At 39.5% G+C, this 127,779-nt stretch overlaps 3 protein-coding genes across 4 annotated transcripts; 2 read left to right on the top strand and 1 right to left on the bottom strand.

Moving 5' to 3' along the window:
• Positions 1 to 993: 993 nt before the first annotated feature.
• Positions 994 to 50,429, top strand: nxph4 (neurexophilin 4). 2 transcript variants are annotated; one of them, XM_005456378.4, is made up of 2 exons: positions 994 to 1,518; positions 49,058 to 50,429. In XM_005456378.4, the coding sequence occupies exons 1-2, from the start codon at positions 1,465 to 1,467 to the stop codon at positions 49,859 to 49,861; spliced, it is 858 nt and encodes a 285-aa protein (XP_005456435.1). In that variant the 5' UTR covers positions 994 to 1,464; the 3' UTR covers positions 49,862 to 50,429. The 2 variants fall into 2 exon arrangements, with proteins under 2 accessions (XP_005456435.1, XP_025763391.1); XM_025907606.1 differs by lacking the exon at positions 994 to 1,518 and adding an exon at positions 23,522 to 23,614.
• A 4,410-nt stretch (positions 50,430 to 54,839) lies between these two features.
• On the top strand, positions 54,840 to 81,234 carry shmt2 (serine hydroxymethyltransferase 2 (mitochondrial)). The gene is made up of 12 exons (XM_003451854.5): positions 54,840 to 54,971; positions 62,151 to 62,342; positions 64,637 to 64,713; positions 65,944 to 66,144; positions 66,371 to 66,452; positions 69,309 to 69,431; positions 75,776 to 75,915; positions 76,038 to 76,200; positions 76,404 to 76,503; positions 78,895 to 79,050; positions 79,671 to 79,778; positions 80,038 to 81,234. The coding sequence occupies exons 1-12, from the start codon at positions 54,939 to 54,941 to the stop codon at positions 80,163 to 80,165; spliced, it is 1,503 nt and encodes a 500-aa protein (XP_003451902.1). The 5' UTR covers positions 54,840 to 54,938; the 3' UTR covers positions 80,166 to 81,234.
• An 18,202-nt stretch (positions 81,235 to 99,436) lies between these two features.
• Positions 99,437 to 108,211, bottom strand: LOC100710162 (cytochrome c oxidase subunit NDUFA4). The gene is made up of 4 exons (XM_003451822.4): positions 107,980 to 108,211; positions 104,717 to 104,802; positions 102,319 to 102,382; positions 99,437 to 99,628 (listed from the first exon to the last, which is right to left on the bottom strand). The coding sequence occupies exons 1-4, from the start codon at positions 108,019 to 108,021 to the stop codon at positions 99,572 to 99,574; spliced, it is 249 nt and encodes an 82-aa protein (XP_003451870.1). The 5' UTR covers positions 108,022 to 108,211; the 3' UTR covers positions 99,437 to 99,571.
• Between the last annotated feature and the right edge of the window lie 19,568 nt (positions 108,212 to 127,779).

Genomic DNA, 127,779 nt, shown 5'->3' on the forward strand with positions numbered 1-127,779 from the left:
ATGCTTATACTGAAGAGCCCGTCGCTCAGTCGCTGACAGCAGTATATAATGCCACGCAGACAGAAACAATTCAGCAAGCCAACACACTGATCTCTGCACAAACTTGCAAGACAGGCAAGTAAACACTGTGCATCCCAGATCAGCTCGATTTAAAGGTGGCACAATCAGGCAAGCGGCAGCTGGGACCGGCCATCAGGGAGAAATGTGGGGCCGCGCTGCCCCAATATATCCATGCAACATTAATATTTCAAAATTGTTTTTCTGGGAATTTATAGTCTGGCTAGCTTGGGTTGTTGCCCTCCATCACACACAGTCACCTAAATGTAGCAGTGGAGGTTTGAGTTTTTTGTGTAAGATAATGATTGTTTAGCAGTCACAAAAAGGAGACAGTGGCATACATTAGTGTTAGACAGTGTCTATCCATCTATCTATCTATCTATCTATCTATCTATCTATCTATCTATCTATCTATCTATCTATCTATCTATCTATCTATCTATCTATCTATCTATTAAAATGCAAGTTGATTCCATCCATGTTAATAAATCCTGCATTACAGCCAAACAAACTAAGAATAAACTATATGAAGATGTCATATAGGAGGAAGTATCACACAAGACTTGTGCTCAAATTCCCTTTAATCTATGTGTTGATTAGTATATAATATATCTCCTCAATTAACGTGAAAAACAAAAGCAGTCAAAGCAACGAGGGAGGTGTTTTCAAACTGACTGATTTGTCCAACTAATGAGTCAAAAATATTCAATTTACTGTCGCATATAACAAAGAAAGTGGGAAAAAAACAACTTTGGAAACTTAAAAAAGAGATGTTACGCTTAGAAATCAGTCCAGTATAAATAAATATCCAACAAAAGCATCCTGTTTGACTAACAGGGCGCCAGAGAGTGTCAGCAGTCAGCTCTCGGTGTAAACACTGACTGGACAACATAATCTACATGCAGTTGTGGTCAGTGCGGTTTCCAATAAAGGAGAAGCAGCTGTGCGCCGTGACGCGCGCGCGAACACAGGGAGAGAAAGACAGAGGGGGGTGGGGGGAGGAGAAGGAGAGATAGGGCGCGCGACAGATCTCATCTCTCAAAATCAGCCAGTTAGTATCACAAAACACAAGAAGCGCAGGTGATCTTCAAACGTTCCGCTGTTTGCCTCCACCTTCCAAACTGACTTTCGCACCAAACTTCCGTCAGACGTCCAGCATGAGCGGAGGCAAACACCATGGATGTGCCACATGAGGCGGACCGGAGAAACTGAAACCACCGCTCAAAGTTTGTCCTTAGAAATCACTGTGACTCCGACTAAGCAAACAAACAACTTTATCCGTGTTTTTCTCAAACACATCACTTGTCGCCTGCCACTTGGGATTGCTTGGATTCCGCGGTGTGTCTTTATATGTTCAGCTGGGGAGACGCGTAGCTTTTCGGCGTGGTCCGCTAAAAGGAAGGTGACATGCAGGTTCTCAGCTGGACCATAGTTCTCCTGAGCCAGTGGATCCTACGGAAGGTGAGTTTACTGTCATACCGAGAAAGGGGAATTAAAATGTGTGTTGATCCACGGAGATCTGGATGATTTCGTAGAGAATCATCTGCCCTCTTTCTTTAGAGGTTTAGTTTTCTAGAGATCACTCACCTGAGAAAATGATCCAAGCAATAACCTTTTACTATTTCCCCGTAAGAAATCGCATTTTAACTGTGTAAATCCTCCAGTTTCTCTAACTTGGCTTAAAGTTATATCTTCAAAAAACCAGTTTAGCCACGAAACAGACAACAGCACGGCTGTTTGGAGGCTTAATTTTGTTTTATTTGACTGCAGAAAGGATATGGCGACTTTTGCCCGTCTCCAAAAGGCGAAGATTTCTGCTGTCTGAGCATTTCCCCTATTAAGAAGCCCCCTCCTTATCTAGTTATCTATTTGTGCTCTTAGCAACTTCCTCTAATTTTCCTTCTGAAGTTAAACGCGCCCGTGGCTTCTTTTATTATCTCGTCATCGCTATGGCAAAGAGTTTGTGCGCCTAGTTTGGCTGCTGCTGCAGCTACTGCTGTGTGTGGATGAATATGCGCGTGCACGCACGCGCGTGCTCAGTCGGCTGTGCACATTATATTAGAGTTTCTTCTTTTTTATTCTTTACACTGACTGTAATAATGCACAGACTTCCACACATGACAGAGTACAATACAGTACAACAGAATATAATAGAAGGCTGGCTGTCCCAGCAGATACACAGCATCTGTGCTCGGTGTGTCTTTGGCCTCAGTTAAATAAAAGAGAATAAAAACATGACCTTTCACCATATTCTTCCTCTTCTCCCTTTTCCCTACATGTGCCTCCTTCATCTTCCTCTTCCTCTTTGCTCAAATTAGTTTTTTTCCAGTTTGGATCTTTTTCTCACTATAATACGCCGTTTAATGTTTCTACAAATAGATTTTTTTAAAATAAAAAACTGTGAAACTGTTTAATCATTTAGAATTTTGACAAAACATTTTAATTGGCTTAAAAAAAGAAGAATTAAAAAATGTTGTGAAGTCTTAAAGAAGTCATATTAACAGGCAAATGCCGCTTGGTTTAAGTGACAAAGTGTATGAAGAGCTGAGAGGGCAGCTGGGTGAAAAACCTTGAGTTCCAACAGATTTGCCTCGTGGCCGACAATAACCAATATTCTCTCCAAGCAAAAAAACAAACAAAAAGTGACTCAAAAGTGACTGGGGTGTTTTGTGATTTTTTTAAAGACATTTTGCTGCTGGCAGATTGGGGTTAGGTTGTATTGTGACAGGTAATAGCCCCTGCACTTCTTTTGAAGATTGAATGCAAATCATTTCACCTGCCAAGTAGGACCGCTAAGGCTCATCGTGAGAGTGCCACTAGATTCAAGTATTAGGATTGACTTGGTAATAGATTAAATCAACCATGCTTTTCTGTAATGTGCCATTTGAAATTGTTGCGATGGAGACGAAGGAGGACAGAATCTTCTTTGTTTTCACCAACTATGCCGTGTAGATGATACAGTGATTTGGCTGGCATAGTATGACAAGTTGCCTCCTTGGGAGCACTATTAGGTTGAGGGATTAAGGAGTGACGAGCTAAAGGAGGCAGTGAAGAAGTGAAGGCAGGTGAAAAATTGGGTAAACAGCGAGGAGGCATGAGGGAAAAGACAAGTCAGCAGAAGGAAAGAGAGGGCTACGCTAACCACACCTCTAACTTAATTTGACCACCTTTAATGGTCTATTAGAGTAACTTAAAGGGCTGTTTAAGCACACGTGTAAGTGCATAAGTGAGTTTGCAAGGGAAGACGGGGAGACGGAGAGAGAATCGGAATTCTCGCAGGATACCTTAAACTCATTTTATGTTTTTTGACAGCATTTAAAATGTAAAACCTATTTTGTAGATCATTTCCATAATGTCTTTAAAATGAATTTGCTTTAATGTATTTGAATGGGTGGTTTCTCACATTCAGGCAAAAAAAGAAGAGAGAAACCTAATAAAACAGTTGCACTTCCTTCATAATATGTCCTCTGCTGTGATATTATAATTTTTTTTCACCTCGTGCTTTGAAATGATAGCTACAGTAACAGTACTACAAAAGAAGAAAAGACGTGTGAAAAGCTTCTTTGCTGTTTTATGCTCCCTGTAGAAACAATAGTATTAGCCAGCATCTCAACCTGACAAAATCCTCTTATCTCCCCCCCATAAAACAACTAGCTATATACCCCAGGGATATTTCAGAAACTGAGTTGCTTTAATTTCATTATATATAGTCCTACTTCCTTTGCAGTCATGTCTCATGTATTCTGCATAGCTTTGTGTTTCCATAGTCTCCGTAAACGTGTGTGAGAAATGCAGCCGAGTATGTTTCCATGCCTCAAGTGCGTGCCTACATATTATTCACTTATTCGCGCCATTGTGGGGGAAAAAATCTGGGCTATCAGAAACAGCAGGATCAGATGATTTTCCATCAGGGATTAAAGCAGGTGGTTGGTGGTTTCCTTCCCACTTGCTGTCTTTTTGCCCATCCTTCTGGCTGTCTGCGGATCATCTGAACTGTCAAGCAGACAGGAGCCACCACTGGCCTGTAATCTGCACAAATTATACTCTCCATTTACAAAGCGATTAGATATGTAATCTGATAAAACATGATGACGGAAGCAATCACATTACTGCTGTATCTGTTGCCTCTGAAATTATTCCCTGAGATCAAAGAATTAACCTACAAAAATGGCACAGATTCATACTGTATTTTAATTTCTTTAATTTCAGTTCTAACACCGTTTGCTTAAGGTCAACCGGTGATCCATTTTATTTAATTTGATTTCTCCTTTTTCGACAGCACCATGCCCCATTTTTGACAAACCATTACTTGTGAAATGAGTCATCCCTTGCTTGATGCAGTGAACACCTCGGGCTTTGTATTAGCCTTAAGGAGAGGGAATTTAAATGTGCGAAGATTGATGTAAAATAAAACATTACATAGATTCTGCTTTGCATAAAGCCACAATCATCATTGTTTATTTGTTGGAGCTCACGTAAGACTGTAAATGCAAGCTTGATTGTATTTTGATCATTAAATTATTGCACTGTTTTTAAAATTTTGCAGAGGTAAAGTTGGGTACTAACAACCTTAAAATCCCACTAGTGTTATGAAAACTCTAGATGATCCACTTATAACAAATGGAGGCAAGCAGCAGGCAGAAAATCACTATAATGGTGCCAAAATTAAATTACATACAAAGTGTACAACCCTGTGTTTGGCAGACAGCTCAGATACATGTGGAGTTACAAGAAAGGAAGCATTATGTGTGAAATTATTGATAAGGCAATGGTATTATTTTTAAGATGCACGAAAAGAGAAAGCCAGAACATGCTGCAGATTCTGGAAAGAGCTGCTGCTCTTCTCACGGCTGAACAGGCCTTTGCGGGTGTTTGCTTCTTTCCCTGTCAGAGCTTTCAGTTTCTGTTTGACATGCAGATAGAAAAGATGACCCTGGGTCAGGCTTTCAGTTACCTTTCGTGCACTGTGAATTTATTTTTCTAAAGTTTTTTTTTATGTAATTTAATCCAATTTTATTTATATAGTGCCAAAATTATAACAACAGCTACCTCGAGGTGCTTGCAACCTTTGAAGCCAAAGCACAACACAATCTTCAATATAATATTCAACTCTCAATGCTGATGATCATTAATTGTAGGGAAATATGTTAAGTTGCTTAACTAAGAGTTGTGATACTGACAACAGTCATGCATGCATGTAATGAGCTTCAAATACAGTATTCAGTAAAAGTGCTCATAAAAACGAAAAAGGATCCCGGCAAGAAATAATCTTTTTTATATTATTCTACTAGATTACTGTTACGCGTGCATTAGTATTTATTTAGGATCTTACTTTTGGCTGAACCAGTTTCATCTATACAATCAGTTAGTTTAATCAATATCAGTTAATCATATCTTTATTAACTGATCAGTTTTAACCTGCAACTTTAAAGTAACTCCAGCTGTAAGTTACATATAATGAAGCAAGTTGCAAAAAATTTAAATACTACAGTACAAGTGAATCACAGAACAGCCCTGAAGTTATATATCACTATCACAAGGGTTTATTTTAATGTAACTGTTATTTTACTTCACAATTTCTGTTTTTGTGTTGTTTCATGTAATGGTAGTGTCATCACAGTTGGTGAATTTGCATTCAGACTTTGTAATGCAAAATTTCTAAGACTTAATTAATTTCCCTCATTCTATATTTTCTGTTTTAGTTCTGAGGATAAAAATATGGTCATGCTGCTATTAGTTGCTGCTATTTCTAAACGCTCTAAGTTACCCAAGAATTAAAAAACAGGGGGAAGTGATCCAGGTGTATTTCTTTAAATTCATATATACAACGAAAGAACGGGTCTTAAAAAGCACAGGTTTTGTGTAAGTGTGAAAAAATCTAGTATGGAAGCTGTTGTTGATGTATATTGGGCTGTAAATGGCACGTCACCTCGTTTCCTTACTCAGTGGCTTCATTCTGCCAGTCTGAAGCAGAACATGCAAACAGACTTTTTTCAGCAGAAGAGAAATATCAGGAAGCAAAATTCAGGGTTCCCTTAAAGTTCTAAAAACTATTTTTAAATAAATTTTAAATATGAATATTTTGCATGGGCTAGTCCTCTTTTACATGTCCTGTTTTACACCTACTTAAAACCAAACTATATTCGTGTTAATTTGTAAATTAAACACAATTTCAAAATTCACAAAGTTTTTTTTAATAGTTATTAAACTGTCACTCTGATTGCCACCATCATAGTACAATCTGTTCCACGATCAGTAATAAGGTAAAAAGGTTTAGTCATTAAGAGCGAAAAACTGTGAATAAGTTGGAGTGCTATTTGAATGAAACGTGAAACAATTTTCCTTTTTGTTTAGTTGTTGTTCATTTTTTCTATTATAGGTGAAACATTTAAATTTTTTTGCCTCATCATTATCAGTAAAATTATCAGTACCATGCAGTCGTGTATCACTTTATTGTATTGATGGTGCTAATTCTGCTAGCACTGTTAGCTTTTCTCTACAGAAAACAGAGAGGAAGAAAATAATATAGCATGTAGGTATTGGTAATGAAATACAAATAAAGCTAAACTTCAATTATTAATAAAGTGGAACACATTTGCCGTCATATTTTAACAAACTGATAAGTTAATAAATAAAAAAAACAATTAAAAACACATAAAATCAGCAGAAAAATGTAAATTTTATCCGCTGCATCTTGAACCAAATGCTGGCCTATTAGGCTGACCGGTTTCCTAAAGCTAAAAATACCAGCAAAGTGAAAATGCAGGACCCATTACCTGAAATATTTGAACGTTTATAAGACTAATTCATGCTGATGCAGTGATGTTAGTTGGGCTGTTTGCTTGTTCTTGTATCAAATTGAGGGCTTGTGCAGCAACTGCATGTGTAAACTCGCTAAAATCACCCATTCACCATTTTAACAGTACCATCCCCTGTAAAGGATCAGATGAAATTTAACTTAACTCTTAGTGTATTTGATCCGTGTTTATTCCATGTCTGCTGTTTTCTATACTTATTCCAGAAAAACAAATTTTTAATTAAATTAACTAGGACAACCTACTTATAGTAAGAAACAAAAGCAGTTTTGCATGAAATAAGCCAGTTTCTCTGTTGAATTTTACAAACTAGCCCGCAGCTGTCAGAGGAGTCTTGCTTTGGTTTAGACTGACTGGGCTGTGAATGCCAGATGGTGGGCTTTCACATTACTGCAAATAACACTGGCAATCGGTTGAAGCTTTTATGTTGGAAAGAAACACATGGAAATCAGAGCGGCAGAAGCAGACAACTTGAATAAATTCCCCCTTTCGTGTCTCGTCTGGTCTCTATTGGTGCTTCAGGAAGCTCAAGTTAATAAAAAATGGTAAACACAATGTCTTTCGTTTGGTAACAGTTTAAAGCATCATGGGAGATATGGCAAAATGTGTTTTCATTGGTTTAATGTTTGGTGATTCATCTTTACTGGCTCAATGAAACATATCTTACTGTGTTCCTGTGTCAATCTGAATTCAGCAAATGAGAGTTTAATAACTGAAAAAGGCTTTAGTGCTGCTGATTGCATGTACAGTTTTCATAAAACACTAATGGGGAGTTTGGGGAGTTTATTCAGTAATGATTCACATCTTTTTTTGTATATAACATCATAATCTGCAAATTAACGCAGTTGTTAAAAAATACTTTAGTTTTTTTTCTCCTTAAATTATAGAAACTGTGTTGTAGGGTGTATTTATGTTAAAAAAAACCCACAAGACCATTCAACTACTACTAAAAAAACATAAAGTTAATATGGTTTAAAAAATGAAATTAGTCAAATGTTATTTATATTGCACATTTAAGAAAAAATAGAAAAAATACTTTAAAGCAAAGCATGCTTAATAAGATGAGTTTAAGCTGGTTTTTAATAGGCTGTTATTTTAAAATAAAATGCTATAGAGATGATTATTGCAGCCTCATAAATTTAATAGACACAGCAGGACACAAGCTGACTTAATGTGTCAAATTACAAGTTCAGTGCAGTACATATACTTTACATATAGGTAAGGCTGGGGCATCCACTGATTCAGAGTGGTACGTGTATTTGCAATCTAACTATATCCAAAAGGAAGGTTGATATATAACATGGATTAGAGTAGCAAAGGCATTCCTTTATTCATTCCGACCCTGGTGAGAGAAACCCACAGCAACACACAGCAAGGCAGTAAGTGTTCCAACCAACATGTCACAGTGAAAGCTTTAAAATTAGCACAAAATATCCCTGACCTGTTGCTGGAAAAGTGACTTCTTGAGCTTCAGTGAAAACGCGGCCAAACAGAGAGAAGCAGAACACTGGGCTGCACATCAGACCATGCGACCCAGGTTTCACTGCCAGGATAATCTGGAAAAGACGGCCTGTGGACAGCTGCTGCCTTAGCCCCAAGAGGGTCTCACGTCTCCCGGCCCAAGCTACCGTCCAGCCTCCGATGCTGATCTTTGTGTAACTGCCAGTTTGAGTGGTGGAGGATGTGGCGATAATGGAGATAGCTAGAGGTTTTTGGTGTGAAACTGTGTTTCTTGTTCTATTTTCTGTCATTATCATTTTTGTTTTCTCACAGCCTTTTATAGTGGCTCAAAGTTTGTTTGGTCTGTATCTCCCTTTTGCTCTATACCCGAGTGAAGGTGAGAAAGATGAGGGCAGAGCGGGCAAAGCACATATGGAGGTCCGGGTCAAGATAACCACACCTGATCTGTCTTGAACTGATCTCTAGCCACACTGCAGAACACACACTCACACAGCATTTTAATTCATCCCCGCCTATCTCAATGGAAGGTCTACTATTATTACAATAGTACTGTGTATGACTCACCAAGCCATATAGAGCGACAGTGGAAAATTGCTCCTCCAGAGGAGTTGGTTGGTAGCTTAGAAAAAAAGAGGTGGGTGTGGGGGGGTTCTGAGGAGCTGATAACATCAATTTGAAAATATTCCTCGTAATCTGTTGGCTGTAAATATGTGCGGCACAGACGTGCATGCAAACAATGGACCTGCGATAAAATGAATTATCCCCAAACACTCGCATTTACAGCTGAGAGATGAAATTAAGGAATGCAGGGAATAAGGCTTCGTGATTGTTCCGTGTTGTCATCACCAACGTGGGCTTACACAAAGCTTATTTATCACACAGCAATTACCACTGAGGTGTTACAGCTATGATGGCAGGGAGGAGAAAATGAACACTTAGCTGAAGCCGATAAAGGGACACTACAGCTGGGTGTGTCGTGACCCTGTAACGCATCTGCCAAGAGGGCAGACATCCATCACTGCGCGGTGTCCTGACCAGAGGAGAAGGGCAGCTGGAACTCCATCACTTTATCCATCACCTCCTTTTTTTCTAATGGCGACTTTAATTCAGAGTGAGAACAAAATGTTTGAGTGCATTCTTTTAAATATTCAGGTTGATTTATTTAGGAGTTACTTTTTTCTGGTGCACTTTAAACATGCTGTCTGGTCAGATTTGTATTTTAAATATTTCCTAAGATACTTCCCAGTTTAAAACATCTCCCAGTTTTATGACGGGTTATAAAGACAAAGTCTTTGTTTGTCTGGCTTGTTTTTAGCCATGCTAGCAGTCAATCCACCACTTTGCTGCAAACTAAAATATCTCAGCAACTATTAGATGGATTGCTATGACATTTCGTACAGACATTTGTGGTCCCGATAGGATGTATCCTAAAGACTTTGTTGATCCCCTGACCTTTCTTTAAGCACTGTCATGAGGCTGACATTTTCCTTTTTAATGTAATATCTCAACTATAGGATGGATTACCATGAAAGACACACACTAATATCATTATAAAGATGAAATATTATCACTTTGGTGATTATATAACGTCCCTTAAAGCTCCACATCAGGTCAATAAGTTAATTTGATCAACGCTTTGAATTATGACCAAGTGAAACTAGTGACATTTCCATCAGTCCCAAATGTGTCTTGTATTTATAGTGAGAATAAGCATGTTGCTAATATTCTAACATAGAAATAGTCAGTATTTTAGCTATAAAGCATCACAATCTTATTGTTAGAAGTTAAACCCATAGATACCACAAAAGATGGATTTAAATCTGAAACGTTCTTTTTAATGGCCAGCAGGGGGCGACTCTACTGGTTGCAAAAAGATGTTTAGTCGTAAAGAAAGCTACAGGAAAACGACCCTCAGTTCTTTTGGTCAATGACCTCACTAAACGCTTTGCTGATGAGTTTATCAGTGATTGATGGGAAGCATATTTTTGTTTGTTTGCTTTTTAGTAATGTATTCTGCTGTTGTTTTTCCTGAATCTCCGCTGGGGTTTAGTTGTTGTTGTCCTCTTTTGCGTGACTTAATAAAATAAAGCAGCAGAGGGAGATTCTAGGTGAAGTGGTCAGCCCTACTTTGGATTGGTCTACTCGTGTTGCTCCACTTTGAGAGGTCCCCAGTCATCTTTGTGATGTGAGCAGCGTGTTAATCTCTCTCTCCCTCGCTCTCTTTTTCCTGGCTGCAAGGAGCAGAGTCGAGCTTTGGAAATAGATCACATCAGAAGGGACGCTTGGCTCCTGATGATGGGCACTGTGTTTGTTTCATACATGCATGATGAGTAGCTCAGCTCTCGGCGGGGGCCACCAGTTATGGCATAACGCTCAGCTCCCCCTGGGAGAAAACACATGCTGTGCTTCATACTTTTGCTATTTGATACAGCAGTGTGTGTTCACGTGTGTTTACTGGTGCGAGAAACAACCATGTGAACTGAACACGAGCTCACACGGAGCAGTGAGACAACACGCAGAATCTTAAGACGATGACAGATTGTGCAAGTGTGTGTGTGTCAATGTGTGGCAGTTTGCATGCACAATTTCCAACTACCTTTATTAATACACTAAACAAGCACTTCAGTGGGAACACCTGTGCTGCATTATGCAATGACAGTTTACAATCAGGTCTTATACATTTTCAGAAACGTGATAATTCTAGATTGTGCTTATTTTTTTCCATTTTTTTATACGTGTGCAAAACATTTGTTTATGAATATCACGCACCTGTAGCAGTTAGGTGGTATGATTGAGCCCTGGGTATTCACAGCATCTTATGATTAATAGTAACACACCTGGGGGAGATATATAGAATAGGATTTTGTAATGAAATATTAAAGCGTAATCCAAGCGACACCAAATATCATAACTCATGGTGCAGATGGCAGAGAATGCTCAGGGTCAGCTCAGTGTGAGGACCCTGCCTCACATGAGACCGTGGAGGAGGGATTAGTTTTTTATCATTTTTTAATATCGCAAGCACAGCTTGTAATGCATTAATTCAGACAAGCATTGAATTTATTGGAGAAGGGAGGGAGGATGAGATGGGGGAAAAAGACATAGGTAACCCAGCTGGATTGGTGACCCTTTCGGTAAGCCTCAGTATGCATCGAGACTCACAGTATCTTAATAAATAAAAGATCACGCAGTGGACATATGAAGGGTTTGATGTTATGTTTTTTAAGAAGATGTGTAATAATATAGTCTTGTAATCTTGCATTCTTTTTTAGTCTGTGTAGGATTTCAGAAGCTATACAGGATGTATTATTAGATACACTTTCATGTTTTTGTTTGTTTTTTGTTCTTTGGGGTTTTTATTTTTATTTGTTTCCTGCACATTGTTCTCCCATGTCAAAACTTTCTTTATATATTGTTCCCTGGACTCAAGCTTAATGGAGAGTGGTCAGGAGATTTCAGTGGAGAAGCGAGCACTCCGCAAAGACCATTTGGTCACAGATCCCTCGCGCCTCTCTCAGTCCATTTCCCTGTCTTTCGCTCTGGCTGTCTTTCATCTTACACCTCTCTCACCTGCACCTGTCAAAACCTTCACAATTGAGCTTCTATCTTCCACTTCATTGTGCCATTTCTCCTCTTGCAAGCTCTTTCCACTTCCTTGTCTTCCCTGCTCCAACACCTTGATACTGGTCATGCCCGGCCTGCGACTAATTTTCCCAGTGTGTCTGATTAAAACGTAGCCATGGAAGAAATAAAATATGTTGAGAGAATTTCATAGTTTCGGCTTCCAGATTCTCATGTTCTGATATTTTGTGCTGGGGAGACAAAATTTGGGCTTTACTTTTTCCTTTTTCCTCTCCTGGTGGTTTTTGGCTTCAGTCACCATGTTTTTCTCTGGGTGTTTCTGGATCGGGACGTGGCAGTTCTTGCTGCTGAATTATATAAAATCTCTGCTTGGTTTTTAGTTAATTAGCTCGAGCAACGAAGAAGCAGGGGGCACAGGGAGATTGATGGCAAGAGGAAAGAAATGGTCTGTGTGGAGGCGGCGAGGGTAGACTTTCCCTCCTTTAACTTAGTCCAAGTTGGCCCAAAGGAGGCTGCTGTGGAGGGAGTCTAGGTCAGGGGTAAAGAAGGAGAGGAGTGAAGAGCAAACTGAACTTGAGGCTGTGTGGGCAGAAGGAAACATCAGAAAATCATCTCACATCTTAACTGCCCTCACATTGGCAAAATTTTAATATACTCCTTATGCAGAGCTTAACTGTCAGCATGTGTTGGAGGACCTTGACATGCATTTTACCACTCTGTGCTTTTAATGCTATTATAGGTTCTGAATGAGAGAACGATGCATAATGTAGCTCTCAGTGAGGAAGTAACCTCGTAGAACCAGTCAGCACATATTGTTCTCATAAAGCTTGTGGTATGTTTGTTTTCGCTATTAGCTGGTGTACACAATTTTCTTGGTAAGAATAAAATCCACTTTTAAAAATGCCTGAGAGGAGAAATGCCTGACACAGTAGATTATTTCTTTGATTATTTCTTCATTAATCTGAAGTTAATTGCAGACATCTTGAATTTGTGTATCTGGAATGATCGCTAGATTTTTTTTTCCAGGAAAAATTGCATGGGCATCAGATTTATAGTGCTTGCCTTTTGACTTCTTTAACGGTTCCTACACATTTTCATCCCGGGGTGTAATGTATTGCTGTCCTGTCACCCCTCTGTTATGTGCAAAGTGTCCTTTGGTATTGATGCTCAGACACACAGCCCACTGCAATATTAGTGGCCAGAGATAATGGTACTATTTTAGAGACCTGCAAAGTTCACCTTTGGATGTTGGAGGGAAGGTACTGGCATAAGTAGGAAGTTTGTCAACCAGGAAACAGATGTTTTTTTATCATGTTTTTTTAATTTTAATTTTTAAAAATTATTTTTACCTTCTAATGTCGCTCCATTTTTTTCCTTTGCGCTTCCATTTGCCGGTTAGTTTTAGGCACTAAGAACTAATTGGTTGGGTTTGAGAAAAAAACTGTGGACCTCTTATGAATAAATGAACCACACCAGCAGCTTTGACAAAACTGCTTTACTTTACAGAATAACAATGGACTGGTATTTCTAAAGCAGGGGTATTCAATGCAAATTTAAGGAGATCCAGTCAGAGAAAATTTCCTCAAACAAATGTCTGGAATATCATTCATGGAATTCATTCATGCACACATACATGTCCTTTTATATTTATCTATATTTATATTTATACCTTTATCTCTATATTTTTTTATCTTAATATTTATCTATCAATATCTCTTTTTCTACGCTCATTTTATATGACTGTTTGATGTTTGTTGTATATTTGCTGCCATGACAACTCAATTTCCCCTCTGGGATTAATAAAGTTTAATAAAGACAAAGGAAAACACTGCACCAATTAAAATAACTCTACTGTAAATATGAAAAGAAAAATAGCAACGTTCAGTCAAAATCCAATAATAGTTCTATGTTTGTAAACGTGGGCCTCTGGGTACAGCTCTAAGTTCTAAGGTAATAAGAGATCTGTTATTTAAATTTTGCTGAGTCATAAATGTTTTAGCAGATTATCTTTCATGTAAATCCTTTAAATCTTTGTGATGTTTAAAGGCTTATATAGGAAACTGTCCAGTCGTATTACACCAGACTACGCTGGTTGATAAGCACTTAAAACATCCATCCTCTACACTTTAATATTAAAAACAACCTTTTGTGGTTATGCTGAGTATATTTAAGCAAACATGGATAAAGCTCCTAATGGGAATAAATGTTCCAGGACAATTATCAACTTGTGAAGGAGACTGGTTTTTCACAATCACAATCGTTCCCCATCAGTAATCAAGTGGCTGAGCATATAAACTTACCAAACCTAACACATAAGTGATATATTAAGAATAACAGCAATGCTATTGTCGTCCACATTAGCTGTGCAACTTGCTAATGTGCTTTCCTGTTGTCATAAGAATGTTGCTGTAAAAAAATGAACACACTTATGTTTAGCAGAGCTTTGAAACTTTTGCTCACTTGTGCAGCCAGTAAGAGATAATTTGGTGCACTTGACTCATCAATCAGACATTTTAAAGTTAACTGAAGCGGCTCTAGGAAGTAGATATAAATACACATGCTTTGTTTTAGGCCAGCTTGGCAGGACTTGTGCTAAATGTTTTACATGGTGATGTAGATAAGCAATGAGAGGAATCTCTGGCCTGCCAAAAAGTTTACTGTAGATGTTTTCTGTGGGAGAGAATAACTGCATGGACTTTGGGCTTTGTAACACTGCAGACATTTGACATGCTGAAACAGCTTGATATGTCTGCTTTAACACTAGAACCAATTAGGTGACAACAAACATATCAAGATTCAGTAGAGGGAACCTCCGATTCTGGCATTACTGAAGGTGGGTGGGACTGTAGCACCCATCACTCACAGCTGGAGCAAAAGCACTCATAAAGAAAATCTAATTTCTTCTGTTTCCTGATCAAAAAGGTGCAGATGGAACCAGTTTCCTAAAGCCTCAGTTCACTCTGCTCAGCAGATGTCACCCTCCCCTCGGCAAACACTTGGACAAACCCCAACCTGCTTGTAGCGACATGACCAGTCAGTGACAGTGACATAATATGGCACCTAGAGAACCAGACAGACAGAGAATGAGTCCTAGGAAGTGATAGAGAGACAAATGAAGCAACAGAATCATATGTCCCACCAGCGAGAGGCTGGGCATCTCTCTGCAGAGAGCTGTGCTTCAATAAGTTCAGCTGAGGAGAGCATGAACAATACGATGCAGCAACAACAAGGAGAACAACAGCAGGATGCTATCCCTGAAGGACTGAGCAGGAGATTGCTGACCATACTCTTCTTTCTCTGCCTCTGACTTTGGGAAAATAAGTTGCAAACAGCATAACCTTAAACTCCCAGTGCATGTCTGCTGTAGGGAAATATGTTGCATCATAGAATGCATGAAGTGCAACTGACTAGAGTTTAGGGATGAAAACACAGTCATGGGTGAGCTGAGCTAATATGCAAGTTCTTTGATGCAGCTGGTCCATCCTGTTTTCAGTGCTGGGCTTTAGAAATGTTCTGAATTTCATTGTTTTTGTAGCAAATAAAACATAAACATAGCGCATCAACTGTGGACAGGAGACTGAAAATTAGATTTAATTTGGCAATTAAAAAATAGAAATGTGCATCTTTTATACCAAAGGATACATGTCCAGTTCTCTGCTGATTACACTGAAATATTATGTAGAGAATGAACCAATCCTTAGTCTTGTAATGTGAACAATACGTAATGCATAACACGCATAATAATATAATCTGTCTACAGGAATATTGAATAAGCTGAGTCACTGGAATTCAGATTTATTAACTGAATAGCTGCTGACCTCCATCAGGTAGTCTACATAATAAATTATAAGACGACTGCATTTGCACATAGAAAATTTCTCACATAAAATAACAACCCATTTATAAAAATAAGAAGATATAAATAGCTTTAAAAGCTTTGCTTAAACACCTCTGTTCAGCTCATTCATCACTGTTCATGAACAAGTTTTTTTTTTTTCCGCCAAAGTAACCGCCTCATGCCTTAAAATGGATTGGATGGCACTCCACACCTTTACCTTAAGTATGCGCAGGTCTATGAACATTCATATTGTTCCCCATCCTTGTTTTCACCAACCATCCCACTGTAAAACACCCAGAAAGTGATACTGAAGAAGAAGAAGCGTGCCAGTGTGTCAGACTGGGGATGTATTTAACGTAACCCTCTTTAACATGGTGAACACAGTAATGTCACGTCCAGCTTGATAACACAAGTCTTCTGCTTGATTACATTTTCAAACAGCGAATGTTATTTTACTAGTCTTTAATCAACACTTCTGATCGACAGCTACACCCCACACGTTTTCGAGTTGGTTCTTTAGGTGTGTAATTAGCAAGATTTTTGAGATTTGAGTGGGTGAGATTGTGTGAGATTTGCCACTGTCGCCCTTGAGCTCGGCAGTCCACACCAAAAGCGGTGTCACAGCTAGGGATGTTTCTGGCTACTGGCTGTTTAAACGAGCGAGACAAAATTAGGCTAGGCCTTGTCTGAAAGACAGAAACGCCTCAGAAAACATTTAAAACTGAGCACACTTCAAATGGACAGTGTTCAACACTGGCCAAACAAATATTTTGTGCATATTTTAGGAGCTATATAAAATTGTTAATCATGCTACACGTTAATCAAGTGGTGCTGAAACATACACCACCTTGTGCAATGTGTAAAGTTGCAAACACACAATGTCTAATTAGTTTGGCTAACCTCAACAGCAACAGCATGGCCTTGGTTCCTTAGGGTGTTTTCACACCTGTAGGTTGTTTACTTTGGTCCAGATCAGTTTATGTGTTTGTAAACTTGTAGCTTTTCCTTGTGGTTTGGTTGTGAAGTGAAATCCAAGCGAACCAAACTGCGTCACTGCGGGAACGACAAAAGTAAATACACGAAGAAGCTGCTGTGTTCCAAGACTGTTGGAGAATTTACAGACATATCACAGTTGTTAGCACATACAGACATCTATAGTGCCTTTCCACATTGACAATACAAAGCTTACATGGCTATGTGACGTTTTTAGCTCAAACTTGCATTGTACGCCTGATATTTGGTTCGGATTGAGGTCAATCATAAACCAACATAAGTCTAAGGTTGTTACACTGTTAGAATTTCAAACTCAGTACCTATACTCGATACCGTTTTCAATACCATTAAAAGACTATGGCAATACAAACAATAACATTAAGAACAAGACTACTTTTAACTTAAGCAGGGCGAAATTATAGATTAAGATAACTAAATATTTGAAGTTTTCCCACAGATGGTGTAAAAAAGGCAATATTTGTAGGCTGACGGAGGGAGTGTTTTATACTACAGTTCATTGCTGATCAAACAGTTGGCAAGCTAAACGGCAACTGTTTTGTTTAATTGTTGAGTTTTCTCAACCTTAATCTGGGACTTTATGAGAAACGTAACACTTTTTAGAAACAAATGACTGGGCTCTTTAGTCAAACTAATGCTGTCTATTAACATTAAATATGGGCAGGATGGATAATGTTTGCTATCTAGCTCCCACATTAACAATATGTGGCTGTGGCTGTGGCTACAACGTAGCTTGCCATCACCAGTGTGTGAATGTGTGTGTGAATGGGTGAATGACTGGATATGTAAAGCGCTTTGGGGTCCTTAGGGACTAGAAAGCGCTATATAAATACAGGCCATTTACCATTTACTATTGGTCATACATGCTAGCTGCTACCTAAACAATAACTTAACAGATAGTGGATGTGGCTGGCATTAATGTGGTAGATGGGTTAATATTCATATTAACTCTTTAATGCATAAACCGACCTCTCAAAATTCCTCATGAAATGTTGTTCGGGGTTCTGAATCTGCTCCCATTCATTTGTTATCCCGCTAGTGAGAGTTGTGTGAAGTTGTGCATCAGCTGGAGGAGGCATGTATTGTTGGCATCAATACTGTTACAATTTTTTAGCATCCATTAGTGAATAATTAAAAAAAAAAAATTAGAAACCTTATTTAGGTCAGAGCAGCGCTGCATAAACATGCGGTCTCATGTCTTCCTGCTGTCCTTTAGCACTTCTCTTACCTCCTCCTCTCAGCTTCGGTGTCATCCCAACTCTACTTGTTTTGTAGGTATTCATTTCCTTTACAGTTTTTTCTCTGTCACTCTGTGCTAGGATGTTTTTGCACACTAGAGATAAGGAGGCCAGGGTGAACTCATGTCTTGCTACATCAGACACCAAAGTACTGTGAGGCCAGCAGTGCGCCCTGATGGCCTGCTGAACCACATAAATCACACGCATGCACACACAAGGACAGAAAGAAATTGATTAAAAAGATATCTGTGAGAGATTGACTGCCCCGTTGCCTTGTAAAGCAAAGTGTATATAAAAAAAAAAGAAAGGGGAAAAAAAACATAGTACTTCATATACGTACCTGTGCAGTAGTCTGGTATCAAAAAGTGCTGTGTGAGACCTTAAAGGAGTAAAGCCCTGACTTCTGGAGCACCACAATTTACGGCGGGGTTTACTAGATGAACATCATTCTTATGATGAGGACTTAACCTTAAAGTAACATCAAAAATGACACATCCACAAATTTTGCTCTAGTGTAATTGTGTACCTCAAGGTTTATAACATCTAACAAAATCTCATCAGGCAAAGCAATTTCTGTTGAACTAGATGGACATTATTTGACGATAGCAACATCCACTAAATAGAGATTAAAATGAGATTTACAAATGAATGCTGCTGATGAATGTTTTTGTGTAATTTCCTCGGATGTTTAATCCATGAGGTCAGTGCTTCTCGCTAGGCCCTGCTGCACCACCCATTTCAATTGTATAAATCACATTCCTCCCCCATCTTTTTTCCATTTTTATACCAGATGCACTCCCAGGTCTAGTTATGATCTTTCACAGGGTGCAGCATTAAAATTTTATGCGTTCTTAAATAATCCGTGTGTTGTAGACCATGTTAACATTTTTCCGCAGCACCTAACTAAACACCTCTGCTGCCGTTACACCGATTGCATGCACAGTGATTTCTATTTTTGCAAGAATTGATTTTCATCTGTGATAACAAATGTTCTTTGTTGAGATATCTACCCACCCTCCTATTTTCATTTAGAACGTCTGATGTAGCAAAGATTAGATTCTGTTGCCAAATGGTTTAGTTAATGATTTCATTCTTGTTCCTTTATTGAGATATCAGACCCCACTGTCTCCTTTCCATTCACATTTCCCGTGTTGCAGAGATTACATTCTGTTGCCAAATAATTTCATACTTGTTTTATAGATCAGATTGAATGTCATGTCAGATAAAGAGATGTCAATTCTTAAAGTCTTAGTATTGTATGTTCAACCAACATTGAATGTGTGCTATTTATTCATATTTATATTTTCTTCCTTCTTTTACCACAAGCTAGGAAATTATTTGTCGTTCAGCTGATCAAATGAAAAGAGTTCAACTACTTTTAATCCATCTGATTAGAGTTAAAATAAGATGTGTTGATGCGTGGAAACATAAAAAAATAGAAATGGGTGAACCCCCGTTCATAATGTAATTTGTTAAATTGTTATGAAACTCTTCCCCAATAACCTACCTATTTGAGGGATTTTTTGTTTGTTTTATTTGCTTCAATATCTGCAAAACGAATGTGTTTTATTTTGTTGGAAGCTTTTAAAATGAGTAGAGATGCTGTTAAATATCAACCTCCTCATTGCTTTATTCAAAGTCTCTGTGGTGCTGCTTAGATAAAATCCTCTGTATAAAAATTACTGGTTCTCAGTTGATCGGCAGTGACTCACTTTGCTGACGGTTTTATCTGTGATACGTGCTTTAATTTAAATTCAGTCTTTTTCTCTGTATTCCTCATGACTGTACTTTGTTTTATTGATGCTATTTGCTATGTGCCCTCCGAATGAGTCATGAAGAAATATACGCTCACCTGCCACTTTATTAGGCACACCTGTTCAACTGCTCATTAACAAAAATATCTAATCAGCTAATCACGCCGCAGCAACTCAGTGAATTCGCAAATGGCCAAGATCCCTGCTGAAGTTCAAATTGAGCCTCAGAATGGGGAAAAAAGGTGATTTAAGTGACTCAGAACATGGTGCTGCTAGACAAGGTGGTCTGAATTCAGAAAATGTTGATTTTCTAGGATTTTCTGGCACAATTTCTGTCAGCTAAGAACTGAAATCTGAGGCTACAGTTTGCACAGGCTCATTAAATTGGACAATAGAAGATTGGAAAAATGTTACTTGGTTTGATAAGTCTCAATTTCTGCTGTGAGATTGGCCGTGTATGGGCCGTGTGGCATAAACCACATGAAAGCATGGATCCGTCCTGCCCTGTATCAACAGTTTAGACTGTTGCTGGTGGTGTATTTGTGTGGGAGATGTTTTCTTTTTGCCCTCTGAGCCCCTCAGGTAGAGCTACAGTCTACCTGAGGATTGTAGTTGGCTATGTCAATCCCTGTAACACATATCTCCTGATGGCTGCTTCCAGCAGGATAACACAACATATCACAAAGCTCAGATCATCTCAAACTTGTTTCTGAAACATGAGTCAATTGTACTTGAACGGTCTCCACAGATCTAAATCCAATAAAGCATCTTGTGGAGCCTTTGGTAGAATGGGAGATTCACATCATTCACATCATGGATGTACAGCCAGCAAATCTACAGCAGCCCTGTCATGTTGTCATGTCAATATGGATCAAAAACTCTGACGAATGTTTTCAGCACCTTCTTCAATCTCTGCCATGAAGAATTAAGACAGTTCTGAAGGCAAAAGAGGTACTACTGTACCAAGGTGTACCTAATAAAGCAGGCAGCGGTGTCTGTATATATTTAAATATATTTTAAATCACAAGGTTGAAAAATGTATGCCATTTATCGTCTTCATCAAATTTGAAATACTAAAAAAAAGAAACATTGTTAAAAGAAACCTTTCCTGGAACTTTTTTCCTTTTTGTTTTTGTTATTATGACGTTAAAGTCAGAGTAACTGAGCTTTGCTTTACTTTTTACAGTGTAACCATTCCATTACAGGAGAGGGAAACAAGTAACCAATAATCATAGATAGTATTAGTTCCTACTGACAGTTAATTAATTAATTAATTAATTAATTACTAGATCTTATTTTAAAACACAAATTTTAGAAGAACTTAAAATCAAAGTATATACTTCAAAAAGCGAGAAAAAGAAGCAGGTTCAAGTTTGACATATCTTTTCGATTTAATTATTTTTTTAACATCAAAGCAAAAGGTTGAGATGGTGCAGCAGCAGTAGTGATGCCTGTTGGAAAAAAACTCCACAGTCAATTTTATTTTGAAGAATTCTCACTACTTCACACTATTCCGGTATAATCCATGCAGCAGTTTGTAAACACCACTGTATGAGTTTAAGTTGGTTCCACTTTTGTTGTCATTTAAATTGATGTGGATTTATTATAGTTCTGGCACTCTCAAGAAGGCTCACTTTCAGTCTAGTTTTCCATTACCAGTTAATTGGGATGGCCCAACAGGGATGTGAACAGCTTTACCAAGACCACAAACGAATGTGTAAATAAAGAGCAGCTGGCGGGCTGTATTGACTTGAGGATGTATTGGCAAAGCTAACAGACTGTGTTAGATTGGTTTGTTTGTGGGTTAAACGCTCCCTTGACATCAAACCAACTGAAATGAGACAATCTTAAAATTGTTGTTGCCTTTTAGAGCTGTTCCAAGGACACTGTAAAGGTTTATAGCTAGGAATTGTACAAGATAGTCCATATCTGCACTGGGGAGAAGACATTCATTCATTCTTATTATAGGTGGAGTCTACGCAAGAGAGAGAAAAATATAGTCTTCATGTCTGATTTCACTTTGTACTTTTACCTACTTCACTTACGTGTTTATACTAGTTTGTTTTTGTGCCTCACTGAATTTAAGTGGAAGTACTTACTAGCTACATTACACTTTGCTGATTTAAAAACTGAGAATGAATGAATAAAGTTTATTCTAAACAAGTGAAATGATCCATTTATAAATGAGATCAGCAGAAAGTTTCCATTGTATAGTAATAAAGTTTGCTTCCCTTGCAGGTACTTTTATTTAGTGCAATGCTCACTGTCACATAAATAAGGAATCATAAGAGTTCTTTGACTAGTCTTACATTTTTCACCATCCCCACTTTGAGTCTGGTTGGACTCCTGTGTTGCATCTTTCTTTCCTCTTATCATTTCCGGATGTCTGTAATAAAGGCTTAAAAATATAACCTGGAGGATGGCTCTTGTCAGCGAAGGAAATAGTAACTGCAGCATTGATTTTGAAAAATTCACCTTTGTATTTTCTTCACAGTGTAAGCATGTCAATCTTAATTTCACTCATTTCCTTTGTCTCAGTTAACTGAGGACACCTCACTCGCAGAAATCTCTAAGTTTAAGAAAATGAAACTAAAATTATCTGCAGGATTAAACTATGTACAAAAAATATATATGTTTAAGTTTGTTTGTTTTTTCCTTTGATTAGTTGGTCAGTTGTTTTGGTTTGGGTTTTTCTTCTGGATCTGTGCTCACAGTGGCAATCTCCTCAGCATGCTACACACCTGGGTGTGAGCAATGAGCTCAGAAGCCCCTCCCACATGTTGTTCAAATCTTCTGTTTGCAAGGAACGGCCAGTCAGTGTTGGGTCATTGCCAGTTTATGCTTGCTGTTGTCATCACCATTAGTGAGGGCCCGTGTGTGTTACGCTATGTATCAGTTTGGCACAGCTGGATTGGAGAGGTTGGTGACAAGTGACTCAGTCTTTACCACCAATGACACATCGATGCAGGATATGGAGAAGAAGATGCTTCAGCAGCTTGAAAGGATCAGGCTTTCTGGAAAAACCCAGCGCTGAAGCAAGGATTTTTTTCTTAGACTTTTTCTTAGCAATGACAGAATAAAAAGATGATGCTATAAATGTCCATAATAGATTCACGTGAATTTTCCTATAGAATGAAATTAATCTATTGTAACTGTACATTAATGTGATAAAGTTGTAACACTGAGCCAGACAAAAAAGCCCCCAAAAATGGGTACAGTGCAGATCTCACCCTTTTCCAGTCTTGGTGCAGTAAGGGCAGAAATTGAAATACTAGAAGTTACTGTTTGCGTTGGTGAAAGCTTCATAGTGCAAGATGCATAATGCCATTACTGATTCAGTCAGCAGAGGGGGTTGTCAGGAAGGATGGAGGGAGAGGAGGAAGAGGAGGAGGAGAGTGCAAAAAACTCTGGCTAAAATTAAAAAACGCCACAAAATGAAATAAAGATGAGTGCTCCACTGAGCCACAGACTGAATATAAAAGACAATCCTGTGAAATATACATGGCTGGCAGGAGAGATGAGCAGAATGCTAAGCTTCAAACTCTACCTGTAACCCACAATACAGGCCCTGATCCTGAGCCTGTTGATCACCCAGGAACACTAAGGGATCATGCCAACAGCGACGATCTGTCCAACGTAGTGGTTTCCTGATCACCTAGGCAACAAGAGACAGGAAGACATGCATTAGAAAGGAAGAGACTATCTCCCATATTTAATAAGATTTGATGTTATTTTTCCCTGTCTGTAATGCTTTTATTATTGCAGATTGGCTTAGCTGTGAAAGGTATTGATTGTGATCCAGAGCCCCAACCAGGACTGAAGGAAACAGAGATGGAAGGTGTGAGCTGTCAACTGCAGGTGATTTGTATTTATTAAAAAAACAAAACAAAAGAAACTCTTTCCCTCAGTGCCGTATATGGTGATATTTTCCCAGCGTACTTTACTCAAAAGCAGAGAATGGATCATTTATTAATTTAAATCAAAGCAGTTGGAACTTCAGGGCCTGAAACACTACCTTAGGGAGATTTAACCATAATAACAGGTGTGTGCTGCATGTAGCAACATGTCCATGATCTGTTCATGTAAGAAAACTGAAAAAAAAAAAAAGCTTAAAAAAGGAGAAAAGGAATTTGACTTGATTTGATCATCAGAAAAAATACAGACATTAAAGACATACTGATTCCATATTGGCCTGGCTGTACAGACAATATTAATAGTTTAACTACGCTTATTTCAGAGCTGTCTGATCTAATTCTGATTTAATCCCACTTAAGCTCATATGAGGTACAGCAAGATGTTTAATTGTTTTAGTCGCTCCAGCAAACCCTGATCTAAAAAAGAAGAAAAGAAATGTGTGAAAAAACAAAGATGATGACTGAGTGATTGTGTTCATGTTCCTATTCTTAGCCTTAGCAGTGGGGAAACAGAACTGATGATGCTTCCTGACCTTAATACCAAGAGCTCAAGGTCAGTCTCCACTGATGCATCATAGGCAAGGTGTCCTGGACGCCGAAGAGTGCTGCCGGATAGAGTCTGTAGCTGTTGTTGTGGTTGACTGTGACTTTGCCCCAGAATTTATCACTGTTCTTCCTGAAGGAATACAAACAGATACAATCAAAGAACAAGCAATTTATTCAGCAGCGGAGCTCTGAGGGAACTAGCAGCAATTCTTCGGCAAGTTTACAGACCATTTTTCACTGTGGCTTCAAGTTATGCGCTGATTATTTCACAATAATGCAAGTGGAAAATTAATGTAAGAGAGAGAAAGCTGCAGGATTCAGAGATTGGGAAGATTTTGATTTTAACGTGTGACAAGCTTTATTAAAACTTTCTTTTTAGCTGGCAGCGTCAAAAAAGAAAAAATCTCTAAATGTATAGGCAATTCAAGCTTTCAAGTGCTGCTGCTGCTAAAATGAACCCTTTTATCCACATACTGAAACCAGCTCCATTTGGAATAATAATAGCGGATGAAAATTTAAAATGACTGAAAACATGCATTAAAGTGTTGCGTGGAGGAGGTAGTTGAACACAGCAGGGATCATATGTTCAGGTTTCATGTATGCCTTTGCATAATCAGATTTGTCACTATACAGTTGTACAATGAGATACAGAGCATCTCCTACACCCCCCCCAGCATGTTTGCACTGAGTAGGAGATGCTCTGTATCTCATTGTACAACTGTATAGTGACAATAAAGGCATTCTATTCTATTCTATTCTATTCTATTCTATTTCTTCCATTATGAGAAGAAGAAAATGACCATTTATCATAAATAAGAAGCAAACAACACTGGGATATACAGCAAAAAATATAAGCTTGCAAGATTGGCCACTCGCCTCCTATCCCATGTAGGCAGACAGTTTGATCTTCAATGGTGAGTCAACAAGCTTTTCCATAATGCTAATAAACAGATTTCTTGTAAAAGTTGTAATTTTTTTTCTTTTTGTTGATGGCACAGCTGATAACCACACAAAACCTGAAAGAAACTGAGGTGTATAAGAAATGTAATAACATTGGATGAGATTTAATATCAAAGGCACCAATTTACCTTGTTTACATATTTACTCGTTTATACATTAGCTGAAGAAGTTCTACAGCCATCTTCCACCTGATTTTGTCAATAATCTCACAGTGAAAGATCACAGTGTCTGTAAATAATCACACAAAGCCTGCTTTACTTAACCGATTAGAAACAGCTTGTTTTCACTCACCTGTTACAGAGAAGCGAAAAAGGAGCACAAAGAGGCAATATGGAACATTATGAAAGAAAAAAAAAAAGAGAAAGGGTGAATTGCAAAATAAAATGGAGGGAGCCAGCACGGAGGAAGTGGGAACTCAGAGGAAGGCTAAATGTTGACTAGAGGGAGGGAGAGCCAGCCTGTCTCACTTGCTTGGATCATTAATTTGTGTTCTAATTAGCAGGAATGCCACAGTTGGAATGTGACGCCTGCGTAAGGACGACGAGCGTGTGTGTATGTGTGTGTGACCTGCCCTGGCTCCGAGTCTCCTGGCTTGTTAGAAATGACAGATTGACGCTCTCCTGCACCCCCCACCCACCAGGCCCACCCCATACCCCTCACCCAACCCACCCATCTGCTCTGGAAAGACACCAGATCTTTAGACCTGTCTTGTGTTTGTGCCATGTGGGTGTTTGTGCGTGTGGGCGTGTCAGTCGGTTCAGTTTTTGTCATTCTTCAACTGGTCGGACCAGTAGGGAAGCTCAAGAAAATTCTAGTTATGCTTTGTAGCGACCATCAGTTTTTCTTCTGTAAATGCCAAGGCCGAAATGGCTTTATACGCTCTTTTGCTTTTTAAGAATATATTGTTCAAAGTGAGGCTGTGCTACACGGATCGCAACATCACTGAAATGTTTCAGTTAATCAGGTTTGTTTGCTCAAGATGCAAAATATCACGAGTCCTTGGATTCAAAATTACAAAAGACCAGCGAGTGGCTGAGTGAAAGGATGAATTCGCTTGAAACAACAGTCAAGAATTCCATCTGCTAAATCTGAAAGAGTTCTGTGAAACGGCAGGAATTCGGCGGCATAGGTCACTGTTCATTTCCTGTGTTTTCTCACATTGTGGATAAACTGCATCGGCCAAGCTTTTCATCATCTGTCCCCTGGTTTTTAAAGACCCAGACTGTGCAGTGAGCCTTTGCCTCCCCGGGGCCTGAAAACATTCATTTAGATAGTGCCAATATCCAATCTTCCAGTATGTTTCTTTTGGACATATCTTTAAGGAAGAAACAAGAGAAATGTATCAGCGCTGCTGTCCTTTGGTCAGTGACATCACATTTATAAAGTCTGTGTGTTTTTGCACTCTGGTGTGTGCTTCTGTATATGTTTGTATGTGTGTTAGTTATTCCAGTGAAGCATCTAGCCCAGGGACAGAGAAGAGCTGGTCCACAGTGTAATTGAACCACAGATCCTGCTAGACTATTAGTCACAAGACTTGTTCTGTCTATAGCCTTTTATCATTCTTGAATCCACACGAGCGAAGTGAATAGGCTGGTCAGTAATACAAATGCAGCTATCACAGTTAGCCAAATTTCCCTTTATATAAATTGGAAGATTAAACTTAAACTTTTGAAGGTTTTCCGTTTACTTAAGCAGGCCAATGACAATATAATGTGCATTTTAAATTGAGGTATAAATAATGAAATGTGGCAGTTAAGTCTATTCAAAATGCGTATATTGTTGCAATGTGAACTTTTTGTAGGTTTTGTTTAGAGAACATAGTTAAATGCCAAAATAAGCATCACAAATAAATGAAATTGGTGAGAAATTAGGTTCCAATATAGTTTGTAAACCATCTTTTTGGATCAAATTTAGGCTAGTTTAATGTTTTTTTGTAGCAAGTGTCAGTGATAAATAACCAGGCTTCTCATGTTTTTTGCTCTCTTGCACTTCTTTATTCCAATGACACTGCTTTTCAAATCTCTTATATATTGATATTTTGTTTAGGCTTGTGCCATAGTATATCACCTGTGATAATACCGCATAAATCTTTATATGATATAAAAATGTCATATCTGTGTTTTTATGTTCCCTAGTGAGGTCTACAACAAGAAAAGCCCAGGCATGTCTGAGAACAAGAGCCAGGTGTGAGCCTCCAATAACAATTTTGTTTCTAAAAGGAGAGTTTCACCAATAACCTCCAATAAAATACAGCATTTTAAAAAATACAAAGTTTAATTTAAAAATAAAAATTTAAAGAAAAAAAATACAGTACTTTGTAAACTATGCAAGAAAACTGTTCCCACTTAAGGTGAAAACCAACCTGTTTCCCCAGTGAGGTAAAAACACACTACTGAGCACAAACAGGCTGTGAAAGAAGAAGTGCTAACAGCTGGTGATGTGTGACTCAAATGTGGACTCAATCGAGCATCACTGGAGCTCTGGCTAACTGCACCTCGTATGACAAGAAGAGCAAACAGTGGATGGAAATTACTGTTGTGGTTAGAGCTTGATCTTGTGGAAAATATTTTGATATTAAATTATTTTTTACACTTTTATTATGTGACAATAATGTGCAGCTCCTGAAGAATTACAGGGTTGCATTACTTTAGTTATTGTTAAACTAAGCAGTTAAGCAGTTTCTTAAATGTTTACCTAAAAATCCACAAAACAACAGTTAGGCTACTTTTGTGCTTACATCTGACTTGTGCTGTGTTACTACTATTGCACTATAATGCTACTGCTCTTAACTCCTTTTTTTGAGGGTGTCACCTACCTCCATTTTATTTATTTATTTATTTTTGCATACATATATATATATATATATATATATATATATATATATATATATATATATATATATATAAATATTTCAGTCTTGTGTCTTTCCAATCATGACTCAGGAAGCCAGATCAGAAGTCACTGACAACAATCAATGGGATTGATCCAATTCTTTGTTTTGTGTTCAATACCACACATCAGCAGTGCGCACATTGTTGGGAAGATTTTATTGCACTTACACTAACATGTTCAATTAATAATATGACACTTCATCTGTCCTTGGGTGCTCTGTGATTTTACAGTGAGCCAGAGAATGGGTAATATTTATGGTCACTGTATTGATCACCCCAACCGGTCGCAGCAGATGGCCCCGCCCCTCCCTGAGCCTGGTTCTGCCGGAGGTTTCTTCCTGTTGAAAGGGAGTTTTTCCTTCCCACTGTCGCCAAAGTGCTTGCTCATAGGGGGTCATATGATTGTTGGGTTTTTCTCTGTATTTATTATTGTGCGATCTATTGTACAATATAAAGCGCCTTGAGGCGACTTTTGTTGTGATTTGGCGCTATATAAATAAAATTGAATTGAATTGAATCGCGTTGCAAAATTATTTTCATTTGTTACATTTTATTTTGCGCAGTTTGAAAAAGAATGTTTAATTTAAGTGTGGTTTAACTTACACACATAGAAAAAATTATTCCCAGTCTCTTCTTCAGAGTCAGGGTTAATATTTTTAATGCTACAAATAACCAAACCTCAAGTATTGTTATTGTATTGTAACTAGAAACAGTGTCATTAGTGCAACCCTAACTGATAATAGCTTTAACGCGTGTGATGACTGACAGATACTCCCTGTTGTTATTTGCCTGTCAAAGGTCTTAGGTGCTTGACAATGGTTGGGCACTGAGCAGCAACCTGCAGGTAAGATAAACTGAGTTGAACCAAAGCGACTGTCCTATGTGTGTGTGTGTGTGTGTGTGTGTGTGTGTGTGTGGGTGGGGGTGTGGGTGGGGGTGTGGGTGGGGGTGTGTGTGTGTGTGGGGGGGGCGTTACTCAGTTATTTTCAGCCTGATGGAAAGACAGCAGACAGGTGGCCCACATATAGGCCTACTTACACCATTGGATACCATGACACAAATAAACGCAGTGGACATTGTCTGTGGAAAGACAATCCTGTGTTTCTCTGCTTCATATCTACTTTGATATTGGGCCTCAGAGTGTGAAACTAAGTTGAATGATGGAAGATCGGGGTTTCTGGAGGAGGGCGAGCAAAGAGGGGGAGAAAAGAAAGGGAGCGTGCGAACGAATGCTTCGGACAGTTCTGGATGAGCAGATACTGACAGGTTTTCTGTCTCTTTTTTTTCTGTTATGGTCCCTGTCTCTGTCTTTCTCATTCGCTCTCAAAATATCATTACTGCACAATTCGACTTCTCTTCATCTTTAGAAAGGATTTTATATGAGCAGTTGTAGGATTGATTAGGTTTCTAGCTACAGTGTACACCCACCCCCCGTCTCTTCCTGAGGAACAGAATGAGAGCAGGGCCGCTGGTCAGCACTCTGGTTTTCTGCATCCAGATGGTAGATGTGAAAGATCCCAGTTAGGGGTCCCAATGCTACGTCCTTGAAGCTGGGTGATTTATACGCTGGCAAAGGCATCTAAAAGGCAACTAAGGAGAAAACTCCTATACATTGTGTGATAGTATAAGGATGTGCTGGATCGTATGTTGAATTATCTTTTCTGATATGGGAGTTTTTTAGTTCTTTATAATCACAGTTATATTTAAACTACCTTTGCACTCTTTGTGCTAACAATGCTACAGGATCCTTGTCACTTCAGGCTCAGACGCACGTGTGTGTGTGTGTGTGTGTGTGTGTGTGTGTGTGTGTGTGTGTGTGTGTGTGTGTGTGTGTGTGTGCTTAACCTTCAAGTGAACAAGGGATGTCACCGTGCCCTGCTGCCAGTGTTTCTGAGGAGTTTTATTCACTGGCACCTCCCACTGTTTTCTCTCCAATTAAGTCAGCCATCACCCTTGGTGAAGAGAGTCTGCCCCAAGCCCGAGAGCCATGTATCCCCCCACAGGTCTGAGCTTTGGCCCCACTCTTCCCCACTCAACTTAGGTCCCAAATGCATGGAGAGCATCCTTCACACCAGGGAAGGTCCAGATATGTATTAGTATTCCCTTTTGCCAGCAGTTCCTAAATGGGTCTCAGAAGTGTGAAAGAATAGAGGATAAAAGAATCAAAGTGTGAGGAAACATAGGAGAGAAGAAAAGACAGATTTATGGAGTAGAGAGTGGAAGTAATTAAGTTAAATGGATCAATAGATCAATAGTTAGCTGTGTTCTCGCCATGGGGTGTAAATGTCTGAAAGCAGGAGGTGCTGGAATAAAAGGAAAAGAGATCAAGGTAAAAACAAAAAATGTTTTTAAAGAAATTGGAATATTGTGAAATTTACCTTGTTGTTAATTAGGAGAGTGCCATATTTATTTAACTTTTTTTTTGTTAAAATATAAACATGACCAAATGGTATCTGAATCAGATCTTCCATGTTGTGTAAACCATCATCTTTGCTTGGTTGATTCAGTTTTGTTAATTTAACAAACTGCTTTGGTAGTTGTTTGACTTGCAAATCTATTCCAGCTGAGTAAAATGGTCTGTTCGATAAACCTTTGTTTTGTTTATTTGATTTATTTATTTTTATCGTCCAAACTCCTGTAGCAGTTATTTGCACTTATGCAGAATGTTTGAAAAGGGACTATAGCTCTTTTTTTTTAACATGAAGTATTTTTTATCAGCAGCTCCTTCTCTTGCTGTCATTTTGTAACAGAATCCGTAGAAAACGGCTCCAAAGTGGCATCATTATTATCAAGTGTATCAAACAATACATCATCATGGTGAGCATGTTTTTATGATTATGAATCCATGATGTAATTTAACATCTGTTCAAATCACAGAAAGATTTTCCATCATGTTTTGTAATATGTTTGTTTTATTCAATACTTTAAATATACTTTAGGTTGAGTGATCTTTAGCAGTACATTCATTGCTCACCATTTTGAGTCAAAAGGCAATGTTCAAATCGAGGGATGAGAAAAAAGAAAAGCAGGATGGAAAGATGGAACTGAGCAAGGATTATGTTCATGTTTAGTCGATGATAAGTGGAAATGTATAGGGAAAAAAAGCAGTTATGGAGAATGGAATGAGGAATTTTAGGAGGCATGAATGGATGGAGAAAAGACGAGAGCTTAAGGAAATTAAGGATAATTCACAGTTCTGATCATGAGCTTAATGATGAGTGATTGGATGAAAAGATAGAGGGTGTGATGAGGAAAAAGAAGGAAGGGAGGGCAAAAAAAGTGGCAAGGAAAACATTAAGGATAGAAGTGGAACAAAAGGAAAAATAAAGTACAGTACCAGAAGACTTTCATAATCTCATCATGGATAGATGGATGTAAATGAATGAACGATGAACTGTCAAAGAAGGAAAGCAGCAGTGTAAGGATAAGGAAAAAAAGGAAATCAAGGAATATGAGAGGACTGTGGGCTGGTGGTAAAACAAGGCAAAAGGTGACATTAACAAGGTTTGAATCAAAGATAAAATGACTAAAGGAACTACAGAAAAAACTAGAAACTAAAGAATCAAATCAAAACTAGAGACATATGCTGAAGAAATTTTAATTTTATGATTTTTTTTTAATGTTGAGGCAACAAAGTAATTTTTTTTCAGATAGAAAAACAACCGAAAAAAATGAAACTGAAGATAGCAGAAAGATGGCATAACAGAAATTAAGATCCATCCAGGTATAAATGGAAGAAAGGAAGCAGGGAGAAGGTAATGGATAAAAAAGAACAAGAACAAAAGAAGGGAGGAAATGATTGTGGCATTATATTTATTAGCAACCATGAAAACGTACCAACTTCAATACCCTAAATGCTGCAAATTAGTGGAAAAGCACATAGAACAAGCATAAGACACAAATGAAGGCAGCTTGAAATGAAATGAAATTGGTTGTAGGCAGCAGGACTGCAAAGGGATTGAGGGGAGAAAAAAAAAGGGAAGGCGAATGGAAAGGAAAAAGAGCAGGTCTTTATTATGGTGAGTAACTTTGACACGCTCGCGTTGCGCCCAGTGCCAGTCCATCCGTCATCCAGCTCTCCTACTGATGAGCATTGGAAACAAATCTGAGGAAGCCGGGCTTTATTTTGCCGCCTGGGTGACTTGTCGGAGTCGTCACAAGCCCATGTGTCCCTGTACCCCTTCCCAACTGACATCTCCCAAGCTCAGTTTCACCCGCTGGGAATCTCTGCCGCTCTTCTCCCTGTTTTCCTCCATCTCGTCTATTCATTATGCAGATAGGTTGTTTTTTTTTTTCTTTGCCAGTCCCCTGTGTTCGTTTGATTCTTTATTTATCTCCGGTGTTTTTGCTGTTTATCTGTTTGCAGAGAGCGTGTGTATATGCGCTTGATAAGTTGTGAAACACAGAGGGCATCAATCACTGTCACTTAGCCGCTCAACATGTCGCTTGTTGCGACAGAGCCCTCCTCCGAACCTAACCTCGATGAATTTCAAACTCTTCCAATACATAAATCTGCGAGGGAGGGGAAGAGTGTGTGTGGGGGGGGACTTTAGTGCTTTTCCAATCTGAGTCAAATATATGTTTACACATTTACAAATGAGAAATCCAGGAGTGCAACGTCAGTTCTCATATTCTCCACGCCCATGGCAGCCTGCTTGGCAATGCAGCCCCTCCTGCAGCAGACTTCTGCAACAGTTATTTAGATGAATGATTAAAGTTAAACCACAGCCAGCAAGAGTCTCACCATTCTTATTTAAGGAAGAATGGGGAAGCTGTCATCTTTTGATGCATTACCCAGCATCTTGCATGCAAACAAGACACCCCTCCTCTGCTGATGACACCCCGCACTTCTGTCCCTCCCTTCCTTTTAAGATGTGTCCCCAAAGACCTGCTTTGGGTGATTGATCAGGTGGTGCGGTTGCATCAGTGGAGACATGAAGGGAGTGTGCCCACCCAGCAAGCCAGACAAAACACTTCAGCATGTTGATCTGATGTGATCAGTAAGATAGAGGGAACAAGTGGACCAATATGACTGCTGAAGTCTGGCCCTTCAGTGGGAAGTTTTCTAATGGCTTCATAGATAAATCGTGTTTTGTGTCATCTTCCTGCATTTTACCTTTTGGTAAACTTCGTAGAGCAATACTGTAAATATACTGAATGCAACAAATGGGACATTAGCAGTGTTTTCAGCATCCTGTTTTGTAAGTTAATCTTAAAGATATTGTAAGCTTGTGGTAAATTGCAAAAATGAAAGATTTTAAGAAATCACAATTAGTTATCTTTGTCCAGTAAAGTTTGTTTTTGCTGTCTTACGTCTTTTGTAACTAATCTATATTTTAGTTGTTTTGTAACAATTCTTATGCAATGACAATATTTATAGTAATATTTGTTCCACATTGACCAAGGAAGGTTTAAACACAATGAGTGACCTTAGCCTCACTAAACTTCATCATCATTCTCCAACAGACTGTGTAGAAAGAACTAACCACAGCTGATATTTCTTTTTGTCCAATACTTCCAATGTTTTTAATTTCTACTTCTTCTATTAATAAAAGGAAAACTGCATATTAAAACATATAAATTGCCCTTTGAAGGAAATCAAATAAATTTTATTAATAATAAATAATAATACAGTTGTAATGCTTTCAAATCCCTTCGAGTTAGAGTAATATTTCACCAAATCTTTTTACTCTTTTCTTATAAAGATTTGGTAGCTGTTTGAACTTGCTAGTCTCTCTATTTGGATGTTTCCCATAGTGCGCTAAATGCTTTTTGACATGTTTGTGCTGCCAAAAATTGAACACAGCAAGATGAAATAGAGATTTGACCATGAGCGTTGCTCTGACTTGTCAATCCTTGGACCGCACAGTGCTAAGTTCTTCTGAAGTGATGATGACTATTTTAACACATAAGATTTAAAAAGAAAACGTTTAAAAAACAGTGCTACAGCATTCTGTATGTAGCATGTGCTTTATGCTAACTGCCGCTGTCAGTTAGCATGCTATCTATCATAGGAATTAAGAGTGAATCCTTCTCTTAATGTCTGGAAATTGTTTGGTGGCCTCTCTGCTTCCTCTCTGTAGCCAAGATGACAACCATAGATGGTAAGGAATCCCAGTTTGTTTGTTTGTTTTTATCATTATGAGTACACTATCCAATGAGCTTCATTTAGCCGCAGGTTTGTCCCTATGAATCCACTTGTGCACTCAAAAAGTGTGGACTTGAGACACAGCATTCATCTTAAACTTTTGCTACTTGGATGTAAGATAAAAATGATAAGTTAAGCAAAAGTTTTTGAAATGTTTCTGCTGCTTGCACAGCAGGTCGAGCCGAAGGTGGCAGAGTTGAAGATGTAAAGGTCTTCACTGGGATTGCCCAGGAGGAACAGGATTAAAAACAAGTGCATCAACAGGACAGCTCAGGTCACACGTTTTGGAGAATAAGTTAGAGAGACAAGGTTGACATGGTTTGGGCATATAGTGGAGTTAAGAAAAGTACAATTAGTTATCTTTTGTTCAGGAAGGTTTCTGACTTTTCTGAGGTGTAGGGTTAGTGGATATATCAGACAAAAGATCTTGAATTTTGTTATTTCTTTCCATTTTTGTTGTGATGCACTTTGTGATATTTATCTTGAAAGGTGCTATATAAAAAAAATTGACCTACCTATACCTTACTGGATTAATAACAAACTTCCAAGCAGGAGGTGAAGAGGAAGACAACAGAGATAAGACATTAGTCCATGGAACGAACAGGACAGTTGCTGATTTTGTTTTTATTCTTATTCATATTCATGCATTTATATTGTCTAATATTAGCAGATAGCATCATTAAAATGACCTTCACAATTGTTTGCTGATGCATTTTACATCTTTTTCTTTAGTTGCCTCTGAGTTTTTCAAACTTTTAACTTTTATTTTCCTAACTCCTCCTTTATGGACCCCTGGTTACTTTTTAGTTTTTCATGTTTGTAATTATATATGTGGATGAGTTTCTGAGTTCATTTACTTGAAAGTAATTTACATATCTGCAAACATTTTAATATTATAGTTGTATTAGCTAATCTTAACATCACCACAAACCACTCCGAGAGCACAAACCTCTGCCAAGGCAGCTCACTCTCTGGGCAGTTTATACACTTAAGGGAACAGTATCATATTTTGTATAGACTCAATTTGTTTTCTTTCTTCTTTTTAAATGTACTTTAAGAAGATTATAGTGTGGTAAAAAAAGAATGCATCTTTTGGGTTAACTTAAAAGAGAGGCAGGTGTAAAAGTGAGAGCAGAGGTCAAATGTGACATGATATTTGGATGCAAACTATAATGGGACATTTAGAATTGCTATATGCCTGAATGTACCTAAATCATTTCCTAAATGTTGCCAAGACAAACAAAGGCAGTAGAATTTTAAACATAGTTTTAAGGATGAAAGACATTTTATGAAAGTTTGACCTTATTCGACCTTAAAGAAGAGGCGAGCAGGCCAAAGTAACGTGATATTTAGGATCCCATACATAGTTTTAAATAGTTCTATATAGCATTATTATCACTTTGACCTTCAGGTCAATCTATTGACCTTGAAGGAGAGGTCAGAGGTCATATTTGCTGTGATGTGAAATCTACTTTCTATATCCTGACAATACACACCACATCTGAAACAATCATTTTTTTTTTTTTTTTTTTTTTTAACCTGTCCCGTTTGGTTCTTTTGCCATCAGAATTATTGTCTAAAGGCGAAGAAAGATGCCCAACGGATTTACTTTACCAAATGGACCATCCCAGCCTTGCCGTAATGGTCCATTTGATTCACCTTTTATTGTTTATTTTATTTTCACTTGCTGAATACGGGACAGACTTGACTGGGGGAAAGAAAGGGGAGAAAGAAAGAGGGAAAGGAAAAAAAAAAAAAAAAAAAAACAGCTGAGAAGAGGGACAGGGAAAAAGGGCAAAAAACAAAAACCAACAGAATAAGCAGACAAAAAATACATATATCGATCACCTGGATCACCTGTTGAGAAAGAAAAAAGAAAGCAAGCAGAAGAAAACGAGAGTAATAAACAAGATCACAATGATATATGGGAATATGACAGTAAATACTAAATATTAAACATTATTGTGCAGCACGTGAGATCGACAGCGCAGTGTGTGCTTTGAGGTAGGAGCCAAAAAGGGTGTAGTTTGTGTGTGTGATCACCCGTGTGTGCACCTGTGAGCATGAACGCGCTTGTTTTTAAAAGGTTCCTTCATGTAATGATCTGCTAGAGGGTGTGGGGGGCCACTGCCCCGTCCTCCAGGGCATGAAGCAGGTATGGAGGAGATCAAAACTCCAGACATCCAGAGGCCCCCAGAACACAAGAGACCAAGGAAGACCAACAGAGGGGCAGCCGCGCCACTATCCCAGAAAGAGCTGAGGAGAGTCCCAGATGAGGGGTCACTCAGCAGCCGCGGAGCAGAAGCCAGGGGGGGCTGCAGTGACGTGCCCGTGAGCTCCGCCGGCAGCCAGCTGTGCCTGAGTGACCGAGCCCCGGGCCGAGAGGCCAAGGGCACCCCATCCCCGAAGTGGCCCGAGCGAGCCCCAGGCTCCAGGCCCCGATAAGCAGCCGCCAAGGAGTGAGCCGGTGGGTACCTGGGCGCCCACCCCCGGACACAAAGAACCACCAACGCACCGATGTCTGAGGGCGTCTGCCACCGGCAGGGGAAGTGGTGGGGGGAGATGGGCCTCCAAACCTTGGAGGGCCTGAGATGTCCCCAGAGAGGTGGCGTCTGATACCCAACCTGACATATAGACACAGACATACAGGCACGCACAGATACAAACATCCATTCCCACCCTCATGCTCTCATATACAATTACTCAACACTCACCCAACGTGGAGACAGACATAGAGAGACACTGTACACACAATCACTCTCCCCAAGCATACTCTAAGCCCCGGGTCTAGGTACCCTTGCCCCTGGAGGGGGAAACTGCGCCCAGACCCAGGTGGTGTTACCCTTTTCCCTGCGGTGGGGAGAAGCAGACCGCCCCGACTCCGCAGCAGCAGGGAGGCCCCACATTCCAGACCCCAGTCGGACGGCCAACTCCTCCTCCTAGCCCCCCCGCTCCAGCAGGCCGCAGAGAACGGGGGTGTAGGAAGACTCCAAACCTCCCTCCACCCGCTCATATGTAGTGTTGATGTATGTGTGTTCTAAGGTGCATTTAAAACCCAGGAGGGCATGGAGCTACCTGCCAGAGCAGCAGGTAAGCGTATAGCCCCTCCTGCTAGCCCTCAATGTCTACGTGTATTTAAAATTGAGAGGTGGGCAACGATGCCAGGGGTGAGGTGTACACCCTGATGGTAATTTGGAATCCGTGTAGCGTGCCCACCCCCAAGATCCTATATGTATGTGTAATGAGAGTGTGAGTAATGTGAATGTCTAAGTTGTGGGATAAAATTGAGGCAGAGGCAGCCAGAAGGGGACAGAGGGGGGGGATGTCTCCTCTGCACCCTGGTGACACACCCCTACCCCAAGGCCCTGCATGTGTGGGTGATTGTGGTGGAGCGGGAAGAGGGAGGCAGCTGGAGATGGGGAGGGAAGGAAGGGAGGGGCAAGTGACCCCTCCCTGGGGCCAGCTCCCCCGCTGACCCCAGTAGGCACCCCCATACTCTGCAACCCGCCAGGGAAAGGGGGGCCCAGGCCCATCCGGACCGGGGCCCAGTGCAGCAACGCCGCCCGGCCCCACAGAGCCCGGGACAGTCCACCTGACCCCACCACAGAGAAAACTGCACCCACCCCATCATCCACTCATCTTCCAGACTACACTAGACAATAGACGCCCAGGCTGAGATCTTCCTCCACCTCTCCTGTATCTCCCCCTCCTGCAGAGAGAGTTCCTGAAGAGAGGAAATCTCCTGTAGGATGTGACAACCTCCCCCACCAGTTGAAGAGCCCCCCAGGTGGTTCGATGCACAGGTGGCACCCTGCGCCAGGACTGGGCCCCCATACACCCACCCGCCCACAACCCCGGCAACACACCAACCCGGACCCAAGCCCCTGAGGCTTGGCCAGGGCCCCAGCCCAGAGACGGAGTGCCCCCAGAACCTCACGCCCATCCCGGACCCACCCAGGGGCAGCCAGGCTACCAGGTCAGTAACCCACGTCCGTCAGCACAGACCCTCCCCTAGCCCTGCTGCACGCAGCCACGAGGAAACCGTCACCTAAGAGCCAACAGAGCCCCTAATTGGCCATGACCGCTACCCCGGGTTGAGCCCCCCAAGGAAGATGCTCCCAGGGAACCCCCTGATGCCCTAAGCCTGTCCCTACCCCCACACCAATCACAACAGTGAAGGTGGGACCAAACTAAGACCCCCCACCCCCACTAGGTGATGGAGCTGATCAAAGGAGCCCAGAGCAATTGATCTGATGTGGTGGCAGAGGCTGTATCAAGACTAATGTAATCTAATAGATAATTTCTATATTGGTTAGAATTAAGATTATTTTTATTTTTCCAGTTCATGAGGACTATTTTCTTGGCTATGCATAGGGCAGTGAAAACCATATGGGCTATATTCTTTTCCGTAGTGACATTATCTAAGCTGCCCAACAAACACACTAAAGGGGAAGTTGGAATGTTACATTTCAGACACTTTGATAAGTCTTCACATATCTCGCGCCAAAACTTCTGAACTGGTGGACAGAACCAAAGAGCGTGGATATAATTGTCCGGTGAATTGGTTTGGCAGTGTGAGCAGTTGTTGGTAGACGTAAAGCCCATCTTGAACATCCGATGGCCTGTATAGTGCACTCTATGTAGTATTTTGTATTGAATTAATTGAAGACTGGGATTTCTAATTAGATGAAAGGTTTTTAAGCAAATCTGAGACCAGAAGTTTTGGTCAAAGTTAACTGATAAATCCGCTTCCCATTTTGCAATAGGAAGTGATATTGATTCATCTGTTTTAGAAAGCATTCTGTATATCTTGGATAGTAATTTGGGGGTTTTAAGAGTAAGAAATTGAACCACACTTGGTGGCGTTTGTAGTTCAACTTGACCCGGTTTAAATCTCTTTTTTATTATGGATTTAATTTGTTGATATTCTAAAAATCTTTTCTTGTTGATCCCATATTGTGTAACTAGTCTGTCAAATGCAATAAATTCTGTTCCTTCTAGTATATGTTCTAAATATTTGATTCCTTTACCACTCCAATCTGAAAAGTTTATCATATTATTGTTTTGTAATATGTCAGGGTTGTTCCAGATAGGTGTACGTTTGCATGGGATTAATGAAGACTCTGTCAACTTCAGAAACTCCCACCACGCTGTCAGAGAAGAGCTGATGTTGATGCTTTTGAAGCATTCATGTCGTTGGATGTTTGAGCTGATAAATGGTAGATCTGAAATCTCTAGATTATTGCAAAGTGCTTGTTCTACATCTAGCCAAGCATCTGAAACAATCATGATTCTAAGTTGTAAGACTTTTTGGTTTCAACCAATAAATCAGTAAGTTGACCTTTAAGACCTTGGTGGATGTAAGTCAAATTTTGATAGATTGTTAACACTGTTAACACAACTCTACACCCCTACAAAGTTTTATCAGAATTCATTCAAAACTTTTTGAGCTATTGTGTTTACAGACAGATTGACAGGTACGCAGGAACGCACACAAACGCTACCAGAAACATAACCTCCTTGGCGGGCATAATAAATAAAACAAAGGTTTTCTTGAGGACTGCAGCAGCACATTGATTCTGTTTCCTGTGGGAGTAGTTACGTGATGTAAGATTAAAAGCAACTGAAAAACAACTAAAACCGATTTGGCTGTAGCAGCACTGCTTAAACATACTTGAATGAAAGCACCAACATACAATGCTGGCAGCGATGCCCAGTGTTTTGTTAGCATTGTATGTTTATTTGGCAGTGGCTGATACTTAGCCAGTCACTGTGGAGTCTCCTGATTTAATATAGTACCATAATTCTGCTGCATTTTGCAAAAGACTGTGTTAACAAGAGCAACATTGTTTATTTAATGTGATAATCTCTGTGGGTGCAAAGGCTATTTTTAGTCCCATGTGCTATACAAGAGGTATGTCGTTCCAAATGTAAGAAGAACATAATTATTTCAGTTTGTCATTGTAGGCGGCCTTGCTGAATTCATAAATCACTGGACAGCAATATTTGTCTTTGGAATACACAGATAAGAGTGACAGGTGGATTTAGATTATGATGCAAATAAAGAAGCTTCAGGTGAGGCTTTGCTGTTGCAGGTGTAATGTTTAACTGTGTTGAACGAGTAATAGTCAAAGGGATCGTAAGCCAAATGGAGCTTCGTATTTACTGCAAAAATATGAGAATATGTTTGACCTTGTAATCTCAGTCTTCAAAAACAAAAATTACAGCAATTTCTTTCCAAAAAATGCTTTATTTGTTTGAATACATGCGCATATTTGTACATGATGGGTCCGCTGCAAGATATTTGATATTCTGTTTATATTTTTTTTATTTTGTCTGTTTGTTTTTATGCTTTTTTTGTAAAGAAAAGTACATACAGACACATGGATGTGTCGTCTAACAAGCTGCCTGACCTCTAGTGACCTTTCTTTCGCCGCTGGGTTTTTGTAGATCTTCTGCTTGGTCACTGGCCAGTTCTTCCAGCATTGAACCCCCATTCACGCTGGCCAACTTGGTTCAATTAAAATGTTAATTAATTAAATATAAATCCCAGTGTAAAAATATGCGTCAATATAAAACAGTTGGACGTTCTAAAATTGACTTGTTGTGCCAAGACAATAAAACCTGAAATTCCCATAACTGTGAGACATTGTGTTTTTCTACATTTCCCCCTTAGTCTAATTTTAGCACATCTGCAATATTTTGCAATATTGTCGGCATATTACACTTAAGCCAGCATTCAATACCCTCATAAATCCTCTAATATAGACATCAAACGGTAGAGTAGCATCTCTTTCTTTCTTCCTTGAAACTAAACTTTGTTTTTATTTACCTTATTTTCTACACACTGAAAAATACAGATTCTTTAAAGCTGATGATGAACTAAAATGCTTATTAAATTTAGTCTGAAATATGGAAAAATACTTTATTTCTTCTTCAAGTGATTTTTTTCAGAACTGAGCTGGTCTTCTTGAAACAATATTACAGATATTACTTCTCAAGAAACCTCTGATTATTCTCTATGGGGTGAAGTGTTTCTCATTTTTGTCTTATTGCACTCATAATCTCACTCTGTGTCGTATATATATTGTCTTTTTACCTTTTCTCTCTTTGCACTTTCGCCTCATATTGTCTTACAGACCTCTCTGCTTTCTCTACACTCATTCTCTTATTCTTTTTCTTTTTCTCCCTTGCTGTGTTATCTGTCTCAGCTCCATTTCCTTGCTCCCTGATACTCCCTGACTCAGTAGCTTTCATTTTCATGATAATCCAACGACACCAGTGGACTGCAAAATCGCTTTTACTGCTTTTTTTCCCCCTCTTCTTCCCCCCTCTTCCTCTCCGTCTCTCTCTCTCTCAACAGTCCCTCGCTCCATTTTTCCCCTACTGGTTTATCTTTTTTCCTCCTGGCTTTATTTTGCTTTTTGTAATTAAATGTCATTTTCAGCTCTCTCATTTTTTTTTGGGGGGGGGGGGGGAGTGGGAGGCTAAAAGTTAAAAAGTTTCTTTTTTTGTAGTATGATTATTGTTAAAACAGTGCAGCGTGACAGCTGTTAAAAACTGAGCTTGTCTGAGCTACAGTACCACACTACCACCATCGGATATGTTCAGTTCAGCTTTATTTTATTCACAGTCTACACGTAGCTCAATTACTACTCTGTCATCAAACTTCCATCCGTTCTCAGACATGTTTCTTTTTATCCACATCTTATATTTCTAAACATCATATTCATAAGAGATGCAAATTATAATTCCTGTCTTCCGGCAGGCATCTTTTATGTCATTTCAATGCACTGTAAATGCCCCAGACTCCACATCTTGCTCCTTTTACTAGAAGTAGCAACATCTAACACTGCACCACAGACTGGTTTATAAAATAAGCCATAATATTGCCACAAATATGACCTACACTTTCACCTGTATCACTTACTGACGCTTGCTGAAAAATAACACAAGCTGTGAATAAGGACGAAAAGATGCAGTTACATAAGTTGACCTGCACAAAAGAATTCATCACATTTTTGTGATTTTTTTAATCCGAAAAAGTTGCAATAATGCTATTACTCGAATTCATGTGTAACCTTTTTTACTTATCTTTAAAAAAAAAAAAATCAATTAAAAGTCTGAGTTCATATTCATAAATATTCAGATGCATGACAAAAGCACAACACTGCAATGTGTGATGTTATCTTATGTGCTGAGAACATTTCACTCAAAAACATCATAAACTATCACGAGTACAAGTATATTGTGACATCCTTTGAGGGGATTTTTCCACATCGGTTTTTGATTTGTGTTTTTTGATTATTATCTATCACTAAAAAAACATCACAGTAACTGGATAATTCTGAGGAGGCGTAGTTGGAGTGAAGGATCCAGTCAGCCCCAAGTCAGTAATGTCCAAAATCAGTTTGTTATATCCTGTGTTTTGTCAGTGACATTTAATTACTCCGTCAGTCACAAAAACTTTCAAATTTAATCAAAGAATAACTCTTTATGTGGAGAAAGCACCTTAAAGTAATCATTGAATCACACAAGCACAAACAAGTTAGGCTTGTAAATCTGCCTTTTTATATGCACAGCTGTATGAAATAACATCATACATGCATCAGGCAGGTGTATTTCAGCTCTTAGGTTGCCTATATTAAAAAATATATATTATTAAATCACATCAACCGAGTACAAAACTCTTCTCCAGTATTTAAACTGCTTTTGTCATTATTGTTCGGATTAATCAGCTAAGAACACACACATCATCTTCCATTTAGTTGTGCTGTGTGTTCAGGTGTGTCTTGACTTCCTAAAGAATTTGTGCTAAGATACTGTCACCATCCATCACTGTGTTTGGTTCGGCTGATTCAGAGTTATGAGAGCAGCGATACGACTGTTTGGTTAAGTACTGCAACCTCTGAGCTATTTTCTCACCTCGCTTTGCAACGCAGCGAGGAGGAAAACAAAATGGAAGGGGTGCTGGGAGAATGCATGTTCTGATCACTTTGGACTTGTTACTGGTAAATGCATGCATTAGCACAGTAAAACGGGACAGTTCAAATACCGCCCTTCATTTTAAAGGCACAACCTTCTTCAGATGAAGATGTACATACATCAGCTATGATGAAGCGAGCCAAACTAACAGCTTATAATCTGTCGAGATTTTCCTAAACAGGACTCTGACACTCAGATTTTCTTTCGCTTGAACTCTTTCAAAGATGTCAGGGTCATCTGAGAAATGAAAGGCCTTACCCTTTCAGGGTTTTCCGGCATATTTCAGAATGCAGTGATGGATGAACAGAAATGTCTACAAATTTCATCTTTGAAGTTCAAAACTACAAAAAGAGAACTTTTTTTACCGTAAGATCCTTCGCTTTCCACAAGCACAGATTGATGGCATTTGCCTTTTTCAGAAATGGTGAAGGTACATTTAGGATAAATAGGAACTTCAAAGTAAAAAAAAATGATCTGCATTCAGCTTTACATCATATTGTCCTCAGTTAACACTTCGCAGCTTTTCCAAGTCTTCTCGAAGAAAAATGAGATAACTACTTTTAATCGCAAAGGCACTTGAAACAGAAAGTTAAGAAAAAACAATCAGTAGCTGGCATCAGAGCCTGTGGTTTGTAGTGCTGTGGGAGGGGAACTGTACATTTGACTCTCCTGTGTGACAGCAGATCAATGCAGCCTGGAGCGCAGATAGAAATGAATTGATTGTCACCAATAAAACTCCAATTAAACAAAGGAACAAGCCTGGGAGAGAGCTCAGAGACAAGCAGCTCTCATCTTCACATCTGTCCTCGGGGGAAGAATGGGAGAGCGGGAGGCAGGAGAGGGAGTCGGGTGTGGGCTGAGGAGCCGGGGAGCATGGTTCATTTCCTCTGAATACTCTTGCTATCAGGAAGGTGTGGAAGTTATGGATGAATGTGAGAGTGAGCAAACTGCAGACGGAGGATCAGATAACCAATAGACAGAGAGTGCAAAAGAAAGAGGGAGCAGAGGGAGAAGTGCTGGCATTGATCTAAAGCTTCCCTAATGATGAAAAGAGATCTTAATTGTGGTGACATGTAATATAACAGGTTTAAGCAGTCAATTGTAGAGCTCATCTGACCTTATTTAATAGGGTAGTATGAAGCCTCTCATCACATAGTCTTTCTTTCCCTCACTACAGCCTTCTCTACCTGCCTGTAGATGTGTCTCATCGTTTTGTCTGTCAGTTTTGTCTCAGCCGCATTTATAATCTCCTCATTGAACAAATTCCTACATTTCATTCTTGTATGGACTTTCAGGTAGGTTGGAGGCCTTCCATCTAAGCAGCAACTAAGGGATGCTTTTTGCTCATATGAACCTCCAAATGAAATTTAAAGATGATTAATGTTCCCTATTCCTAGAAAATGTACAAGATCTTCTTACTCTCTCCTCTCCTCATCTCACTTCTCCACTAATAACATTTTCTTCACTATCTCCCTTTATCTCCCGAGCGCTGTAATCTGATTGTTCTTTCTGTGATTGTGCTGTTATTGAGTTGTCTGGATCATACATATGTATAAGCTCACCACAATACTTATTCTGTGCTCTGCTGTGATTTCCTGCAGCATACAACCAAACAGGAGTCCCATTCCTAATTGGAGGAAACACTAATGCAATGTTCAAGCGTGTAAAAGCTTCCCTCTGAAAAAAACTTTGCAGATAGCCTCAAGAGGGGACTCACACCAACCCTTGAGTCAAGTTTATACTGAAATGTTCCTTTTGAGTCATGTTAAGTTTGCTGAAAAGCTGTAAAAGTCTGTGTGTGTTAATGGCGTTGTTTTTTTCTCGACAACAGTGGCTCAGATATAAAGTGAGAATAAGAAAGTACAACCTTGGGGTTATGTAGCTACTTTGGTGGGCGAGTGATGCATGTGTTTCTTTTAAAGTACAGCGTAAAACTAGCTGTCATCCACAATTTTATGTTCTCCCAGCTAGCTGCACCTTGTCATAATTAGATTCAGTTTTAGCCAGCTGTGGGGCTGTGGGGATGGCAGTCAGTCTCTTTAGTAGATGGCCACACTTTTTCATGCGTGCAAGCTTATATTTGATAAGATACAGTGCTTAACAAATTTATGAGTCCACCTGTCACATGCTCCAGTGCTCCAATTCAAGCCGGCACCCTGGACCTCTCTGAGAAGTCAGAAATTAATCAAGCATAACATTCAACCAATAAAACAAATTTTTCTGTTCAGGAATCCAAGTGAATGACTGTAATTTGGGATCTTAATCAAACAATAACAATTTTTTTCTGGGTTTTTTATTTTTTTTGTAAAACTGTACATTTGAAAATTCAAAGCTAAACACACTAATTATATTCTAGTATTAAAAATATAATTTGGATTAAAGAACTCATGCATTGTAGTGGATTTACCATTACCGTTGGATTTCGGTAATTACCAATACTGTTAATTTATGGAAGCATAACCCTTACATTGGGTGATGGTTGTCATGGCAATTGTTGGCAATCTTTAACAAGGAATTGTTAAAGAATGATTAACAAAACTTATAGATATATAAATAGATAGATATAGATAGATACACACACACACATGTAACTGGCTTAGAGTCATTCAGTTCTTGATTTAAGGAGTTTTCATCTTCTCGGTTTCAAGAGAAATCTTTTCTGTCTTTCACAGAGTTCTTCCCACAAATTTTCAATGATTTTTAAGTCAGTTGACGCTGACGACCACTTCAAAAGCTTCAGCTTGCATTTCTTGAGGTATTTTTGGTGGATTTTCCAGTCTGCTTGGGGTCATTGTCTTCTTGTGGGAGTTTCACTTTCTTTTCTGACTGCAAGAAATTCAAATCCATAATTTGCTGATAGCTGGTCAAGCCACAAAGTTCTAAAATTGCCAGGTGGCAAATAATTCCATTCCTCACTTATGAGTTACTTATGACCTGACAACTGTTTTGTGAGTTCCCGACAAAAAAAAAGTTAAAGAAGAAAAGCTGATTTTCAAGGTCTGTCCACTGAAACATTTCCAAAAACTTCTTTTCAACTAAAAAATCACAAACTATATAATTTACCCAGGGTTGGCTACCACTTACAACTCTAAGTTCCTTTCAAATCGAAATCATAAACTGAAAGAGTGACTACTTTTTAGCTGTGTGTGCGCACCTGTGTGCTTTTAGCTTCAGCACCTCTTCATCACTTCAGCAGTGCCCCTCTGGTTATTGCTCTAAAAGTTACTTCTGACTCATTGTAACTTAACTGAATAGGCGCTGAGGAGGAAGAAAAGCATGAAGGTTTATTTCTCAAACCGTCAATCTTTCACTGAATGCGGCAGCCTGATATGACCTTATAGCAAACATCCGCTGTTTCAAAAGGTCTACAGCTTATGGATTTCATGTCAAGAGAAAATATCTGATATTTCTTCTAACAGATCCTCACCCTTTAAATTGATTTACTGTCAAGCACAAAAAATTTCATATTCATGCTAATAAAAAGTCCATCTATTTATTGGTTTGTGTTGGCATTTTATTATTTTCATGCCACAGAAGAAGAGGGCCTTTCTCTGTACTCATCTTTTTCACTCGATCGACATTTGTTAAAGTTGCTGACTATGTACAGTTGCTTTTCCCCCTTCAGAAAGACTTATGTCAGCCTCAGATCCCCCCCCCCCCAGCATAAAATCATTTTAAAACTTCGTACAGCTGACCCTGAAGGTTAGGTTGAGGTTCATGGTGAGATGTTGCTGCTGAAGTTTCTGGATTATGATGATTGTGCTTGTTTAAACTCTGGGCCACAAGCTTGAGAAATGATTAGGACTGCACCAGCAGAGTGTTAGCCTGACAGATGGCAACACATGGAGTTAGCTGACAGCACTGCTGACAGCGCATTCACAGGAAGTCCCCATATTGCATGCACTGTACACAGTCTTTGTTGCTGTACATATTCTGATGTTTTTCTGCCATCAACTGTAGCTTGTTTCTACCTGTCAATGCCAAAGTCAGCTCACATCACCTATTCACAGGCTTAAAATTCCAAGACCTCTGCACATGCCTGCTGTCAGTGCACCAGAGGGAATTGGGGTCTGTTGAAAATCTGCAGTTAGACATTATCCCAGTCACTGGTCATTCATCTAAAGCTTTCTTCTTTTATAAGTCCATCCTCGAGCGGTCGATACACTACCGTTTATTTGCTCTTCAGTCAATCTACTTAATAATCAGCTCTGCGGGCATGTTAATTAAATTCATTTCAGTTCAGTTCAATTATATATATATCACCAAATCACAACAGTTGCCTCAAGCATGGCAATAAATAACTAGCAGAAATTGATATATTGAATGACTGAATATATCAGAACCTATATAAGTGCCATTATTTTGCATCTGCAGCAATATGTAGTTGTTTTTAGGTCAGAGGTTGATGAAAGATGAGGCAGGCATAAAGCTGCCGGTCCCACTGCATTGGATAGGAATGAAGGAAGACAGAAAGTGTCCCAACCTAACTAGACACAAAGATGTGATCCTGTACTTCTGTTTTTTGGGTTGGTGTTGTTATTGACTGGGAGAATAGTTTTTAAACTCCATCCAAATACAGCCTCAGGGGAAGCGCATGTAACCCCTCTGAATAGTTGTAATACTTCGCACTGTCACTTCATGACAGCTTCAAGCTCGAAGTCTGTGTGTTTGAAAGTGTGTGTGTGTGTGTGTGTGTGTGTGTGTATACATATGTGCATATGGATAGGAGCATGGCAGTGATGTGATTGATGAGACATGAAAGAGAGCAGAGCAAGATTTCTAGTCAATCAGCCCTGTGAATAACCACCTAGGCTGTGGATTAAAGGCAGAAAGCTGTCTGCACAAACAAAGGCTCACATCCATTACCTTACATGCAGAGTTGTTTTGCTCTCTGTGGCAATACTGACAACAAAATTAAAGTGTGTTAACAAAAATAGATCTATTTTTTCTCTTGAATTCAGCACATGAAACATAGCAACATCTAACAACTAGGATGCTCGTGGAAAAAGAAAACTTGTGGCAGGTAAACATGAATCCTACCAAAGAGTGACCTTTAAAATATTTATAATTTTAACGAGTGCAAATTGAAATTGGACACATTTGATTTATATCACATTATGAGTATTTACTTTTCATTTGACAGAACAAAGAATAAACTGTAGCACCTCTGATCTCTGTCTTTACCTCTTTAAAAATGAAGACATAAAGTCAGCTGAGGACTAGTTGCAAGCCGTTGGTTCCATACTTACAGTTCTATATTGCAGCATTTAGCCAGCACAGGGAACAGGAGTGATGTGGCAGCCACTAGTTAATATTAAATACCTCTGAGAAATGCACCAAATCCGATAACTGCTCCAAGACTGTAAATACTTACCTTTCCCTGACACTTGATCAGTTTCTCAATCAATCAGCTGTTTGGCACTCATCTAATATGAATGGAGTCCTATTTTACAGGATGCTGCTCTTGACAAAGAATATCTAAAAGGTTTTTAGGCAAACATTGCAGGTTAAACATGCAGTACAACTAAATCTAACTTAAAACTCAAAACATTCTCGGTATATGTGGAGTTTGGCATTATGCTTTGATACATGAAAATATAGATATGTGTGAGTAGCATTTGTAAGAATGAATTACAATTCCTGAAAACTTGCAGTTATGGAACTATGGTAGTAGGAGCTGGGTTAAATGGATGGATGGATGGATGGATGGATGGATGGATGGATGGATGGATGGATGGATGGATGCTGTTGTGTTTTTGAAAGGTCTGTCTGGTAGAAAAAGACATGAAAAGGCAAAGTGAATAGCATTTGGTACACTGTCAGTAAAATTTGATTGTTCTTTGTGTCTCTTCTGCAGGTCCAAGGGTTGGAGAGGCAAGTGGATTTCTCAGATCTGGGCCCAGTGGGGGCGGTGATGAAGACTCTTCCATACGGCATGGGCGGAGGCACAGTTGGAGGAGTAGTTAAGCCGCCGTACCAAACCATCTTCTCCACACCGATCGATCAGACACCGGTGAAATCCAAGCCACCCCCGTACAGTTCCTATAGCCCTTATGAGCTGGCCCGGAACCAGTCCCTGCTAGTGGATCAGACAGGCTACCGCTCCAAGCGTAAACCTGCACTAAAGACAGCCATGAAGACCAAGAAAATCTTTGGCTGGGGGGACTTCTACTTCAATGTCAAGACCGTGAAGTTCAGCCTGTTGGTGACAGGGAAGATTGTGGACCACATCAATGGGACTTTTACTGTTTATTTTCGCCACAACTCCTCCAGCCTGGGAAACGTGTCGGTCAGTATCGTGCCACCTACCAAAGTGGTAGAGTTTGAGGTCCTTCAGCAGCATCATCTGCACCCCCACACCCAGCAGGACGTCCAGATCCAGGAGACACAGCAGTCCACCATCGATCCGAAAGAGGCAAAGACCTTAAACTGTCGGGTCGAGTACGAGAAAACCAACAGATCCAAGAAATCCAAACCCTGCCTGTATGATCCATCTCAGACCTGCTTCACAGAGCACACCCAGTCCCACGCTGCTTGGCTTTGTGCTAAACCTTTCAAGGTGATCTGCATCTTCATCTCTTTCTTCAGCATTGATTATAAGCTGGTTCAGAAAGTGTGTCCAGACTACAACTTCCAAAGCGATCACCCTTACTTTGGATAAAGTAAACGAGACTAAATAGAGAATAAAAGAGACAATGATGAGTAAAATGATAATGATGGAAATGATAGTCATACTGATCCTGTTAAAAAAGCAGGGGACAGTTTTTTTTGCCTCTAAACAGCTGTGAATTGTGAATTTAAATCATGTATATTCAGACTTATGGATGATTAGGATATGGCTGATTTCACTGACGTCTTTTCCAACTTTGTATTTGTTCTGTTTTTCTTTGTTTTCTTTTGTTTTCTGTAAATATTGTACTCAACCCCAGCAGACTTATTGTTTTTAGATATTAGTTTCTTAGTGTCATTTCTTTCTGAAGTTGGAGGCTTGGTTACAAACAGCTGGAATCAGTGTTATGCCCTTCGAGTACAAAGTAAGCCTCTGAGGCAGCCGAACAGCGCCATCACTGTATGGCAAACGTAATGTTATGGTAGACTGACTGTTAATCATCCTCTCAGCTCTACATTTAAACCCTGGATATAAAAGAGTTATATGTATGAGAAATGCCATGCTGGATATGCATACAATATACTGTATGAAAAAGCACATTAAAATCTCTTAAACTGTCTGCCTTTTACTGAGTGAATGTTTTGGTTCAGAGCTTGAAGCAAATTTGCAAGGCGCAAGCTGTGCAGCGTTTTCATGTTATCTAACTCAGCAAGGACACTATTATGAATTAAGCTACATTTTACTCTGATTAGGAATTCATGTTCCAGCTTTCAGCTAAGATATGTAATTTTAATTTTCTCAAATATATCGAAGGAAAGTTTGTTATGGATTGAATTTTAACATGAAAACCAACCGTGAAACATTCTTTAGATGATAAAGTTTGACTTTTTGAGGGAGTTGATATGTACAGTAATAGAATCCAGCAGCCATATCTGATGTGATTTTTAATTACATATATCCTGGAAATGGAAAAGAATAACTATTGTACTGAAGGTAACATGACTGACAGATTTATGTTTGTTTGATCATGCAACCAAATAAAGTATTGCACACCCGAGTAAACATTTTTTAGTTGTGCCGAAACCAAAGGGTACATTGTATAATTGTATATGTATATTATTGCTGCCAGTGCTATGATCTTAACTACCTAATAATACTTATTTGATCAAGGTTTTTTATGCTCGAAATATGAACTTAAAAGAAAATAAAGTAGGACTGCCTCGCCACCAAAAGAGTAATTATTAAAACTGATCGAGGGTTATAACCGAAAGCAAGGATCACCCCACCTGCCTCTCTCTTGAGCAAACCAACCAAATACAGTTTGAACAACTATTTAAGGCTGATTCTTCGTTCTTCGCAAACTCTCAGCTCAAAGTCACTTGGGTCCTCACACCTTTGATACGGAAATATTGATGCACAGAATTTCATTAGAAAACACATATTCAGTGTTAATTGAATCTTCATCTGGCTCTGCCTCAGTATCTTATGGTCATGATGAGTTAAGCTGAAATGGAGATCCATGGGATTCTTACACAAGTTGCTATGGACAAATGCAGAAGTTGGTGAACTTCCCTTCTTTTTAGACAGAAGCTTAGTGAAGAGTTGCTAGAAAGGTGCTGGGGATTACTCACAACTATATGTAAGTGTACGTGTGAGTGCATACTTATGCACATGATTATAAAGCAAACAATCGATACGTCTTTGTAATGCTGACTTTCCACTTTTATTTAAACAGCTTAGGAAAAGAATTGCTTTAACTATTAATGAACGATTTTTTTGCATACTAGTATCCCATTTTCAGCAGTAACTGGAAAAACTTCCCTTCACATAATTTTAAATGTAAGGATTGCTGTCAATGACAGTGTGAAACCTAGAACCCATGTCCAACAATACATGCTGTGTTCCCATGCTCTGTTGGCTTGAAATCGGGTGACTGACTTGCCCATTGAAGGATATCGCATTGCTGGCAGACTCTGGGCAGAGTCTTTTAGATGTTTTATGGCAAAGTTTTCTGTGGTCTTCTGGGTCTTTTGGTGTTTCAAATCTGGCCAATTTCTTTTTAAAATTAACTATATTGTAGATTTAGCCACTTCTGAAGGTTTCTCTATCTCTCTGATATTTATTTGGTTTTTCAAACCAACCACTTATTCAAAATCTCTTTTAACCTTGTATTGAAAGTTCCTGTTAACAGCCAGATGCAAGTTCAACACTTGGAATCACCTCTTGATTTTTTTATTTTTATTTTTTCAATTTGGAGTTGATTTTAATTTTGTCATGAAATAATGAAGGAATTGGCCTCACCTGGCCATGAAGCTGCTTATCAGTAAACTGTCCGATTCCTTTCAAGCCTCAGAGGCCTGTTTATAAAAACAGATGTAATTTTTAAACCGTCAGTGCATTACTTTTGTATTATACCTTATACCTTATTATTACCTAATTAAAGCTGAAAGTCTGCATTTTACTGCCCTATTTGAAAGAAAATCCACAGTGGTGTTGGATACAATAGAGAGAAAATGTAGAAATAAAGTGTCATTGCCCAAAAATTTATAAATCTAACTGTATGTTGAAAATGTTTTTGTGTGTCTATGTTTGTCCAGGAATGTAACAGGAATTGAGTTTTATTAAAATATATAATAAATTATGAATGGACATAGACAACAGGGTAATTATAGTATTAAAGGTTGTTATGCAACAGTGTAACTTTTTTTTTTTTTTTTTTTTTTTTTGTTAAAGACCGTCCCAGGGCCCAGAAACAGGAAAATAAAATTAACTCCAACCAACAGAACCAAAAGCTGACCAATCAAACGAGACACAAGGGGGAGCCACCACTAACAAATTATAGAACAACATAGAATCTAAACCAACAGTTACTTCAACTTAACAGTTATCAGACACAAAACTAACCAAATACTGAACTCAGAGAAACTCAAAGAAAACATATGTAACCCTTAGATAATTCTGGGAACATTTTGTGCCATTCTTTTTTCTTTTTTTTCATTTTCATACTATTTTGGCTGCCCAGAATGAATATAGCTCATATTTGCCAGAGGATAATTGTTCTATCAGTTCCTGAAAATAGCTTAAAATGGCTAAGCTACGCAAAATTCTAAGCATCCAAAGCTTGAATGTCAAGTCTTTTTCTCTTAGAAGGCCAAACTCTGCATTATAAACTAATTCAACATCAGTAAATGATGAGTAACCATTAAGAGATCTGCCTGGTTGGTTTGTTGGTTTACCCTTGCCTCTGTGTCCTGAATCCAAACTACAAGCAGGTTCCACAGAAGAGGGGCCTGAAAGCTACCTCCCTATCTACCTCCCATTCAACCTTTAAATATCCTAGGAGACACCAGTAAACCAGCAGTCTGAGAGTGTTGGGTTACTATTTGGTCTTTAATTAATACGAGTCCTGATTATTCAAGACCATGTATGTGAGGAAAAGGAGTTTAGATTCAATTCTGGTTTTAACAGGGAGCCAATCAAGAGAGCTAGAGAAAAAAATATTTGCAAAATATGCTCGTTCTTTATGCAGAATTTTGGATCAACTGAAGGATTTTCAGTGAATCTTAGGACAGCCTGATAATAATGAATTACAGTAGTCCAGCCAAGAAGTAATAAATGCATGAACTAGTTTCTCACTCTGAGACAGGATGTTTCCAATTTGCGCAAATGGAAGAAAGCAGTCCTACCTATGTGTTTAATATGTGCACTGAAAGACATATGCAGGAAGCACAAGCAGGAAATTAGAGGTCATCCAGGTCTTTGTGTCTGTAAGACATTTCTGCAGTTTAACTAATTGGTGTGTGTTCACTAATGGCTTCGTGGATAGATAAAGAAGGGTATTATCTATATAGCAATGAAAATGCTATACCTTCGAATGATACTGCCTAAGGGAAGCATGTATAATGTAAACAGAATTGGTCCTACATGGAACCCTGTGGAACCCCATAATTAACCTTAGTGTGTGAAGAAGTCTCTCCATTTACATAAACAAACTCTATTGAATTGATATGAGTCAAATCACTCCAGTGCAGAACCTTTAATACACACAACATGCTCTAATCGTTCTAATATTATGGTCAACAGTATCGAACGCTGCACTGAGGTCTAGCAGAACAAGCACAGAGATGAGTCCACTGTCAGAGGCCATAAGACGAACATTTGTAACTTTCACTACAGCTGTTTCTGTGCTGTGATGAGCTCTCAAACCTGACTGGAACTCTTAAAAACAGTCCTCTGCAGACGGTCAGTTAGCTGTTTTACAACTACTGTTTTAAGATTTTTTTTTTAGATACAAAAAGGTTGGAGATTGGCCTGTAATCACTGAGGTTAAGATCAGAGACTGTAAATCACAAATTAAAAATGAAGGTTTAACCTTAGATTGGACTTGTAAATGACAATGACTAATTTATTACATTAACTTTAACTTAACTAACTTAATATATATTACCTACGATTAACAATTAATCATTAATTTATCATGTTTAACAATTTTTACCAATTGTTTGCCTGAAATAGTTTTATGGAATAAAATATAAGAGGCAAGAGAAAAATGGAAAGATCCTACTTGACACACTTAACTTTATAGAGATAATAGTCTCATGTAATTCATTCCGATACATGTATATTTCCAGTGCATTGTCATATACAAAAGCTAGCAACCATGTGCATTTCTTTTCTCTAGTTTTTACCTTATCATTTATTTATTTTTTCATATTATGTTTTGTGTTTTATTATATTCAGTTATATGTTTATTATGCTTGTTTATATTTATAGGTTGTGTTCAGTGTTTTTTCTGTTGTAATTTCCTAAATTTGAGATTAATTAAAGCATCTTATCTTATCTTATCTTATCTTATCTTATCTTATCTTATCTTATTAGTAAATAATTATTTCATGCTTTAGGAGCAGGACTCCAGTGCGACCACACACTCTGGACACTTCTGTATATGAGCACTGTAAGCACACAACTAGTTTCTGTGTTTTCGTCACAGCAGTGTGCCTACATTTCCCATCGAACCCTTCGGTAGGACGAAAGTGACTACCCATTTCTCAACCAACCCTTCGTTTCTGTCAGGGGTGTGTGCGCTGATGTGCTGCTTCTTCGTCTGGTCTTAGTTACACCTGGAAACATGCGGCTTTTCGCTCTGAGACAGCTCACACGGGTAACTGTAATATATTTCTGCGCTATTTTGCCCTTGGGGGTAATGTTTCTTACTGCTGCTTAAGTAAAGTGTACTGTTTATATTTAATAAATAGAAATGCTCAGCAATAAACCGCTAGCTGTTTTCTTTATGCACTGCATTTATGGAAACTTGAGGCTGCCAGCGGTTAAGTTAGGTGAATGCAGCTGGGTCCACGTGATGATGCCATAGCGACTGCAATAGCTTACAAGCATAAAAAGTGAATTTATTATTATTATTTTTTTAAGTGTAAATATCAAAAAATACCAAAGAGTGCCTCATTGTGTGATAGGAGTTGCCAGTCAGCTCAGACAGGATTACCTGACATGTGAGAACTCAGCCTGTGGATTGCTTAATCACATTCTTCACCAATTAATGTACAAGGAAACAAAACTACAGGTGCTGTTAGCTGTAAATGTTAGTTACATTCAGAAAACTCATGATCCGAAATTGTGTGTGAGAATGCAACACATTTCATTTAAAGTACAGTTGGATTACTGAAGAATGTGTTTAACAATTCAAATGGCTCTTAAATACATGCAGTAATTTTGCAGGCAAACATCTTCCATTAGATTGTGCTTAAATCCTAATATTTAGTTACTTTTGGATTAGTCGGTTAGTCTGATTTCTTCTCCCCTGCCTCCTAGGCACCAGGACCACTCCTATTACTTCCTATTACGTCTCCCTCAGACATAAGAGGATGTTACCCGGATTTGCACATTGGCATCAAACCTTGTTTCAGAGTATAATAAGGACAGGGAAAATCCAGATTGGAGCTTTAAAAAAAACACAACATTTTACCAAATTTAAATGATCACATCTTTGAAAGAGCAACCTGTGAGTGACAGTCATGGAATTTGAATTTTGTAATTAACATTATTTTCAGATTTGATTTTCAACAGTTCAGGTTTTGCAAAGTGAGACGTGAGGTGTAAAGACAATAATAAGACTGTTTGTAAAAACTTTGGAGAGTGCTGCTGTTCGCACAGACTGTAGACTGAATCGTGTACATCAAACTTTTTTATAACCAATGGTTTTTGTGAGAGCTAGAGGTCATGTTGAACTAAACGTAGCTCAAACATCTAAACTTTTTGGGTTTGCTTTGCTGAACACTTGAAAATCTTTAGTTGTCAGTAAGGGATGTGGCCTCCTACAGATTTACTGATATGGCCGAAGGCTTTTAACAACTCGACCAGTAGGAAGGTCATCCTATCAGTGATGTAACCAAGAAACTGATATCAGTTTACCAAAAGAAACTTTAAGAAAAAAACATTCTTTGTAAACTCTAGAGATATTTGTGTGGGAAAATCCCATTGGATCAGCACTGAAACACTCAGACCAGCCCATCTGGCACCAACAACCAAGCCAAGCTCAAAGTCATTTAAATCACCTTTCTGCCTCGTTCTGATGCTCAGTTTGAACATATATGTTTAGTCAGGTCTATTACAATTGCAAGACAACCTTTTTTTAATTTATCTGTATTTATTGTGAATTAAATGAAGAAAACATTTTAAAGTCAACATTCTCTCCTCGTACTTTTGGTAGAATCACAACTAGTGCATAGCTTTTCATTTTGACAGATTTACATTAATCGGATTAAGTTGTTGGACAGGATTAGCTGCATTGATAAGGTCCAAAGTGGCTTTTAGCTGTCCAAAAAATGATTCACAAGATTTAAAAGCTAGGATGACTTGAACAAAAACATATTGCACACTGATAGAGATCGTGAGCGGGATTTCAGAGGACGAAAGGCAATGAGCCAGCCTTGAACTTATTGAAAATGTGTATATGTGTGTATGTGTATATACGTATGTATGGATAGATAGAAACATATATATATATATATATATATATATATATATATAATATATATATATATATATATATACATATATATATATATATGTTTCTATGTATATATATAAAAAATTAATAAATAAAAAAAAGTACACATATAATGTAATTGCAAGGAGGTATTTCTGTAGTCTATTGATTAGCAGAAAGTGGAAAAGGGGTGGGATTAAATAAGCTTATGCTTCTTCCTGCTCCTTTTTGAACATGAAAGTTATTTGTAGTTGTGGTCGCTCGTTTTCCTTTTGTTTTGCTTTGTTTATTTGTCTCTTTCAATTCTATGTTGTTGTACTTTTTCAACATGTTCAAAATAAAGATTCAATCAATCAATCAATCAAACCCAAAAGTGTTAGCAGTACAGTCCACAGCATGTGTCCGAGGCACTAGGAAACCATCTTTAAGAAGTGCAGTGCAAAGATTACAGCATAAATGTGCCGTTCCACTGCCTACGCCTCCTGAAGATTGCCTTTGTTGCCAGCGTCGCTTAAGTCTCTGATTGTCACCCTGACAATCCTTTGATCCGAATGGAGTGTAGTCGTCTTGACTGTGCCTCTGTCCCTTTACGCCTCCTCACCCCATCCAGATTTTAGTCTAGATTTCCAGTCTAGTGTCATCCAGAGTGTATCACAGGGCAATTTGTAATGGGCAGCCCTGCTATTAGTCAGTGACAGAGGAAGAGGCAACTCTGTGTCAAACTGACAGATGCTGCTGCGCTGTTGACACTTCTTCTCTGCTACCTTAAATATCTGTTCTGTTCTTCTGTAGGCTCACCCAGGACTGCAGCTATCGATTAATTTAGTGATCGATGATCGATTATTCTCTGAGTTAATTACATGATCGAATAAGAAATACTTCTGTTTTGTTAATGAGCTATAGTAAATATTAAGAAAAGAAAAAAAAAGACAGCTCTTTTGGAAATGAACTGCTCATTGGTTTCCATTTTAGAGATTAATTTTATTAATTCAACTGCATACAGCATGTGGCATAAAAAAGCTAAACACTGTCACTGAAGTTATATCTTTTAAATAAAATATTTCCTAAATGCATAAATAACTAAATTATCATAAGTACACTAATGTCCTAAAATGTACTAAAATGGGGCTTACATACAACCTGAACTAAGATGTCAAATAAAATAACTTAACTCTGTCTTTTTGGAAGACTTCCTTACATTAGTCAGAGGCAAAAAAGAGTTCTGAGAGTGCTGCATTTCCTAGATGATGTACATAGATATTTTGGGGGGGGGGTTGTGCGTGTGTCTGAGTTATTAAATGTAGTAGTGAATAAAGGAGAAGGTGTGGTTTTAAGTCTTTAGAGGAACAAGCTGTGACTGGAATGAAGTGAGCAAATCAGCATTGTCTGAGGTTTGCACTATGCTTCGTTGCAACATTTCCTGCTGCAGAAAACAGACGTTCTGATGGTGTAGATTTTAATAATTCATGTTTATAATTATTCAGCGTCAAACAGCACTGGGTCAGTGAGTTCTGCTGCCCCATGTATATTTTTACTGGCCTGCGGGGTGAAAAAAGCTTTTATTTTTCATCCATCCATCCATTCGCTTCCGCTTATCCTTTCCAGGGTCGCGGGGGGCGCTGGAGCCTATCCCAGCTGTCATGGGGCGAGAGGCGAGGTACACCCTGGACAGGTCGCCGGTCTGTCGCAGGGCCAACACACAGAGACAGACAACCATTCACGCTCACAATTTTTATTTTTATATTTTTAAATATTAATATAATTTAATCAATATAAAAGTAAAATAATGTTACTAAAGCTTAGAAATAAATATCTAGTACATCCCATGCCCCCCTTTAGATTCACCCCTGCTTGCTGCATGTACCACTGCAATAGATAGATAGATAGAACTTTATTAGTCCTTTGGCTCCTCCGGGAAATTCAGTTTCCATAAAGCAGAACACCAACAGAAATTTGCATAGTAAGAAATTAAATTAAAAAATGAAGTTGAGAAAGAGAATATGAATATGAGCATAAATACAGCATATATAAAAAGCAATGAAATATACTCATTAATGAGCTGCAGCAGCCAAATGTCTATTGCACAGTATTTTGACTATTGTCAGTCTACTGCACAGTGATTAGTTCTTATTTAGTGTTTGGTTCGTGCAAACACTACTGCTTAGTTGTCCCCGCCCCCTTTGTCCTCCTGTTTCACCTCCGCCTACCCTCCAGCAAACAGTTAAACAGTTTGATGGCGTGTGGGAACAAAGGTGTTTTTACGTCTGTTGGTCTTAGACTTGGGGAGAAGCAGCCTGTCGCTGAGCAGACTCCTCTGGTTATTAGTGACCAACATTGACAATAATGTCTAGCAGTTTTTTGCAGTGGATAGGAGCAGCTACAAAAACTTTTTTTCAACATATTGGATCTTGTAAAACAGGTTGTTCGATGCAGGACTCCTCCCTGGGTTTTTAACAGAAATGCTTTTAATGGTGATAACAGTATCAGGTTCTGCTTCTCAGTAACGGCTCCGCCTTTTTGTTCTTCGACGTGTGTGTGTGTGTGTGTGTGTGTGTGTGTGTGTGTGTGTGTGTGTGTGGACAGACTCTACATTAAACTACAACAGCGTCATCTTCACTGCTGCTGTTGTGTTATCAGTTTTTCGTTGGAAAACCCAGGGCAAAAAAATTTGCGTTGAGGATTTTTTTTTAATAATCGAGTTATTTGAGTTACTCGAATCGTTGCAACCTACTTTCACCACTCTAATCCCATGTGTGTGTGTGTGTGTTAGTGTGTGTTTTTCTGGGTTGATTGTTGTTTGGTATAGCTGCTGATGGACAGCAGTCATCTGTAAAATTGACTCTCCTCGGGAGCTGCTTCAGGAAACGGGCAAAAACAATACAGAAGTAGGATTAATGAAATGATTTTCTTCCTTCCCTTTTCTTCTGTTTCGCAATTGTACTTTGAGCACAGTTGTTTGACAGGGAAGGCAGAATGCCAACAATTACCTTATCATTGTCACGCAGATGTAGTGCATCTGTGACTCTGCCATTATTTTGTGCTCAGCACCCAGGTTGACGCGGCCTATCCCGCCCCTTTTCTCACAGCAGAGTTTTCATCAAGTTCACCTTCAAACGACAGCATAATCTGTCGCCTAAAAATAGTCCCGCTGTGACATATTTGGTGCTTGTATCTTGGCTCTCGCTTCTCTTGGATCAGTTTATTTTGTGTTTATTAATTAATCTTCCATAATGATCAAGGCTGAGAAATGAAGCAGGGAAACAGAGAGGCACACAACAGGGAGTAACCTGTCTTTTGGCTGTTTAAGCTCAGAGCTTTCCCATTTGGACACTGTGAAGTTCATATCGATGACAAGAGGAACTAACAAAAATGCCACACAAGTGTTACTTGGTTGAGAGTCCTTAGCGGCGTAGGGTGACAGGATAGTGCAGGGAAAGGAAGGAAAGGATGAATGTGAAGGTGAAGAGGAGAAAGGAGAGGCAGCCTTGTCTGTTTTTGAGTCTTCAGTAACCCTGTAGCCACTCAGTTTGGGGTTTTTCTGCCACTGCGTTTCCTGGCGTTGGTGTGCCACAGTCGAAAAAGAGACAGCAAAGGACAGTTCCCGTCAAGGTTTAATGACCCGTGTGATTTTTTTGGCGAGAAATGTGTCCTCAGAGGCAGCTCGACCTGTCTCCCAGGCCCTGTCTCGTCCAGGATCCTGGGGAGGGACTTCTCCACCATCATAAATGCTACTGGTGACAGAAGGCCAGGGTAGAGACTATTAGAAATCAGTCATTAGTGTGCCAGTTGGTTCCCCTGGCATGTCACCGTTGTCTCTTTTGCCACACTGGGGATCAGAGGAAGAAGCAGAGTAGACAACCACAGTGAAGGTGATAAACTATCTTTAGGGTATTTTATTTTATTTTTTTAAAGGGTGTATTGAAGGATGTACTATAGCTAGACCTTTTTATGTTGTAGAGATTATTTAGTATGAGAATATATAACTTAAAACCCGTGAAAAGCTACACTGGTAAATGTTATAAAGCCATTTCAAATGATTAAAAAGCCAAACTTAATTTACACTGCATGGAATAAGCATAATTACACGTTTTTCATATGGGTGTCCTTAAAGAGTCCTAAGTATTGTGTTAATTGCTTTTTAATGGTGCTATTAAAGGGAGGCTGTCCCTCACGCCCCAGCACACCTGTACAGATGATAACTATAGGTTTGTAGTGGGGGCGATTGATCTCAGCACAGAGTCATCATCATCATATTGCTGATTAAATGAAGAGAATGAGCCAATTTGTTTTGAGTGCAATCAACCTGTCAACATTTTATTTAACCTTACAGCTCTCCCACACAGTGCTTGTTTTTTGACTGAGAGTTATAATGGGAATCCACTTAAATAGAACACAAACCTTTTTTTGTGTGTATTCAGAGGTTTTCTGATGGTCCAAGCACCGTGTCGGTGGTGTGTCATACTAACAAAGAAAAGTGGGATCAGGATTCACTTTAGAAAAGAGCCAGTGAAAATTGTATGGAGTCTGCACTCTCACACGATCAAGCATTGCAGCAGAGGAAGAACTCGCCAGCCCCAGTCCAGATTAGATAAGCAGGAAGTGCTGAATCTGTTCTCTATATGCCTCCTTCTGGTACACTGAGGCTGTAAAAGTCGGTCCCAGTTTGTAGAAGTGCTGATAGAGGCATAATTGAACAACCATGCTGATTATTGATATCACGAAAACACGCCAGCTTCTAATTATACCAGGCTGCATTAGAGTGTAAGGGAAGCACAGTAGTTGAAAGGAGGCAAATGTCTGCTAATTTGTACAGGACAAATTAGGATGACACTTTAAATATATGAAATGATCAAATAAATGGTTTAGAGAATTGATGTTCTTTGTAATAGGACAGCTAGCAGCAACGTGGTGACCAAAAACTGACAAATGTCCATGAAAATTCAGCAACTTTAGGAGATGACAGGGACTTAACTGCACCATGATCTGTGGTTACCAAGTCAAACTAAATTGATTTCTTAACTTTGAGGTGATAAGCTTTCAGCAGACTACAAAGAGAATGACATGATTAGGTGGGAAATATACAGTATTTTTACCTGGAAATCCAATACAACCATCTGTTAGCTGCAGGATGATGGACACACACGCACACACACACAAGCACACTCTCACACTCTGGCAACTCATGTTAGTCCTAATGACCCAGTTTGGTGCAATGACACAGTTTTAGAAAACATTTCTACTGTAACTGTGATATCTGTGTAAAGCTGACAAACTCTAAATCAAACCTTTTCCTTTCTTTATCTTTCCTCATATTCCCAACTCGTCTTCCACCCACAGCCGCTGTGCCAGCGAGTCCCTGCTTGTCTCAGTGCACGCGCCCACCAGTCTCACACTGCCACCCGTGCAACGGATGAAGATCGTCCTTGGACGGGTCAGGAGAGCCTGGCTCAGGATGACCCCGAGATGTGGAATCTGCTGCAGAATGAGAAGGAGAGGCAGCGCTGTGGTTTGGAGCTCATTGCATCTGAGGTACTAGGAGCCAGATTAAATGGAGCAAAATAGCATGTGAGCACAATCTCTGAATTTCGCTTATGGTTTCAGTTAGTTTTCCAATCATAGACATGAGTTTGTTTAAATATCAAATGTAAAAAAAATAGCATTCAATATGGTGCAACTGGCAGTAAATTGCATGTGGCAAACATTAGTAAATCAGTTTGTTCTCTGAGAAAGGAACACCCAGAAATGTAAATGCAGCAGGGTCAGTCGCAAAAATCTCTGAGTTCCCATCTCTTACACACTATAATCTCTTTGTAAATACAACAGAATTTTTGTTTATACTAAAACCCAGTTTGTCCCGGTGCAACATGCTAGTAAATCTATATAGAAACCTACATTGGAAGTCAGAATACGTCAGCGCACACCTTTTATGTTAATGTATAAATGGTTTTGTTTCCTCTCGTCATTTTGATTGAAGTGGATGATTATTTGAAATATATAAGCCATGATTACCACATTAAAACACTCAGTTGAGAACAGGCGATTGAATTTATCCCAGTCCTTTAAAACTGTTGTCATGGAGTTGTAAGGCGACAGACTCACTTGTTAAAAAACCTTATTTTTTAAAAGGGTTTAGTCAGTCAGACACTCGTTCCACTTTTTTGTATTGATCCAACTGTCTTTCTTTTTTTAAGCAAAGATGGTCAATGTAAGCAGTTATTCAGTGTCTCAGAGAGCTGATAGCCTCTCCCTGTTAGCAGTGCAACTGTCTGAGAATAACTAATCCCCTCATTAATGAATGAATTCGCCGACTTTGGGTTATTTATTCTAGTTATTTTATACGTTACTGCTGGCTGGAAAAATGAGGGAAAAGACTTTGAGGTCTTGTGATAGATGCGCACACCAAATCCAACACATGATCGTGGGTATAGCATTTGAAATTCACACTCTGCCAAATTATTTATTCTTAAATCCTCTTGCTGTCTGCATTAATGTTGTATACCTCTAAATGTTCTGTTTGAAATATTTCCATTGGCCTTTGAGGCTTCTAAAACTGAACTTTTGTCTCACACATACAACTCATAAACTGATGTCATGATCTCTGACAGGAATAAATTCATATCCAGCTTGCTGTTAATTCATTATTCGCTCACTGAGGAACTGCCCACAGTAGGCTGGAAGTCATTCAAACTCGACTTCTTTAATAGTAAAAACACTTATAAGAAACTCTGCTTGTTGTAAGCGAGACTACCTCAGTTATCAGAAAGATTTGGGCAGCTCTTTGTTTTCATTCCAAGGCTGGATGGTGTGAAATGAAAAATTTTACTATTCAGAAGAGCAGACAAGGTTTTATCTTCTGCTGTTCCTTCTCTCTCCTCCTGTTTCTTCTTTGCCACAGTAGTTGTTCAGTGGAGTATGTCAGCCCCCTCTCAACACAAAGCCTGACCACTCTAGTGTGAGATAAAGCTGATATCTTCATTCTGCCTCCTCCCCAGCTCACTCTGCAAGTCACATCACAGTACAGCTCAGACAGACATTCCTTCGATGAGAAGACGTACAGTTTTGCACACACACACACTGGCACTAAGAAGCAAATGCGTTTCCTTTCTAATATATGCGCAGTAGTTGGCATGACAGACGGATGCAGTAGAAAGCTGTTACTGGAGCTGTTATCTGCCTTGATCTCCTCTTGGCTCACAGGTGAAGCATTTGCATAACAACACACCACCGCCACGACCACCACCCCATTCAGAGAGGCAGACTATATTTGTCTGTGTTCATTTTATGTCAGATCCTGTTACTGACCAGTGTGACGATATACAAAACAGTTATGCTACACAGTCGGGGCTGCATCACTCAGATTTTAAGATTTTGGTCAAGCTCTACTGTATTGCAGTAATTGCAGATTTTTAAAAAAGGCAAAGGAACGCATCTACTGACATCATCAGTCAATGAGTCCAGCCAATAAATTTCATCTTGAGCAAACTGAAAAGATACAAAGGAAACAGTATGCTTTTTTCCCTCTAACAATAATGACTAAAATTTGTTTGTCTCTCAGTGCGTCTCAACGGTCCCGGTGTAATTCAGCATGTGCAGAAACATTTATTGCATTATCTTGTATCCTCCAGCTGCAAGGGGATAATCATTGTGAAGTGCAGAGTGTTAGTCTATGGAAGTCCAGAGGTTCAATACTGTAATGATTGCCTCTAGCCGGAGGGGGATTTCTCACTATCACTTAACAGACTTTAATTTGCTGTCCTTGTCCCTTCTGTCTACTCGTGCCATTGATCTGAGTGTGCGTCCGCTTGTGTGTGTTCTCATTGCAGAATTTCTGCAGCCGAGCAGCTCAGGAAGTTCTCGGCTCCTGTCTTACCAACAAATATTCACGCAACCCTGTCATAAAGTAAGTTTTTATTCAGCCACACCTCTGTTTGTTTTCCCTATTAAGATTATGTGCTTGAGGATATTTGTTACAGACATGCACAAACACACACTGATCTATACTGTGTTCTCTTGTTTACCCATGATAGTAATTTCTTACCAGGTACATAATCCACAGCCTCTGCCTTTCCAAAGAAAATTCCTGAGGGGTGATATTTGAAGAATTTAGTGCCGGGCTGATAGTTGCATGTTTTCTATTTTCAGTTTAGTTCTGTTATTTCCTTCAGATAAGTCGCATTTATCAGCAGCAACCAGAAAGATGACATGTTTTGAAATTCTTCTCATTTGATGCCTTTGATTCCTGCAATACAATCCTACCACAAATCTCTCTCCCACTGACTGTGTTTTTAATTTTTGTTTTTTTCCCCCCGACATCCCACTCGTCTGTTGTTTTTTTTCTCCTACTTTTAATGTAATGAAACAAAAGGATGATCTCATTGAATGAGTGGTTTGTAAAGTAGCCATCTGTTGCACCTTCATCTGTAATTCCACTGAAAAGGTTTGATTTTCACCGGAGATGCCTCAGATCTGCTGTGGAAGTTTTGGGTCTAGGTTGGTGTAGATCTTTCTTGACTAAAATTACTGTTTGTGGAAAATGTGTGAGCATATGTTAAAGGGGCAGTTTTACAGCGATGTACCAAATGACAATGCAAAATTAGTGCTTTACTTAGAGGGTTTGCTTGTACTGATGACTCTAGACTATGGAGAACATTTCTTTTCCATAATGTATACCTGTCATAGTGTTGGTTTTTACCATATGTTCTACCTGCTCAATCCCAAGCAACAGACAAATAGATAGCAAGTAGCTGGCAGTTGCTGTTTGCTATATAGGCAGTTCCCATCAGGGGCTGGCTGTAACAAAAATAGATTTAAAAGACTGAACAGACTGGTATAGCTAATCTGATGAATGATAATTTCATTTTGTATTTGCATGGAATGCAGTTAACAGCAGTTCACCACACTGGCTTGTCCGTTGCGTTCATGGCATTGTTCTGCTGGCCAAAAATGAACCATCTCTGGTTTAAGGGACCAACCAGATAGTGAATACAGATAAAGCATGTCATGCATATGAACACAGCTTGCACTTAGTTCTTTTCCCATCCTCAAGCACTCGTCTTTGTACAAGGAAGTCACAATGACATACCAATAGTACATGGACATTAGATGAATTGAAACAAATTTTCCATTACAGGTCTCATGATGGAGGAGGAGTGGTTGACCAAATTGAGCTGCTCTGTCAGAAGCGAGCTCTGGAGACCTTTGACCTGGATCCAGCTCAGTGGGGCGTCAACGTCGAACCGTACTCTGGCTCTCCTGCCAACTTTGCCACTTACACCGCTGTACTCAATCCCCACGATCGTATCATGGGCCTGGACATATCTGATGGTGGACAGTTAGTATTCACTGTTGCTTTATTTTCATTGTTGGTCCTGTTTTTTCTTCATCCACACACTTTTAAAGCCACCCAAGTTGTTGGTCAACTGTAGTGTGTCACTTCCCTTTTTTAGTTTCCTACAAATTTGATATTCATATTGAATAAAATTTTGTGAAAAGGTTAACAGAGTCTTTGAGCTTCCATGTTTTATTCTTTATGTATATATTGTTTTTTCTCACTCCAGTCTGTCTCACGGCTACATGTCTGATGTGAAAAGAATCTCTGCAACCTCCATCTATTTTGAGACAATGCCTTACAAGCTGAATGTAAGTAGAAAAGCCTTCTGATATCTACTGACACCTATTTATTAGGGCTCTTCGACAGGATGATACATATTGAATGGCGATGTGATAACATCGTTTCATATTACGCTATCGTTTGTTTTGTGGTGTCGCAAAATAAGCTGTTTACGGCAATATTTATTCATCATTTTGATGGTCACTGTAGTGGCTATTTAAAATAACCACACTATGGACGGACAAGCGACTGTTTTTACGCGTACTTTCATTAGCAACAACAACAGTAAAATCATAGTGTGGCTCCGCCGTCCGCTTTTTTATTTTCTACATAAACCTTTCACAATAAAGCTCAAGATCCTGTTGAGACTTTTCAAAATACACTGAAATGATATACATTATTCTCAAACATCAAATTTCAGAATATGCGTCAAACAAATTACCTGAAATAAAACCATAAGGTAACTATAAATGGCGCTTACAGTCACCACGTGGATGCAGGCACAGAGAATACCATCATGGCCAGTGAAGATTAGGCAGAACCAGGTAGCTCCAAACAGAAGGACCAGTCAAAACAAATCGAGGACCTTATTCCTAAACGAGGGTCCACCTCTGTAGCATGGACATGGTTTGGTTATGAAAAGTCTGACACGGAGCAGGCAAACCTCTTCAACCACCTACGCAAGAATCGAGTGAAAGAGTATGGAGAGAGTTTACAGATGAGAAGCAAAAAAGAGCCATCAGGTGCTCAAAATAAACCTTAGACTCAAACGTTAGGACAGGCTTTTCCCCACAGCACACTATGTAATAAATACAAAGAAAATGACAGCCATTACAAATTATGTCTAAAAATTTATAGTTTAATGCATCAGTCAAAACACTCGACTCCAGGTACACGACGCCCAGCTGAAAACACTTCACACAAGTCTAGTTGCCTGGGATTCACTGAATTTACAGACAATGCTCTATTTTGCGATATATATCGTTATCGGGATAAGAAATTTCATATTGGGATATGAGATTTTGGTCATATCGCACAGCCCTACTATTTATACCAGTATAGAACGATTAGCTTTTGGGGGGTAGAGTATGAAAACTGGGAGATATACTGATGTATTTTTGATGTCTTACCAATGTCAGTGTGAGAAGTCTTCCAAAAGCCAATAAGCCAGCAAATGTTAAGACAGTCAAGCTTTCAGTATGTTAGAGTAAGATGTTTATAACAGGTTCAGTGCTGTCCTTGCAAACTGTATTTTCTGAAACACATTGCACAAAGCCGAAACACACACAGCTCTTTTGCTAGGAGTTCTTTTTATAATAGAATTTAAACTTAAAATAATACTGTAATAATGACTACTGCTACATTACAGTAAATGTACACTGAGCAATAAGCCATGTCTTATATTGCTGTCATAATATTGGCAGTTATGCCGACAGTGTTGGTCAGCTTGTGTTCATCAAATGTTCATCAAATAACACCTGGAATAACTAAACTATATTTGAATCTTTTTACATGTCTTGTTCTTTCAGTGTTACTCTTTTTGTTTAAAATTATTAACTTATTCATTGAAAGAAACACAAAACAAGAGCAAGAAATGTAAAGACACTAATAGCCTTTAAGAAAATCCTGTTTGTTTCCCTGCCCCCAGAGGGAAGACATGAGGCAGTGTGGGTAGGGATTTAGTGTCTAACTTCACAAAACTTAAACGCAACAGACACTTGCTGGCAGCTGTTTGCTGACACAGGGCAATTCACAAGTTTATAGTCAATATACAGCGACCATGTAGTCTTACTGCTATACTTGTATCACATTCAAAGTATTTTCCACCAGCACCAGCATCTGTTAAGTTAGGTTGCATCAGATTTAACAAGTGATTTTTTTTAAATTAACATAAAGTTATGATCACTCAACTGTATATTTAGTGTAGAATATTTTATTTCTGGGGTCATAGTTGCGTGGCAGTATTGGTAGCGGCTGATGGATGGTCATGAGAGTCTGTGTGTCCAGACCTGCTGATGTATGGGCAAGCAGGACCCCTCTGTGAGAAAGATAATGGGAAATCGACAAGCTGGCCAGCACTACTGGCTCTGTCTTCACAATGAGCAGGTTGATGGAGTGAGCGGGCATCCATAGATGTGCTCTGGAGATGGGAGATTATCGGGTTGTCTAAATAAAGCTTTCCTTCCTCCTTTTCTCTCTTCTTTTTCTTGTCTCTGTCTGCTTTATTCACCATTGTTTTTGTCCCTCACTTTGTTTTTCGGCTGCATTCTGGTGTCTTTCACTGCCTCTCTTTTCTGATGCTTAAAGGTGGACTAGAGGGGCAAAACTTCACTATGAGGCATCAGACATATCGGTCACTGGACAGGGTGAGCCTGGCTCCATTTCGTGTGACTTCAAATTCCATTTACTGGAAAAAACGGATTGTCTAATGTGTTTCTTACATTGTTCATTTTAATAAAAGGGAGCAGAGAGAGTCTCGAAACCAACCTGATCTGTTCAGGTTCATTGCACCAGCATAGCAGGTCCCTGAATGGTTAAATTAGGATAAGTAGGGGTGCATTACTGCAATTGCTCCATCTTCTTCCATGATATGATAGGTGTAAATGCCTCCTTTAGATAAATTCCTTCCCCTTTTAAGGTAGCCAAAGTACTTCAAATACAGCTGCTTCAAATGAGCTTCAAATGGAAAAAATCTCTCTTCCGTGTAGATATGTTTGCTCTTGATACTCAGATATCTGACAGTTTTTTGATCTTTACATATTCCTTTTTTCTCCTGACCCTTACATTCCCTCTAATATTCTCATATTCTTCTTCCACTTTCTCTTTATTCTTTCACACTCTTCCTTCATCTTCTCTGTTTCCTCAATCTGTCTCCCTTTCTGCAGATTGCAACAGGACTTATAGACTACGACCAGATGGAGATGACGGCCAAGCTGTTCCGGCCCAAGCTCATCATCGCTGGCACCAGTGCCTATGCCCGGCTCATTGACTATGCCCGCATCAAGAAGGTGCACAGAGAACTCTCTGCATTCACAGCTCACCCCTTGTTCACCCCGTCTTTTTCCGTTCTTTGCATTGTAATGCCGAACACACCAGCTTCCCATACCGACAGGTCAGATCTCGCCAGCATTACTTCAAACCGTGTCTTTGCTAATTTCGTCCGACAGAAATGGAGACTCGTCTGCTCTAAATAAAGAGCATTCACTTTGAAGCTTCAGCATTTTCCAAACACAAACTCATTTCAGGGTCATTACACACTTTACACACAGCTGCTTTCTTCTTCTGTTGACTACTCAACTCACACTGAGTCACAAGTACTCAGTAGCAACTTTTAACCACACACTTCACTGTTCTCTTTGACGGTGCACAAGAGGCCCCTTTATCTGTTTTGTTATACCCACCCGCTGATTCACTTCATTCACTCCATGACTGTTTCCCTTTGTTGCAGAGCTCCACTTTAGCTAGTACCATCAGATGGAGTGTCCCACCATTACAGAGCTGTGTTTTTATTAAGCACCATAACTACTTTGCCACTAGGCCTGAAGAGGGGCCATATTTTCCCCCTGGCATGTCTCTGTGCAACTGTTCTCTGTTTTATGGCAGAATCTGTTAGGCAGACTTCACATTTTTAGGCGGGGGTGAGCTACCTAGATTGTAGAGTTGTTCATTTTTTGTGTGTTTTTTTTTCTTTTACTATTGGTATTCATCAACTGCTGCGCTTCACCCTCTTGTGTTCTTTACCCTCTTTCCTTTTAATCTAATAAACGTGCAGATCCAGTTCAGATATGAGAGGAAGAGAGATTGTCACGATAATGCATATTAATTGGAGCACTAAAAAGATTGTTTACTGCTCTGATCATTCGCCAGCGAGTCATTTGCATGTTAGCGAGCTATTTATTGTTTGTGCTTTTTCAATAAATGCTGGCAAGAGACAGCAAGGATTTATTGAATTGCGTTATAATATTTCAGGCCTCTGAAGACTGCTGAAGAATGTAATTACACCAGCTCTCATTTGAAATGTCTTTCCTTAGAGAACATGGGTACCGTTAACAGATGGAGTTAGTCCTCAAATCTTAACCGTGGGGGGGGTAAATGTAAATGTAGTGCCAAGACATTGTATCTGAAAAACATTTTATATGCATACACAATGTAATTTATCGATATTTGAGCAGTGTCAAAAACTCACTAAAGCTGAAGTGCTAAGTTTGAGCTTCATCAGGGCTTGGCTGTCTTCATTAAATCACTTATTTTTGGAAAAGACGTAACCGCCTGGCAGAGTCCACGGTGAGTTTAGGGGTCATATTTAATATGTCTGCAGTAAAGTCCAACTGAGCACTGTGAGCAGAGAACTTTACAGATGGCAGAGATCAGTAGGAACTTAAAAATATTAAAGGAAAAGAGCTGCAGTGAGCTTATCATAAGAGCAAATCATAAGTGTTTACAATTTTTAAACATGGTGAGCACTGATTTGTTCCAAAACATAAAAAGTAAACCACAGGAAGACCCATCCCCCCCAAAAAAGGCCCGTGAAAGAAATGCTAAGTAAGATTGCGCTGAGTAACAGAAGCTAGTGGAACAGAGGCTTGTCCAGATGGGACATCATAGCTCTGGCTCTCTTTTGAACTTTTTTTCTGAACTCAGTACTGTGTCACCTTAAAGTAGGGGACGGTGTCTAAGAAAGGCCAAAAACCTTACACTGCAAATCTAATGCAGGAAAAGAGAATGTATTTTCACCTCATAGTTTTCGGACTAATCCTGGAGGCTCAATGATTGTAATTTAAAGCCTTTTAAAGCACAGGGAACTGAATCCGATTCAGAATACTTTATTAATCCCTAAGGAAATTGTCTTAAACAATGACTTGGATAGTTAGCTATAGATGATTTTCTCAATATTAATTTAGGCTCTTTGCCTAATAATATAAACATTCAAGATTCAAAGCGTTTATTGTCATGTGTACAAAGTAAGCATTTCTCTGCACAATGAAATTCTTTCTCTGCTGTCCACACACAGATGCCAGTTAATATGTACAATAGAACTAGAACAGATAAAACACAAATAGTATAAATAAATAAATGGAGACAAAAAATTGAAGTATTAAATAGATTTGCGTGCATTAAGGCCGCTGGTTTAATTTGGGGCTATATAAATAAAACATTTTTTTGTTAGCTTTCGTTGTAAACATTTCACCCATTAAAGTATAAAATCTCAAAGTTCAATTTTGAAAATGTAAAATACATGGATCAAACCTTACAGTCAGTTCAACCATTCAGACATTTTACACAGCAAATCGCCAAAACTATTTTCAGTAAACAGTTCTTCATTCATTCATTTCAATCTAATCTAATAAATAGATCAAATTAAAAAGAAAATTAAATACAGAAAAATAATATTCTTGCACACCAGCTTCTTCATAGAACCAGATGTGAAGGTTATTTCTGAGACTGGTAGAACTTTATTTTTCATTTAGCCTATTGTTTGCTGAGTCGTTACTTCTTCAGACCTCGGTTTGAATTTTGAGCATGTCCTTCATTTTTTTGTTAGGTTGAAATGTAATATTTTGATTTAGTCTTTAAACTTTTATATTGTGCAAGAGTCTTGAGTGCCCCATAATTTCTCTAAATTTTGCATAAGACAGGTCAGATTTTCACCTAGTTTTTCTTCTTTTTTTTTAAGTGCTCTGCATGCTTTATGATGGTGTTTCAAAGTTGTTCATGGGACATTGGCTGCTCTTTATTTTATGTCCTGTCTTTGAACATTGCTTCAAGCTAAATTATTGGACCAGTTTTAACTTGATAGATGTGTGTGGGTGTGTAACTTATCAGCTGTTTGGGCTGGGTCTTTGGGAATATGAACAAACAAAGCAATCTCATGGTGCCTTCCCAAAAACGGGACATATACTACTATGTGAATTCCATAAATTTAAGGTTTTCCTACTTCATATTCAGTTTTTGTTGTTTCTGTTATACCTCATCACTCATCCAAATGACTTCTTGGATGAGTGATGACTGTTTCTCTCACTGCAAACGCTACATCCAGATGAACAGAATCAACTTTTTGGGATTTACTTACCTGGATGACTGGGCATGCATCAAGACACAGTCGGAGCTTGTTTAAATTTAAAATTGAATATTACATTGATTTAGTAACTGAAAGGTTGGAAACTATTTGGGGGACCAGCACTGTATCTGTTGTTGCATTTGGAGTGTCCATTTCACAGTGCAGTATTATAAAAGGGGTCAGACACATGTGAGGTACAAGTATTAACGGCAGCCAACTTTTTGCTTTGACCAGTGCCAAAGCAACCGTGCGTAACTGTGATCGTTACCACAATGAATGTTTGTTTATTTCCAAAGCCAATGCATACAGTATTTGGCATGCGCAGATTGCCTCTAAATGTGCAGTAGATGCAAGGGCAGTACCAAAGCTTTGGTTCCCTCTCCTGCAGTACAGAAGTGTTTCACTGAGACCTAAAACTTTTGAACAGAGCCCAACATATTTCTGTCATATTTCATAGTGCCACATACATTGTTTTTGCTATCATGGTGCTCTCATGGTCCTTTGATATCACATCTAAAATACACTCTTCTCTGACAGGACCAACCTATAATCAATTTGCGTTTAAATTTCGAGTTTCATTTTTGAATTTAAAAAACATTGCAGTGCCATGCTTTCAAGTTCAGAAACATCATTCAGCAATAACTATAGAATGCAAGCATCAGTTCAGTGTGCACAACCTCTGTTGTTATATTTATAGAAACTCCGATCAATGCGAAAACATGCATGGTTGTATGTGTAGAAAGCTGCAATGAATCAACTTCAATTAGAACTGCACCCCCTGGTGGATGCACAAGACATTACCACTGGTTTTCATAAATGCTTCTTGGGGGCGTTAACATTCCTGGCAGCGGGGGATATCATTACAGTCACGGATCAGTTGGTCAGGAATCCACTAGGTATCCATCATGGTCATGTCAGCATAGAGCTGGGCGATATAAGATTTTTTCATATCACGATATGTTTTTTTCATTTCAGGCAATAACGATATATATCATGATATAAGCCAAATAACTATATTTGTAAGATTTAAATGTGCCGTTGCTCACAAGTAAAATGTGAAATAATTAGCAGCTTGTTTTAATTAAAATATTTATTTCCCATAATAAGTTCAACAGGGCAGATGTACTTAAGGAACATGAGACTTCAGTTTCAGATAAATAAAGGCAAATATTGCAAACTACACAAAAGGCAGCCGCTAAAGCGTTTACGTTTCAAAATAGAACAAACAAAACAGACCACTAAATTGTCAATTCCACTTAGAAACAAAATATTAATTCTAAAAATAAATCTTAGGTCGTTTTACAGAAGAACAGACAAAATTGACTAACTTTTGTCAATATCAAATAAACTGAGAACTAAAAGGAAATTCTCAACCTCTCCGTGTTGTATAGCTTAGCTTTTCAAACAGTTTCAACAGTGACTTTAGTCTGACAAAAGCTGAATGACGAATTAGCGCTTTCAGTCAGAGATTGAGCATGCACCGCTTTATTGTATTTCCAGACTTGCTTTCGGCACAATTTACAGTGCGCGCTACTCTGTTTTTTGTCAGACTTGAAATAGCCGAAATACCTTCACACTACAGAACTTCTGTGGCCCTTCCGTTCGACAAGCTCTCCGGCATTGGAACCATCATCGGTTTTTTCTTCGGTAACCTTCGCTCACGCTCTCGGTTGATTTTTCTCTAGTCGGCAAACTCATTTCCTTCATTACCCGGGCTGCACGGCTGCAAAAACAAATACACATGTTCGCCTTGGCGCTTGTGCTGTACGTAACAAGTCACGTGACGTGACGCTGCGGCTGTGATTGGTTCGGCTCTGCGCTACTTAATTTGGATTGGCTGTTCTTTTTTTTTTTTTTAAGAGGAGAAGAGAGATGAGGCTTATCGCAATAGTTTAATTTTTCTATCGAGAAAAAGTTATTTCGCAATACATATCGTTATCGTTTTATCGCCCAGCTCTATGTCAGCAGTGAGGATGCTATTTTAAGTGGCTGTATCTAAATGAACTAGTCGATGGGGTGATCGTGGCTCAAGAGTTGGGAGTTTGCCTTGTAATCGGAAGGTTGCCGGTTCGAGCCCCGGCTTAGACAGTCTCGGTCATTGTGTCCTTGGGCAAGACACTTCACCCGTTGCCTTCTGGTGGTGGTCAGAGGGCTCGGTGGTGCCAGTGTCCGGCGCCCCAGGGTGGCGCACTGACAGAGGCTACAATGTAGCTTGCCATCACCAGTGTGTGAATGGGTGGATGACTGGTTGTGTAAAGCGCTTTGGGGTCCTTAGGGACTAGGAAAGCGCTATACAAATACAGGCCATTTAGTCCTTAGCGCTTTTCTACTCTATCTGAGCACTCAAAGCACTTTACACAACTTGTTCATTCACACCCATTCACACAAGCACTTTTTCTAAGCGGTTACTAAGTGCTTCCTTTATAACATTCACACACGCATTCATACTCCAATGGAGTATTCATACCCCGATCGGAGAGCAACATGGGGGTTAGTATCTTGCCCACCTGGAGCAGACCTGGGATCGAACCACATCCTCTGTCGGTTAGTAGGTGAAACATTAGGTAAAACTTTGTTATTTTTGTTTTTTTCACAGTAGAGGATGTGCAAATATTAAGGGTGTAACTATTGCACTGTGTACTGTGTATTAGATGGAGGAGTTGTACAGTGAGACTTTCAGTGGTGCATTTGGGTGATCTTAGTCTCTCACGTAACACTGCTCCTGTGACTGGTCAGCACAGAGGAGTGGGTGGGAGGTATTGCCCAGCATTGTCCTTACTTTCGACAAAATTCAGCTCTCTGACACCACCTTAAGGGAGTCCAGCTCCATCCCCACAACATTATTGTCCTTTCAGATCAGTTTATTGAATTTGTTGGCATCTGCGACCCTCAACCTGCTGCCCCACCATGCAACAGCATAGAGGATGGCAGCGGCCACAACAGACTCATAGAAAATTCTGAGCATTTCTGACAGATCTTAAAAGACCTCAGCCGCCTCAGAAAATAGAGACGACTCTGGCCCTTCTTATAGAGTGCAGTGGTGTTTTTAACCCAGTCCAGTTTATTGTCAGTGTGTACTCCCAGGTATTTATAGTCCTCCACAATGTCCACATCGACCTCCAGTATTGAAACAGGGGTCACATGTTTCCTGATCCTCATAAAGTCCACAATCAATTCTTTGGTCTTTGTCATATTGATCTTGTATTGAAAAAACTGGAACTTTCCTGCCACATGTGTATACATGTTTGTCTTAATTTTATAACTGCTCCCTCATCCTGCCTCTTTTTCTTCCAGCTGTGCACCAACATCAATGCCTACCTGCTTGCTGACATGGCTCATATTAGTGGCCTGGTGGCAGCCAAAGCCATCCCCTCGCCCTTTGAACATGCTGACCTGGTAACCTCCACCACGCACAAGTCCCTCCGTGGAGCAAGGTAAGGTCAAACTGTAAGAGACACGGGTGGGAACAAAAATTAAATTACTGAGAAGCAAACCTGGTTTGGTTTTTAGAGAATAGTAAAAGTGCTTCATCAGTAAAAGATTCTGTTCTGTCCAGGGCTGGTGTCATCTTCTATCGGAAGGGTGTTCGCTCAGTTGACAAAAAGGGAAAGGAAATCATGTACGACCTCGAGGACAGGGTCAACTTTTCCGTCTTCCCCTCACTGCAGGGTGGACCTCATAACCATGCCATTGGTGGTGTAGCAGTGGCGCTCAGACAGGTCTGCACAACAGAACATGTTGCATAAACTTCAGTCAGCAGAGGGGGAGTAATCTGTTCTGTCACAAGATGCATATAACATTAGTTTGAGTTAATAAAACTTTAGACATGATGCAGTTACATCATACAGTTTCTTGATGTCTGTATCTATTTTTGACAGCCAAATGATAAACTTACTGTACGCTTTTGGTTCTGTGTGTCCAGGCACAGTCTCCCCTGTTTAAGGAGTATATTGACCAGGTGCTAAAGAATGCCAAGGCTATGGCTGCAGCTCTTCTCAGCAAAGGCTACACCCTGGTATCAGGTAATCTAGTGTGCATTTACTCACTTCTTTATTTTCCAAGTCACAAACTCGGCACAGAGCATTTAACACTGAAAATCCACATAAAATGTCCTGTAACAAAATGCAAATTACACAGCAAGAAAAAAAGCACAAATCCATTTAAATTCATGATGTGCAAATAGGCTAATGTCGCTGTGCCTGCCTTGTCAGTCAAGAAAATAAAATCAGATGAAAGTGGTCACTTTGCGGTTGTGAGCAAATGCTTGAATCTTGTACTGAATCCAATACGCTGGCCTCAGCTGTTTTTTGATGTATAGCCTTCAATTGATACTCTAAAAAATACAGACTTGTCCTGTGCTTACTCTGCAGTGTGTACATACACCTTTCTTTAATCCCTTAGTAAATGTTTTAGCCAAATAACTGGAAAGAGTGGAAGACTGTACCAGTAAAACACATATTCAGTGCTTTTACAAAGCCTGTACAAATTTAGGTTGACTTAGTTTTAACTGCTAAAGACAATTCCTGTCTGACTTTCCTGATTAAGTTCCCTTCAGGTGACAAACTATCACAGAGACTAATAATATCTTATCTTATAACGTTTGGATGACTCTTAAAATCTCTGTAAACTGGAAGTGGAATTTAATTAGTTTACATCATCAGTGCATTTTCTCAGTACAAAGCTAGAATAAGTTCATACAATCTAATTACTAGGAGTTACACTGTACATCCCCTCTCCCCCTCCAAACGCCTTCGACGCTTATGCCCTTCCGATGCTGACGGTGGATCAAGCAGACCAGCGCATAGGCTGCAGGCCTGGATGTACTGTCTACACTGGCTGACTCTCACCCTTTACCCATCCCTGTTGCTTGTCATGTGTTTCTTTGGTGTATTAAGAGTTTTTTCATGTGCTATGTGCAGAGGTGGTTTTTTTCTGTTCTCAAACTGATCTCCCTATTGGAGCTCAGTCTGGGGAGGAGTTATTTTTTTCTCCTTATCTTTCCTCATGTTGTGCTTTTTCCATGTTATACCTCTCTGACCTGTGATGTTTGTGTAATGTATGTATGGTCGGAGGGTAAGACGGCGCTGGCACGGCTGGCAGCCTTAACCCAATTTCCCTCGGGATGAATAAAGTATGATCAATCAATCAATCAATCAATCAATCAATCAATCAATCAATCAATCAATCAATCAACTACCTTCCATAGTCTCAGCTAATGGAGAGCGTCATTAGCAAAGTGGGAAGAGGCCTAAAATGTTCTTGTTACGCCACAGGTTATAAATAATGCTGTCAGTTCCTAAATGTTGTCTAATTAGCAGTATTCTTCAGACATAATGTGTGCTTAAGAAAACAAACAACCAAAAAAAAAAAGGAAACACAGTCCAGAACACGCTTGGCCTGTGATTTACTCTATCCCATTAATCTACTCACTGTCATTCTCTTTGGGGGTGATTTTTGAGATTTATGTTGTAGAGTTCTCTATTTTAATGGTCAGCCATCTTGAAAATTGAACTCTGTACATTATGAACTTGTAAATGATAATTCCAGAGTAGTAGAATTACACACAGTTGCACATGGGCTACTCTGATAGATTTTCATAATGTTTGACTATTAAATGAAGTGCTGTGGAGAGCTGCCTTTGTATAGTTGATGTAAGGAGCACCAAGATAAAAAAGCATCAGTATAAAAGTCTTCTTGTCCATAACCAACAAATTTGTGAACTAACGAGCAAATCCTGCAGCCCAGGCAAGGTAAACTAGCTGACAGGTTGTGTAATGACTTATCCATGTTTTTAAAGAAAGCAACCTTATCAGGTACATCCATTGATACTCTGAACACATAATTATCCACTCATTCCCTAAATAACAGCAATTTAGTGAGTCCTCACTTAAAAAAAAGAAAGAAAACAAAAGGAAAACAAAAAAATAGATATTTTCAGAGACTTCTCAGAGCAAACTGCCTCACACAGTCATCCAGCAGCTCGGATTATTGTGGGTTTTTTTGGTTTATTATAATGCCTTTGGTGGTTGTCACTATTATTGGTTAGACTTTTACGTGTCCTGCTTAAAAAAGTGCATTTTGACGGCCTGTATTCCAGGAACATGTGCATTTACTCTTGTGGAAGCTAATGGGGATCCAAATAACTGATCTATTTGTCTCCTTCACACTTAAATCTTATTAAATGAACAAAATCTAATTTGGCTTTTTTGGTTTCAGTGTTGGGAAATGTATAAATAGCATGAATCAGATAAGCACATAAAAGAGGAGAAAATGTCAAGCAGTACTCCTTCTTAAGCTAAATCTAATATCTGTATTTCATACATTGGTGTGACAAGGTGGTGTGATCAAATGCTTCACAGCGACGTTCGTGTGTCTACAAAACAACATCCTTCTTTCCTCCTTAAAAATTCCAGGTGGGACCGACACCCACCTGGTCATCGTGGACCTGCGGCCCAGGGGTGTTGACGGGACTCGGACTGAGAGGTTACTTGAGCTTGCGTCAATCTCCACCAATAAGAATGCCTGCCCTGGAGACAAGAGCACCCTGACGCCTGGTGGCCTCAGAGTAGGTAAGACGTAGCTTCACATCACACTGTGTTTGGCCGAACACACACCAGGGGTGTTGTGATACCATGCACTTCCCTGTATGTTAATTTTGAACGTTAAAAAGAAACCGATCAGTTGTTCAGCGGTGTTATAAAGTTTTTTTTGTCAGATTTATTTTACATTCACCACCTTCTTCAATTAATCTGTGTTGCTTTTTTAAAAATGTAGTTCTGCATATGGAAATTAGTCAGCCACAAATTAAGCCACAAGCACTGAGCTGTTCATGATTAATTAAACTTGTTTGGCTTTTTAATCATCTTCCAGGAAGTTCAAGAGCTTCTCATCTACACTCCCTCATTTTTAGCTTTATCTTAAGGCAATATTTCTTACCTGTAATCCAATGCACTGCACTTATTACTTTCTCTTTTGTCCTGCACCGTGGCAGCCATTAGTATTTGTGTAGTTGAGTCTGTATAGATTAATTACTGACCTTTTAAGAAGCTCCAAGTCTATACTATCTTTTAAAAACTATATGGCAAAATTAGGGGGAAAAAAGCAAGAACAGGAATTAAAAAAAACTTAAAACTGGAAAAGAACAATGGGAAGTGTATTTCAAGCTGAGTGATGTGTTCTTCTCTGTCAGGTGCTCCAGCCCTGACCTCGAGACAGTTCAAAGAAGCCGACTTTGTGCAAGTTGTGGAGTTCATGGATGAGGGTTTCAAGATTGCCTTGGATGTCAAGAAAAAGACAGGTGAGCCTGCTGTGAGGAGGGAGGCAGATTAATCTGTAGCTCAGTGGATGCCTAAACCATGTTTAAATTCTTTTTTCCAAAGCACAGTTTGAAACTGTTCATTATTAACTGTAATAGCATTAATGAATTTATAAAATAAAATATAGTGTACGGTCTTTAAAATTGCTGCATGAGAGAAGATAAAATGCCCAGTGGTAGTGAAACAGAGGAAGCTAAGAATAAACATCTGAGCATTTCTCTTTTCTGTTGTTGTTTGCAGGAAAGCTCCAAGACTTCAAGAACTTCCTTCTTCAGGACCCAGAAACGGTGGCTCGCATCGCAGATCTGCGCCACCGTGTTGAAGCCTTTGCCAGGCCCTTTCCCATGCCAGGGTTCCCCGACCATTAGCCCATCCACTGTGGACCCACGGGTCTATCACAGCCAGATGGCAGAGAGCCGGCTGGGCAGAAGTGTGGATGGAGTGAAATGTGGCCCGCCCCTGTGAACTGAAATGGCTTGAGTTCACTTTTTCAATAATATATGGGAAACAATTTTTATACTGCTTTGCAGTCACGAGTCAGTCATCTGTTTGGGTAAAAACACAGCTTCCATGTTGAGTTAAATAAACAATCAAATGTGACAGATTTTCTAGAGCAGAACAACATATTTTCTATTGTGTGTGTGAAGATTTTCTTCTTCATATCATTTTGTAATAAAAGTGTGTGTGGAAGAAAGAATTAGCAAAAGTCGGTGTCACAGTGTCTGTGATCTCAATGAAAAAAAATCTGGATATGTTTAATCATGGACCAGGTAATCTATTACACTGGGGTGGCTGTAGCAGGTCACCTACTAACCGGAAGGTTGGTGTTTCGATCCCTGTCTGCTCCAGTCTGTGTGCCAAATATCTTTGGCTGGGCAGCCTTGGGCAAGATACGAACACCAAATTGCTCTCCATCAGAGTATGAATGCGTGTGAATGTTAAATAGAAAGAGCATAGAAAAAAAGTGCTTGTGCGAAATGCTATATAAGAACCGGTCAGTTTACCATTTACCCTTTAATGTGTGTACCTGCTCTCATCACTGAAAAGCACAAGGCTAGTGACAATTCTGGTATTCTATGGCAAATGCTAAAAGGTGCCAGGCAATACGCACAGGGCCCACTGGAGGATGTCAGGCCCCAGCCACCTTCATGAAGTCTGTTTCTTAATCTTTGGTCAGAGACATTCACACTAGTGGCCTGCTGGAGGTCCTTTCTGTTCTCATGTGCTCATTCTGCTCCTCCACAGTGCACATGGTTTCAACAAATGTGAATAAACTGTCTACATCACAACTCAGTCAAAACATATTTTACTATAGTGTTCATAAGTCTCTGATTTTTTTTTTAATTGGCAACTGCTGTACACAAAGGTTTGAACCAACCTTTTTCATGTTTGTGTTAATTTTATTAGTGTCATTCTAATAAACCCCAGTAATGAAAATATGGTCTGTGTTGTGTAATTCTGTTATATTGTTATGTTTAACGTATTTGCAGAGGATTAAAACAGAAATCCTAAGGTTTGAAAAACTAATTTAGTCAAAATATATAGAAAAAAAAATGTGAATGCATGCATCGATTTGATATTGACATAAAATTGTTGGTGGCATTTACCTGGTAGAGTTTGCAGATGAAAGTTTTCTAAACAGTACAGATTCTAAGTTTCTACAGCTCCACTTACATACATACTCATATAATTACACTTGAATTTTTTAATTTCATGCTACCTCATTTCTGGTTTTCAAGAAGAAAACTTTTTACAAACCGTTTTACAAAAAAAGTGTTGGTTTATAAAATAAGTACGAAAAAGTTTTTCCTTATAACATTTTTTTTTTTGCCGTTTGGTTGGTTTTCCACTTAGTGCAGAAATCACAAGTCAGCCTCTTACACTCACTGGCCATTTGGTTGGTATGCCTCACAGTAACATTTCCTCAGGACAAACCATAAATTAAAAACTCTCATCTCATTTAATATGTGCATCTGTTCAATCGTTTTTTGTCCCTGAAAGCTACGCTTATTTCAGTCTGTTCAATCTCATAGCAAAATGTCTCTGAGGGCGTGGCTGTCTCACCTTAACACTGATTGGAGCAGGGTGACTTGAGAGGCCGCCAACTTGTTTTCTGGTGGTTTGTGCATGCCCATTGTAGATAACATTCATGTCTTTGACAGTAAACTAAGGGAAACCTAGACAGCGAGGCAAGCTGCCACTGGCCCTGCTTTCACAGCTCTGAGATCAGTTATGATCTGCGCTTCCTTCCAAGCTTCAGCTGTGATTTATCATTGTACCAGATAGGTTTTCTCCTGTTAACCATCCTTGGTCAACATGTTGACCATGATATAGAGAAGATAAGAGTTTGAAAAAGTTGTACTTCCTTGTCAGTACATTAACAATCAAAACTCAGAGAACTGCCATTTACTGGATATATTTCTTTTAAATCCCAGATATGGTTGTGTTAGAAAATCCCAGTAGATCAGTTGTTCCCAAAACACTCAGACCAGCCCTTCTGAAACAAACAACCACATTCAGAGTCAGCTCGGTCGGAACGCCAGCAGATTATCTTGACCATGTCACCGTGCCTAAATACAATAGTTGCTGCCAAGAAAATGTTTGCACTAGCAGGTGAGTCTATCACAGTGGCTGCAAAATGTACTGCAATTTGCTAAAAGGACATTTTTAGAGCTGGTTCCTTCATGTGACACACTGCCCTTGCCGCAATGCTCCTTTTTTATACTTAAATTGTTATGCCCTGCCCACTGTTCGGCTGTTCTCTTAGCTGCTGACTGCTTAGCAGTGGGTGTGAACACCTGGCACTCATTTACCATGAAAGTAAGCAAACTTGCTAAAAGTTGTTTTTGGTTTTATAATTTTTACTTTCATAAACATAAATACTTTCCCTTTGCTCGCTTCCAATAGGAAGAGTTGCAGTGGACAGCTCACGCCTTTCCCACTCTATGAAAAAGGTTAATCTGCTAATGTCAGTTGGCTGCATCCACAGGTAGGTTTTTGTTTGCTGCTTGTGCTAATATGTCCACCAGAGGCTGAAGTCTTCTCTCTATTTACTGCTACTGCCTTATATTGTAACATCTAACTACTGCATGCAATAGAATCCATCAATTTTTTAATACGTTTGCATGAGGTTGTTTTCTCTTGCTGAGCTGTTTGTATGACGATACAAGTTAGCTAATTTGCATAAAGTAGAACGGCATTCGGGAGTATTTTTGTACCAGTGTTGGGCTGAGTAGTTTAGCATTTCCCTATAGACAGGGTGCTGTTGTTTTGGAGGTTTGCTATAGGCTTGCTATCAGTGTCAGAAAATATTGGCATTGAAAAGTGAATATTAAATGCAAACATTCACATATTTCACTTAATTTCAGGAGTAGGACAAGAAAAAATATTTCAGTGGAACCAGTGTTCATTCAGCCTTTGCCACTGTCCACCGTTAGGTTATCAGCTGTTTTGTGTTGATTATTCATGTCATATCTATGAAGACATTTTTATTGTCATTTTAATTAAATTAATAAGAACACCTGTGGCAGTGTTTAGATGTGTCTGAATCTTTTCAGAGCTGTGGACTGGTCCTTGTGCAGCGAGTCATCACAGACTATTTGGCCTCAGCAGGATTTACAGAGATGCATTAAAGCTGGCGCCGGGATTGTATTTTTGTGGAGGAGTCTTTTGTTTGCGTGAACATGTTTTGTGCCAGGTTCCTGCTTACAGGACTGATAAAGTCAGAGTCCCTGATATTTCAGCTATGCGTGTTATGTGATGTGCAGATATGCATATTAAATCTGTGGATTTACACGTCTGAGCATGAGGTGGCACATTCAAGTTGGTTTCAATGCGTAACAAGAAACACTTCTTTAAAGTCATTAATGTAAAATGTTTCATGGTTTCTGGGTCTTGAACCCAAGGCTTTGTGTTTCTCTGTGGATTTAGTGAATCCTTTTGGTTTTGAGGATCACTTGTTTTAATTTGGCTTCAGGCTTCTATATTTCTTTGCCATTTATTATATCCTCTGTTTGTATTCTAGTTCATCTTTTTGGTTATGCAATATTTAGTTATCGTCTTTTGTGATCCCTTTCTGTGTTCCCAGTCATGCCCCCCTTTCTGTCTGGTCTCTCTGTCTCCTGTTTGCATGGTTGTCTGGTTTCCTCTTTCATTCTGTTACTTCTATCTGGTCACTGTGCTTGTTTATCACCTGTATCAAGTTCATAAGTCTTAGTCTGGGTCTCAGTGTATGTGTTAGTTCCTGTTTTATTTTGATAGTCCTGTGTTTCATGTGCTTCGTTCTGAGTTTTAGCTTCTCTGTCTAGTTGATTGACTTGATTTGTTACAGCTGTGTTCCCTGGTGTGTCCCCCCCCCATTACCTGGTGTGTCCCCCCCCCAATATTACCTGGTGTGTATTTATTTTAGGAGTCTCCGCTGTTCTTTCCATGGTAGTGTGTTTCATTGCCCTGTTTTTCTCTAAGTTGATTCCTTGTTCCTCAGATGCTTTTGGTTTTCTTTTCCTTTGGAATATCAGCACAAAATCTGTGATCTTGTCCTGCTTGTTGAATCTTGCATTAGGATCCACACTACTGAACCGTGACAAAATAGGATTTACTAAGGGTACATTTGTCATATTTTCCTTTACTTTGAATTTAAACGATAACAGCTGATTGTGCATTGTTGAATATGTAAGTTAAACAATTTGAAATGTTGTTTGTTGGAAAATCTGAACATTTTATTGTGTATCAGCCAGCCACGACACTAAAACCAGTGAGAGGTGAAATAAGTAGCATTGATTGTTTTGTGATAGCGACGTGTCTTTAGAGGTGGAATAATGAATAAAGCTTTGTTTGGGTTTTTTGAGTCTAAGATGGCTGCGAGAGGCTGTGGGTTTGCCGTTCAGGTGGGGAACCTTGTTTCCTGGCATTTATGCTGATACATGGACCCTGAACACAGCTTCAGTATTCTTTGATTTCAGTGGTCTAATCTGTCCTGTTATGCTGCCGAAACAGCAGTTATGGGGAAGCGCAGGTGAAATAAGCTTATAGGTCTTAAGGTAGCAGGTAATGTTGCTCTTCACAAGTCTTGGCAAGTCTATGCCATGCCAGCGAGTTATTTTTGAAGCAGAAAGCTGACCTGCCAAATATTAGGCAGGTGCTTTTAACAAGCAGACTGATTTGTAGGAATCATGAAAAGCAAATTGTGCCTGTACCTTACTTGTCTCCAGATGATGTGTGTGACAAAATATGACTATAGTAATGTACTGTGTCAGTTTCTAGTGCTCAGAGTAGAAAAGCAGTATAGAAACATTGTACCTACAGGAACTGCTCCACCATGGAAGCCCATGACACAAAGCTCAGAGTACAGAGGTTTTGTTTTGAGGTTAATGCTAGACGTTTGGAGGTCTGCAGTTACTGAGACAGCAGAGTGTTGGTCACTTTTGCCGGAGCACTCAGAAAACCTTAATCTGCCAATTTATGGGGTCTCGAATTCAATGAGTGACAGTAATTCACACCTGCAGTTATAAATATATTCAGGCATAGTTTGGGATTATTAATTTTGTTGGTATGCACTCAGGTGGTCTCCATTCTGTGGTCATGGTATTTTTCTTCTATGAGTTTGTTACTTAATGCCTACGAAGCCGAAGTTACCTGCTGTGAACTACAGCTACATAAAGAGTGATGTGTTTGACTGCTGACACCAGTAACTATTCCTCTGCAACCAAAATTAAACTCAGTTTTATATCAGAAAATACTTAAAACAACACTGCACACCTGCATAGTAGCTTTTGGAAACTGCTTTACACACACACACAAAACAACTTGGTGAGCAAACTTTCAGTCAGCACTAATGGTTCCGTCCTTAAAAAAAGTATTTGTTTTTTGTTGGACGTCTTACGTAACGCAGCTTGCTCTTAATCCCTTGCAGGAGTTACCACAATATTTTCATTGTTCCATTCTGTAGAAGCACAACAGATGAGTGATATGTTTTACCAGCAGAACAGATCATAAAATCACTCTGTAAAAGGAATGAGTTCACAAGCAAGAAAAAGTGCAATGAAAAAGTACTCTTCAGTTGTAATTGTCATAATTGTACACAGTATTACCCATCTGGTACATTTCCTCATAATGTCGGTCATATATCATAGCCTTAAAACTCCCTCTGATCTGCCCTCTGCTGTAAAAACAGAAGCATACGCACACACCGAGACACACACACACACACAGTTTAAAATGAAAAGATGATAAAATTTAATTCCCTTGGTAGCTGATCTGACAATAAATCATGTCCTTTTAATGAGGAGAGGGATAAATGACAGTGTCAGCAATTAATTAGAAATGCATCTTCAGCCTGTCATGTCTGTGTGTGTGTGTGTGTGTGTGTGTGTGTGTGTGTGTGTGTGTGTGTGTGTGGGAGAGAGAGAGAGACTGTATGAGTGTGCCTCACAGTATGCACGAATGTACCTTTGTCACTTCAACACCTGTCATGATTAAACCTGGCAGAAGTTGATACGACCATAAAATGATCTAAATATAAACAGGAGGAGCTGTCTGTCTGGATGTAACCGTGTTACAAGTCATATTTATACATCCAAGCCACACTAATGCGTTGTAATTATTCCATGAGTGCTCCTCATAGTGTCAGTGGCATCACATCGGAGCACATGGATGATGCTGGTCTGTACAGTAATCCTAATCCGGCTCCTAATCCTTTCATGCTACCTAGTGCTGATAATCACAGTCAAACGTGACCCTTCATTGAATCCCCTGCACCAACTATGCACAGCCTAAAAATACTAAAAAAAACAAAGTCCTGCATAGCATGGAGTTTATAATCTTTCTACCAGCTGGAACTGCCTGTACCTAACAAACATGAAACACAGATTTAGACATGAGTGGAAACAACCTGCAGTCATATCAGACACACCTTTTTAAAGTAAGCTGAGGCAACTTTTTTTGATCAGTGCTACGAGTAACAATTAAAAGAGAATCATAGCTGCAGGTCATATCTGGGGGTTTTTTTTTTCTTCTTTTTTACAGATGGCATCATATCAACCAGCTCCTGCTCCACTGAGTCCTTCTCTGCTATTTTCCTGATCTCTTATAAAGAACATATGAGTTTGGCCCCAAGCTAAATGGAATAAAAGTTGATTCCTTTTAGCTAATTCGAGGCCTTAGGTAATTAGGTTTGGCCCTTCAGGGTGTTTCAAGGACTAGGCTTAAATCTACAGGTGGTTCTGCTTTTGCCATCAGGGCCCCTAGACTTTGGAACCACATACTAGAGATGGCACGATATCACTTTTTTATGTCCGATACCGATATCATAAATTTGGATATCTGCCGATACAGATATGAATCCGATATAGTGTTTTGTTTTGTTTTTAATCAACAAAACTATTTTTTTAATATCTTGCTGCTTTTTGTATAAGTTCATACTCAAGTTAAAAAACAAACAAACACTAAAGCTATTCTGTTATACTTCTTTGCAAAAAATACACTGCACCCAAAATATTTCATAGTTCAGCAACACTGATCAATCTAACAAACTTAAACCTACTCCATCCTCCCTATTCTGGTATTTTAAAGAGTAAGCAACCTAACTAATAGGGTTCTAAAACTCCCAGCAAAAAAAAAATAAATAAAAAAAAAATAAAAATAGGGAACCCCCCACCCTCCACCTCATGATGCTTAATCAACATAATCAACTTTAATTTGATGCAGTATGGGGAAAAAAAAAAAAAAAAAAAAAAAAAGCACAGAAATCAATTATTTTTTTGAGAATAATTAAATAGATTCAACGTCTTTCCACAGATCGTACCTTGCCAAAGGAAAAAGTAGTATAGCTTACTAGGGTATATTAGACTTAATAGTTACTATATACAGCAATGGACTTCTGTACATTTTACATCAGATTAAAACTTTGGGTGTAAGATTCAGATAATTAAAAGCTAGACATTTTAAATGAGAATAAGAAAGAAAAGTATGTCTTTGTGCCCCCCCTTTTCCCTGTTAATGCCCTATTGGCCCCCCTGGCTAAACTTTTCTAGATACGCCCCTGCACAGTTACCAGCCGTCAGCTACGTAGAAAAGGATCCTGGTGTAGAAAGTAATATTAAATAAATTCTAACAACAGCTTATCAAGCTTAAACATGCTGCTGTTGTTCAGCTGCTGGTTTCCTCTTTCTGGTGCAAAGTGGGCCAAAAACAAAGAAGCGAGGCGGACTCGCGACAGAAAAGCCGATCAGCTGATCGTTGATCAGTTTCACGATTGAAGTAGCAACAGGAGAGGGAGAGAGAGAGAAGAGGCAGTTGCTCCATATATCGGTTGTTAAGCTTAACGTGGGAACGCTTTACAAACATTCAGAGATGAACTTACACACTTGCTTTACTTCTCTCTGGGATAACTTCCTCGGAGATGAAATGCTGGTTTGGTAGCGAGGCTACAAATACACACAGCCGCTCTATCACGTGATGCATACTGCTCCTACGCCGTGTCGCAAGTTTTGTGAGGTGCTTTTTTGATATTTAATGGATCGGATTACATTTTTTATTTCTCTCCGATATCCGATCCAGGAATTTACGTCAGTATCGGACCGATAGTAATATCGGATCGGTCCGTCTCTACCACGCATGCCAAAGGAAATGAAGCTGCATAATCATTGACTTCCTTTAAATCACTTCTTAAAATGCATTTTTATAAGCTTTAGTTAATGTGATCTGTTTTTCTTTTTGACTTCTGCTGTGTCCACTTACAAATGACAGTCATATGATATAGTAACAACATAAAAAAACAACCTATACAGTTGTTAACCTATAGCCAATTATAATAATGGGTCATTCCATATTAGTTAGTACAACCTACTAAAGGTATGTCATTGAAGTGTTTTAGGCCAAACTGTGACTTTAGGACTATGGAATTTCAAAAGTGTAATTGAAATTCTGCACAAAATTGTGGGAGCTTGAATTTGCTTGACAATTTGACAGTACAGCCTACACTAGAATTTTTTGAAAAGCTGTTGAAATGTGTAGCACAGATCGCCATATATGACGTGTACCCTGTACCATAAAATGGTACTTTGAGACCATCTGATTTGAGTATTACAAAGACATTAACCTAGGAAATTGGTGGGGGGGAAAAAAAGAGTATGCTGCAAAAACATTGTAATTTAAAAAAAAAAAAAATACATCTAACAACTTCAGTTTCACTTTCATTTAAAGATTTGGTGTCTGGTAGTATCAAAACTTATGAAAGTGCTCTGTGTCAGTTTCCCAATATGAATATTTGAGTTATTTATATTTTTGTTTACAGGCAATAACAAAAGCCTCCATCTCAGTCGCTGGCCAGTGGCCACCCAGCTGGCCTCCTCATTGGCTTCACCTCAGCCATTGGCCTCCTGACTGACCAGTTTTTCTGTTTGTTTGGACTTGGACTCATTGTTCTGTTTTTTGATTCTGTTCTACATTCAATCTGTGGTCTGTCCCCACATTATCCTGTGTGTGTATATTTTGTCTCATGTTTCCCTTGCCCTTTGTCGCATTATCCCTCTAGGCTGCGTCGCTCTTGCCCTGTTCTCTGTGAGTTCCAGGTTCCCTTGTGTGAACCTAGTTCATAAGTTCCTACTTCCTGCCTTGTCCAGATTATTTTGTAATATGTATTTTGCATTTGGCTAAATTATTTATGCACTCGTGGTGCCCCCGAGAGGTTAAATGTACTGCAATATACAGTAAGCAAAAAACAATGGAAGCAAAAACACAACAGAAATAGGAAAAACCCCACAAAAGTTAAAGAACCTTCCGCTTCTTTTAAGCGTGTCTCAGTGCAATCCTTTGCATTTTTTTGATTTTTGTCACTTCCACAGCTGGTCCATCACGTTATTGTGTCCGTCGAAGCACTTTTTTCTACTTATTTTATACTTTTCTAATTTCGTTGTTTTATTCAGCATCTTTTGTGTATTTTGATTTGCTACTGCGTTCTTAAGTTGCAGTCTGTTTGACCTCTCAGGGCCGCCATAAAGTAACAGTCTTTTGCTGCAGAAATAATAAAACACCACGAGATAAAATGCATTTACTATAATTTTATTTCACTATCTTATTGTACATCAAAGCATCAAGATCAACGAAATCAGAGATGGTCAAGCTGTAAGCATTTGTTCAATTGACACTGAATGACCTTGATGACAATACAGTGAAAAATCTGAAAGGCTCCTGAGTGCACTGAATTGGTGCTCTATTAATTTAGAGTAAAACTGTGTTATTTATTTTTTCAGAAAACCGATACAAAGGATCAGTTGAGCTAGTCTAAAAAGCAAGGCAGAGAATTATTGTCTATGACTTCCTCTTCATGTAACGTCCGTTCGTGTGTCGGTGTAGGCAGTGAGTGCTCTCTAAGTGAACCAGTTACTTATTTTACACACACATTTTCTCCTTTTTACCTTGACCTTAAATAAACGAATATTTTCCCACACCTGCAGCAGGGAGCCAGTAATTGAAACCTGTTTTTGTTTGTTTTTGTTTTCACCCTTACCGCAGTGGAAGCGGTTCTCATTCCTAAAGCAAAGAGGGATTCAAGGAACCAGACTGCCAATGCAGCATAATTCTTTGTCCTGCTTTTCACACAGTGTGAGCTATTCTCATACACCACATTATAAAGTTGCTGCTGGCATATTCAGAGTTTCATATAAGGCGGATGTTACCTGTGCATTGTCGTATTTTTGGTGGGAGGTGCCATTTTCTGCTTTCTCTTTTCAGCTTTGTTCACAAGCAGCTCGACTGTGTTGTGGTTTTGTGATGTTATAAAGGTCAGCTCTGCACACTTCTCAATAACACATCATTGTAGGCGATGTTCTTATAACATAGGAAAGACTGGAATACAAAATCATGTGTATATATCACCAGCTGATGCGTGTGAATAAAATGCTTAAAGGTTTAACTGTATTGGTTCCTTTACATTAAAATAAAATCCTGTTTTTGTTGATTTTTACAGGGAAGGCTTTCTTTGCCTTTAGACAAAAGTATTTCAAAACATTGTGTCTCTATAAACACTTAGTTTATTTAATAATACTTGTTCTTACTGGCATTGTTTTGTGAAGTTGATAAATACAACTTCTTTCACCGAGACTTCTATTTACTGATGGTAGTCATATGAAAACTCTGATTAGAGCAATCAGAACATCTTATTGAGGTTTCAAGTGGTGTTTTTTGTTTGCATGTGGGTAGGGCTGGGCGATATGGCCTAAAATGCATACTGCAGTATAATTTGAAGCATGTGCAGTAATGATGTATATTGCGATAAAACACTTTCCTTCTGTATACCGTATTTTACGGTGGCTGGGAAGTGCAAATCACATTTACAACATCAACAACAAAATAACATTTCCGAAAACACTTTTACATTAAAAAAATAAAAAAATTGACAACAAAATAACATTTCCGAAAACACTTTAACAAGTCCGCAACAAATGAACGAGTCCGCAACAAATTAACAAGTGGCTCTTGACGGAAAGGGATTGTCTGAAATACCGGAAGTGACTCAACGATTAGGCTTACTTCATATTTGTAGTACAGAAAAGTGATTTGTAGATAAGATAAGATAACCTTTATTAGTCCCACACATGGGAAATTTGTTTTGTCACAGCAGGAAAAGAAACTCAGAATGAGCAGAGCTGCTGTAACAGGCTGCTGCACACGGGGGGCGCCGGAAGTTCACTAGTAGTCAGCTAAATGAGGGCTTTTCAGAGAAGTAGTGTTCAGTTAATGTTTGAAGAGATTTTACAAAAGAGTATGGGTGAGATAATGATGTTCACATTTTTAAATGTCACAGGGATTTTCTTAAGAAAATATCCAGGCCTTAAAACCGTCATGGTCCACACTCCAGCCCAGCGGGTGGCGGTAAAGCGCTTTTGAATTAGCGGCAGAAGAAGAAGCAGCAGCTAAACACGGGATGTCAACAAACGCCTAGAAACTAACTCCTCACAGCACTTTGTTACATTTATTACCCTGACAGTGCTTGCTGCACTACATAGATAAATGGAAAATGTTTTGCCCGTTTTGTGGCGTTAGCTTCAGCCTCTTCACTCCTTTTTGTGCATCCCGCGTTTAGCTGCTGCTGCTTCTTCTTCTTTCCACTCGATAAAAGTTGATAGGAGGGTTCCCGATGGTTAGGGACAAATGCAATCGCATGGCAGGATGCTGTAAACGGACCAAACTTCAGTCAGGAGAACAACTGAGATAATCCAGCCACAATACGAGGTTAGTCATTGATATACTGCAACAACATGGGAATAGAGCAGCTGTGAGAAAATTCAACAGTAATGAATCAATGGTACGGAAGTGGAGGAAGCACAGTTTTTGCCTTTCCTCATATTCCAAAACATGCTTTGTCTCTTCGCTATTACTGTCGGCTGGCATAATTTGGAGATGATATTTTTCTGCTTAACATCCAACTGCTTAAATCCAAACCAGGTGCATATGACCGACGTCGCACTGGTATGAGCACCTCCTCCTCCTCCCTATGCTTGCAGCCGCTGCAATGCTTTCGACCAAAACAGGTGCAACTTGATGACACCATCAACATGCGCTATCACGGTAGAGCGGTAATGTCAAAATCTCTACCTTTGGCCAAATTCATATCGTTTGTACCGTATACTGTTATATGTATACTGCCCACTCCTACATGTGGGTAGTACCTACCAAAAGTAAAATGGCAGAAGAGAGGACATCCTATGAGCCAACAACAGAGTCATGGGTGGCCAACAGTCCAACAAACCTGTTGCACCTTGGTGCGTATGAGAATGTCCATGCTGACCCTTGTCCAGCATCAGAACTGTACCATGCGGGATTGCAAGAATGTGGTGGGATTAAGTATATTTTCACATTTTAGGAGGACTGCTGGGTGGAGACCTGAAGTACTGAGATTTATTAGAGGTTGTTGAAGTGGCTCCTTTTTAGGTCCTAAATTGTCATCAGAGGCTGTTATGAGGACTTACTCTCAGACATGCCTGGGTTTGATCGTTGTTGTGCACACTGGGGAACAAAAACGGATGGTATTGCTATAATAATGATATTATTACATAACATTCATGCTGGTATGATTGCAGATGATATGATACTTGTTATAAAGTTGGATGCATTCGAATATTGGTAAAGATCTCTGCTATAAAATGGTCTGTCAGTAGTTAAATTTACTAAAAATCGGAATTACATAACCCATTGAGAACTCTTATGGACATGCCTGGCCTAACTATATATAAGAACAACATTTATTTAATTTTTAATCTCATTTATATCCATTTTCTATTCACTTTTTGGCCTTTTTATTTTTTATTTTTTTTAGAAACTAAAAAAAAAGTAGAAATGCAGCATTTAAACTGACAACCTGTTCCTTTATGAAAGGTCATGAGAGAGAGGAGTTAAAGACAAACATTGGTTTTCTCTTTGATTTTTACACCACTCCAGCTCTGGGAGAAAACATGAAAGGCCTCTCTATCTCTGCTAGATCAGTGGATCTGCCCAGGGCCTCGCAACAACTGCCACATTACCCTCCACCACCACCACCACTGATGCCTCCTGTTTTGCGGCATGTCCTATTTACTTATTTATTTGTCCCTTCTCCACCCACAACTTACTTCTTATCTCAGCCATTAAAATTAATCCTCATCTAAAAATATCTGCTCAGAGACGATGTAATCGAGGAGGAGATGGTCTTCATAAGTCTCTCTCATTCTGCCTCTCTTTTGCTGACGAGAGCTCTCACATCAACTTATGTGGTGGAAAAGCAGCACTACCTGTGTTTGTGAAGCAGAGATCTTAATCACACACTGCCATAGTTCATTGCCTTCTGAAGTCTGATTGGGGCTGCATGTCTGCATTCATGTTTGCAGTTATGGAAAAGGATTGCCAGGGTTTGTTGACACTGAGTTTTGAAGCCGTATGAATATACTAATTCAGCTCTATAGTCCTCCTTAAATAGCAGTGTTGCCTTGACTTCCGTTCAGTTTGGAAAATAGCTAAAAAGCAGTCAAGGAAAGCGTATTATTAGACTATGAGAGCTTAAAAATGATGTTTGTGAAGGAACAGGGTGCAGGTGATGTTTTTGAAAAGTCATATTTGAAGTAAATAAGGAGGGAGTGAATGGCATCAGAATAGATTATAAAAGGAAGCTTTTACTCCTAATTAGTAAGTTGTTTCATAGTGAGCTGCTCTCGCCTCTGTGTGTTAGTTTTATATTAGCACAAAGAGGCAGTGCAATCACGGCGACCTGTGAAGCTGTTCAGGTTGGATAATAACTGTCCCCCCTGTGTGTGTCTGTGTGTGTGACCTTGCGATTATGCCCCAGTGTGATACTTTGGCCCAGCTGATTACCTGTCAGCAGGTTTTGTGCATCTGACACACACACACACACACACACACACACACACACACACACACACACACACACACACACAAAATACCCAGCAACAGACAATACCCACAGGGCAGGTCACCACATTGTTGGAGAAAGCATATTACTGTTTAAAAGCTGCACACACACAGACACACTCACATAAATGGACCCATGCAGGGTCTGGAACATAGATTGTCTATTAAGCAGTGTATTAGAAGAACCCAGGGGTCTGTCATTGAGACAGGTTGTGTGCCATTAGAGCGGGATTTTATGTTGTCAGGTGGCCAGTGATACTGAGCGAGGGCACGCGCACATGTAAACTCACACAGACACAAAACATTCATCATTCAATGAACTCTCCGAGAGAGTAGAATTGTGCCAGCAGGAGACATATTTGTAGAAACGACTGCTTCTGAGTGTCCTTTTCCTGCTCCATACCTTGGAAAAAAAAAAAAAATGTTGTTTTGGTCTTTTACAGACACGCAGTGATCAAACGGTTGAATGATTTGTGTCTTTGGACGGCATCTTTCTGGGACAGAAACTTGGTTTAAGAGAGCTCAGTGACCCACACAAACATTCGTCTCTCATGATTGATTTCTATTTCTGTCCTCTTTATCTGCAACTTCATTTCTCAGCATGTGTCCATGTGTGGCTTACTTATCCAATCAGCCGCAGATTTGTGAAGTGATGAGCCTAATATTATTTTTTGTCTGGAAGTTTTTTTGTTTGTTTGTTTGTTTGTTTGTTTTTATAGAATATGAAAAAGTTCAATAGAAAAGTCAGCTACAAATATTAGAAGCTTATAGTCTATGTAACAATATTACACACCTTTTAATTACCGCCAATAGCGTGAGTGGAATTCTGTGTTAAAATCTTCCTATATGTGAATGCTGTTCTTAAAATTTTCTGCTTAATAACTAAATAACCAACCCTGGACCTTATGCTTTTTGTAGCAATCCCTGAAATTGAATTAAAGCTGGGTGAAAATATGATTATGTTTCTTTTTAATTCTGATTGGTATTTTTAAGATATAGACATTTAAATGTAATGTACATCTTCAAATGGACATGGAAAAATTGCCCAATCCCATGTTTGTCAGTACATAAACCATGTTTATAAAAGATAGATGTATCTGCCATGACATCACCCACTGGTTTATGAACTGAAGACTCGATTTTGCTTTTCTTTATCACCTGTTTTAGAGTTAAAATAGAAAGGCAACTTCCTGTGACTAGGGATGGGTATCGTTTAGGTTTTATCCGATACCAGTACCAAACCGGTACTTTTGAAATGGTGCCGGTGCTTAAACTATGATCGAACCGGTGCTTAAAGAATGGAGAACACAAAATTGGTCCAAAAACCTCTTATGTTCAGCTGGTTATTTGTAAAAAAATAACAATGTTAGCCTTTTCTGCAGCTATAGGGCATATATGGTCTCACTCTTGGCTGGAAGCAGTGCTTAATCAATGGAAAAAACACAAACTTTGTCCAAAAACCTCTCATGTTTAGCTGTTTTCCACTTTTTCTTTGGTCATTTTAGCCTTTTTGGCCAGGGTGAAGGGAGCATCTGCCATCTAACAAGAAGACAGCCGCATGTAACTACGACGGTGTTTGCTAGTTCACCTTACATGCATTAATTTAATAACGTGGTTAGCCTACTCAACGTAAATTACACACGGACAACATTAAGCTACTGACCCAGAGAAGAACGGCTGCTGCTGCCATCATCATCTGTCATCATTCTGCTACACTGGCAGGGCTAGGGGCCAGGACTCTACTCTTCGGGTTCTTGGGGGATGTTGCTAACTCCGGGTCCAATAACAGGCAACCGACCCGCAGTAGATGTGCACGGTGTGAGGTCTCGCAGCAAGCTATCAAATACGGTGCATTTCTCGGCTTTTAACAAAATGCTATACGTCTCCAGGTGTTTCATCAGATTTGAGGAGTTACCTCCTTTGCACAGTATCACCTTAAAGCACTGCAGGCTGCTGAGTTTGCATCTTTTCCTGTGAAGTACAGCCAGACTTTGACTGCTTCGCCTTGGGCATTTTTAATCTGTAGCTCTGCTCTAAAAGAACGTACGTACCTGGGCCCGCCTACTACGCTTGCAAAGGTAAAAGTATTGGCTAGAATCCAAAGTGTATGACATCTCAGGAAAAAAAAGCACCGAAATGTGCGCTGCTTTTCAGTCTGGTTACTACTGTTTATGTCAGAACCGGTGCCATTACCGGTACCCATCCCTACCTGTGACTAGGAAAAATTGGTGGCTGTTCAGTAATTGCATTGATATTTTTTTTTTTCGCTGTTGCCGTCAATCACAAATAGATGGGGTAACCAACTGGTCACCGGGTCGGCAACCTGTCTCCAGACAATTATGGTCTGACTCAGACTGACTTTTGCAAGCAATTGCCATTAGGGCTGGGCCATATTATATCGTTCACGGTAATACCGGTACAATGTTAGGCAACGATAAGAAAATGAAATATCGCGATAGAATATGGGTAAAACGCGCATGCGCAGTGCCTTTGTTTTCATACGCACATGGCCGAAAAAGCACGGTGGCAACGGAGAATGAGAAGGGGGAAAGCGGATTGTTGAGTGAAACGGATGAACCAGAATTGGTTTGTAAAAATAGTGCAACTTCAGTGATGTGGAAGTGGTTTGGTGTTTGTCTGTCAGATACACAACAAAGCACTTTTTTTTTTTTTTTTTGTAGAACATGCAAGCGGCCGTTGTTATTGCTGTATTTGTCAGACCAAGGTGCTCGTAAATCTGGGAGTAATCTGGGTCCTAAACTCTGCCTGCTTCAGATCCCAAAGTCAAACAAACACTGCGGCATCACTGAGAGTTAAAAACTGTCTAAATTCTTTCATCTTTAATAAAACGATCAGCGTTGCTGCTTTACCAGGTGTAACAATTAACTTTAACATCCAGGCATCCATGAAAACAGAATTTATTACATTTAACGGAGTTAGAGGTTAGCAGGAAGTTAGCAAGAGTTAGCTCGCTAGTTTCACTAGTTACCTAAGCATGATATAGCATGTTCTGACGGAGAGATTTCTGAAAAAATTCAAACGTACAGCTCTGCTATCGCTTCCAACATAAGTGAAGACAGAAAACTAAACAGCAGTGGCGTTTGTAGGGTTACTGAAATTGGGCTAGCTGGTATATAATGATGTGCTACGTGATCGCTAGGACACAGCTATGCTAGCATAACATAAACAGTGAAGCTGCAGGATGAATGCTAACACTTTTCCACTCGATAAAAGTTAACGTGAAGGTTCCTGATGGTTAGAGACAAATGCAATCGCATGGCAGGATGCTGTAAATGGACCAAACTTAAGTCAGGAGAACAACTGAGATAATCCATCCACGATACGAGGTTAATCATTAATATACTGCAACAACACGGGAATAGAGCAGCTGTGATAGAATACAGCATTAATGAATCAATGGTACGGAAGTGGAGGAAGCAAGAAGAATGAGTTGAATCAAGTTTGATTTATCTGACTGCTTTGTTTCGCTTAATGTGCCTTATAATCCCGTGCACCTTATGGTCCGAAAAATATGTATTTGACTTTTTTATTTGGCACACTGCAGTTTAATGTTGCAAAGCACTTCTTTTTAACTTCAGTGGATATTATACATGGTTATGCTCAGGATATGTCAGCCCATTTCTACTGGAAATGCCTTTTGGTTAAACTTTCAGCAAGGAATTTGCATTTGCACTGTTAAATTTTTATATAGCTTTAATGCACATAAACATAAACAGCTGCTTGTTTAAGTGAAAATAAATGGATGGGGGGTTTTTTTGCGCTAGTAAAATTGTGGAGTTGTATTTTGTATTTTGTCTCGCATCAATTATATCGTCAGTTATATCGTTATCGCAAATTTTCAAATATATATCGTGATAAATATTTTTGGCCATATCGCCCTGCTCTAATTGCCATCTAATTTATAAATGCAAATGGATTGCTAACACGTTGCAGTCATTTTTGGTTGATCTGCAACTCCTGTGCAGCATGTCTCTTTGCAGCTGGATCTATTCTGGTTATATTGGGAATATAATTTTATATAAAGTTATGTTCTATAAAAGCAAGTTGCAGAGCACTTATGTCATTTTGCAGTTAAATTGCCATCCTGCAGTAACCATGTCACTACTTATGGAGGAATTTTTTGAACAACAGTGAGGTTCTGGCTCGTCTCTGCATATGTTAATAGTTTCTGTTTAATATGATTTTGTGTGTGTGTGTGTGTGTGTGTGTGTGTGTGTGTGTGTGTGTGTGTGTGTGGCGATGGAAACAGATCTGCAACAGAACAGATGACTGATTTCTTACAATTAATTTACAAATTGAACCAATTCAGTTGCAAACTGATTGCCAATTGATAGCAGACTGATTCCATCTTATTGTCTTATGGTGATGGGGTCAGGTGACTGCTATAAAATCAACATCGAGAAGAGTCTCCTCCTGCTGGCCACTAGAAAGAATGCAGGTTTAGGGCACTTGTGTCCACTCTTTCTTTTTTTTCCATCTACTTTTGGCATCCATTGTTTCTCATCTATGAATCCCTGGTGCATAATTAAGTGTATCTTAAATTGCTCATCAGTTTTTTATTATTATTATAAATAATTGTTGTTGCCATCATAAGGTCTTTGTTTGACAGAAGCTCCCTATTGATGTGATTCGTGTGTGTGTGTGTTTTAAGTAGTAGGAAGTTGCTGATCCTGTGTTTTTTGGTGTGTTATTCCATTTCATGATGTGAAATAAATCTGCATAAACACAATAAGCATGATGCAAAGCACTTGGTAAAAAAGAAGATAACTGGCGACAGCTTGGCATTATGTAACTTTATTTTATCTCACATCATTAAGTTAGTGTGTTAGAAAGGTTAGAAGGCATGAAACACACTCTTGCTTAATTGTTTATGTCTCAAGCATGTTTATGTTGTAAAGCAGAGTAGGGTGAAAAGTCTGCACATATCAACATTGTAAATTTTGATATGTGCAGCTTTAAGAAAATAGGCTGGATCACTTCCAGCCTCAGAGATGATTTTCAGAGTAAGACCCTGACCTTTGACCTCCTGGTTAAAGTGCTCATACAAGAAAGAAAAATGATAAAGCTATCACAGATTGATTCGTGCTTATTATTTAAGCCGTTTAAGAAAAAAAAACCTTAATGTTTATATTTAAAGTCCACTGAAAGATTTTTTTGAATGCTGTGTATGTCAGTTGGATAAACCAACACATTTTATGACAACACTAAAAATCCAGTCATCTGTCTCATGTGATCTTTATTTATTTTTGTTCACAGTGTATATTAGAGAGCATCAGAAAGAAGTTTCACATCAGTGAGATAACAGCAGGAGGTCCTGCTAAACTTGGTGCCCCTGGAGTTGCCTGGAGGACCTTTAGAAGTCAGGTCCCTCTTTCTTCAGGTTCTTGTAGTCTGTGTTGATGGCCACAAACTGCGGAAGGAAGGAGGAATACATTTAAATCTGTTTTGCTTAAATTAAATTCATCAGTGTCGTCTTTAGGATAGCATTTTACAAAAAAAGTGGGGAATATAAAAACCAAAAAAGCCTAGAACTTTTTGCCCTCTAGTATTAAAAAAACACTACCATGTACTGTGGCCTCTGTCTAATTTTTTTTTTAATATATATATTTTCATCCCACTGATGCTTTTAGGACAACAGTTTGCTGTAGGGGTTGGCAGATTATTGCCCTGGACAAATCATTTTGCTTTAAGTTTTTAAGCTGAGTTCCACATAAAATAAATCAACTTAAAGGGATGGTTCTTTGAGAGGTGGGTATATCACAGCCAATCTGTGCTCTTGAGAAACATGTCTCTCCATTCCACTGTCCAATCAGTGTGCTGTGTAACCAATGAACACTGCAGGTTACTTCACAGATAAGCTCTGTGAAGCAGTTCTGGTGAGTGATCAGAACGGTGTTTCAAGGGAAAGGTAGCAGATATGTTTGTTTTGTTTTGATTTTTTTTAAATTAAGTGTGTGAAAGTCCCTTGACTTTCGTTCATGGGCTACATGCACCCCAACCGCTGTATAAGAGCATATACAAGTATGAAGAAGTGAAAGTGTGTTCTGAAAGTGTTCACATTTTATCAACATCCACTTAGAAAACAGATATAAGACACATTTTTCCACTTTCAGTCGCTGCATATTCCTGTAAACAAAAAAACGCTGTCATTGTTGTTTGGATTTTTCTTCTACTTTCGACTGCTTCCTTTAGGGTTTGCTACAGTGAAGCATCTGCATCTGTCATGCCAACCCTCTGCTCTTCATTACATCCATGAATCTTCAATCTTCTCTGTGGTCTTTCTTTTTCTCCTGACTCGAAGCTCCGTCTTCAATATCCTTTGTCTAATATACCCACCATCACCTCTCTGCATGTTCAAACCATCTCAGCCTTGCCTCTCTCATTTTTGTCTCCAAACCACTCATCCTGAGCTGTCCCTCTGATGTGCCCACGTCTAATCTTGTCAAACCTCCCATCTCCAGTTTGGTCTCCTGTCTCTTTGTTAGTTCCTCCATCTCCATTGCCAAACCTTCTCTTTCACTTCTTCTGTCCTTCTGTACCAAATCCCACCCTTATGCTCTTCTCCACCCACTCCACCCCGTCTGCACTCTCTTCTTCACCTCTTTTGTCCTCTGTCCCTTGCTTTGGATGGTTAACCACAGGTATTTAAACTCATCCACCTTCACTACCTCTGCTCCTTGCATTTTCAGTGTTACACCTGTTTCCTTCTCATTTTCACACGAATTCTATCTTGCATCTTCTGACTTTAATTCCTCTTGTTTCCAGAGCATACCTCCACGTCTCCAGACTCTCTTCCAGCTGCTCCCTACCCTCACTACAGATCACAAGGTCATCTGTAAACATCATAGTTCATGGGAACTCCGACCTAATCTCATCTGTCAACCTGTCCATCATCACTGCAAACAAAAATGAGCTAAGAGCTAGTACCTGATGTAATCCCACCCCCTAATTCCTGATGTGAAGCCATCTGTCACTCCTACCACATATCCCAGCACTGTCTTTCTTTCCTCATACACATCCTGCACAGCCTTTTTGTCTCTGCACGATCTGGCAAACGTGGCTAATGTAGTATAAGAAGACTATAAAATGGACTGTGCAGCGAGACCTTTTCCTCAGATAAAATAAACAGTTCTGGCATTAATCCATTCTTACACCCTAGTACAAAAATAAAAAGTTTGCAGTTTTCACTGTAAATACCATTAAAATTTTGTGTTGTTCTGAAATTTGACACCATGCACTGCAAATTGATTTAAATTTCAAATTTCAGTTATCAGTCTCTGGATTATTAACTGCTACTGGCATTGGCCCTGATAAAACTAATCGGTCGACCCTTAGTTTGCATATGTCATGGATAATAAATGCTGTGCGAGTGCATGTGTGTGTCCTGCACGCCTCGCAGACCTCCAGCCGTGAAATCACTGGCAGTGATTATTTTCTCCACATGTATTTTTCTTGATTGGTCTGCCACTAAAACCCTCACCTCCCCCCTAGTCCCTTCCCTCCTTCTCACTTCACCCTCCTCATTATGATCATTGTTTGGACTTCAGTAGAATTTCGATGCGAGACCTTTGCCTTCCTATCGAGAATTAAACATGCCATGTCCTGACCTTTTGTCTGCAGGGACTTTCATTCCACTAGCATGCAACGCAGCCTTCAAGCCCCAAGAAAACACTCTTTCTCTGAAAAATATCATCCAAATGTTCTTTAGTGGGTCCTGTCAAGTGGCTGTTTTTCTGCTTTATTTTGGGTCAGTTTTGTTTATATTTTCATTAGTTTGTCTGGAGCTCTGGCCTTGTTCAAGAGGTAAGGCAAATTAATAACAAACCACTAAAAGCTCCCGGTTCCATCTGCTTTAATTTGTTTTTGAGAGACACTTTGTTTTTCTTTGTTTGAGCAGACGTGAAGAAAGCCAGGAAGCAGCGTCATGTATTTGACATTTTGCCAGAACTGGTTTGTCAGAATCAATTTTGGTCATTTTTAAGCTGATGATAAATGTGAGATTTTCAGTGAATGAGTGAAACAATGCCATTCTTGTCTAGATTACTTTTCTGGCATGATTGGTGTAAATGTGGTCTTGGTGTGTGATGGGATTATAGTCACCTTGTATTGGTAGGTTGGGTCGAGCTTGCTCCAGGGCTCCGGGTTGTTGTTTTTATCCCAGAGGCTGCACATGTGCAGAGATTCATGGCATGCAGGATAAAGAGGAGGAGGACAAAGGAGAACAAAGACAGAACATAAGCATAAGGTAAGGCAGGTGCAGAGAAAAAGACTTAAACAAGGGTAACGGACCACGATGCAACAAATAACAAGGGAAAGAAAGACAGAGCAACAGAAGGACGGAGACAAAAGGAGATAAATATGTGGATGCCGAATGGAGACAGAAGTTGGGGGGAGAAGAGAGAGCGATTATGAGATAAGGTGAACTCATCCCAGTGACTTGGCAGTTCTCCTCTGTTCATTAACCAAAGTCTGGATTTCACAGCACTCCTCTGTGACTGTCCATCCCTCCTCCTCCTCCCCTCCGGCAACACGTCACACCGCCAAAGCACAAACAAAGAGACAGAGAGACCGATGGCAGAGAAAGCATATCTCCCCTCCTCGCTTTCCATTACCACCAACACTAGTGTCTGCAGCTGGTGATGAGGTCAGGCTTTATGGCTGACCCTCAGAACAAGTGGGTTTGTGTAGCTCAAAGTAGGACACGAGCAGTGCACATTTACTGTATGTGAGCGGTCACCGAGTTCAGTGCAGTTAGTGCAGTTCTAAAATGTGACAGTTTAATGCAGCTACCTGATTAAATTGTCTTATTCTTAGTGTTTATGCTTTGTTTTGATACTCGTATTGAATTCACTGCATACTTACAGTTCTGTGGCAGTGTTTTCAGCACCACTGGGCAAAATATCCTTTTGGTTTTTAAAGTTGGAAATAAACACAAGCCATCAAGCAAATAGGCATTAACCATACAAAGTCAGTGCTTAAGAACTTGCTTTTTGGCAAATGCTCTTTTGTATTCAGCTGAGACAGTTTGTAGTCTTGATTAAGGTAATTTCAGACAATTTTGTTCAATCACTTCAAGTTCTAAGATACTTTAAACTTGCATGGGTAGCATGTTTGAACATGTGTGGGTGGATTTTAATGATGCTGAGGTGAGGAGAACTTCTGTTTTGTTTAATAGGCCATGTTGTGAACTCTGCTTTGGATTATTGTCCTATAGAAGCCTTTACTTAGGCTTAAGTGATTTAAGTCCTTTTATCTTGAAAATTTAATTGTCTAAGGCTCATGTTAGAAGGAACTGGGCAGTTAGAGTTGAATTTGGGTCTTTTGTGGCTGTGACTAAGTGAAAGAATAATAACTCTGGTCTTTGAACTTTGTTAATTTAGAGGCTGCATGAGGAGGGGGTCTTTAGGTCTGTTGGCTTACAGGTTTCATAGTTGTTAAAACCAAAGTAATCCCAAGTTTGACCAGCTCTCCAATGCTTGCAAAACTGATGATGACTAGTTGGAAAAGTCAAAACTCCAACAACACTGGTCGTATGTAGAACAACTGTTTTACCTGACCAACAGATGGCTTGTGTCCTTCATCAGGCTTGAAGATGACTCTGATCCTGATATTTTAATCCACTATTCCTTCCAGCTGTGGAGTGTTTCCTCTGTGACAAAAATTATTGGTTTTATTTGTCTGCCCTTCAGACACTGATTTTTGTAATGATCATGTGGGATTTATTAGATTTTGGATTGTGAAAATTAAAAGCATGAAGACATTGTCGATCGTAGTTTGGCTTCAACCAACAGGTAGCTGAGAGGTAGATTTCAGCTACCGAATCGATTGTCATGAAATTTGGAGAAGCATGGGCAAAGATGGTACCTGCTAAATGTTGTTTCTGAACTTTTATCCCTTTATTTCAAATTGTGATATGGAACATTGGCTTTGGTAGAAGATGGACTCTGAGTGTCTGACTAGTAATTTGACAGTAATTTGGACCTAATTTTCAGATCCTTGGTGGTTAAGAACCTCTTTGTTGTTATTGCCACAATTTTTACCAATTCATTAATACTTAGTTGACTGAATTATTATCGACCATTTTAGGGGTCTTACCAAATCCATAATGACTTTAAGAGAGTTTAGCAACAGAAAGTAATAGCGAATTAACATTTAAAGAGAAGCAGGGGTTAAATTTAGTTCTTTTTACTTCAGAAATTAACGCATCTGTACAGGTGACATTGGGGTTCAGAGGTGATAGCATTTTATGTATTCCATCCACTCGCTGACTCCAAATCTTTCCGATTTTATGATTTTAAAATAGAGTATGTCATGTCAGCAGAGACCCAGATCAAAACTGGGACCAGCTATTAAAACCAAACCGTCCAGGCAGTTGTTATAAATGATCAAATTGATATCAAGCTTTAATCAGCCAACATTTCAAAACCTGTAAACTCACACTAGCAACAGCAAAGTGGAAGAATCCTACGGCGTGCAGACAAAAAATATGAAAACTTACGTGACATGCGGCCCTCTTGCCAGACGGATCAGGTAGAGGGCGGCCCCTGTGATGCCCAGAGTCATGAAGAAAAATTGAGGGATTAACTGAGGAAAGGACAGTAGAGGAGAGAAGGGATGCATTAGTCCCAGAGCACAGAGACAGAAGGTGGTAAACAAACACATTCCATCAAGTGGTTGGCTGTGATATGTACCATGAACATAGCCTGTGTGAAATACACACACATATACTGGTAGTTGTTATTCCTGTTTTTCCTCTCCCTGCCCTCCTCCATATGCATGAGAACCAGGCCATGTGTGAGGCAGCTCACTGTCAGCCTGGGTTGAACGGGCAAGGACGCAGTGGAAGAGGGAGCTGCCGCGTCTGTGTGTGCCAGCCTCTCCTATAACGCTATACCTGTCACAGTGAGTGACGGCAACACACACACACTGAGGCAGAGGCACACCTAACGCATACACTCACACAAATGTGCACAAAATGAGCTTACACACCCAGTGGGTGCTCTCAGACGCACAGTCATGAATGTGTTTATGCAGACACATTTATCTGATATCCTGAGAGGTGATGATGCTGGGATTTAAAAATTTAAAAAGTACATTAAGGGGAAGGGGGGAAATGTGATGTGTCATCTTAAACACCCAAAGCTTAGGCGTGACAATCCTTTCACCATGGCGCATCTATTTATCAACACTACATAGGCATAAATTTCCTGTCTATTTTACTGTGTGATACTGTGTATACAAGATGGAGAGGGAGAGTCACACCACTGGCGAACAGCTGTTCGCAGCCCACACAGATCTAGTCAAGCTGTAGAGAGATGACAGTTTGATCAGGTTGAACTGAAGGATGTCTCTGCTCAGCTGTATCTCGACATCTGTCTTCTGTCTGATTGCGTTGCCACTTGCCTTGTTGTTGATTAGGAGAAAGTCTGGTGATAAAGCTTTGATATTTTCTACCTTAAAGCAGACTGTATATGATAGATAGACTTGGGAAGTTATTGCAGAAGTGCCTTTAAAAGGGCTTTAGTTAGCAGGATTTGACAGTTCTGGTTTCAAAATGAAGTGCAGTTGTATAAAAGTCTGAGAAAACGAATCCACTGCTGACTCGATTTGTGATCTCAGTAAAGACTTTCATGGTTTCAGGTGCTAGTTTTACGTTTTAAATCCAAATATCAGTAGAATTGATACCAAAGCCGGCATTAGTATCATATTGATACTTTCTTCTATCCTGCAAGTACAGTATGTATCTCACTGAACTGTAAAAAATAATTTTGAAATGAAAAACTATACCTATGCACTATGAAAAATGTCACAAAAAATATATTTTGTGTTGACTGTCACGCCTATTTTGTTTACAGCCTATAGCACATTTAAAAAACAGAAGACAGCCACATTAAAATTCCAGGTCTCCAAAAAAAAAAAGTTTTAAAATACATGAAAAGCTGAAAGATGTGTTTTGTTGTATCAACTAATTATTGCGGAAAGCAAAAATCACAGTGATTTAGTGGTCATTAAAGTGTGTTCAGCATTTGCAAATTGATGATGATTCATCTCATAAATCATGACACACTGCTCTCCCCTACATAAGCTGCCTTTATAGGTTAAAAGTATTGGTGTCATTAAAAATCAGGAGTGACATCACCGTGGCTACGCTCTCGTTTTCATTCAGAGCATTTTATAGACTTTTGGTTCTCATACCCACGTGTCAAAATGAAGTTTGAATAGTTTTGCAGCCAACAGTCAGTTAATACAAATGGTAATCTGCAGATTATTTTCCTGATTGTGTTATTAATATTTTTGTCTTAATTAATGTTAAATATCACCCAGAATCCAAGGTGCCAATTAACCAAATATAATAAATAAGAAATAAATTATGCACTAACATGAAACTAGTCGTCTGCATGCATTATCAATTAAGATTAAATGATTTCTCACCTTTCTTTATAATCCTTGTCAACACGTTGTCAAATGTGCTTCATCATAATTTTCTCCATATTTCTTGTTTGATCATCAATAGCCTGAAACCTAAAGATGCTGATTTGCATTTGTAAGCTAACGAGCTGAAACCAGTAAGTATTTCCAGTTTTTTGGGGGGGGGTTTGTTTGTTTTTTTTAATCACGACTGAGCGTCGGTAGGATTGTAGTCAGTTTTCATATACTCATCAACTAAAACAGACTTTTTTTCCTTGTGTATCTAGCACATGTTGTCTTACTCGTGTACTGCACAGTGTGCCCACGCTGCATGTTTTTTGTTTGCTTTTTCTCCAAGTAAGATCTCGATGAACTTGGCGTAACCTTGAAAAAAGGTTCACGTTGTGCGCTGCACACACACTGTATCTTACTGCAGATGCCTCACTTAGATCATCACTGAAGCGGCAGCACATATAAACACAAACAAAGCAGGTCAGCTTTGATCGCTGACACTCAAACAAACACCAAGAAAATAATGAAGACTGTCGTGTGCCGGGAGCTGTCCAATCCCCGGTGCTGATCTCTTCATGTCGAGCCACGCAGCAGAGGGTTTCACCTTTCACCATCAGCCTGACCGATATAGGAAATGTTTTATGCTCGCTGGGGTTCGATACTGACGCTGCCCTTATTACTTTTCTGGTGCACTGCCAAGCCAACAACGTCAATCCTCAAATTTGGGTCAGCCCAGCACAGCTTTGAAGCAGAAAAAAAGACAGCTTCTGTGTCTTTCTTCTGCTTTCATTTTATTATGTTGGTAAAGCAAATTAAGATGCCAGAGTAATTATACACTGACAGTACTTGTTTCAAACAAGTTGATCAGGAAAGGAGTTATAATTGTCGTAACAAAAGAATCCAGACTTTAAGGTCCACTTATTAGTTTTCTGAAGCTTTCTGTAATCACTGAGCTGTCATCGTGAAATTGAAAGGGACTCGGTTACTAATGAATACCATTAGTATTTCTTGTGGACAGTATTTTACTGCATTTTTAAGACATAAGTTGTAGTTGCAAATTAGTATTCTAGTGCCACGCTTTAAGCTGCAAAGTAACATATTGCTCTCAGCAGCGTCGAGCCAGTGTTGTACATTTTTCATGCCATTTATACGGTTGACTTCAAATGTATCTTCTTCTATCATTCTTCACTGTCATGTTTTCAGTTTTGTGTCTCTTTTTCGGTGACTTGCAGTTTAGAAGTGCAACTGTTAGCAAACACCAGTCTAAAATTACAGTCAGCTGTTTAGGCCTTGCTTATAAATCTCTGACTATATAAAAGACAAATGAATGACGGAACCTACCCCTGGATGTTTCTTCGCATGTTGAAACATGGTTTTAATCATCTTTATAAGTCTTCCACAAACAAATCCACCCAAAAAAAGAAAAACTGACAGTTAAAGGCTGATGAAGATATCCATATAAGAGACTCTCTATCTCTGCAGATTATTACAAAGAGGTGCTTGCTAGCTTAAGTACAGTATGTTGGCCAGTGTGGCGAAACCTGTTGCCAGTCTATCCCGTCTCTCCACCCCCCCTCCCTCGTGTTGGATAAATGAGAGGGTCAGAGGCGAGAGGGAGGAGGGGAGCAGAGCGGGAGAGACAGTCCTAATCCACATAATGACATCTGTTGAGGACACTGTATGTTTCCACTGAGGCTCACTGAGTACTCTGTGTCCTAAAGTGTTTTGTTGTACAACAACAAATCTGCAGATTCTGAACACTTTTTTTTTTTTTTTTGATGCAACAGATATAGACATTTACCCAGACATTTCCTCCTGAAGGTGCAGCAGTAGTGCTGCTATAATGGATTCATGTTTAGACAGCACACCAACAATACAGCCATTGTGCTGGCTAGTTTCACAATATATTGTCATTTCTGAAATGATGAGCCACTATTTTTATGGGTAGCCATTACTCTTAAACTGTAAAATCATCCCTCAGTGGCCATAAAATTGTGCTGCTTGTGCAGAGCACCTTGTTCTGTGCGAAGAGGAGAGAAGAAACAGCAGAATCCAACACGTCCCTTGGGCCGAGACCTTTGTCCCGGACATGATAATGGCAATTGATTAGTTGGCGATGCAGCACTTGCAGACCTTACAGGTTTCCTAACAGCATTTTCCGACCTAATTTAATTAACATCAAAATGCTATGCACTGCAAAATGTACAGGTCATTACAATTACCTACTTAAGGTGCTATTTATCATGCGATACAGCAAAGTGGTTGCATTTTAAGCCACATTAGTGTCATCATTGTAATGCCAGACTAATATGGTGGTCAGTGCATCTACCTCTATGGTCCATAAAGAAGCATCTCAGCACTGTTTTATATCAGTTATAACTTAGACCACTCTCATGAGGTTGGTTTGAGATGTCCCGATAATTAATTTTTTGATTTCAGTGAAATTTGATAGAAACATTCATAATTGCCAGATGATTTACTTTGAAATAATGTTTCTGGTCAACACAGATTTGAAGGGACAAGCATGAGTTTTTGTTCAGATGTTAACAGTAGGCCTGGATCCACATTAGTTCATTCAGTCCTAAAAGGTAGCTTTCCAAAACACAGGTTAATTGCTGATTACTAAAACCTGGACTATGGAGTCCTGGACTTAAAACCACTTGTGCTAATCTGAATGAGCTGGACTGAGGCTGGACCGAGTTGTACTCTAAAAGTTCCAAAGTTCCGTTTGGAACAGAAAAGGCAATGAAAACGATGGCAGCAGATAAGAGACTGCTCTGAAGAAACTATAGAAATCTATAGAATCTACAGGAAGAATACATCGATTTCAGGTAACATTCGTTGGCTTCCTCTTGTGAAATCACTGAGGTGACATGATAGTAGAGGTTCTGCACAGATGTTGAGGAAGAATATAACAATGAATTTAAAAAAACAAACAAACAAAAAAAAAAACTGCTGCTGATTTATGAAGAGTCTAAAACTGATGAAGGACCTGCAAATAAAGACAGAGAATCAGCAGCCTTGAAGAACATACATGATGAGGACTATCAGATCAGGGATCATATGCACTTACGCTAAGTATATGAAAACTTTCAACTTTGAAAAAGAAAATGCAAACTTTCATTTGCTTCTGTGTCATCTGATATGAAATATGTTCTACTTTTAACTAATTCTACAAAATCATCTCTGTATGCAACTCATTAATACATCTGGATTATCAGACTACTGCTGCGGGAGCTCGGCATCCACACTGCTGAAGGTAAAACAGCTGTTGTGATAATGACAATGCAGCAACTTTAACGAATAAGAACTCATTTAATCAAATTGCATAAAAATGTCTTGCTTCTGTCAGGAAGAATTTGTCTGGCTGGCGATGCTGACTGATCGTCATTAATATAGTTCAAGTAACTCATTGATCTTCTTTGACAAATGACGTTAATCTAAAATTAAACCGAACTCCTGGAGGTTTAATTTAGTCCTGGAGTAGCTCCAATCTTTCTTCAGGAAATCTGTTTAAATAATCCAGGACTAGGTTAAGTCTAGGTAACTGATGTCAAACATAAGGCCTGGGGGCCAGAATTGGCCTGCATTGTAGAGAAACTGAGACTTTCTGTTTAAATTCTTTTTTTCTTCTTTTTCTGATATTAAAATATCTCAGGAATTAAATATTTAGTTAAATGTCTTTATACTGACAGAAAGGGCAGCTTTACTGGTCCAGCCCTCTTACGATACTACTTCAAGCCACAACTAAGAAAGCTGGTTTAAGTAGCTTCTGATTTAACACCAGTCTGGGAAACCACCCCATTAGTTTTTTTTTTTTTTTCTTGCTCAAGTCCAAGTACTCAAATTGAGCTCGATGGGCCCTTTGTCTCAGAATTAGCTGAATGCTTGCAGCTTTGAAGGTTTTCTAAGCATCAGGTGCAGAATTGGAAAACTGAGCTTTGTTTCTCTTTTAATTCATCTGTAGTATAAATATTATAGCTGCCGTACTTCACCAGCCACAGGGTTGTTCACCTGTCTTTTCATCCATTCTATTTATGTGAATGTGAGTTATCTTGACGGGAATTTCTTCAAATGTAGATTTTTGGTGGACATGGGTCAGGGTAACTGAGACCTCAAAGCCATCCTGATTTTTTTTTCTTATTTATATTATGTCTGAGACAAACATCCACTTGGACTCAAGGCTGGCCTGATGATAATTTGGTGGTTAAAGTTCAAGAACACTGTGACTCACTATTCAAAAACATTTTTCTGTTCATTATTCAATGCAATAACTCAAGAACAGAATGAGAGTTGGAACCTGGTTGGAGGAAGTATACAGCTGTTATTCTAGTTTTAATTCGTCCTGAAATTCTGTATCAGTGCATCTAAAAGAAACAAGGATAACAGATCCTTCCATCCACGTGTCACGGCTCGGCTTGGACGCTGCATATTTTTACATGTGCCCCCATTTCCTGAACTTTTAACTTGTTTACTGCATCAAAGTTGTGAAATATCTGGGATTGATTTATGCTCTCGTGCTTTCGTCCTGGAGTCTTGTGAGTCACCCTAAGTTGTTTTACCTGATGCTTGTCAGTGGAAAAGAATGCTATTTCTGTATACCACATGACAAAGGTAATGGGTGCAATTTTTCACCCAGCAAGGATAGAGAGATTGATGAAGGTTGATGGGGAAGGAAAGGTGTTGAACAAAAAGAGGTTGGGGGGGGAAAATGAGATGCATTAAGACGAAAGAGGTGAGAGAAAAAGTCAATACATACTCCCCCTCCCTTATCAGTCTCTTCCATTGTTCCCCCTAACAGATTGCAAGCCGAGTGTTTATAATAAGAGACAGACTGCAATATCCAAATGTTTCTCACTGGTGATATGTAGCTAAGAGAAAGGGTGGCTTTTAATGAGATTTTCTTTGTAAGAATGGATACAGTGGGCTGGGTCTGTCTCCAGTTTTGACCCTGCCCAATGCTGGATGTGAATCTTGTGTCTGTATTTCTAGAAAAATGGCAAAAAGAAAAATTTCCTTTTGTAGGGAAAAATACTGGTACATAGCCATAAAGTTCTTCATAACATCTGCTGTCTATTTGTTGCAAGAATAAAAGGTTAAAGTCCCAGTCATAGAAGACTAGAGGTATGGGCAATCATGTGGCAACCAACCATCATGAGGGGGAAAAATGTATTTCTTGACCAGTTGGCAAGTGGTTGCTGAAAGATGATGGAAGCTCCTGTGTATTTTGCATGGAAGAGTCCAACTTTTCTGCAGCAACTGAGCTGTAGGAACTGTGAAAAGTGCAACACAAACTGGAAATGGATAATTTGACCTTCAAAGTGAAAATTGGAACTTTACTTTTTTTTATTATTTTTTTTCAAATTTATTTATTTATTTTTTCTAAATGAGAAATCTCCAAGCGACCATAGGAATCACAAGGAGAACACAGTACGCTCTTTGTGACCTGGCAATGGACTGTAATCTCCAAGAATCACATCCCTATCAGTCAGGGAATGTGCTTTTTTTTTTTTTTTTTTTTTTTTTTTCCCCTCATGATTGGCGGTTACCAGATGGGTGCCGACTGTTCTCGCCCATGTGACTGAGGCCTGAGATCCAAATCTACAGACTACCCACCCACTACACTCAAATCACAAGGTGCCACTCCTCCATGTGTGGTGAGATAGATGTTGGACTTCCTTTTGTGCAGTATGTGCAGTAGATATAGATATACACTGGCTGGCTGGCCACAACATTAAAAACACTGACAGGTTAAGTGAAAAACATGAATCATTTCATATACCTGGATGTCATTATGACACAAACCGCCAAACTTCAACATAGCTGCACACTGACAGTAACTACAGATAATCCCCCAGCGAGATAATGCCTTGCACCGTATCGTACAATCAGCTTAGGTATGGTTGGAGGAACCCGAGCAAAAAGTCCAAGACACTGACCCAGCCTACAAACTCCCATGGCCTAAAGGATTAACTAAAAACACCACGCTAAGCTTCTTTGGAGTAAAGGGGTCCTACACAACATTAACCAGATGGTTATAATGTTGTTGCCGAGCCGTGTATGTATGTGAATCGTGTATATTAAAACAAGTATATATGTGCGATCAGTCTGGTTAGATATGAACCTGGAGAAAAAATGAAGCCATGCATCTGTTCAAATTTGAAATGGAACAACTACAATGTCAAACACAACAAAAAAAGAAAGTTTGTCATGTAATAATTTGTCCCATCATTTTACAGATGGTTTAATACATTTGGAAACTCACTACTTTTCTCAGTGCTTTGCTCTCTCCACCGCTGCCTCTCACAAACAAACACACTTGGACAAATACACACCATACTGCGGTAAGGTCATGTAACTTGACGCATGCTCGAAATCCACCTCGTGACCTGGCAGACACTCAGAACCCCTATAAATTTTCAACATGTTTTCCTTTCATTTCTCTGAGTGTAGAGGGCAGTCATGAGTCACAAGTGTGACACATTCAGGGAACACACGAGCCTTTTCCAAACTATAAGCCTGAACATGTACAAATAAGTGGTGACCCGTACATGTGATCCCTGCAGGATAGTGTCCGAATAATAGATGGCTGTGTTAGTGATTCCTCTCCTGTGATTGTAGCACATTATTGAACACAGATTGACTGTGACACTGTTTATTTAAAAATTTGACCTATTTCCAGTACTGTGATGCTGCTATTGAATTTTACACATAGGAAAGTGAGGCAGACGCTCTACTCTAATGCATATAATTTACATTGAATGTACTCTGTGATAATAATGTTAGCTTTCTAGTTTCATTTTGCAACTCTTTTCCCCTTAAAGCTCTCTCATGAATAATTCTAATTAACAGTGACTTTTACCTGCTGTAATGTCAAAGGGTAAATATTCCTGACATTCTAGATTTTCAGCATAGTGCAGTGTCACATAGTTGTGTGAAACCCAAAAGAGAATTTCTATTCTTTTCCACACTACAACAACACAAAGACATGGTGCACCGTAAGATGCTTTATGTTCCAGTGTCATATCTGGGGAAATTAAATTGGATATCAACCAAGAATGTTTGGCTGTCAGAATCATGCACCTAATCCTGTGTGCTTAGATAAAACATAATATGCACATCAAATATTAGTTGTTATGGGGGCTAAGGATTACAGGTTTTTTTTGTCGGGGGGGGGGGCGGGGGTCTTTCAGAAAAACCTGTAAAATCTATATTTGTTGGCTTTGAGGATCTACTACACTGAAAAAGTAGCTTGTTTATGTCAAACACAGGCAACTGAATATATTTTCTAAAAACACAAAACTGTTTTTGATGAACATTATTTTTGTTTGCTTTTTCTGTTTTATTCAGGTTCAGTAAGAAGTCACTGACATTCACAGCCTGATAGGTGCATCTGCATCTCTGCATACTGCACACCAGTATAAAGCTCCTTGTGGCAGTTTAACATGTTGGAGTACTGTGAGTTTCTCCAGTGGGATTACCAAGGAAACAAAGGTTTATATAAACAGAGCCTAATCTCATAGCAGAATCCGAGCAGACAGCTGAGACTTCCAACAGAGGTGGAGAGTGTGGTGATGGTGGCTCGAGTTTAACCTGGACACGTCTTTATTTTGTAGTTTTTCTTACTCTTCTTTGGTGCAGTGTTTAGGACTGTGTTTGGACTCTGCTGCTCTATAATTGCCTGGTACTCCTGTTTCTTTCCACTATCCAAATCCATCCATTCTCTCCTGCTTATCCAATTTGGGATCGGGGGTTGGGGGACTGGAGCCTAGCTATGTTGTTAAGTTAGTTATTCAGTAATTCAAAATTAATCATATGTATAAATTTGAGAGTGAATTTGAGGGTTAATTAGTCTCTCTGTTTTAGTGCTGCAATTAACTAACTCCATGATAGTTTGAACAGGTGGCAGTCAGCAATCATTTGGCAGCCTGGAGAAAAATGTGCATTCTGCAACTGGTTTCAGAGTGGTTGTGGGAGGTTACAGGTAGCTGCTAGCATGAAACTGGTCACAAAGAGGCATACAATGCTGCACCAAAAAACTAGGTTACTGGGTTACCACAGTCACCTTTATTTTACATGGAAGATGGTGACGTGTCTGGGAACATGCAGTAGAGAAATTGTGAAATGTTTAACTTTAAACTAAAAGTTGTGCCTTTTTGCGTTCATTGCAGCGACAAGGCAGAGCTTTTAATTTGTTAAGCTGTCACACTTTTTTTTGAAGTTAACAACAGCTCTGAGAGAAAATGGTGTTTCCAGACACGTTAGTGTCTTCCATGCAAACTGTTTGTTGCAGCACCTTTTTTTTTTTTTTTTTTTTCCACCTGGCCATTATCAAAACCTCTTTACAACCAGTCAGGGAAAACACAGTTTTCCCAAATGACCTGGGGTTGCCAGGCAATCGTTGACCAGTCTATAGGTCTTTGTGACTGAGGCTTAACCCAGTTCCTATCACTGCTGTTTGTCTCAGGTTGGGATATTATACTTTTGGGATATTTTGTATCAGTAATTAAAATTTTGTTATGGACTTACTGGTCAGCAGTTAAGTAATAAAAAGATTACAGTACAGGAATGCCCAAACAACTGCTGAAAGATTCAAATGGTGCTGGTTCCTGTCATTTAAACATATTTGTTTACTATGAGGGATTCTGTTAAATTGACTTTGCATCTGAAATACGAGCAAATTTTGGATTAATTGATGCGAAGTTAATCAGCAGCTCAGAGGATTTGCAGTTGTTATATCATGTGTAATAGAAAATTGTCAGAGTTTTGACTGTTGGACAAAAGACAGTCTGTTCTCGGGTGCTGGGTTAGTGCAGTGGGTGAGGCGGTGACCATGTGCTGTGTGGCGAGAATGCACCGGTCCAGGTTCGAGGACTGATCCAGAGAGAGGGGACCTTGGACTTTCCTCTCTCTCGAAACGCTTTGTTGTCTATCTCCACTTATTGTCCAATAAAGCCAAAAAAAATCATAATTTTCTTTTTGCGTCTAAAAAAAAAAAAAAAAAAAAAAAAAAATCATCATCTTTTGGGGTAAACACCAGCATTGATGAGAAACCAGTGAGGCTTCAGTTCCAGTCACTTTAACATGTGACCTATCTCCACATGTTGACTGAAATCTGACTTTTATGGAAGCTGTAACTATAACAGCATGATCTTTGCTTCTTTTTAACCATACAGAGAGATGAACTTATTTTTCTTTTTAGTGAAGTCTTGGCCAAGAATTACAAAGCAGAAGATAAGTGGGGAGTACGACATCTGCAGGGAATTATCCATCTGCGAGTGATCTCATTTCAATTTCTAACAGTCAGTGCACATGTAAGAAAGTCATAGTTAGACTGGGGCCATCGTTATTTGTGATTTCTCCGAGCAGAAGGTGGAAGAGAGAGTTCTTCTTAAAGCAGAAGGCATTTCGGCTAATAGCCATGTGTGAATGTAAGCATGAAAAACAACACAATCTGTTTCCAAGTTTTTCAGGAGGCATAAAATATACAAGCCACTGCCACTGACAAATTGTTTCAGTACACTGTATAGCACAGCAGGCATGTGCATGCACACACGTACACACGTCTTGCAACTTAAGAGGCACATCCACAGAAATTACGGGAATTTGTGTTGCCATGGTTTGGTGGAGAGCTCGTTTTTATTATTAAGCGGCACAGTAGCGAATTTTAAACCCTCAACTATAAGCAGCACCCCTCTCCCCCTCCCCCCATCCTTACCACTGAGGTTTGGATGGTGGTCACGACTTTGTGTGCCCAAACTGAGTCCCTCGAGTTCTGCAATTGCTTTGATGCATTTTTCAAAAGGGCTGTGACATGAATGCCAAAAACACATAGCTTCCCATTCCTCCATACAGCACACAGTATCCTCACTGTTTCTCCTTTGTCATATTTTCTTTGCTGTACCAAAATCCTTGTAATAATAATAGTTCTGCAGAGACCACCATACTGTACTATACTCTACCTCCCCACAGCCAGCTGACAGAATAGTGGCAATGGTGAAGTCCTGTTTGGTACACTTTGGAATAACCCCCCCCCCTTCCTCCATTTTTCTTTGCTCTCTTATTCTTGATTTTAGATGTATTTTAGGATAGATCTGGATAAACACACATTTGAAATACCTGCATACTGTTCATTTCATTAACATTAATGTGTCTGATACTTATAAGCAGTAGAATCTATTTAATATTGCATTGATCATTAACTTGTTATTTACAGTTAATTAATCAAGAGACGAAACTGCTGCATAAAGCATATCTGAATTAATTATCTTTATGTAGCATACAAACCCTGCTCTCAAAGCAATTTAAAAAAATAAATAAAAAAGACTAATTATTCTACCTGCACAGGACTGACCTGGCTCCAGACCTCTGAATGTCGGCTCATATCTCAGATTAAAAAAGCTCTGGTGTGTGCACACCTCGTGATGCTGATTTTCTGCTTACTCAAAAAACAGATCAAGTGTTTAAGAACTTAAAAATATAACAAATAAATAAATCACACATTTCTAATGGGGGGGGGAGGTTGCGTGTTATTTCTATTTAGATGACATAATAACATTTACAGCTTGTGTAATAACAGTTCTTCCACAGAGGAAAATTAAGAACACTCTGCAGCCTTCTAAAAGAAAAGGGGGAGTTCACTGCCCCTATCTTCCACACAATGCTATTGAGGCATGTCAGCCAAAACAGCACCACAGCTTTCAGAGCTTTGATAAAGGTGGGGCATCAACCCCAGGGGTCTTACCTTTTTTTTTTTTTTTTTTTTTTAAACCACTTTTATGAACTCAGCCACATTGATGGGGCGTGTCAGAGAGTGTCACTGGGGTTCAGGAGAACACTGAAGGTTTCCCCCCTGACCATGTCTTCTGTGGAGGTCAGCAGCATTCACTCCCCACTGTATAGCGTGTGGGCAGGAAGGACTGCCCCTTCTGAGTCACCTGACGGTTTGCCAAAATCACTTCAAGGCTAACTGAAAGCTGAACTCCACCTTTACCTGAGTCTTTGCTTCAGTTACTGCCGGTACCTGTCCCACAAACCACCCAGGCTTGATAAGATTTCTTCCTTAGCTTAATGGCTTCCTTCACCTCTTGTGTCCATCATTTTGGGTCTGGGGTTGCCGCCACAACAGGCACCTTATGGAAGCAGATTGGTGCCAGCAGAACAAGCGTGGGTAGATGAGGTACTTGTGTTTGTCCCCCAAACTACAGACACAGAGCAAGGGTGATACAAATATACCCACCTATTCCTCTTACTTACTTACAATGTGGGATACACTCCAGCCTCTTTCCAGGAGAGTGGTTGAGCTGTATGTTAAGGTGAGTCGGACTATATCTATGCATGCACTTGCTCTTCAGGCTCCTTCCCCGACAAAAAAAGGTCACATTCAAAGCCTAAAGAACCAATTTCGTCTGCCAGGATTGATCCAACAAAAGCCCCAAAATCGGACAGGTAACACAGCCCTTTAGTCTGTTCTTTACTGGAGTCTTCTGAATCCCACTTTGTCTGGCCTCCCACCAGGAAACACTTTGCAATGGGAGACCCTACCGGGGCAAATGCCCTCGACCACATAGCTGCTGGGATCTCTCAGGCGTACAAACCCCTCCACCACAATAATGTGGCGATTAATGAAAGGAAGGAAAAAGTGTCAGATGTGTCCTCACTTCCCTTGTTCCATTCACACTTCCAAAGAGAAGATGTTTGTAACATTTATTTTGATAAATTTTGCTTTAGCTTGCAGTTTTATCAACAGCATGTATTTAACACTTATTTTGAGGGTATTAAGGCAAAAACACCTGAATCAGAGGTGAACAAGGAGGAAAAAGCAAAAGAAATGATATGTGACTTTACTGCCAAATACTCTCAAAATGTTGAAAATATGCAGTACTAACAAATACAGCAGTTTCTCTATTTCATGTGATTGATAAGACTAAAGTTTTTTTTTTTCTTTTTTCCTTTACTGCAGATTCAACATAAAGCACGTTTAGCGTGTCTAGTTTTTGTCAGAGGGAAAAACTCTCCACTAGCATTATGGATTGACTGAAGCGTCATAAATTCTGCCAAATAGCCTAATATCATAATATTAGAGGCAACGTCATATATGAATATGAGAGGAATAATAGCTTTCCCTCCTTCTGTCTGCAGGTCTTGATGAAAACCTAATTTTATTGCCACAATCATAATGGAATTATCTCCAGGTGTGATGAGGGCATTTAATGAAATCATTACAAAGGATTACTTGCTCTTTTTCACGGGCTTATTAAAAGTGCCTTTGTGATAGGAGGCTGAGTGAGAGAGAGGCTGGATTTTTTTTCTTCCTTCTCCACTCTGACTGATTGCATGTTTGTCAGTCTGGCAGTCACACCATTTGTGGCTGGCATAAAAGCCTGCAGGGAGCCACAAGATCTGATTGGGAATCTTGGGGAAAAGCAAAAGCGGGAAAAAAAGGAAAAAGGGGGGGAAAAATACATCGGCTGGTGCAGTGTTGTATTGATGTGTTTGAACCATAGGGCTCTCATTTTCATGCCCTCAAAGCACACATAAAAATGGTTTTTCAATAAACGCTACACTTTGATGCATAGTTTATCTGTTGAGGCTATAATAAAGGAGTTTCTTTCTCTCTCTTCCTCTCTGTCCTTGTATTTATGTGAATCCTCCTTTCTTTTCCTTCTCCCTTTCTGACTGTCCTACTTCCTCTTCCTTTTTCCCTCTCTCTCTCTGTCTACCCAGTCATGTGACTTCACTTCTGAAGTATTGAACTGTATTTAACCTACCTACTAAATCCTTTTCCTACTTTGCCTGAAGGGAGACGTACACTATGGATGTTAAGTTTAATGAGCAGCACAGGAAAATCACAGTAGTATTGCCATCCATAATTCTCTTTGATTGAGGCTTGAATTGTAAAATCAATGTCTTCTTGCCCCGTGTTTACTTGTAGTTAATATTTCTTTGTATGACAAAGCAACTTTGTTTCTTTCCTCATCAACAAGCGGCCGCCCGGAGATCTGCCATACATCAGTGTTTGATGGAAAGCACACCTCAGATTATTTTTCTTTATTGTTGTTATCAGCATTGCTTTTATGTCCATTCTTCTAAAGTGGCATCTCACAGTATTTTCTTTATATTGGTTCATCTTCTCTTCTTTGCTTAGGACAGACCCATGCAGGATAAAGTGCAATTTTGAGTTACTTGTACTTGGCTGTATGAGAAATGTTCATGCCACTTAATATTTGCACCTTACACGTTTTGCCTTTCACTGTACTTGTCTAACAGGTGCGGCTACAGTTTCATTCAAACAAAAATTAATAATTTAAAAAATGGTAAATGGACTGATTCTTATAAAGTGCTTCTACTCTCCCGGAGCACTCAACATGCCCCGTTCACCCATTCACACAAGCACTTTTTCACGGATTAAGTGTTTTCTATCTAACATTCACACACTCTGATGGATGCATCATAGAGCAACATGAGGTTAATGCCTTGCCCATGGATATTTGGCAAGGAGACTGGAGCACCAACCCTCTGATTAGTAGATGACCTGCTCTACCTCATGAGTTACAACCACCCCAAAAGTAGAGTTAAGGCTAATCAAAAAACAATTATTTTCAATACCATTCAAGATATGCAACCCTTTTCTGTTAGATCGAAGTACAGGATCCAACAGAATTTGTCGTTCAGAGCACTGCCACCAGAGGTCAGTCATGAGAAGCAGAGAAGTGTATAGGGCTATGGCTTGATCAAAGGTTCAAATCCCAATAACAATATGTATCATAATATAGATAAATCAAATGAATTAATAGTTTATATAATAACCAAATGGAATGGACACTTTCTTATATGTTATTAGTTTTCTTCTTTTAATTTGGAACATCTGGGAAAAATTAGAATGTAAAAATAAAAAATAGTAATTATAAATCATTAAACATTTTCAATGATTACAGGCCCAACACAAAGCATTGCTACAATGGGGAAAATAATTGACCCCCTGCTAAATTTTTAAGTTTGTTCATTTCTTTGTAAGTGAGCATCATCAAATTTTTATGGTAGTTTCATTTTAATGTAGAGAGACAGAATATCAAAAAACAAAACCCATTACATAAAAGTTATACATTGATTTGCATGTTATTGAGTGAAACTGATTGGTGAAGTCGTCCTGTTCCCGCCATCAAATTCCACAGTGAAATGCCACTGTGCATGGTTCCACAAGTAGTCACACCATAGGCTGATTCTGTTCTGACTGCATGTTTTCTTTCTTGGACATTAATTTCATGATCATTAAAAGAAAACTCACAGCTCATTGTTTGTCAGTGGTGCTAGTTTCATTATAAAAGTATCCTGTTTATAAGGTTGGGGAAACCTGCAGTCAGCTAAGACTGAAGAAGTCACCTGACCTGATGAGGGACGAAACATTTCTCCCAATCCCACATCCAGATGAACAGAATCAACATTCTGGGATTTCCTTACCTGGACTATTGAGCATGTGTCAAGTATAGTAACATAGTGACAACATCATTTAAAAATATAATATTTTATTCATAATGAGCACTTTCTGTTTACAGTTATCTCTGTGTGTGTGTGTCCGTCCTGTTATATACCGAAGTAAACATTCATGACTGATGGATGTCATTGTAATTTGGTGCTTGTGGCGGGGCGTGGTCTGCGGCACGGCTGCGGCGTAGGCGTACGCACCCGAGTGGCATCCCCGATCACACCTCACCGGCTTAAAACCAATGAACTGGGTCTTGGTGGCGGTGGTGGTGGTGCATGGGTGGCTGTGAGCTGAAAAGCTGCAGCCATGAGTATTGTTGGAACAGCAACCTTGATAAAGAAAAGTGTTAACGAGTCCTGAAAAGCGTTGAGATGTGGTCGGACCTACTGTGCATCGTTTACAGTGCATTTAATGATTTATTTGAACTGTTATATTTGTGGATATTTGACCGCTCTTCCTCGCAGAATTGATAAAGGTCATTTAAATTGCTTGGTTTCCTGGCAGACACCCAACTTTTAACCACTGTCCAAAAATTTTAAGCAGAATTGTGGTTTGCTGGGCTTTGTGAAAGTCTGGGTCTTCTTCCAAACTTTGGCAAAGAGGTAACGCATCTGAAAAACTTACACTAAAACTAAACTTACTTACACTAAAGATCCTGTTTAGAAATGGCTCTAAAAGACCTTCCCAACTTGTTCTGAGTATTGGATAATCCAGTGTCATCAAACAAACCCATGTTATGCCAGTAAAGAGAAACTACCAGCTGTAGTCACTCAGGATCTCTAATGAGATGACCTTGTGAAGTTAAAATTCATTTAAAAGATGTGTAGAATATTAACCTATTAAAAGTTTGAGTATATTCAGCCTTCATGTACACTTTAGAGCCTGTGTGGATAAACGAAGGTCCAAAATAAATTCAAACTTGTGCACCCAGTTTTTTTAACCCATAATGCAACAAAACTAAAGAAACCACATTAAACTTGAGAAAAAGAATTTTTGATGCTCACAAAGCAGGAGATGGATATGCAAAGTTATCACAGCATTTCTAAGTGTCAAGAACTGGACTTGGATGTATTATCAGGAAATTCAGAGAGAGCCACAAAGAACAAGCCTGGCAGAGGTAGGTACTCTTAAAGAAAGCAATCAACCTTGCACAGGAATGGACTGTGAGGTTGCAGACCAAGAAAAACTCCACTTCTGCAGAAGAGACACCTTCAGGTCCGACTGAAGTATGCTAAGGACAACCTGGAAAAAGATTATGCACTCTGGAAGCGCATCCTTTGATCACATGAGACAAAACTAGGGCTCTTTGGCCACAAAAATGCTGTGGTCAAAGAGGGAGAAGCCTACAACCCAAAAAAATCTGTCCCCCCAAAATGAAACATGGTGGTGGGAGTATCATGCTACGGGGATGCTTTAATGCATCTGGAACAGGGACACTCGTCAAGGGGGAAGAAATCATGATAAAAGGAGGATATGTAAATATTCTGACAGAAATCCTCAAGTAGTCAGCAGCAAAACTGTGTCTGGCCTTTGTCTTCCGACATGACAGTGACCCAAAACATACTTTGCTCCTGGTGAAGAACTACATCCACAAGACCAAAGTGAACATTGCCTGGTCTCCACAAAGCCCTGACTCCAACCTCCTTGAAAGTCTGTGAGGTTAAGTGAAAACCAAGGTCCTTGCTTGAGAGCTTGAGAGAGTCGCCAAAGAAGAATGGGCTGGAACGTGTCAGGATGTTATTGTAGTAGTTGTAGTAATACTACTAATAATAATACATTTTATTTATAGGTGCCTTCCAAGACCCTCAAGGTCACCTTAAATTGGTACAACAAAATAAAAACCTAAGGTAAATTATAAATTTTTTTTTTTTTTAAAAAAAGCAAAAAGCTAATGATTAGCTATGAAAGCTAACAGGGAAAAAATTAGACTAAGACCAAGTCATAATGAAGGGTATGAAGCTAAAAGGTAATATATACTATTAGCATCAGCAGACCTAATAACTTATAATTCTTTCCTTATCTATATGATACAGAATGTGAATATATCTCTTAAATAAACAGTCCCTTTCATCCGACAGAAAAACATATTCAACTATTCACGAGAAGATTTTCTACTTTAAAAGACTTGAGGGTAACTCAGCGGGCTGCTGAGTGTGTGCAACCACTAATGCCAAGGGTGAACGATGGGTACGTTCACAGCTGTTGTCAAGCTAAGATGAATGACTCCGCCTTACTACTCAGGAATAATACTTAAAACAGAAAATGAAACCAAATCGTGAATAAATGAATTAAACATTTGTGTTTTGCCTGGTCAGCACTGATTCGAGTTAGTTGAAGGAAGAACGGAAGAAGAACAGTGAGCAGTAGTGCTGTAGTGGCAAGAAATCAAGCACTCAGCAGCTCCACAATACCCCATTAGTCTTCATTTTCAGCAGGACATGCAACAGGGCCCTTACGTCTTAAAGAACAAACTAAAATTTATTGGGCTGACCAGTTTGGGCTAATTGAAAGAAATTGTCTGTCTGTTTGCTTTCCATTAGGATTGCAGTGGGTGGTGGATTTGGGGCGGGGTGATGATTTGGGGCCTGAGCTTGTTGCCCTCTCCTCGTCACCCCGGCCTGGTTTCCTGTTAATGGTTTGATCCATGAGCGCCCTCCACTGAGCAGACAGTCTGAGCTGTGGGAATCATTTAAGGAGGAATCGTTTAGGGAGGATTTATGAGACGCATTCATTATGAAGTGTGTACAGGCAAACACACTTCGATCCGTAATGGCGGCTCAGTAATGGTTTACGACGCTGTGCTTGCACTCGCTGAAGTTTTGCTTCGCTCCTCTCCCAGAGTGCAAACAAAAGTGATGATGACTGATTATTTCTGCTCTGAGTCTGAAATATTATTTTTGGTGATGCACAATTTTTCTCTCTTGATATCTGAAGGTCACATGTTTAGTTTCTGTCATTTGTCAATGAGTTTTTGAGCAAAACATAAGCGTGTCTGATGATGCGTCTAGTTTGAATAATATTTGCATTAATCTCTTTAATAAAGGCATTTATTGTCGCTCCGACAAGAGGATGACAGAAGGAAAACAGAATACATTAGTCTATTATTTATCCTAAAACTTTCATCTTGTTTTTATACTGTGGGATTATTCTGCTGAATTACGATTAACATTTTAATCTCCATCTCTCCTGCTGATTCCAGTAGAGTGACACTCACTGCATTTTGAAGTGCTGTAGTAGAATTGGATCTAATATAAACAGTTTTTTTTTTCTTAATTTATTAGATTTTTTAATCTAATAAATAATCTTATTAAACTAATCAATGCAATAATTTCCCCATCTTTGCCATCCCATAGCTAAATCAGAATATAATGAACTATGTATGGTATTAAGCAGTATACAGACTTTTAATTCATATTTTTTTTATTTCACCCCAAATTTGCAAAAACACAAAGTCCATCTTTTTCCAGTTATCCGGGGCCGGGTCACAGGGGCAGCGGCCTAAGCACAGAAGCCCAGGCCCCGGCCACCTCCTCCAGCTTGTCAAGGTGTTCCCAGGCCAGCCAAGAGATATAATCTCTCCTGTGTGTCTTGGGTCTGCCCCGGGGCCTCCTTGTGGTGAGATATGCCTGGAACACATCACCCAGGAGGCACCCGGGAGGCATCCTTGTCAGAAGCCCATCCACCTCAACTGGCTCCTTTCGATGTGGAGGAGCGGCGGCTCTACTCTGAGCCCCTCCCGGATGCCCAAACTCCTACTCCTATCTCTAAGGGAGAAGCCAGCCAACCTTCAGAGGAAGCTCATTTCCGCGACTTGTATTCATAATCTCGTTCTTTCAGTCACTACCCAAAGCTGTGGCCATAGGTGAGGGTAGAGACGTAGCTCGACCGGTAAATTGAGAGCTTTGCTTTTACACTCAGCTCTCTCTTCACCACGACAGACCACTACAGCATCCGCATCGCTGCAGCTGCAGCACCAATCCGTCTGACGATCTTCTGCTCCCCTCTACCCTCACCCCAAGATACTTGAACGTCGCCACTTGGGGCATGAACTCGTCCCTGACCCAGAGGCCACCACCTGATGAAGCCAACAGAACCACATCAGCTCTGAGACTACCGAAGTGGAAGCCTTCCGCAACTTGGCTATGCCTAGAAATTCTGTCAATAAATATTATGAACAGAACATTGTCAAAGGGCTGCGCTGGCGGAGTCCAGCACCCACCAGGATAAAGTCTGTGTTTTGCTGGCTATGTGGATCAAGTTCTTGTAATGGTTGTATAAGGATCGAATGGCCTGTAGCAACGGGCCAGACACCCCATACTCCCAAAGCACCTCCCACAGAATAGTCAGAGGGACACAGGTGAGTGCCTTCTCAAAGTCCACAAAGCACTTGTAGACCGGTTGGGCAAGCTGCCATGCACCCTCAAGTATCCCAGAGAGGGTGAAGAGCTGGTCCAGTGTTCTGTGACCGGGACAAAAACCACATTGTTCCTCCTGAATCCAAGATTCAACTAATGGACAGACTCTTTTCCAACATTCTGGCGTAGACTTTCCCAGGGAGGCTGAGGAGTGTGATCACCCTATAGTTTGAGAACACCCTCCGGTCCCCACCACCCCGGTCTGCCAATCCAGAGGTATCGCACCTGATCTCCACGCAACATTGTAGAGGCCTGTCAGCACAAAAAGTCATCTATAAGAAAACAGAATATGTGATCACTGTTAACAGGTGAGGTTGAGACAGTAAACTGTTCAGTGAAATAAGAAGGATGTCATTTTCATAAGTTAGATTAATATTAGATTTCAAAAAGCATAATTGCTAAGAAAAGACTTATTGCGGAAGGAGATGAGGGGGGCATATCTTACTCATTTTATGTTCACATACAGCAACCTAAGGGACGAAGTGAAATAAAAAGACACACAGCACATGCATTCATCCAAATGATATGCACTGAGACCTGCTGTGATTTGTGGGTTGGAGATGGTGACACTAACAAAAACAAAGGACACTGAGCTGGAAAATATTAAGAGTCTCCAGAATAGACAGGATTAGAATGGGTACATCAGAGGAGCAGCTCAGGTTGAGCAGTTTGGAGACAAAGTTAGAGAGGCGAGGCCAAGACGGTTTGGACATGTGCAGAGGAGGGAGGGTGGATACACTGGATGCTGAAGAGGGTGCTGTGAGGCAAGAAAAGAAAAGAGGAAGACCACAGAGTAGATTCGTAGATGTGGTGAAGGAGGACATGAAGAGGGTTGGTGTGACAGAAGAGGGTGTATAAGGACAGGGTGAGATGGAGGAAGAAGATCTGCTGTGGTTTACCCCTAAAAGGAAAAGTGTACTGTATATAATTATATATTTTTCCAATAATTAGCACAAGTTGACACTTTTGTAGTGCGTCATTTACTGAAATGTTCATCTTTAGTGAAAGTCTACCAAGACATTATTGTCCACTTCTCTGTTATCTTAGATTATCATGAGATTTTTTGATGAAAAGGACATTAGCAGATGTAAAAGTTTAATCTGCCATCGAAATTTTTCCCTGCAAAATAAGTGCATGCATTTTACTCCTGAGACTTCCCCTGCACATAATGTTTAATGTAATTTAATAGGGGGTTAAATGGCAACAATTGTTGCCGATGGGATTAAATGGGTTTTAAGTCTTAAGCTTCTGAGGCAACAAATCTTTTCAGAAAAAAAATTAATGCATGGTAAATCTAAAGTACATTAAGTATTTAAAGTGTGGATAATACATGTCACATAGGGATACCTCTGGTATCACTATGGACTGGGACACACATGAAGTTGCATGCATTGAGATAATAAGACTCTTTTATCCAGATAAACGCAGCAGTATTTTCTTTCTTGGTAGATGGTGATCATCAATCGTACACTCCCACTAATCTCAGATGCACCCAAAGTCATCTTGTTCTGTCATTTTGTTCATTCGGTCTGTTGTGAATCCACCACACACTTGCTGCAGGCCACGTTTTTATGGAAAAGGGAGCTGTGGTGTTAATTGGACCCGAGAAAGGATGAAGAATCGCGGTGTCATTACGTGTCTCTGTAAACGGCATCTAGTACTCTGAAGTGTGCCATTAACACAGCTCAGACTGGCTGACCCCGCCGCCTGTTAGCACACTGCCTGTCACTTGTCTAAGTTACAGTTACCGACAGTCAAAAGCATAATCCACAGCTGCCAAAAATACTTTAACAACTTATGCCTGCTGCCTGCCTCCTCTCCCTCCTCCTCTCTGTCACAGGTTAGATAAACTGCCTCTCAGTCTCCATCCTCCCCCCCCCTCTCTCTGTGCGTTCGATTATAATTGCTCACATTTAGCAGCTGAGCTTCTGAATCCGGAGGAGCAACGAGAACGAGGGGGAGGCGGAGCGCACACACCAAATAAATGTGCACATCTCTGGTGGAAACTGACTGGCACCGGTGTTTAAAATAATAAGATGCAGCTGTTGATAGTAGCAACTGTCTCCAGGTTTACTTCCCTGTGGCCTCTGTGGCAGCAGAGGAGCGGTGATGAAGGCAGACAGCTGACAGGTGCTCCAGGATGGTGCTGCCATCAGGTGCATCTGCTAAACTTAACTCCGAGACAGGAGAGGAGAGACGGGGAGAGGGAGGGGGAAAAAGAGGGCAAAAGAAAAAGGGGAG

This window comes from Oreochromis niloticus, linkage group LG5 (assembly GCF_001858045.2).
Source record: "Oreochromis niloticus isolate F11D_XX linkage group LG5, O_niloticus_UMD_NMBU, whole genome shotgun sequence".
In the NCBI taxonomy this organism is placed as follows: Eukaryota; Metazoa; Chordata; class Actinopteri; order Cichliformes; family Cichlidae; genus Oreochromis; species Oreochromis niloticus.

What these genes read in the sequence shown, in the direction of transcription:
- LOC100710162 (XM_003451822.4), bottom strand. Translation starts at nt 108,021, where the DNA reads ATGATTAAAACCATGTTTCAACATGCGAAGAAACATCCAGGG. An exon ending in ATGCGAAGAAACATCCAGGG is followed by an intron (nt 104,803 to 107,979) that starts GTAGGTTCCGTC and finishes TCCTTTCCTCAG; the next exon opens with TTAATCCCTCAATTTTTCTT. An exon ending in ACCCAACCTACCAATACAAG is followed by an intron (nt 99,629 to 102,318) that starts GTGACTATAATC and finishes TTCCTTCCGCAG; the next exon opens with TTTGTGGCCATCAACACAGA.
- nxph4 (XM_005456378.4), top strand. Translation starts at nt 1,465, where the DNA reads ATGCAGGTTCTCAGCTGGACCATAGTTCTCCTGAGCCAGTGGATCCTA. An exon ending in GCCAGTGGATCCTACGGAAG is followed by an intron (nt 1,519 to 49,057) that starts GTGAGTTTACTG and finishes TCTCTTCTGCAG; the next exon opens with GTCCAAGGGTTGGAGAGGCA.
- shmt2 (XM_003451854.5), top strand. Translation starts at nt 54,939, where the DNA reads ATGCGGCTTTTCGCTCTGAGACAGCTCACACGG. An exon ending in CTCTGAGACAGCTCACACGG is followed by an intron (nt 54,972 to 62,150) that starts GTAACTGTAATA and finishes TTCCACCCACAG; the next exon opens with CCGCTGTGCCAGCGAGTCCC. An exon ending in AGGCTACACCCTGGTATCAG is followed by an intron (nt 76,504 to 78,894) that starts GTAATCTAGTGT and finishes TAAAAATTCCAG; the next exon opens with GTGGGACCGACACCCACCTG.